The sequence below is a fragment of the Denticeps clupeoides genome, chromosome 5 (genome assembly GCF_900700375.1).
Source record: "Denticeps clupeoides chromosome 5, fDenClu1.1, whole genome shotgun sequence".
NCBI classification, from domain to species: Eukaryota; Metazoa; Chordata; class Actinopteri; order Clupeiformes; family Denticipitidae; genus Denticeps; species Denticeps clupeoides.
The window spans coordinates 32,970,429-33,112,549 of record NC_041711.1 but is presented as its reverse complement, the minus strand read 5'-3'; the positions used below and the strand labels follow the sequence as shown (position 1 = coordinate 33,112,549).

At 44.5% G+C, this 142,121-nt stretch overlaps 9 protein-coding genes across 15 annotated transcripts; 5 read left to right on the top strand and 4 right to left on the bottom strand.

Moving 5' to 3' along the window:
- The first annotated feature begins 46,224 nt into the window (after positions 1–46,224).
- On the top strand, positions 46,225–50,786 carry gprc6a (G protein-coupled receptor, class C, group 6, member A). Its single transcript, XM_028980999.1, has 6 exons — positions 46,225–46,530; positions 46,610–46,907; positions 47,224–47,973; positions 48,456–48,671; positions 49,172–49,295; positions 49,431–50,786. Exons 1-6 carry the CDS (start codon positions 46,337–46,339, stop codon positions 50,543–50,545), a joined length of 2,697 nt encoding a protein of 898 aa, XP_028836832.1. The 5' UTR covers positions 46,225–46,336; the 3' UTR covers positions 50,546–50,786.
- A 3,124-nt stretch (positions 50,787–53,910) lies between these two features.
- On the bottom strand, positions 53,911–60,559 carry kpna5 (karyopherin alpha 5 (importin alpha 6)). The gene is made up of 14 exons (XM_028981744.1): positions 60,422–60,559; positions 59,536–59,669; positions 59,339–59,440; positions 59,142–59,241; positions 58,709–58,803; positions 58,489–58,620; positions 58,172–58,260; positions 57,772–57,871; positions 57,295–57,458; positions 56,946–57,024; positions 56,723–56,848; positions 56,525–56,652; positions 56,098–56,276; positions 53,911–55,653 (listed from the first exon to the last, which is right to left on the bottom strand). The coding sequence occupies exons 1-14, from the start codon at positions 60,423–60,425 to the stop codon at positions 55,466–55,468; spliced, it is 1,620 nt and encodes a 539-aa protein (XP_028837577.1). The 5' UTR covers positions 60,426–60,559; the 3' UTR covers positions 53,911–55,465.
- A 36-nt stretch (positions 60,560–60,595) lies between these two features.
- On the top strand, positions 60,596–66,433 carry zufsp (zinc finger containing ubiquitin peptidase 1). 2 transcript variants are annotated; one of them, XM_028981743.1, is made up of 11 exons: positions 60,596–60,740; positions 61,154–61,647; positions 61,736–61,837; positions 63,452–63,556; positions 63,744–63,853; positions 63,987–64,155; positions 64,625–64,813; positions 64,901–65,066; positions 65,253–65,416; positions 66,057–66,193; positions 66,280–66,433. In XM_028981743.1, the coding sequence occupies exons 2-11, from the start codon at positions 61,176–61,178 to the stop codon at positions 66,325–66,327; spliced, it is 1,662 nt and encodes a 553-aa protein (XP_028837576.1). In that variant the 5' UTR covers positions 60,596–60,740; positions 61,154–61,175; the 3' UTR covers positions 66,328–66,433. The 2 variants fall into 2 exon arrangements, with proteins under 2 accessions (XP_028837576.1, XP_028837575.1); XM_028981742.1 differs by having other exon boundaries at positions 60,598–60,740; positions 65,973–66,193.
- Positions 66,434–69,529: 3,096 nt separating this feature from the next.
- LOC114790708 (uncharacterized) lies at positions 69,530–83,120 on the top strand. The gene is made up of 15 exons (XM_028980998.1): positions 69,530–69,598; positions 69,851–70,006; positions 72,446–72,654; positions 72,754–72,880; positions 73,048–73,142; positions 73,413–73,593; positions 73,680–73,800; positions 73,966–73,981; positions 80,439–80,507; positions 80,786–80,897; positions 81,665–81,873; positions 82,139–82,265; positions 82,347–82,441; positions 82,712–82,892; positions 82,979–83,120. Exons 1-15 carry the CDS (start codon positions 69,592–69,594, stop codon positions 83,101–83,103), a joined length of 1,830 nt encoding a protein of 609 aa, XP_028836831.1. The 5' UTR covers positions 69,530–69,591; the 3' UTR covers positions 83,104–83,120.
- Positions 83,121–85,873: 2,753 nt separating this feature from the next.
- LOC114790707 (amine sulfotransferase-like) lies at positions 85,874–88,484 on the top strand. Its single transcript, XM_028980997.1, has 7 exons — positions 85,874–85,942; positions 86,194–86,349; positions 86,960–87,168; positions 87,424–87,550; positions 87,632–87,726; positions 88,021–88,201; positions 88,288–88,484. Exons 1-7 carry the CDS (start codon positions 85,936–85,938, stop codon positions 88,482–88,484), a joined length of 972 nt encoding a protein of 323 aa, XP_028836830.1. The 5' UTR covers positions 85,874–85,935.
- Positions 88,218–91,203, bottom strand: rwdd1 (RWD domain containing 1). The gene is made up of 7 exons (XM_028981745.1): positions 91,046–91,203; positions 90,604–90,669; positions 90,115–90,245; positions 89,893–90,036; positions 89,645–89,777; positions 89,473–89,535; positions 88,218–89,378 (listed from the first exon to the last, which is right to left on the bottom strand). Exons 1-7 carry the CDS (start codon positions 91,116–91,118, stop codon positions 89,266–89,268), a joined length of 723 nt encoding a protein of 240 aa, XP_028837578.1. The 5' UTR covers positions 91,119–91,203; the 3' UTR covers positions 88,218–89,265.
- A 2,056-nt stretch (positions 91,204–93,259) lies between these two features.
- On the bottom strand, positions 93,260–94,756 carry LOC114790855 (calcium homeostasis modulator protein 5-like). The gene is made up of 2 exons (XM_028981255.1): positions 93,955–94,756; positions 93,260–93,846 (listed from the first exon to the last, which is right to left on the bottom strand). Exons 1-2 carry the CDS (start codon positions 94,531–94,533, stop codon positions 93,454–93,456), a joined length of 972 nt encoding a protein of 323 aa, XP_028837088.1. The 5' UTR covers positions 94,534–94,756; the 3' UTR covers positions 93,260–93,453.
- A 461-nt stretch (positions 94,757–95,217) lies between these two features.
- Positions 95,218–111,852, top strand: klhl32 (kelch-like family member 32). 6 transcript variants are annotated; one of them, XM_028979105.1, is made up of 15 exons: positions 95,218–95,280; positions 95,432–95,491; positions 95,582–95,737; positions 98,299–98,512; positions 98,609–98,710; positions 98,927–99,215; positions 99,321–99,501; positions 101,984–102,091; positions 103,570–103,668; positions 105,073–105,288; positions 107,495–108,224; positions 109,063–109,121; positions 109,887–110,091; positions 110,682–110,776; positions 110,865–111,852. In XM_028979105.1, the coding sequence occupies exons 7-15, from the start codon at positions 99,331–99,333 to the stop codon at positions 111,024–111,026; spliced, it is 1,845 nt and encodes a 614-aa protein (XP_028834938.1). In that variant the 5' UTR covers positions 95,218–95,280; positions 95,432–95,491; positions 95,582–95,737; positions 98,299–98,512; positions 98,609–98,710; positions 98,927–99,215; positions 99,321–99,330; the 3' UTR covers positions 111,027–111,852. The 6 variants fall into 6 exon arrangements, 5 of the variants coding, with proteins under 5 accessions (XP_028834938.1, XP_028834934.1, XP_028834937.1 ...); XM_028979101.1 differs by lacking the exon at positions 98,927–99,215; XM_028979104.1 differs by lacking the exon at positions 98,927–99,215 and having other exon boundaries at positions 109,887–110,079; positions 110,865–111,849.
- On the bottom strand, positions 110,408–129,662 carry mms22l (MMS22-like, DNA repair protein). The gene is made up of 26 exons (XM_028979100.1): positions 129,595–129,662; positions 127,896–128,075; positions 127,690–127,815; positions 127,556–127,608; positions 126,996–127,083; positions 126,740–126,917; positions 126,561–126,654; positions 126,117–126,247; positions 125,602–125,715; positions 125,358–125,528; positions 124,742–124,804; positions 124,553–124,672; positions 123,524–123,759; positions 120,807–121,316; positions 116,306–116,496; positions 116,078–116,228; positions 115,875–115,987; positions 115,454–115,596; positions 115,146–115,302; positions 114,547–114,710; positions 114,026–114,237; positions 113,336–113,502; positions 112,716–112,812; positions 112,461–112,628; positions 112,155–112,277; positions 110,408–110,497 (listed from the first exon to the last, which is right to left on the bottom strand). Exons 1-25 carry the CDS (start codon positions 129,606–129,608, stop codon positions 112,202–112,204), a joined length of 3,717 nt encoding a protein of 1,238 aa, XP_028834933.1. The 5' UTR covers positions 129,609–129,662; the 3' UTR covers positions 110,408–110,497; positions 112,155–112,201.
- Between the last annotated feature and the right edge of the window lie 12,459 nt (positions 129,663–142,121).

Genomic DNA, 142,121 nt, shown 5'->3' with positions numbered 1-142,121 from the left:
ATTTAGGTTTATTTGACCCCTTAGGTTTATTTTTAGGTTTATTTGACCCCTTTTTCTAATATTGAAAACGAGGGGTATGCCCAGGGGGGCCACAACAAAAATATTAAAACCAATCTTTTCATGGATAAAGGAGCCTAACAAGGTAACCAAAAGGTAAGAAACAAATTGGATGATAAATGATAGTTTTTATAGTATTTTATGGCTGATTTTAAACACGGGTCAAAACCGATTCGTTAACATAAGAGATATTAACAAAAAGTTAACACTAGAGGAAAGTTGAATCAATTAATTTTAGGGCTATGTTTTACTTCAATTTGTAGTGGAATGGCATTAATTACTCTGCCACTGCTAACGATTAAAATTTTAATATCATTTTTTCCGACCTAGCATACAATTACATCCGGCCTGCAAGATCATTAAAAATAGATCTATTATTATGGCCCGGTGATTTGAAGCACTGTTAACACACAAATTACATATCCCATAATGCAATAAAATCTGGGAGAATATTCTTAATATTCTTAAAACCTCTGTTCTGAACTTGATGGAAATGTCTCTATTTAACATTAATACTAATATTTTTATACTGAATCTTACATCTAACAAATTGAGATTGAGCTCACTGAATCTGGTGCTAGAATCAGGTTGGGTATATGTAATTTGTATTAAATTATGTCTGATAATTTTTCTTTTACATTTGTTAGCCTTATGAAGTCGGGTTCAGACACAGTGTCAATAACACATAATATATGTAGTCTATGTGATTCATCTGTTAACTGTTACCAGCTGTTAGCTGCCTGGTCACAGCTCTAGAAGGTCAGGTGTGTGGAAAACTAAGACTAGTTTTCTGACTTGAAGGCAGATTTCAATTTAGTTGCATGGCGCCATTCCAGGATGGAAGGACACCATTACATCTAACAAGAGCATGCTTTCCCCAGAAACTTCGTCAATTATTAATAAAAACTACATTGTTCTTTTGACACCAATCAGACAGCCAGTGAGTTAATGCAAATATATTATAATAATGTTCCACCCAATTTGAAGTGTGCGACCAGAACATATTACTGCCTCAGACATCTGTTTTGCTTGTTCTAGCATATCTCTAATTTGATGGTTTCCAATTTCTGGACACCATTAGTGCCAATTTTAGAATGGGAGTGTTTAACTTTACACAGCACTTTCAAATTTCCTCTGATGTTGGGAGCTCTGGCTCCAGGAATAAATCTGACTAGTGTTTCACATTCCTTATTGGTTCTGAATGTAAATGGCGCTTGGTCATTGCCCCAGGAGTTAGGGTTCTATGGATTAGATCATTTACGGGTGCGTCCTGCAGGCTCCCCTGCGGCTGCTGTATTGTGGCTCCTGAGTGCTCCCTTCTCCCTGCAGTGGCTCTCTTAGGACTCCAGGACTCCAGTAGCCTCTGGATGCCTATTGCCTGGGCCTGGACAAACCTTGTAGGCACAGGCGCATTCACACACACAGGTGTGCTCTCTGGGCTATAAGAGCTCACACAAGCAGCTGTACATGTCTTGTGTTATTAGTACTGTGTACTGATAAATAAAGTTTAAAGTTTTTTGTGGTTCATACAGATGTTGCTGTGTTTTTTGTTCCTGGTGTTTCTTTTTTGTCTGTTTAAGCAAGTACGGAAGCACATGGTCTGTGATCATTTCCTATTCTTCCTATTTTTTCCCTCCTCTTTATGTCAACTTTCTGTCCAACTTCAATTTTTCTCTCTCCTTTTTCCTCTGTCTCCCAGTCATGTCTGTTGTAAATTTTAGTTAAATGAAAAAAATTAAAAAAATTATAATATAATGCTGTGAATGATTTCATGTTTCAACTGTGTTACTGACAGGCCGGGGGTAAAGGTGATTAGATCATATAAGCTAATGATGTAATATGTATTATTTGTCAGATCTTTATAATGGTAGTAAATACATTTGGTTGAACTTGCAACTTGAACAGATGTCGTGTGCAGTTTTATCAGAACATCTAAGTCAAAAGTGGAAAAAATTCTCAGAACATGGAAATAATGCATCTTTGCAAGCAGTAGTCTGGTGCTTTTTTCCCCCAGTTGATGTTAATGTTGTTAACAGTGCCTCCTTTTATTATACAGACAGAAAGCATTACACAGACCAAATTCCATGGATGAGTTACAGGAAAAATGGCAAATAATGACTCACGTTTTCCTGCTTGTATTCCATGCAGAATAGTCTACATAATCAGTGGCTCTGACTCTTTTTTTCCATTTTAACCTGGTAGCCTGGCTGTGACATGGGCGTGCTAATGCCTCTGAATTTACTAGTCTGCGTGTCATCACACACCCACTCTTACACTTTTGGCTAATGGTCCTCCAGTAAACGCTGAGCCTGAAGGCAGATAATGTAAACAGTCTCATGGGGCTGAGGACGAGCTCCCACTCTGGTCTACCTCATAAATACACCAGGTGTGTAAACACACCACATCGTAGACCTTGGAGACCCGTGGACATGCTTCACTTCCTAAGGTGTCGCCCTGGAGTCCCTAACGGAGCAGGTCTAGTCCCTCAAGGCAGATGGGTGCTACCCATTTCCTGCGTTTGGGTGGGACTGCAGATGGCCTACAGATTGAGCCCACCTTGGGGGGATGGGTTCTAGGGCCCTGGTTGGGTGCAGGGAAAGGCTCAAGGTAAAAGGTGCCTGAATGGATCACTACATACCCGCTGCGTGTCAGTCTTCACCACCCTAACATGACCTCCATATAGGCCAGTGCTGTAAACAGTAGGCTGTAAAAACCTCCATTAAACGTCTATGATTTTTAAGAGCTTCTTGTGTACCAACCAACAGCAGGGAAGCAAAACCTGGTTGACACTGCAAGCTGTTGGTGGACCCAGAAAAAAATCAGTTTTGAATTTGCCATACATATAATTTCTTTAGCAGCAACACACAGTCATCTGTTCTAAGTCCTCAGGCTTACATAACTGTGCCTTATCATGAACAGTTTGCACTATTTAGTTCACATTATTACTAAAAGAGATGGGAACGTTATAACAATGTTTATTAGACTCATAAGGCTCACTTACCATGACCCTAATAAGGATTACACCATTACAGTTCCTCACTGTAAAAAAAAAAAATCCCAAGGTGTCTTACAAAGGTGTTCTCCGAAAGAAGAAAAGAAAATCCCCTTGATGATAGACTGCAGAGATGAAGGTAATAAAAGATAATAGTTATGCAGTTAACTTTTAGCTCTTTCTACATTGAGGCGGAAATGGGAGCCAAAATCAGCTCCGTAAGATTTCACTGGTGCATTTAAATGACCTTTTGGGTCACTTCCTAGCCACTCTGGTTCACTTTAACTTGAAATGGGCACCACAGATGCAGGGCTCAGTCTGAAAATAATTGGCAATGTTCTCCATTTTTCTCTAGCTCGCAGAGCAATAAGAACTAGAATAAAATCATTGCTGTTGAAAAATAATTTGGATTAAAGTGATTAAAGACATAAATGACTGAATGCAAGATAATGAAGGACATTTAATTTAAAACATACATGTTCTTAACACATCTAAACTTGTCCATTCGCAATTAATGCCAGAATAGTTGCTACTACTGTGCTTATAAAAACATACATAATCACATATGAAGTGTTGAGGTAAGATTTTTTATTAAATTACATTTTAAATTAGCAAAAGTCTGTTCACAGCTCATTTTGAGATCAGTGTGTCGGTGAGTTGCTTTCAAGAATGTTTGGAATTGTTTTCCATTGAATAATGTGCTTTGAACTTTATATGCAACTCAATGGATCTTGTTTCATTATAAAATATGATGCCAGTGACATCAAACATTGTTAAAAGTTTGGAGAATCTATACACTCGTAATTATATTTATTATGTGGCCAGAAACATTGGCCAACTGTTTGTGTGGTTTATGAGATGCATAAGGTCAAAACATATAATTTCAACATATGTAAGGGCTTCATGGTGACAGAGATTCTATGTTCTATATTAAAATGTGTAAAAGAATGTTAAATTGCTTCAGGATGTTGCCAGTGAAATTGGGGACTGCTCTACCTCTTGTGGTATGGACAGCGGTTGGGTCATGATGAAGCAAAACTCATATTGAGTGTAGCTTGGTGACACATATTGACCCCCTCAACTCAAGACACAAACTAATGTCCTGTATGATACATTTCCTGGTAAGACAGAAAATGTCCACAATATGTTCATGCTGCACGGAACTGTCAGGCATCATCATGCTGTAGAAAACAGGATGCTGTGGTGTAATCTAGTTTACATGTTTGCCTCTTCACCTTGGTTTTCATTGGGTTTCATGAAATGACTGTAGTATTCATTGAGAAGCACAAGCTGTGAGGCACAGAATCACTCAAAATGTCTTTCATTATTCTTTACCTACTAAAAACTTCCTTCATTATACATTATCAACAAGCTTGGGATGAATTGTAATTTTTGCACAATAAGACTCAATAAACTCATTTGCACAATAGCCGGTTCAAATCCCGATCCACCAAGGTGCCACTGAGCAAAGCACCGTCCCCACACACTGCTCCCCGGGCGCCTGTAATGGCTGCCCACTGCTCACTCAGGGTCATGGTTAGAAGCAGAGGACACATTTCGTTGTGTCACCGTGTGCTGTGTATCACAATGACAATACTTCACTTTCACTTTTCAAATATATTTATATCTGCACAAAAAACTTTAGTCCTCACAAAATTAAATCTTTATTTAAGTTCAACTTTAATCTAACTCGGCATTTGTATGTGGACAGCAAAAAATTTCAATTTCAATTTCAAATCAGCAAACTTGGCCCATATAGTGACTCTGTATGCATCATGTGCATGCACTGTATACACTTTTAAGGTCAAGCTGGAGGAGACATGCTTGCACTGTTTTTAATTTAAAGTGCTTTGATTTCCTTTATTTGATTTTTGCTAACATTATTGTTCTTACAAATGATCAATCAATCTTGGCCGTCACTGCTGTCAATTAATCGCTGCTCTGGCTCCAAATCAATTACATTCTGCGCTGATCCAAAATGGCCAGGTCAGATATAGTCGGAGTTGCTATAGATTTTTGCGCCATCCGAGTTCATTGATTACACTGGAATAGGTGTGGATGTCCAACATTAGCACGACACAGGGCTGAGGGATCTTAAACAGAAGCATAGATGCTTGGTTCCCACAGAGTGATCAATATATGATTCATGCTTCTGTCAGCTGTCGTGCCTTCTCAGGGTCACCTTCAAGTATTGGCGACAATGATTAGTGACAATGATTAATGACAACAATTATGCATGGCCAAGCGGAAGCCTGTAGAAATAGGAAAACCACAAGTGGGCATGTGGTTAGGGCTGTAACACCCGTCGAATTTTATTTTATTATTTATTCATTATTTACCTGAAAGAATATTTTCTGTGATCTTGCTCTTCTTCTTTTTTTGGTCTTTTGTGTATCATTACAGGGATTAAAATGCATCTAACCTCCAGGCATCAGGCCCACTAACTAAATTTCCTTTACATTACCTGTGCTGCACAGCTTTGTAACATTATGAGAAATGGTCAGGCAAAGTGGTAGTACTGAATCACAATATCAATCTGTGCAGGTCCTGGATTTATTCCTGGATTAATTCCCATTAACTGATCTTTCAGGTAGGAGCTATTAGGCCTTCATGCACTGGCAGCGCTCACATTCATTACTTCACTCTGTAGAGGAGCTTTGTGTGGACAGACACATTCCCCTAAACATACCAAGCAGCAGATTACTGAGTGACGTGAAGCCCATGCCACTGACCCAGCAGACACCAGGTAGAAAAGACCTCACGGTTACACCACCCAGTGAGTGACACCACTAAATCCAAGCTGTAAAAAAAAGCCAGCCACCATGACTGTCACATTAATTTACTACCTCTGCATAGCAGCATAGCTAATTACAACCTCCGTTCATCAGGTTCATAAACCTGTTGGATTTGGGGTCTTAAATAAGTTCAAATTCAAGCTTAATTTTGTCTTCACACTGATAAAAACTTCTGCATTAGTTGGTTGAGAATACTGACCAATGGACTGCATCCAGCAGCAGCAATGATGTCGATCACAAAACTGGCATTGCAAAAATAAGAATTGTGATGAAACAGTCCTTAATTAATAATGGATAATAAGATGAATGGTTCAGCAAGAAAAACATCTATAGACTGAAACCTAAATGTAATTGTAACAAATGTTGAAACCAATCCTGAAAAGATGATGTCAGAATGTTCCTGATTCTTTTTATGATCCATGTTGGGCTTTTTAAAATTCCTGATCTCAAATACTATTATCTCAAAGGGTCTCATATTAAAATGCGATCACAGATATTCTACCACATTTTTAACAATCTTGTTAAAGAAAGACTGCAGTCATGACATTTGGATCGGACGTGGAAGCCAAGGAGCGTGGCCACAGTTCTGGACAAGCCATATGCACGCAGATGGATTTATATTACAGCTCCGATAGCTGTAAACAGCATGGGGCTCTCAACTTCACTTCCATTCTTTGCTATATAAACATTTACATGCAGTAGGTCAGTAAGCTTGGACAAATCCTTTTGTGTCCATTTAATTCTTTCTTCAATCATCAAAGGGTGTTTTAAAGGGAAAAGGAACTCCTTCTTTTCCTCGCCACCTCCCATCAAAGTTGTTATCATGCTGTTTAATGGTCATTTGATGGTGTTTAGCCACAGAACACAATTGTGACATTGTTGCAGCACGGCCTGGGTGTGTCGGTGGGCCTGAGAGGAAGACTGTGACCTCATGTCTTGATTGAGATGCAGACTTCGCTGTCCCCCCTTGTGGTGTCGGGGCCTAACAAGAGCCAGACTGGGCAGAACCAGAAAGGAAGCACAGACATAATTCATATTGAATAGCAGTACAACATGCACATCTGCTGCATTTCAGAAAAGCAATGCAAGTGCACAAGGCGGCCTGAACTTCATTTACCTTTATGGTTGATGCAATGCCCTTTTCAATCCCCCTGGCATAGATTAAAATACAGATATCAGATGTTTGGCATAAAGACTTGTGTTTAAGGCTCTGAGACTCTAACTAATCTCACTCTGCCATTCATCCAGAACTTGAGATGGGTACAACTAGTAAAAAGGGGAATCATTTAGACTGAGGTGTGCCCATTTAGGTACCAGTGATGGTGTCAAAAGTGACGGTCCTGGAAATGACATGGTATAAAGGTGGATAAAGTAGAATTGTCCTCTAACTGAGAATTACTAATATTTCTGAAGAATTTACCTCAAAATCAATCTTAACTTAAAATGTCAATTTGATAGGAAATATAGACAAGAGCCTGTTGTAAGAAACACAAACATGGAGTAATCTTGCTCTAGAGATTCTCCATGTTCTGCTGCCTCTCATTTTGTGTGTATGCTTGATTGCCTTCAATTATTCCGAATTTGAAATGCCCCCAATGGTGCTAAAAAAGTCAGGGCATGAGAGAAAGGCATGTAAAGATCGATGATTTCACACAGATGTCTGAACCAGGCATTTTTCTGGAATTCGAGCACACCAAAGTGTCCATTTGGGCACTCAGCACCACTGTTTGGTTGGCTGCACAATCAGATGGTGTCAAATAAACATTTTCTTGGCAGAAATTTTTGCCTAAATCCTGATGAACATTAAACAGTGACAAGCGAATGGCAGTGAAACACCAATCAAAAGCAGCTACAAAGCACAGCACAAAGTCATATTGTTACAACCTGGGGTGGGAAGGGGAAGGAGGGACAGGAGCAGGACATCAGGACAATGGAAACAAAACAAGCACAAGGACCAAAAAGGAAATGTGAGCCCACATTAATGTGCTTTTAAGGAGCCCTGATCAATCGCTTTTGATTAGCTTCAGCTTGGATTGATCAGGGCCCCTCAATCAGGTGCGGCAGCTTGGGCTGCGCGAGCCTCTGGGCACCATACATATACCATACAGAGGACGTTCCCTGCGAAAGTCCTTGTGGACGAGGTCTCAATCTGGATGAGGATCTGTGCATTTGACTTCATTTACATTTACAGCATGTGTCGGAGTGACTTACTTCCAGAGGGCTTTAAGGGAATTTAAGTGAAGGGAATTCCTGGGTACCTGGGGTCGTCGGCGTAAATCCGGCATGAGTAAGGAGTCGTGAGTTGTTAGCAACCACCTACACTGAGACGTGCTCTCATCTCTGAGTGTGCACGCAGACATATCTTCACATGGATGAGCCAGACTGAATGTTATTGTGGTGACCGACTGTGGTAACGTTGCATGGCTGTGGTCTGCCAGCACCACTTTTCCTATCTGGCAATTCCACTTTCACTCAACGCAGGAAGTGAGTTTACTGGCTCTGAATCAACAAGCCCCTCCCTAGTCAATTCGCAACTAGGTTCTTCAACATTCTCAACATTACATGCACGACTTCTTCCGGACTCGCCCATTCTGTATCTGATGCCCTTGACTGGTGTCCTGTATGTTTGTCGGTTTAACAGGTGAAATCTACCATAACTGTAGTTGTAAACATGACTATGTACACTTTAGATGGGATTTATGAAAGGACAGATGAAAAAAATATGACAGTTAACAACAAACATTTCCTGTTAGACCATCTATGATTTTCCCCCCAGACGACCACATGCAAGTCATGCAACACGTGTGACCGTGTCTCATATTACAGCTGTCTGTACAAACCGGCACTAACACAATAACCAGCATAACGTCCCACAGAGGATGAAGAGGGTTTAACCATAAAGGTCTCACAATGATGCTTGAATTGCATTTCGAATTATTTCATCAAAAAATGTAACCAACGTAAGTAGATCACCACCAAGAGTGGTAGTAGTGTGTAACACATTCGCCTATGAACCAGAAGACCCAGGTTCAAATCCCACTTACTACCATTGTGTCCCTGAGCAAGACACTTAACCCTAAGTTGCTCCAGGGGGTCACTGTCCCTGTAACTACTGATTGTAAGTCGCTCTGGAAAAGGGCGTCTGATAAATACTGTAAATGTAAAATGTAACTAGGGGGATTCCATTCAAATAAAGCCTATAAATGCGCTGCAAACCCAATAGAATGTCTCAGATAGATCAAAGTCATATTTGGTGCAAATGATTAACAAAACCAAGAGTGTGTGCGGCAGTAGCTCATGGCGCAAGGCGGTAAGACCCGCCGCAGCGGCCTGGGTGTTTACATCCACACGGAATGGTGCCAGAACTGTGTGCTGGTCTCTGGTGGAGTTCGTGACAGGTGAGAACCTTCAAGACTGTTTGAGGGCACTGACTGGCAAATGTTTAGCGAGGCTGCAACCACCGGCGACAAGCAGGGTGAACAAGAACAAGCGACGGCCAAACTGTGTCGAGCAGCAAAGCTGGGCAGGAAATTGACAGCCACTTCCAGGACAGCGGTGACACCGGCGCATGTGGCAGGGCATCCAGGCCGACACAAACTACAGGACTAAAACCTCTGCCTGTGGTTGCCGGTTCAGAAGGTTGCCGGTTCGAATCCCGAGCCTCCAAGGTGCCACTGAGATGCCACTGAGCAAAGCACCGTCCCCACACACTGCTCCCCGGGCGCCTGTCATGGCTGCCCACTGCTCACTAAGGTGATGGGTTAAAAGCATAGGACACATTTCTTTGTGGGCACAAAATGTGTGCTGTGCTGTGTTTCACTATGAAAATCACTTCACTTCAGGTTTGCTGAAATGACAATAAAGCTTTCGATTCCAAATGAGTAAGTTCATTTATCCTCATATAAATAGTGGAATGTGGTGGACCTTTAAACTTTTCATGACTGGTCACACTGCTGACCTTTTTAATTCCCTTCGACAATTCTTCACTTCCTATGTTCTTATGATCTTCTACAACGACCCTCCCACAATCCATCTAAGCTGCTATCTCTCATCGGTTAATCTTCAGCCAGCTTTTCTCCCCTCATCTGTCTCTCAGCAGTGACACTCACACCTGCCGCCTCACACTGTTTACTCATCTGTGTTCCTCCGTCTCATCACACTGTCATTCCTCAGGGGATTGGTGGTGGCCGAGTAGGACTGGTGGCAACAGGTCTCATGAGGAAGGTGCAATTCCTTTCCCTGAGTGATGTTCATAAGCATGGGGACCCTGCAAATGCAAAGTCATGCCACATCCATACCCTTCCACAGATCGGCTGGTGAAACGTTTCTGCATTTTTTATACAAACACAGCATATAGATCTGAGAACCACTCACTGAAGAACTAAAGATGAGCAGATGCGTAGTACTGACAGTTTAAAATTAAGCTTTTGATATAAGCATATGAAGCTGTGTGTCGTGACAGTAGATGATTGACCGGGTACCATGGTGGACAGGGTTCAGTCTTTTAAACATCAGTTTATCTCCATCTAAATCTCTTATCTTTTGTTACCATTCTTAGCCGCGGTCTATCGTCGAACTCCAAATTGACCGGCTCCCTTTCTCGCGGTGATGGATTTCGCGCTCATTTTCATTATATCTCGGAGTCAGGGTGGCGACTCCCTACCAAAGAATGAAAGTGAAACAATGAAAGCTGTCAGTAGGTTTTTCGGCCATTGATTCCTGCCGGAGTTAAACATTTTAATTTATGTGCGACTGCTGGCCAGCGCTTTCAACATCACTGCCGTGTCTCGCCTTTGAAAAGTTTATTGTGCCGTGGCCAGGCTTAATGCCGCTGTTGTCCCATTAATCTGCAGGCGCACACACTCTCTGTCTCTCGCGTTCTCACACACACCCGCACTTATTGAACTTCTGCCTTAATTACCTTTTATCCTTTTTCTTGTCATATGAAGTCACTTGGCAAGTACTCTCGCCAACATCTGTAGTGGCTCCGAGCGCAAGAAAGGAGGAGGGGGAGGAAAAGGAGCCACTGGCCTTTGTTGCAGAAGAATGCCTCCGAGTGGCCATTAAGGCATGTTTCCGGGGGCCTCACTGGGCGGAGAGGCCTCTTGGCGCGGGGGCCGCCCCCCCGTCCCGGGAGCCGGCGTTTCTGGCCCACTCACGAGCTCCCACCCCCCCACCACGCTGCCCCACCGAGTGTGTCAGGACGGGGACCAAATCAAAACTCAATTTGATACTAATCCGACTAATTGAGGAGCCTAATCCTAAAGTAAAAGGTGGTGTTCTGGCTTTGAAGTGGGGAGGGGGGTGGGTGCAGGAGAACAGTGGGAAGATCGGGACTGCCCTCTTCTTCAACTCCAATTTCATTCTTTTTCATCAAGAATCATCTTTGAGACACGTATCAGGTTCAGAAAAGGTACGTCACATCACAGACTACTTCTGGCCCAGTAGTCTCCTCTCACTTTAAACAGTAAACAACATAATGTCCTCTTGGACGTTTCATGTCTTGCTCAGGACACGTGGCTAGCTATCTGTGACATTTCAAGATTTCTAGTCTGTTTATCTAGAGCTTTTGGGGTGGTAGTAGCCTAGTGGGGTAACACACTCGCCTATGAACCAGAAGACCCAGGTTCAAATCCCACTTACTACCATTGTGTCCCTGAGCAAGACACATAACCCTAAGTTGCTCCAGGGGGACTGTCCCCTGAAACTACTGATTGTAAGTCGCTCTGGATAAGGGCGTCCGATAAATGCCATAAAGGTAAATGTAAATGAATATATTTGGCCCTAACAGACTAGTCCACGTGTAAGCAAAAAAAAACATCTACTCTGTTTCGGAGGAGCAAGACCGTGCGCAGCAGAAAGGCCAGCATGGCCGAGTGGTGCTATTCCTGACAGGACAGCACACGCTCGTTCCTTGTGGTTTTCCTTGGCACATGATGTCCATTCCCTGCCCGGCCATATGCCACCACTGCACATGACAGCTCACCTTTATTAATGGAGGTGTCCACAGTGACCCAGTCAGGTGGGCCGTGAGCTCTTTGGCATTCAGCCTTGGGGTCTGATAGTGGATTTATTGTTTCTATTTGTGCTTGGTTTAATATTTCACCAGTCAAGCTGTTCTGGCACCTCTGAGGCGGCATGGAGCGAGGAGGTTTCGGGGGCAGCTGAATGCACCTCATCCCTTGATGGTGTTTTGTGTCAGTCCAAACCTTTCTGTAGAGCCACGGCAGACATCCAGCAGCAGATTAAAGTAGCAATCTTGGCCGTAGTCCTGCATTATACAGCTGGGCTCATAGTATTTATCCCAACTGTCTGTCTTTGGTCAGGGTGGACTTAGTGGTGCAGGCAAATGAAAGCTGCAGTGAAGAAAGGAGCATCATCATGATAAAGGAAATCAAAAGTTCTTCTGTGGTCCAACTGCTGAGCAAGCAGACCCTCAAGCAAAGTCAGTGCATTAAGAGGCTCCTATTCCGGACAGCTTGTAATTCAGGAATTTCCAATTTCCTTACATTCCTCCTGTTCACACTGGGCTTTCTGGCAATAAGGGTAATGTTCCCCACAGAAGGAGATTAGCTGTCCTGCTCACCTCTGCTCGGGCCAAGTCACCATCTACTCGTCAAGAAACCCTCTCGCTTTGGCACCACCTTATGCCAGTGCGGCAGCTCCCTTCCACTGCAGTGATCGTCCTCAAATACTGATCATCCGTAGGACTTGTTATAAAAGAATCATTTACTTTTGTCTTAAAGAACGACTTACTACCAAGCAACCAATTCCTGAATCCTGGCCTAATGTTTTTGGCTATTTTATAAGTCTATAAATTATACTTGAAAGCATAACTGTAAGGACTAAATAAACAGTACTGAACGTGGATCTGTCTGTAACACCGGACAACAGTCGCTCTTTATTTGTCTTACTCTTTGAAGCATGTGTGCCAGTTTGTACAGAAAGCCTGTGTGTGTGGCATGTGGCTGAAGACTAATCTTATCTGATGTTTTCTTTAGAGCTCAACCGCAGCCAAAGGTACAGAAACAAGCAGGACACCTTAATTCCTTCTGAGTGTGTGCACTCCTCGCTTCAGAAATCCCCCTGGGTTCTTTGCGGACACTGGGGCTTTGGAAGGAGTGAAGTGCTGAAGTTGTGTTTGGTTTCAGCGGAATGCCAAAGTAGTCTGGCTCCCGCCACCACGTTCGCTTCACTTGGACATTTAGACGTGTGATAAGGCCTCAAACACAAGGCAAGATGCTGCCTAGCCACCCCAGTACTTTTCCATCCTCATCCCTGACAATGGATGGAGTTAGGGAGGGAGGGGAGAAGGGAGGGGGAGAGGGGCAGAGAGAAAGACAGACTGAAAGGAGTCTGTGGCTGTCCGAACGCACCGTTCTCCGCTGTTCCACGTTTAGTCAGTGGATCACTGTGTGAATGTCACACGTGAGAGTGAATGCTTGAGTGCTGGCTGCAGCTCCTCGCTGTGACATTATGTCCTGGGATGAGCAGGGCTGGAGTGAACAGGTGCTGCACATACAGTGTGCAGACACACCCGGCATGATGACTCTGTAGAACTCCCTGGTGTCCCCGGAGTCTCACTGGACCACTTCCATTCGTGCTTGAACCAGACAACGCTGCCCAGGGTGGTAGTAGCCTAGTGGGTAACGCACTCGCCTATGAACCAGAAGACCCGGGTTCGAATCCCACTTACTACCATTGTGTCCCTGAGCAAGACACTTAACCCTGAGTTGCTCCAGGGAGACTGTCCCTGTAACTACTGATTGTAAGTCGCTCTGGATAAGGGCGTCTGATAAATGCTGTAAATGTTCCCTTGTGTGAGCTTGTGATCCTCTGTCCTTAGGTAGTCCAGTGAACAGGACCAGGGCAGTTGTTGCAAGAGGACCCCTTCATGGCATAATGGGAAGTTGTGGGAGTGACGTTGGCGTCAGGGAGTGACGTTGGCATCTGCACACAGCGACTTTTGACTATAAAAAGTTCCCTGGAAGCAGATGTTAGCAGATGTTGGAGCCAGACCATTCGTGTTCTGTGTCCTGCAGTCACAGCTGAAGGCTAAAAGGAGCAGCCCATCATTATGAGGCCAAGGAGTATGTGACAATGTGTAACCGGTGAACAACCCAAAACTATTCGATTTTTTTTACATGCACCTGCTTTCTTAATAGAAGTGGAGGGTTAAGTGAAAGCTTGTTATGGAATTCAAATAAAATTTTCCAGTCTTGTTGCAGCTTTTAATAGAATCAGTGGAGATTGGCTAGAGGAGAGTGAGAGACATTTACAGCCTTTATGAGACGCGCTTATTCAGAGCAACTTACAATCAGTAGTGACAGGGACAGTCCCCCCCTGGAGACACTCAGGGTTAAGTGTCTTGCTCAGGGACACGATGGGGTAAGTGGGGTTTGAACCTGGTTCTTCTGGTTCATAGGCCAGTGTGTTACCCACCACATGCAGCAAACGAGGGGACGTGCGCAGACCACAGCCTCCACCCTTCCGGGTCCCCACCAGCTCCAGTGACCTTCTTCTGGATGTCCAGTTCCAGTGGGGCTGACTGTGACCGCTCCTGACCCCACTTCCTGATGAGACAGCAAGGATTCCAGGACCGGAGCCGGGCAACCCACTTTTTTTTTCGTCTGTGTGTGTGTTTTCACCCCCACACCCCTTCTTCTTGTCCAGCAGGTGGAGTCCCCATGGATGAAACAGGATGGGTGGGAGGGTGCAAGGGGCGGGGGCATCACCTTGCTGTTTGGGAAGGCAGGACAGGCTCCAGGCATGAGTAGATGGGAGCACACAGCTGAAAGCCAGTGGTGACCTAGCGGTTAAGGAAGCGGCCCCGTAATCAGAAGCTTGTCGGTTTGAATCCCGAACCGCCAAGGTGCCACGTCGGTGCAACTGAGCAAAGCACCGTCCCCACACACTGCTCCCCGGGCGCCTGTCATGGCCACCCGCTGCTCACCAAGAGTGATGGTTAAATGCAGAGGACACAGTTCATTGTGTCACCATTTGCAGTGCTGTGTTTCACAATGACAATCCCTTCACTTGACTTCTTTGTGCTGTGAGTCTGACAGAGTTCCCAGGACCACCTCCATTTCGGAAGCCTGAAGTGGGCGGTCCACCAGTGCCTTGGCCGACTAAAAACCATGACAGTGTCACGGCAGGCAGTTCTGAGATCTGGTGTTTGCCACCTCCATCTGTAACTTTTGTTGGGCGCCTAAGTGTTGAGCCCTTCTGGGGGAAGGGGGGGTCATGTGATACCTGTTATGTAGGGATGATTAGACCCTTTTATGTGTTTGTCCTTCATTAATGTTGTTTCTCGTGTGCTCCATTTAAACCGTGTGTGTGTTCTTTTCATTTATGAAATGACAGCATTTATCCAAAAATGTGCACCTCTCCCTTTTCAACCCACTGTGGCATGATAGTGTGTCAGGCTGTTGTTGCCAGTGTAGTCCACAACCGAACATCACATATGTTAATACAGATGAAAATTAACGTTTTGTATTAATCTGCTACCACAGAGAACCTGATACACCAGGTGGCACCAATGAACTGATTCACAGTCCTATGAACCAACAGGTGAAGGGTGTTTGGGATCATCACATGGTCTTCTATATTAAGTTGATTTGTTCCTCCCTCCATCATCCTGCATTGTTTGTCTCTGTGTGTGTGTGTGTGTGTGTGTGTGTGTGTGTGTGTGTGTGTGTGTGTGTGTGTGTGTGTGTGTGTGTGTGGTGTGTGTGTGTGTGTGTGTGTGTGTGTGTGTTTGTTTGGCATGACAATTAAAATAACTGTACAGAAGAGGCTCATTCTGATTCATGTATGTAGTCTATCCTACATAATCCCATATTATTTACATGTTTTATATATTTGTCCTTGTTAAAGCAGATGTATAAAACTCTTTATTGCAAAGTCAAGCAATAACACTATAGTTGAATGCATGACTTATAAATGTAAAATTGTAACAGTGCATTTTATGTAAGAAATGTAAGATAATGTACCATAATGTACCTGTCAGCCCACTGATACATACTGGTTTGGCAGCTTGTGATTCTGTCAGCAGAATTTACTACCACGGTTGCAGTGCTTGTTACACGTGTCTGGTTTTCACCAGGTGGGCTATATTCTATATCTTGTTTCACTTACACACAGGATGTAGACCTCAACATAGGAATAAAGCTAGATTTTATAGACTGTGGGTCCAGTGGACCCTGTCACACCCAACATCTCCCAGATGTGTGGCAAAAGAGGAGTGAGGGGTGGGTGAAGAGACAGGGATGCTGAGGCCTAACAGGGCACTTGAGGTTGGTATCCCCACCATGGGAAAGGGTCACTATAGGACAGGAACCAGGTGGGAGTGTGCTTCTTCTGAATATGCACATTTTCCCCTAGGGAGGCACTTAGGACGCATAGAGCAACAGAGACCTCAAAATGAAGAAACAGGCAAAAATCACAAGATAAAGCATAGAAATTTGGACAAATAATCCTGTTTTCACACAGCTATTATGTACAGTACAGGACACACCTTCTCATTCAATGTGTTTTTTATTTTCATGACCATTTACGTTGGTAGATTCTCACTGAAGGCATCAAAACTATGAATGAACGCATGTGGAGTTATGTAGTTAACAAAAAGTGGAGACCTGACCTCCACAGTCACCGGACCTGAACCCAGTCCAGATGGTTTGGGGTGAGCTGGACCAACAAGTGCTAAACACCTCTGGGAACTCCTTCAAGACTGTTGGAGAACCACTTCAGGTGACGACTTCTTGAAGCTCATCAAGAGAATGCCAAGAGTGTGCAAAGCAGTAATCAGAGCAAAGAAACTAGAATATAAAACATGTTTTCACTTATTTCACCTTTTTTTGTTAAGTACAGAACTCCACACGTGTTCATTCATAGTTCTGATTTTAATGGTCATGAAAATAAAGAAAGTACATTGAATGAGAAGGTGTGCCCAAACATTTGGCCTGCACTGTAGTCATGAACTACATTAAAAAGGAATGGATGTTTGGAAACTCCATAACTCTGAGACAATGACAGGGAGAAGACATACTTAAGCAGATGCACCAGACTAAAACAGGAAGAACCAAGTGACGTTAAAGTGTTATAGTCCCCCAGCGGTATGAGTTTCAAACAGTCTCATACGCACGCAGAATTGACAGTTGCGTAGACGGTCTGCGTGAAGACTGCATAATGACTCTTCTGGGATATGAAGCCTAGCATGCTCTGACATCCTAGAAAGTTCTGAAGGCGCAGAGAGATTATCAGCGATTGCTCCCTTATGTCTTTTGGGAATGAACTGCGTTGTTATTTGCGACACTGATGCCAGACTTTATCGAGACTAAGCATTTTGTTATTTAGACCTAGACAATTACACAGCGAAACAAATTCTGATCAGTAGATCTGCTGCTTTTTGTCTGATCTCAGTCCAGCTAAGATTTACTTTATTTGATTTAAAATTGGTTGCAAACATTCTGAGATCTTTTTTTCTTTACAGAAATATCGGTAAAGACCTTTGTCCATATTATATGGAGGAAAAGAACACCTGGAACAACGCCTTCATCTTTGCCAGCATGAGCCCAGTGCAGCTGTCACGTTCATGTTCAGAGCGAACGTTGTTAAAAAGCAAATGTGTTGTCTTGAAAAAAAATTACTCACAGTGATGCCCAGTCATGCATCACACAGGCTTTCCCCACTTTTTCACAAGTGGTCTGAGACGTCTTAGAGGGTGTTGACAGAGGCTCAATATATTATAGTGTGTTGGGGGTGGAGCCACCCAGAATGCCGGGGTGATGCAGGTCAGTTTAAATGAGGTAAAACGGGGGTTGTTCTTTTTAAGTAAGTTGTCGTGTTGCAGTATATACTGTCACAAAAAAAGATTTTGGTCAACACTTTAGCCATGCTTTTGCCACATTTGATTGCTGATGATGAATTTAAGCTTACTTTCTCTGTCACATATTTTTTCTTACACAATTAATGCATAAATGCTTCATTAATAAATACATCAGTTTAAGTTTAATATAAAAAAAAGTGAAGTGATTGTCACATGTGATAAACAGCAGCACAGCACACGGTGCGCATAGTGAAATTTGTCCTCTGCATTTAACCATCACCCTGAGTGAGCAGTGGGCAGCCATGACAGGCGCCCGGGGAGCAGTGTGTGGGGACGGTGCTTTGCTCAGTGGCACCTCGGCGGATCGGGATTTGAACCGGCAACCTTTGGCAACTTTTTCTGTATTTTTTTCGGCAATTTTTCAAGTTGAGAAAGTTGCTTTTAAATCAACAGAAACTTTAAATATTTCTGGAGGCATCTTTTTCTTGCAAAAGAAAAGTTCCCTCAAGGCAGCAGCGGCTAAAGACAACACATCTTGTTACTCATTATACTCATATATAGTCTTTCCATTTTAGCCATATGATTGATTGAGTTTGCAGCAGCGCTGGATAAGTTACGTGAGGCAGACTTTGCCCACTAACTTCCTTCTAGATGAATGGTGGTGAGGGCTTGTCTTGAGGGACTAGACTCAGCTGTGCGGGCGTTGGGCCAGGCTACAGCTGTGGCTGAAAGCAGATGTTGTGGGTCCCACACCACCGCTCTCCTCTCCATGGCCCAGCCTGACAGCACGGGCCAGCGCGACAGCACTACTGGCTGTCAGCACCCCCTCCCAAATCAGCCAGTCACTGCGCTGCACACTGAGAGCTATGTGGGGGAAACGTGGTTCCCAGGGTCGTATAGCACGTCCATGACATCTCCTCTGACAGAGGCGGGTAGATCCACACCTGACAGGGCCGCTGGGGCTTGCCGCTGCCGACGTGCTGTGTCCATTTAGCGAGCTAGCGTAATAGAGTAACGGTAACAGGATTATCCCAGCGGACAGCAGGGAATAGCATGGAGATCTTTTACAGTGTGAGCGTACACATGACATGGGCTGGCTTTCTCTTCAAGATCATCTTGACACGATTGTACGTTGCAAATTTAAATATGCAAGATACATTGAAAGACATAATGACTGCTTGTGTTGGTAATAACAGGCATTATGAAGCCTGTTCATGAATAGGGGTGTTTCAATACACCTCTCGAAAGGAACCCAAAGGGCCCTACATTGAACCAAACCAGAGTTTGTCTTTTTTTTTTTTAATTGTAGTTAATTTGACACCATTTGATCACAGAGATTTAACAGTTCAATGAAGTTAATGGATTTATTTGATCTGTGAGCAATAACCGTGCATGAATTAAACAAATCAATATATAAATGTGTATAAATAAGAGCGTCTGAGCGAAGTCATGAACCAAGATGCTATATGTGCTTTGTCTTAATAATTTTCCAAATAAAATGCTTAGAACATGGTTTACCGCAGATTCAAGTTGTTAGTATCTGTTTCAGTGGTAACGGTCCTGGTCCTATAGGTGAGAGCGGAAATTTGAAGCGAACAGTGAACAGGTTTCTTGAGTGGGCTTTTCAGAGTTGAAAGGAGCGCTTTTAAGAGGAACATTCCAAGAGACTCTTCTTCTTATCTCTCATAGAGATTAACCAATGTGCAGAGGTTGAGCCTATGCCTTTGCTGACCTTGGGATAATAGAAAGCCTGTCGATACCATTGAAGAGACGTCTTCCTTCCATTTTAATGGTCATCCAGATTTGTCGGAGCCTGTTTTTTAAAGCCCCCGCTCCCTGTGTTTGTTCTCAGATAACACCACAGGGATCTGTGTTCCAACAAAGCCATCATGGGGTTTTAGTTTGCATTAACAGCAGTTGGAAGAGTCTCTGAACCACCGTCCAAACGACAACAACCTGCTTGCTGGTCCCTTGTGGACAATTCTCTAACTCTTAGCTGATGTTTAACCTATTGTTGTTACATAATTCCAGTTCTCATTATATCCACTGTGGGATGTGTCTCTGTGCTCATTTACTGCTCCGCCCTTGTTCTCCCAGTCTTACCAGCCAGCCTTGTGGCTCCCAGCCTGTTGCACAGATGTTCCCAGACTAAATATTTGGAAGTTTCCAAAGAAAACTAGACAACAGCATAGAGAAAAAAAACTGATTTGCATGTTACAGCAGGCTGAGGGACGGGTATGCCATCGGTAGCCACCATGGGTCACAGAGTCCTGGCTACTGACCATGGCCAGACCTCCCTACATCGGGCAAAACCAAGGGCCCAAAAGAGGTCTGCTGGCACCCAACAACCACTTTCTTTGTTTCCTGCACACGTTTCCTGCCGCTGCTCCCCCTTTATCGTGCGATACACTGATGGAATCCAGATGTTGCTTTGACTCCTGCCGACTTTGTGCTCAACTCTCCCACTGTACTTCTTCCCCCTGAGGTCGAATGGAGGGGTTCAGCACAACACGAGACACCAAATTTTTTAGAAATGTGTGTAAAAATGAGCCTGCAAGGAATGTCTTGTTGTTGACTTTCTGCTTCGGATGCTGCCGCCTTTTGTTGAAAGCAGCACACCCCCCGTTGCTGAGCCACATGTGCGAACTCGCAGGGCCAAAGCGGAGGGAGGAAATGTTGGGTGGATCCTCTGAAACACTTGTCTCACCCTCAGCCTTCTGCGCAGCTGTAGGGGCTGCGGACATTAAAGGGACGACTTACCATGATCTCATATAAAAGTGCAGCGGGACGGGCCGCTTTGAAGTTCACCCCGATGTTGCTTTGTTTCTGTACGGGACACACATGGCAGGGGACGCTGTTAAAGTCATTCGCCGGCCTATGGGGTCGCTGCCTCCGTGTCTCTCTGAAATAGCCCTGTCCTCATGCGGGCTTCCCCAGAACCGGGGCCACGTTGGGGCTCATATCCCTTCTCACAGTGCCCTGCTCAAGATCAAACCCCGAGCAGCTGGACACATCCTCTCCCTGCAGCAGCGGGCTGGAGGAGGGAGAGGGGATCCACTCCCGCCCCGCGCCCCGGCGCCCCCCAAAAGCAGAGGCGCGAGGTGGAAATCCAGGCCTTTGAAGTTTGAGTGGACACACACATACAGACTTGCATAGCATGCTGGTCACAGCAAATGTGTCACTCTGATTTACTGTCACCTCAGTTTGCATTCTAACCTCATGCTGAGGCCTTGTGGGTGATGGCTGAGTTTGGTGGTCTGCTACCGTGTTACCTTTCCTCTGGACACAGTTTAATCAGCCAGAGGTTGCCGCAGTCATCTCAGACCTGTGAGAATAGAGCTTGGATGGAGAAGCAGTAAAGTCAGAGGGCTAATCGAGGGAGACATGCTTATTTACGAGCCCCTGACACACGGCCATGGCACGGGTTTGATTTTCTCCTGCAGAGATAATGTTATGTCTGCCATCATGCCAAACAGCAATGTCCTGTCAAACATTTGATCCCAGCGCCGCATCCGCATCACAGAAACGGGTGCCACTGATTCACAAATGAGCCTCAGCAATGAATACTTACACCCCTCTCACCCCATCGTTGTCACAGCACATGTGACTGAGCGATGGTGACAGAGAATGTGTGTGTGCAGCAAATGAAGCAATTTTAACTAAAGGCATCAAAAATTGATCTCCTTCAATTTTGAAGGAGTAGCATTTATAAGGCAGTAACTGAACCGTTCGGTTCTCTATTCTTGTTGCTATTGTGTTATTAACAGGAACAAAGGGGATAGCATGAGGTGTGGTGGGCTGTTCCTGCTATCTACTGTCCTGTAGCTACCAAAAAATGCTCAGAGGAAAGACAATGAAGACAAGATGAGGGATGTCCAAGGCCCACCGTATCATGCGGGGAGTGAGGCTAGTCCATATGGAATGATTCTATAGAAGAGCTACGATAGCAGAGTAGCTGAAAACTTTTATGCTGGCCATAGACCTTCCCTTTACATCTCACTTTTAGGTGTCATTCTGCAGATAATTGATAAATTGACTTTTTTTATCCATTCAGCCAACTTAAGTGTCTTTAAGATAAATATTTTGAAAAATCAGCAGAACCAAATGTCCTTAATTCACTTTCTAATGTTCGAAAACGCTAAGGTTCTAATGCATCACTTTAGAGCAAGGTGGGCAAGGAGTTCTTTTTGGCTCACATGATATGTGTGAATAAATAATTTTTCTGTGGGAACGGGATTTGGAGTTGCCTGAGAAGCATTGTTGTATGAATGATGGCCTTCAGTCGACTGTAAGGCAGCTGCATCCTGTGTTAGGGAAATGCATCCAGAAAAGCTAAGCTGGCCAGACAGCCATCTGACAGACAGTAAGTCAGAGAGCACACCCAGCCATGGATTTTACCATTACACCAAAACCAGGGCTGTTGCAACCACTTAGATCAGTTGATTTGGGTGCTGGTCAATATAGACATTGACTGATACCTATTTGAATTGTGTATATAGTATTTAGAGTACGCAGCGCATATGCATATTTCTGCATATACAAACATTCTCCTCCCAACAAGTACATTAAACCTGTTTTACTGAACTATTTATTCTTACGTCATTTATTTACTGGTACAGATTTATTTACTGGTACTAGACCTACTAGTCAATGTATTTATGCACATCAATATGGAGTGAGGGTGTGGATAACTGCAAGCTCTAAATTGCAGCTCAGAAATAATTACAGGAAAACATTGAGAATGCATTTGAGTGTTTTGCTGCACAATCTGCCTCAGCACTTCACTTAGACAGAGAGCTGAGTGAAACTTCTCTGGCCTAAATTCTTTGGTTTGGGCAGCTCTTCATTTGCTGAAGTGAGACTGCCCCCCTCTGGCCAATCGTACCTCATCCATGTGATTGCCCAGAAGAGGTTTCCACATCTACTGGTCATTTGGTCCACTCATGTACCTTGTTCTGTGCCAAATTTGCCTTCAGTTCTTGTTCCCGGGGTGAACATAACAAAATGCCCACGCATCACTTGGAGCACCTGCCTGGATAAACAATCTCTCTGTGACCCACACATATTCTGTGTTTATTGTCTTCTGCAGTACCCCATATCCCTGGACATGAAAGAAGCAAGGATGATGCAATATTTTTTCTTCAACCACCCTACAACACACACACACACACACACACACACACACACACACTGAAAGGCAAAGTAAAGGTCAACATTAGAATTGGAGAGCATAATAACCCTCTTTATGCCCCCAAAAGTGGACATTAGCTCTGATTTGAAGTTTATTCCTTTGTGTATTCTTCAAAATGACATAATAATTGTGATGTCAATACTTGCTGCAATTCCATTGTGCATCAAGTTGTCTAGATCTTGAGGGTGGACCAGTGAGGATGAAACATGATGTAGGTAAGTTTTGGGCATTGCGAAACGTTGTGGTGCAGACAGGTGTAGGGTTTGCTCGGGCTGTGCAATGGAGACTGTTCCCACCAGGGAACAGCCATGGCTGCAGTAAAAGCAGGAACAACGATGTCTTATAACTCTCCAAAGTCTGGCAATCGGACGAGCTGAACTGGCTTTGTGTGTATGCATGGACTTTAGTGTGTGTGCACAAATCAGAAAAACCTGCAACATCTGGACACCATCCATGAAGTCCTACCAACCTTTCCTATCGCTCGTTCACGTAACCGGTTGGGTTTGAGGGAGGAAAAAGGGTTCCTGCAAACTGATATTGGGCTGACAGTGTGTATGGCCTGGCTAATGTCACTATGAGGGCTGGCGCTGATAAATATTCCTTTAGCTACAGGGATTAGCAGAATTAGACACACTGGCAAGTGGGGGTAGGGAGGGACTCTCTAATCATCCCAATTGCTCCATCCATCATGTGATCCAACACACCAATTATCATTCACCCTGAAACACACGAAATGGGACCTGTGAAAAGTAAAATGCTGACCTTTTTTTGATGCAGAGCAGGGCCTTGTTGACGGTGTTTTACAAAGGGCTCTGATTTCCAAAGTCTTTACGTTCCTAATTTCTGGACATGTGGGAATTCAACAGCATAATGGCCTTTCTGTGGGGTGCTTTGGTCGTGGCATACTGGCAGGGTCCTTCACCTGAGGCTCTGTGAAAATCAAGCCCAGAAACAGCCACATCTACAAACTGCACAGCAGATTATTCTGTTCTCCAATTACTGACCAGTGTGTCCATGAAATTTTCTGAATGATTAGCGCATTTAAATGAGAAAAATTAATATTCAGAGTTGCCTGACCTTTTCGCCTTTAAATCTTGGATTACTGCAGCACTTCTCTGTAAGGGAGGATCTCACAAAGCAGAACGAAAAGTGGGGACAGCAGCACATTCCAAAGAGACTTCATCTAATGAACTTCTTTTGGATTGAGACCTCGAGTACGGAGACTTTGCCAAACTGAAGGGGTTCAACTGACGTGCTGACCTGTCAGTGTCTTGGCCTGAAAATATTTACTCATATTTTAATATTTCTCAGTTTCCTGAAAATGTATATTTACATGGAGTCTTGTGGGGTTTCTTTAAAGGTTTTTGCACTATAAAAACACATTTTATCATTAGTTTGTATTACTTATTGTTTTCGTGAGACTGTAGAAAAGTGAAAGTGACATGATTGTGAAACACTGCACAGCACACAACGAAATGTGTCCTCTGCTTTTAACCATCACCTTAGTGAGCAGTGGGCAGCTATGACTGCTGTGTAGGCACCTCAGTGGCATCCTGGCGGTTCGGGATATGAATCGGCAACCTTCTGATTATGGGTCCACTGCCCTTGCGGCCTTGTAGCCATCATCATAAAATCTGTGTTTTCAACAGTCTTCGCAAAGGAGTGTGCTTAACATTATAGCCTTTATTTGAAATGCATTAAACCTGTCAGAAGAGAATGTCCCACCACCTTCAGACAGTGCATTAACCAGCTCCCATTTTTGTCATTTATTACACCACGTGAAGGTGAACAGCTGCAGCTCAGATTGTTGGATCTAATGCCTCTCTTTGTTTATGCTTGAAAGAACCAACTTGAGTCTCGTTTGAGGCTGTAAACCACCCGCAAGGCAGACAAAAGAGTTGACCTTGGCCAGCCTGGGGAGGCACGTCTCATTGTTCTGTGTTCAGGAAAAATGCACACAGTTTTATTGAATTTTACTGCATCTATTGAGCAGGCAGCCGAGGCGTCTGCCTGCTGCAAGGACAATTCAATAATCATCTAACTGCAATGGCAGTGTGTGCTAAATTTATATTTGGTGAGTCTCCACTAATGCATGTGTTCTACTCACCAAATGTCATCACACAACCGAATTTGTGAAAAAGGGGGCACTTTGTCAGTCATCATTAGTGAAAAACGTATCTACTTTTTTATCTTCTTTCTTTTTCTTGGACAGATCATCACCAACTCTGCACACTGACACCAGTTGCAGGGTCACTCTACCCTGGAAGGACGTCCCTCTCTGTATCACTCCTTCCCAACGTTTCTTCCAACTCTGCACTGACACCATTTGCAGGCTCACTCTACCCTGGAAGGACGTCCCTCACTCCTTCCCAACATTTCTTTCTTTCCTTTTTTTCTTTCTTTCCTTTTTTTCTCTCCTATTTTTTTTTGTGTGGAGATTTTCCTTGTGTGCAGAAGGGTCAAGTGTGGGGGTGTCAACTGTAGGGCCCGTCAAAGCACATTGAGACGTACTGTATGTGATTATGGGCGCTATAAGAAATAAATGTTGTTGATGTCATTTACAATGTGTACAAAGTAAGAAAAAGGCACATGCCCACGGCTGTTATTTCTGTTATTTCTGTGGCCGTGTGTGCCGGGGCTCAGGCTGTATGTGGAGAGCCAGAGGAAAGCCAACGGAGGCCAATTTCCAATCAGCACAGCAACACTGACGTCATCTCCGGACCCTCTGATTTAATTGATTCTTCGGTCAATTACTCAGTTCACCAAGTCTACTGGCCTGAAAGAAATAATGAAGCCAGTATTTGTGATGCGGTCCTTGTTCATTTACAACTGCCTTGGCAATTGTGTAACCATTTTTACTAAAATAGAATAGATTAATCATATACTATAATACTATATTTGTGGCACTGTTGTTGAGATTTGAGAAAACGCCACTTGAAATGAATAGAATCTGAGTCTTCCATCCACCAGATTCATTCAAAAGGTAACAGGAAGGGGGAAAGTGAGACTGGAAAGATACTATGAAGGCAGGTAATTCATTGCACGTCCCAGGGAAGCCATAAGAGAGAATGTCGCCAAACACATTTGAATGGGCTACTCTAAGTGGCCAAGGCCCCATTATACCAGCAGAGTTGCGTCTTGCATAAAATTAACATTAATGTGGATGAGCCTTTCCCATCATGCATTGCGCAGAGTGTCTGTGTGTGAGAGAGCAAGAATGAGTGCACACAAAGGCACACCGAGCAGATAATATGGGGTGATGTTGGTATACAGAGAATGGGTCGGGGTGGGGTGTGGGGCGGAGCTAAGTGGAGTGGTGGGGTTGATGCAAAAAAAAAAAAAAATCTAAAGTAGGGAAAAGAGAGAAGTGGGGGCTGGATTTGGAGGGGATGCTGCCAGTTTGCACGTACACCCCAGCTCGTCCGCCTGTAAGCAGAGGGCACGAGGGCGGCGTGGAGGTGGAGCGTCCTGGTGAGGGCTGTGCTTGGCACGCTCGACGGCCTAAGTCACACGTTGCTGGCACACCATGGGCACCCCAAATCACGTCACTGGACTGCAATGAATGCTCATTGAGGACATTATGAATGTAATCATTGATGTGCTTTTCAATTTGAGCCGAGCTGAATTCGAGCTGATGAGGAAGAGTTTTCAAAAGCCTTTTTTTTTTCTGGGTGAGGAAGTATTGCGGCCAGCTAAGTGCGATTTCCACTTCATTCTGCAAGAAGGGCTGCCTTTCACCAAGCTTCTGAGCTCTTCTGTTCACACGATTTCCGAGCATGAATCTGGCCCATCGGCACATCCTCCTTTTGGTGAGATGTGACAGCTCAACCACATAAACCCAACACACGGCATGTACGCCACTGTGGGCAGAGAACACAGGGCCTCTGACTGCATGTTAATGTCACAATTGGCAACAAAAGCACAGCTATCATAGGGTCGTTAAGCTCATAAAACCTAATTAGCTTAATGCATGTTTAACCATTTCCCACTTATTCATTATCCTGGGTAAGTCATGCCATGGCATGTCAATCGGAGCTTAATGTACATCAGCAGTGCGAACTGTTGACTCCAGAGGTCACAGACATGGAGGGTTGATTGTCCCTTATTTACAGGTTTCCCTTTATCACGTGGGAATAATTGTCCCAACCCCCAGAGGAGCAGATGGGTCTCTAGGGTTTGGAATGAGGTTGGGAATAAAAGATAAAACGTAATGTGAAAAGCCCCGCTTTATTTCTTTGGGCTTTAAACTAATCCTTCTATGTGGTCCCACTATTGACTCTGGGCGGGGGCAGGCGTGTCCCCACGGTAACTCAGAGTGTGTCTGCCGTTGATTGGGTGACGGCGGTGGCGCTTCCTATGGGCTGATGGTGTTACTCCACGCAAGCCTGGGTTCAAACCTCACACATTCCCATTTTCCCTTCCCACCGTGACATTAAAACCAGCATTGTCCCATTGTTCCCAGTCGCTTGCAGTGAAATGTCAGGGCCCCTCTTTTCATCCGACCCAGATTCCATCCAACTTCTCCTCTGCCCTCAGTCATGGGCCCTGTTTGTATAGCTCCATGTTTCATTTGAATATCAAAGCTCATGAGAAGGTGGCCAGACACTTTAAACCACTTTTTTTTTATTCTTTAGGGAAATGTGACAGCTAATGTGTCTATGCTAATGGAACAATGCATGCCTTGCCAGGGGAGAGCTACAATAATCGAATTTAATATTCCACATGTTTGTTTATGCCTCCACCGTGTTGGTAAAATTGTTGCTCTGCAACGCGTTCTGGCAGTTTAACTCAAATAAAGAAGGACTTTATGGAAAATGTTGTCTCGTTTCCCAGCCATATGCAACATTTCACAGGGGCAGCTCTATCCTGAACATCTGCGGATGTAAAAGCGGATTGTCCTACTTGATCAGCCTGACAGGTGTCTCCTGTCTCAGTCATTCTTTTCCTCCCTTCCCCTTTTCACAAGGAAGCGTTCTAGCCATTTGCCGTCCAATAAGCAGAATTAATATTCGAACAAAAATGTGGATACCAGCATCGCTCTTTGTCCTAAGACAGACAGAGTCAAAGAGCAGCTTCCCAGCATCATGTGCAAACCACAAATCAAGCCAGGCAGTTGCTGCGGAATAGAAACATCCCCACCGGGGTGCTTTCTCACACCTGGTAGTCTTGACTTTTGGGGGAGCTTACGTAAGGAGAGCAAAGTGATCTTTACTTCAAGAAACGCATGCCTCTGTTGGAGTGCCAAAAATCAAAGAGAAACCAAGAATCGGGGGCAGGGGTTGAAGACCTAGAAACCTTCACAACAGATTTATGTGAAGGAACATAGACCTCATGCTGGTTGAGAATGGGAACCTGAAATAGGCATGCTGGAAACAGCAGGGAGATGTGTTAGATATTGAGACACTCACATTGATTGATTTGGGGTGTTTAGGCATGGGCTGTCAACATGGCGTCAGCATCTCTGTTCAGAACTATGATCCAATTTCTACAGAAAGGATCCATGGGACATGCATTTTGACCTGAGAATTTAAAAAGCATGAACATTTCAGCCATTTGTGGCAGCAATTTGTAATATTTTTTCTGGTAATTGACATTTTTGTTAGTTCTCTTACTCAATGCTCACTTGGATGAACATGAATATAATTGTAACTTATGCAGCCAAGGGCATTTAAACAGGCAAATGTTGCCATGAGGTTGTGCCATATCCACACTGATCAGTCACAGCATTAAACCCACAGAGTGTTAATAGCACTCGTTCCACTCAGGAGAGTTTTTATAAGCAGATGACAACTAGGAACTCTTGATCATGAACGTTGTTGAATGCAGTGTGAAATGGACTGACCCTTTTCTGTCAGGATGCACTCCTTCATTGATTACAGGAATATGTTGCAGTTTATGGATGATAGGGTGGTAACACACTATGAACCAGAAGACCCAGGTTCAAATCCAGGGGGAGCAACTTAGGGGGGAGGACTACTGATTGTAAGTCGCTCTGGAGAAGGGCGTCTGATAAATGCTGTAAATGTAATTGGATAATTCACATTCATTTCAAGTGAATTCCGGCATTGATTCAGCTTTATAACAGTGGTTTTACCTTCTCTGGAGTTTGCTATATGCACAACCCCAATTAAAATGAAGTTGGGACATTGTAATAAAAACAGAATACAATGATTTGCAAATCATTTTCAACTGAATACACAATTGAATATGCTACAAAGACAATATATATCATGTAAAAACTGATAAACTTTATTGTTTTTTTACAAATCTTCTCTCATTTTGAATTTGATGCCTGCAGCAAAAAACTGGTCAAATTGAGGAAACACTGGTTTAGAACATTATGCAGGTGAGCAGGTTAATTGGCAAATAGCTTAGCAGTTTTAGAATGCTTCTCTATGTACAATTGCTAGGAATCTTGGGATTTCATCCTCTACTGTCCATAATATAATCAAAAGATTCAAAGAATCTGTAGAAACCTGTAATGCCTGTGACCTTCGATCCCTCAAACGGCACCACATTAAAAACCACCTAAAAATCTGTAAAGCATATTACCCCGTGGGTTCAGGAATACTTCAGAAAACCGTTACAATGTCTACAAATGCAAGTTAGAACTTCATAATGTAAAGCGAAAATCGTATATATATATCAACAACACCCTGAAACACTGCCAGCTTCTCCAGGTCTCCGCTCATCTGTGATGGTCCGTATCAGTTTCATTGTTTTTTTTCCAGTTTCGTTGATTTCCTGGTGCGTGAGAATGAAGTTACTTGGGGTCACAGTCCAGTCTGTGTAGACTACAGCATGAATTGCACCAGACGGTAAGAAATTATATTGTATGTCCTAGCTAATTTCACTGTTATATATATATATATCCTCCATATATCCTCCAGCCTTGAGACATAATCTCACTAAAGCCTGCAGCCCCGTTCAAGGCAGTGCAGGCATTTACAGTTTTTTCCAGAACATACACTGACAAGGTCTACACAAAGCATGCGGTGGACGAAATATGTAAACCATGTACATGAGATAAAGTAAATATACCCCGGATAAAATATTGTTCCAGTGAGAGTAGTCCTCTATGTAAGGCATCATTTAATAAATGTTATGTTTCAACCATAGTAAATACTAGACAGTAGTTCAATGGGTGGCATTATGTGCTAAGGCACAGAATATGAACAGAATTCCTGGGCATTCTTTTAAGCTTCCACTCGTGTAACAGTATAAAACTAATTGCCTTCAAGTGCATTCAAGTATCAAAAGAACACATAGCATTATTGTTATGGCTCTAGATGTGTCGTGAAAGGCCATTAATATGATGAAAAGCATACATTGCAGGTAAACTAATTGGATTAGGCAGACATTTTTTGTATGTCTGTGTGCATTAATATAAACTGGCCAAGTCAGATAATATAATAAAAACTAAAAGAAAGACACACGTGTCTGCATCTGTTTCAGTATTTTAATTACATATATTCTCAGGTCAAGAACATGCTGCATGATTCTTAGTTTTGACTGTTATGGTTCGATCCACATGAAAGAGAACAGATACTCCGCTACGGGTTTAGGTAGCAGGGGAAAAAGATGAAATTTCCGGAATGACTCCTAGTTGTGGGGGCAGTGGTGGCCTAGCGGTTAAGGAAGCGGCCCCGTAATCACAAAGTTGCTGGTTTGAAGCCCCGATCCGCCAAGGTGCCACTGAGGTGCCACTGAGCAAAGCACCGTCCCCACACACTGCTCCCCGGGTCCCTGTCATGGCTGCCCACTGCTCACCAAGGGTGATGGGTTAAATGCAGAGGACAAATTTCACTGTGTGCACCGTGGGCTGTGCTGCTGTGTATCACAATGACAAACACTCACTTCGTAAAATCTACAGAGGATGAGCGTTTGTGGCACAGTACCAGTCCAAAGCATGGCCCCTTTTTTGGGCTGGAACCACATCCATGTCCCTGCAGAACATTAAGGGCATCCAGCGTGCATGACCCTATCCGGAAACACAGGGGCAGGTTTCCTCTACCCAATCGTGGACATTGATGAGCGTCAAGAGCCTGCTGGATACCACATCCATACCTCCACTGTCATTGAGGAGGGTGCGTGACCCCGCCAGGGGATATGAAGACACAAACAAGACAGGATGCTGGCGATGTCAGCTCCTAATCCCTCCATACGGCAGACTGAGTTGATTGTGTCAAAAAACGGTCAGGTGACTCTGTGACGAAGGCAGGACAAGGTAAAATAAAATGACCTGTGGATCACTAGACACAATGAGGCTACTTTTATACATTTAACATCAGGTGAACACAATCAGGGCATCAGGAACACAAACAGTCAACACCAAACTCCAGACCAGAACACAGAACTGGAACAATCCACAAAGTCAGACCACAACAAGTTTGTTTAGGACATAAAGCTCTACATTTTGGAAGACAAGTGTGTCACAAAGAAAAGTATGCTTTATTAATTCGTGAATTTAACCATAATCTTGCGGGAAGAAAAGTTGCAAGCCCTGTATCTTAAGGCTCTAGCTAATAATACATTATTTGCACATTAAGGTGCCAGAGCTCTAACTGGAATCTCTCTATATATGTGCCTGACTATCTGTTGCTTTTTGTTTTAATTTATTGTCAGAAATGCAATTCTTCAGCCAATCTAGCCATTTGTGCTCTTAGACCAAACTATTGTCCCTGATTCATCAGTTCTCCTTGAAGCAATGAATGAATGAATGTAAGGTGGCTTCTTCTCACATGCACTCGGTCACCTGTTTCAGAAGAAAAGACCTGCCCCCTCCCCTCACCGCCTTCCACTCTGGCTGTTCTCCTTCCACAAGGCTATCAGCTTCAATCACACAGAGCATGCCACCACAGCTCAGCCTCTGGCTATCTGGTCAAAATACCCGCCCCCCGCATTTTCAAATATTGTGCTGGCTGTCTGGGGAGTGCAGATAAATGTGTCCATTAAGGCTGTTTTTTAAGCGCCGTGGCATGAACGTGACTATCTGATATGACTATCTCCAGGTGATGCACGTGCTGATACAGCCGTTTGTGTTGTGCACCCCGGCAAAGGAGAAGCTTTTGTGGTGGCTTTTTCCAAAGGAGGCTCCACAAAAGACAGCGCTTCCCCGTTGCGCAACCTTCATCCACTTAAGCCACAGAGTCGCAACTTTAGATCTGAGGGGGATTGGAGAGCCATGTGCGTCACAAACGGCCAGGTCAGTGCACAATGCACAACTGTGACGCGGACACGAATGTTTCTCATAAGGCTGCTTGGCAAACAAATTTGATGCTTTGTTTTTATATCTAATACCCTGAAAATTAATGCGTGCCTAAATGTTGTTATGTTAATCAGGTTCAGTTTGCAGCTAATGCTGTTCAGAGGTCAGACTACTTAAATGTATGTCATTTTGACCAGGAGTACTTTAATTATGCATTGCACTAAAATTATAGACTTTAAATACAACAACAACAACATTTATTTCTTATATAGCCCAAAATCACATACAGTATGTCTCAATGGGCTTTGACAGGCCCTACAGTTGACACCCCCCACACTTGACCCTTCTGCACACAAGGAAAAACTCCACACAAAAAAACTGTAGGAGAGAGAAAAAAAAATAAAAAAATACTTTTAAATACTTTGTTTAATTGAATACTTTGATTCAGTAATCAATCAACTGGAACGCTTTTTGATCTGGTCAGGGGTGCTCCTGATGCGCTCTGACGCAGACCTCCATCAGCACCCATGGACAGGAATTCTGCGGCCTGGGGACAATTCCTACAGGATGCCTGCTTAGCTCTCCCCTCACCCCTGACCTCTGGTCTGTCATGCATACGTTCTACACATACACACGTCTAAACGCACGTATCCGTCTTGTCCTCAGGGTCGATGATGACAGATGCGGATGTGTCGGATGTGTCACCAGTCATAACATTCTCTCCCGCGAGGGTTTACAGTCATGCTTTGTTCGGTGCAGATCGTTAATAATACGTGTTCGTTGTGGATTTGCCATCTCTGTAAACTTCGTTGTCACTATCATGCACGGCTCGGGTGAGAGGAAGTTCTCAAGTTCTCACACAGGGCTGGAGCTGTTTGAGGGTCTGGTGATTTGCTGCCTGTTTCCATATAGTAGCATTTTGCAGACCCTCCAAGGCTCCATGGTGTACACAACAGGCCCTCTGTAAAAACAGGAAAAGATCACATGTGTGGGCTGCATTGGTGGTGGCTACACATGCTGAGATGATTTAACGTCAAAACAAACGTGGGTACAGAACTTTCTGTGAATGTCGGACTGTACAGTGTCTGGGTTAAAAGAGCATGTGCTTTTATCCTCTCTAGTCTATTCTTTCTAAAATATATAAATACTAATGCTGTGTAGGAAATTGACAATGATCTCAGTAGAACAGCCATTGCTTTGGTTGAGCCTCATCAGAAGTGCATCATACAGACATATGGAAACCTTTACCTTTCAGTCATCGCCCAAGCCAGCACTGAACTATTTCATGCCAAAATCCTGAAACCAGAGCCCGTGGAGAGGGCTGCAGGTCTCCTGTCCTCACCTCCTGAGAGCAGGGGGGGTAGATGGGGCCTGAGGAGGTACGGGCAGGGGAGCTGAGCTCATCTCGTCTGCTAGGTGGCCACATGGCACATCAAGATCGCGCTGCTCTCTCCCACATAACTCAGTCCGTACCTCTTCGATCCCTTCTGTGCATGTGTCCCTCCATGTGTGCCTGTGTCCCCTTTTTTTTGTGTGTCCACGACATGATGTGACCTCTTGCAAGTCCTGTGGAATTTAAAGGCATTTTCTTCACCAAAAAGAGCAAAAACACATTTAGGGTTAGGAACAGCACATTTACTTTACAAGTACCTACACATTTATAACTTTTGACAGATTTATGACATCTGGTCCCCACGAGTATATAAATAAAGAAGTTGTGTGTGCGAGTGGCTTGGAGGGTAGAGCCATTTGGACAATGCGCTTAAGAAATTCCCTTTTGTCTTTGCTAACATGCTGTGAGGCAGAACTAGTTTAAAGCAGCTCACTGCATACTTTCTTCGTCTGTTGGGTAATTCTGCTGTTTTGTTTTGCAACGCGGACCAAAGACGGATGAGTTGGGACCCTGGGCTAAAACAAGATTCCCTCCACTGTTTATTTACCCCTTCCTTTCCCTCTCCCGTTGTTCCTTGTCCTTCAGCAGCTCACCCATGAAGGCCCTTTCACTTCTGTGAAGTCCCTCCAATGATCTCCACATTAATGAAGACACACAAAAGAGAAATCTTGAGAAACAGACCCAAGGACAGACAGTTCCTCAGACTGCATGTTACAGTTCAAAATCAGTTCATTCACACATCTGAGCAAAGAGAGCAGCTGCAGCACCTGCATTGTTGGACGGGTCCACCTACCTGGCATTGACTCTCGTCTCTGCAGTGCAGAAGGTCCACATTTAAACCTCTGTTTCTCTTTAGTGGCTTGCCATCTTGCACTCATTGGCGAGTGTAAACAGTTAGAACACAGACAAGTGCCCTTTCACCTGAGGCTCATAGACCTGGCTTCTGCGTTGCATGCATTAAACTCTCACACAGGGCAGCTGCTCACACACTCAACACTGTTGTTAAACCCAAACTGTCCAATTCTCGCTGTGCTTCAGACCAGTTTACACAGTTGTGTTCCCATCTGGAGCCAGCAGCAGTATTGATTGTGTTGGTGCCAGTTCCCCTCAGACCCACCAGCCTGGCATGAGGCTGGCACTGAAGGATGATTTGTGGCCTAGCAAGCAAACTCACAATCAAAGGGCTGCAGATTCAAATCCCGAACCCCTTCGATCAAGGTACTGTCCCCACACACTATTGCCCAGGCACCTTTCATGGCCGCCCACTGTTCCTCAATGGTGATGGGTTAAAAGCAGAGGACACATGTCATTGTGTGCACCGTGTACTGTGCTGTGCTCTGTATAAAAAAAAATCACTTTCATGTGCAGTACATGCAATGTACATTGATTTCATTTTCTAATATTTTAATATCATCAAATGTAATCAAATAAGGAAACATAGGACCTATCAAGAAGAAATTTTGTTAGAATTTTTTTCAGTGTCACAGTAATAAATATCAGATCATTGAGATGGTTAAACCATAAAACTACCTGCAATCCAAAGCATGTGGATGTGCAAGCATTTTCCATAACTTCTTCAACCGCACCAGCATAAAACCCATAAAACCCTAAAATGTTGAGGTGGGACACACGCACGGAACAGTCCTCATCATCTTTACGACTGTGGTTTTGCGTGTGTTGAGCGGATGAGTTTCTTCTGGGGACTGATCAAAGCAGCATGCTCGCTGAGGATATGTCTTTATTCAGAGGGGACTTTGTCTCTCGCTGCACACCATCATCCCCCTGCCTTCTCCTGTTAAGCAGGAATGGTTGTTCTGGACCCTCATGACCTCTAAAGAGACACTTGGAATGAACGGTGGACAGCGACGGTGTGGACCATCCAGACGGCAGATGCTACCCTCCACTCCAAGGTCACACGTACCGTACCACCACGGTGCTGTAACTATTCATTTACATTTACATTTACGGCATTTGGCAGACGCCCTTATCCAGAGCGACTTACAACGTGCTTTCAAGTTACCATCGATGAAGAGATCAATTCCGGTTCACTAGGACCCCAACTATGAATACATCTATTTTATTCACTCTGTTGTAGATTCTATACACAAAGTTCGACAATAAGAAAATTACAATTTAATCTAAATATTCTTTAAAGAGGAAGGTCTTGAGCTGTCGTTTGAAGGTGCTCAGTGACTGAGCTGTTCTGACCTCGAGGGGAAGTTCATTCCACCACCGAGGGGCCAAGACGGAGAAGAGTCTAGATGAGCGTCTTCCTTTTACCTTCAGAGATGGAGGGACCAGGCGAGCAGTACTGGAGGCTCGGAGTATACCAGGTGCAGTGTGAGGTGTAATAAGGGCTGTGAGGTAGGATGGTGCTACTCCATGTTTGGCTTTGTAGGCCAGCATCAGTATTTTGAACCTGATGCGTGCAGCTACTGGGAGCCAGTGAAGGGAACTCAGTAACTCAGTAACAGGTAACTCAGCACGTCTCCGAAGCTACGCTAGTCAGCTAGCCAGGCCTCGTTACAATGGGAGGGCAGGACATTACGCTCATACTTTCCCGTTCACTGATGACCGCTGGTTTGTTGGTGTTGTGTGTAGTTTGAAAAGTGGCCCCAGTGACTTTAATTCAAACTCGGGACCTTGGGGCTGGTGCCGTTTCGTGCATTTCGTGCATGGTAAATGGCATATATATTTATAGAAGCTGATGAAAAAGTGTGGAAGCTTCCTCTCTTTAAAGTTGTGATTGGACTTGTTCCTTTGCACAGGATATGTTTAACACAGTTTATTGACCCGCCAGTCTCCCACTTTTAAAAGCACTACAAATGGCAACTTCACTTTTTCAGCCTCTCAGCTTCTGTGGTCAGTGTGTCATCTGATGGCTTCTCAGTGGATGTGACCTATTTCTCTGCCACCCAACCAGGGCAGAAGAATAAACACGCCACTGGTGTGTTGTCAATGAGAACGTAGCTTCTGGCCCATGCAGGACCAGATGTTTTCTCAACGTTGTGAGAAAGTGCTGCCAAAACCACAGATAAGAAGGAGAAAAAAAAACAGCAGCTTTAAATAATCATAGAAAAAAGATCAGCTCTGATTGTCATTGTGTGCATGTTTTTCTGTGAATTACTGAAAACCGGTAGTTAACAAAAAAGACATCTGCAGTCATTTACTCTTCATGGTCTTTCATTCATTACCAGAATTACTAGTACGTTGTTTTTGTTTTTGACAGCCTGAACTTGGACCACGGTTCTGCATAATGTACCGTTGCCACACCAACATGACCCACCTTTGAAGAAGATGAGCTCTTTTTCCTGGATCTCCTTGCCGGAGATTCTTAACCTCGTGGATTTTCAAACACGTTGAAGAGAGATGTAAAGTCTGTGTTATCATGTTTGACAGAAGCACATGATTTAAGAGTGTCACCAGATTCTTTTCAGCTAAAGAAGCCAGAAGGATCCTTTTCTTCTGTGTACATATGAGACGATGATGGATTAGTTGATGATGGTTTGATGAAGAGCTCTGGGAACTAGGTTCTAGAATTAGTTAATGGTGATGAATATTGTGAGAATGTGTAGATTGTAATGACCTTGTGCGCTTGGTTTCATCTGTGGAAGCTCCTCAGTACTTTGTTGCATGGAGTACATCTGGTTCATGTTTTATGCAGCTATACAGACCAAGTCAAGTCTTGGTGATTGCTCTTCCGTTTTTTTACTATTTTCGAAAAGAAAGCATCATGTCCATAAAAATTAAACAAGATCGGTTATAGTAACACTGAACAGGAGGCCCATGACACAAGTTCACTCCTTTAATGGGGAGGGTGGGGGTTCATAATTTTCATACCCACGGGGATTACACAACAGCGGAACGTGGTAGGGGACCACAATCAAGACATGAGTCTGGTTCCAGATACGCATTCAAAAAGTGGGAACATGAGCAGGAAAGGAAAATAAAACAGTAAATTACAAGCGCAGTGTCCTCCCTGCTCCCGGCACCATCTGTGACTTGCATCTGCATCATGAACTTTCACTGATGTGACACTTTCACTTCTGCTGTGTGCTGTGAGCGGCTAAGCGTATTTTGTAATGATTTTCATCTTATCAGTGAGGCTTGGAAAGGCTTGGCTCATTTAACACAACTAAATAGCCGGTTCCCATGTTAAAACAGCGCACTTTACCTACTGATAATGTTCTAAAGTTGCCCTCACAGACCCATGTAAGGCTTGATTTGGAGCTGCCATGGAGATTAATTTACAGCAAGTTTCATACAACTCGCATGGGGCAGCCAGACTCTAAACTCTAAACAGACTCTGGGTCACTTGAGGATGGAGTGACGTTCCCTGTCATCGCTACTGTGTCCCCTGTTATCAGTGCGACTTACATATTTGCAGGTGAAATGGAGGCCACCCCTGGATCTGCAAACTCAACCATGGCTCTCATGCATCAGAAGTTTTTGCAAAACGCAGAAGGTCTCTGTGGCGCAATCATTTAGAGCGTTCGGTTTTTGACCAAAAAGTTGGTGGTTCAAGCCCACCCAGGGATGAAAAATGTCTCTGTAACCATTTTTTTGTGGCACTGGTGGTCCTGCGGTTAAGGAAGTGGCCCGCTAATCAGAAGGTTGCAGGTTCGAATCCCGAGCCGCCATTGTGCCACTGAGCAAAGTACCGTCCCCACACACTGCTCCCTGGGCGCCTGTCATGGCTGCCCACTGCTCACTAAGGGCGCTGGTTAAAACATGAGCGGACAGCAGAATAGAGCAACAGTATTTTGCATTGTCTCTAAAGGGTTAACTGTAATCAGGCTGAACTGACACCTCAGTTCAGTGCCACATGCTCTAATTCATGTGCCAACTCATCTACCCTCCCTCCCTATCTTCATCTCTCCCTTCAATGGGCCTTAATTTTGTTTTGCTTGTCTTGGTTTGTCGAGCTTGAACGTTACAATAGTGTCAAAGCCAATGGAGGTGGCTTCAGTTTGACTTTTGCAGAGGGTCATGGCTCCAGAAATGGGTTGTAAATGTGACACTTTACTGAACTGTAGTCTGCGCACAAATACATGCTAAATGCATGGTTTCCAGGATATGTAGTATGGAAAACCAATCAAAAGTATTTGCTGTTTTTCATGAACCATGGAAGGATGGTGGTCTGTGTTCAGAAAGAATCATTGTGTTTGTGTGTGTGTGTGTTTTGGCCTCCACGAGTAGCTGTGGGCTGTTTTCGCTACCTGCAGTCTCTCTGCTGATAGAGCAGCTTTGAACCTTATCTTCCTCAGAGAGTGATGAGGGCCAAGTCTCCATCAGACAATATCCTTCCATCCTCACACTCTCGCCACAACGCATCACCCAGACCCCTCCAGGCCTCAAACAACCCTGCTCCAAGTTGCGCAAACACACACACCCACACACACACACACCAACCCCCTTACAGTCACATCAGACCAAGACTGTCCAAGAGTGCTGATGAAGTCCACGATGGCCAGGCAAGTCTGCACTTGAGCTGAGCTGAGTGAAGAACTAATAACAAATTAAAAAAACCTCGACTCGCAGCTTTGTACACAGCTCTCCATAAAGAACTGGGTCACCCTGTCCTTTTGTCTCCTGTGGACAACACTTCTAACAGTTGCTTACAAAGCCAAAAAAAAAAAAAAACAAGGCTTCCAGTTCTCCAGATTCTTCTGGACCAAGAACCTGTGGTCTTAAACCCTGTAAATACATGTAAAATGGTCTTAAAGTAACAAAAAAAACACCAGGTATTTGGATCCCAATTTTTTTGGTATCACATTCTCAATATTTCCTCTTTTAACCATTGGCTTTTAACCATTGGCTGAGTGTTCATATTCACACAGGTTTGTCTTCATGTTCTAATACTAAATGGGCCCTGATTGACTGGTCCCCTGTCTTGCACTTGAGGACAGCTTTGAGAAGCTGTAATATTGTCATTGCAGATTAATAAGTGAAAGCACACGGTGAAACAACAAAATGTGTCCTCTGTTTTTAACAGCAGCGTGAGGGGATGGCACCTCGGCGGCTTGGGATGTGAACCAGCAACCTTCTGATTGTGGGTCCTGTATTCTGTATTCAAGCACTGTATTCAACCACTCCAATTTGATGTTACCTGGCAGAAAGAGGCATGGCACAATAGAGGTTAAAAATGAACAGATTCTAATTTATTAACACCGGTAAATAATTATTGTGTTACATGTGAATATTGAATGTAAAAAGGTACCAAGGTTACAGAGAAAATAAAAATGAGAAGAAAGAGAGAGAGAGAGAGAGAGAAAGAGGGGGAGAGAAAGACTCAGAAGCCTTCTGGCTTCCGATGGAAAAACCCCTGAGCAAGAAAGCTCAGTCCCTTTTTCCACATGTGAGCAGACCTTTATACCCCTGGCCTACAGGAAGTTGTCACTGGCCTACAGGAAGTTGTCACTGACCAATCAGAACCTGTTGTTTCTGATGTCACGCCCCCGGTGCCTCCCATTTGGGGAAGCCAAAGAGAGTGGGCGGTCCTGACGGCTGACACTTCACACGTTGCCGTCAGACAAAAGGCATGTAAAACAGAGGTGTTGAATCTTCCATTGACAACCATTGACACAGGAATGTCACACATCCCCCTGCAGACGGTCGCCACGCAAAACAAAGCATGCTCCTGTGATGTCCATCCTTACAGACAGCCGTTTGATCCCCTGGGGCACTCGAGTATTCAGGGTCCATGGGGATCACAATTGGGTCATGGTTGTGTATCTGCTTGTTCGTCCTTCCTGGTCAGTCGGGAATTCAAATGTAGCCGATAGTTGTGGTTCTGTGTCCTTTGTGATCTTCAGGCGTCTAAGATCACCCTTGCAGGGAAACCTGCCTTCTTGACATAGATCAAACACAGCAGCATACATAGAATATTCAACTTGATCCAGGGCTTTTCACACTTGGTTGGGTTCTTTGTCTGGAGTCTGATGAAGTTAAAAGGTTGTAGGTTTGCATACAGATTGTGCATGTAGAAAAACAGTGTTCATTGCACATTAAAACCAAACCAGAAAAACAAATGACAGCAATGATCAGATACTGTAATGCAAAAAACATGTAAATATAGTGGGAGGCTTAAAATGATCAGGGAATTCATAACTCTGCAGATTTGCACTGACTGACTGAGTCTAATCAACAACAGTGGCCGGAAAAATAAATACAAATAAAAAGTCCCGCTTGTTGCCATGTGATTAGAGAATTACACCTTTATCACTAAAAGTTATTATTTGAGATTATGGCATTCCGATGGAAAAACCCCTGAGCAAGAAATCTCAGTCTCTTTTTCCACATGTAAGCAGACCTTTATACCCCTGGCCTACAGGAAGTTGTCACTGGCCTACAGGAAGTTGTCACTGACCAATCAGAACCTGTTGTTTCTGATGTCACGCCCCCCGGTTGCCGTCAGACAAAAGGCATGTAAAACAGAGGTGTTGAATCTTCACGCAAAACCATTGATACAGGAATGTCACACATCCCCCTGCAGATGGTCGCCACGCAAAACAAAAGCATGCTCCTGTGATGTCCATCCTTACAAGGCCAACCACTGCCCCACTGCCTGTCCCGTCCAGATGGGAATTGGGTAAAAAAGAGTGAGAATTCCGACCTATTTGTGCCCAAGTACTCACTTGTCCTGAGCATTAGACACACGCTAATATTTTCAGTGATCCTGGACATGGCGGGATATCTGAGTTTACAGAGTGGATGTTCAGAATGTTCTGTTCACTGCAGACCACTGAAGGGCAGCATGTCACTGTCCTTCACAGATTCCCTTCCGTTCCTTGATGGGATGGTTTGTTGAGAGGTTTTAAGACCGTTCTCGCTATGGAAACCTCAGACTGCTTCGCTTGTCATTCAACCCTGTTACCATTTTTAAGACCCTTGGAGTAGATGCTGTGAGAAGGCATATAAATGGTCATGAAGGCATGGAAGGTCAAAGATTAGATTTGATAGCTACCCCTGGTTCTGTTTCCATCCAGTGGGAAACCTGACTTTATTTTTAATTTTCCGTATGTTGTTCATTTGGAATTCATTTTTAGCCAGTGCTGGAACTCTATGCTATTCGAAGGCATAAACCTTATCTGATATATGTGAAGCCGCCCACATGCCATCACTCAAAACCTGACCATGTTCCCGTTAACTGCAGATGGGTATTAGGGTCTTTTTTTGTGTGTGTTCCAGTCATGATTAATTTCACAGCCATAAAACACCTTTTTGGTGTGAGACGTTGGGAAATCTGTACCGTGTTAACATACTGAAAGGTACATAACACACTCTGCAGAATTTAAAAAAAAATGACCAGAAATGGGTCAGAAGAGATGGAGGATGGAGAATGTTGGCATGATGGACACTCTCGATGGCCGTCAGAGCGTCACAGCAATGAAATCTGTGTATGGCTCACCAGCTGTACTCATTCGTCTATTCCCTTTGATTGGGTTGCAGTGTTGTAATTGCCCTAGATGATAAGATTAGAAAGAAGTGGATTGGCGGAATAGCACAGGGAATCCCTTCAGGGCTTAGACAGCTATGAGAACCTTCTACGATGGACAGGCAGATCCTGTTGCTCAGTTGCACACTCTTTATCCTTTTACTTTTATTACCTTTGTGTGATAAAGACCCACCTCCACACAAGTTGTGTGACAGGCAGACACCCTGAAGACAATCCTGCTCCGGTGCAGATTTCCCTATTTCAGTCCAAGCATCTGTATCTGTGCTTTGTATGGTTTCCACTACAGTTTCAAATACAAAGAAAAAGTAGCTCTGAGCTTGCGGTGGATTATCCTGCCAACTCTCATGTAATTTGACGTGGCGTACACGTTGATGTAATTAAACCGCAGATAAATGAGAGCCGTGCCCTTTAAAGCAGTGAAACAGTGTGTTTAAAAGCCATTAGAATCCATTAGAACGCCTTGACTTATGAAAAAAAAGAGATTAACGGCTTCAGACCCAGGTGCCAACTAAGTGGAAACAAACTTCAAATGACGGAGAGCTGAAAACATGCAAAACCCATACGGTATTCCTTGCTGGCATTGGGGTAAAGTACGTGTCTGTGCAATTCTGCTCATTGACTGGGTGGCACATGGTGAATGAAAATCTGTGAGAAGCTCATTAAGGGCACAGGGTGCATGATGTAATGAGAACAAAACACTCTTCCCTGGTGTGAAAGGATGCTGTAAAGCAATGGGTGTGAGTTCATAGGACGACAGCACCCCCTGTAGTCCGTCCAGGGGAAAGCGGTGAAGTGGTGGTATGGTGAGCAGGTCTTTTCCTGCAGTTCCCATGGAACAGATTCTTCCTTGCCCTATTTTCCAGCATTAGTATTAGGAAGGTAATAATAATGATAATAACCTGAAGTTTTAATCATGATGGATTTACCTTGGATTTGCAAAGTGAGCTTTTAGCTGTGGTGGGCTGGTGACTGGGCAGCCACAGTCGGAGTCAGCTGCTCCGGCGGTGAACCCGCTCTCACCAGCAGCTCACCCAGGCTGCCCCATAAATCCTGCTCTGTATTCAGCCCAACGCTCACCCACCAGCAGCCCATGGAAACTTGCTGGCACGGGGAAACAAAGAAGAAGAAGAAGAGGCGCTGTCCCGTTTCCTCTTGAACGGAGACGTATTAATTTACAAACACACCAGCACATGCCTTCTCTCTTCGGAGTCTCTCGGAGTCCGGCTAGGCCTGGCAGCTTCACCGTTCACTCTGCCACACTGACTCATGCTTTGAAATTAGAATGAAGTGGTGACATTATTAAACCTGCACTGACAATCTCGAGTTTTTTTGCAAAAAGGACCCAGCGGAAAATAACAATGGGGACTAAACTTGAGGTCGGGAGGCAGCACTGGATACAGAGAATGTGGGGCACCAAAGGGAACCTGCTATTGGAGTCAGAGATGGTGGCTCCACCACCTCGCAGCCAACCAACATTCAGCTCTCATTTTCCCAAAGACTGAAAGCCTTGGCTCTTTTCTCCGGAGGTCGTTCTCCACAGGTGACTTGGGGGGGTGAAGCACTGGTCCCCCTGCTGCTAATGACCCACACAGACCACACCAAACAGTCCGTTCTTGGCACTGCTCAGCCCGTCCGTCACGGTCCAAGGCTGGGAAGCGCAGTGGTCTGCTGGGGCTCATGTCACTGTTCTCTCACCCCGCACTGCCAGACAACAGAACTAAACCAGGAGGGACAATAACCAGGGAACAGCGGTCAATCAAGGGGTGTGATGGCCGAGGCGATTCTGATTGGTCGAGGCCTGGATTCCCAAGGGACATTGTGTGTGTGTGAAGTTAAGTGATTGTGATACACAGCAGCACAGCACACGGTGCGCACAGTGAAATTTGTCTTCTACATTTAACCATCACCATGACAGGCGCCTGGGGAGCAGTGTGTGGGGACGGTGCTTTACTCAGTGGCACCTCAGTGGCACCTTGGCGGATCGGGATTCGAACCGGCAAACTTCTGATTACAGGGCCGCTTCCTTAACCGCTAGGCCACCACTGCCCCTTTTGTGTGTGTTTGTGTGTGTGTGTGTGCACTAGTGTGTGTATTCTTGTTATGTGTGTCTAGTGGTACCTTCATCGTGTGTTCTGACAGTAATTTAAAGGGGAAAGGGGCAGTTAAGTGTTGAGATCTGTATGCAGATTACACCTGTACTGTGGGTTATGGTCCAATTAGTTTTATCCAATGAAAAATGGATGAATCAAAATTGTATCCCACCACAGGGGTGCAATTACATTCTAAACGTTCTTCTGCTATTTGCCTGTGTTGATTGGGGGCAGTGGTGGCCTAGCGGTTAAGGAAGCGGCCCCGTAATCAGAAGGTTGCCGGTTCGAATCCCGACCCGCCAAGGTACCACTGAGGTGCCACTGAGCAAAGCACCGTCCCCACACACTGCTCCCCGGGTGCCGGTCATGGCTGCCCACTGCTCACTCAGGGTGATGGGATAAATGCAGAGGACAAATTTCACTGTGTGCACCGTGTGCTGTGCTGCTGTGTATGACGTGTGACAAATCACTTAACTTTCACTTAGATTCTTGCATCAGACTCAGTTCTTGAAATCAGGACAGTAAAGGGTGGTAGTAGCCTAGTAGCCTATGAACCAGAAGACCCAGGTTCAAGCCCCACTTACTACCACGCTTAACCCTGAGTGTCTCCAGGTGGGACTGTCCCTGTAACTACTCGCTCTGGATAAGGGCATCTGATAAATGCTGTAAATGTAAATGTAAATAGAATTCTCACTATTCAGCGCCACGTGACACAGTTCATTCTAGTAGACGTATGCGGTATGTGACTCACAAACCTGCTGCTCTCATGCGACTGGGTGGATCACATGCTGACGCAAGCATTCTCCGCATTGTCAAATATTTTACATCTTCGTAAGATTCTTAGAAATTAAATATCAATGGAAGGTGGTTATCAATTCTTTCAGTGGCAATTTTTGTGCTTTGAATTGAGCCACAGTGCCACCTGGAGCTCCCTGAATGAAAAGCAAGAAATAATTTAACTGGTTTATGATATATTAAAATGAAAGTGAAGCAAATATAAAGTACTTACATGCTATGCGCATATTCTTACGTATCATCTGTTTATGCTCTGTTCTAATGGCCCATCTAAATAATGCCCATTAATCAGTGGATCATATAGGTACTGAGAAATAGGAAGTGATATGTATACATGGGAATGCTCCCCAGGGTGTCCTGGACCCACTGCAGTCTCCACTGTCCACCAATGACCAATGAAGCTTTCTTATAATTGTTCCTATGCTGGAAGAAATATGGTCCATGTCACATGTATTTGCATGTGTGAAATATGTGTGAAATGTACAGTGGCAATTCTGGTGCTAAATAAAAGAAGGTCTGTGATGCAATGAACGTGTACAATAAGTTGGAAGCTTTGTGTAATGTAATATATGAATGTGCAACAACGAAACTAAATTGAAATGAATGCAAATGTAGCATGATATGGTGAGGAATTACCTGGGTAACATTTTTATAATGCTATCTAGTGGAAATATATTATAATATTTAACATCATCAGTCTAAATATTGATTGTCCTCTAGCGAATGCCCTGAATGTTCACTCACTTAATATATCATGGAAAACTACTATGATGAATTTCTTGCTAATTGCTCAATTTGTCTCTTGCCGCTGGCAACCACAAAATTGATCGTAGTATGTTCCATAATCTGCACAAATATTATAGCTAATTATTATATCACACTTTGTCAGATATGCATATATGTTTCAACAATTCAGTTGAAATAGGACCCCATTAAGCTCCTTTGGGGTTACTTTGGTATAAAAGTACGAATAATAACATTCTAGACTTCAGTTAGACAGCACCAGCACCCCTGATTACATTTGATCCAGAGCTGGTGGCAGATCTGAAGATAGTGGAACAGAAAGGATATATAGAATGACTCAGGGTACTTGTTGGATTGGTTTAGAATGACTGTGTCAGCAGAATTATTTAATCACTAAATCAGCTTCTGAAGAAGAGTTCTACAACATAACAAGGAAGTTCTCCCATGAGCGTCATGACAGGTGACTCATTTTGTGACAGCACCCTTTCTTAAATCAACGGCTGTCTGGTTGTTCCTCAGATGAGACGTCAAAAGTCCTGTTTGTGTCTGGGATGTGCTTAGAAGTGTAGCGCCTTGAGGTGAACGCAGGTGTGAAAACGTCACGGAGGAGAGGCCGGTGAAGAAGTGGGTGGGATCGTTTTACACTCCAGGAGACCTGAACAAAAGCAGGAAGCTTCATGTCTGTATTTATGAAAGATGCTGGGGGCAAATTGTCAGTCTAGCAGGTGAGTGTAGAGGTGAGGAGCTGAGAAAAGTTGGAATACGGCAGACATTAAGCTGTGAGACATGACTTATGTGGTCAGGGTGATGTGTCTTTGCATGGTCTTGGTGCTGGACAAGGTAGAGGGTGGTTCCCTGAGAACAAGCCTAGTAGCAGCGGCCAGTGCTCCAGGGGACATCATCATTGGAGGACTTTTTCCCATCCACAATGGAGTGACAAAATCTAGTGGCCCACTCTTAGAGACACCCACTTGTGTGAAGTAAGTTTTTAGTCTTCTAATTCCATCTTTTCTGCTCTTGTGTTGTTTTACCACTGATTTTTTTTATTTCCGCTTGCAGCCTTAATATGGCAGGGATGATTGAAGCTCTGGCCATGATCCAGGCAGTTGAGGAGGCGAACAGCTCCTCCATGCTCGGACAGCTGGGTATCAAACTGGGATATGAGATCTATGACACTTGCTCCGATGTCAGCACAGCGTTGAGGGCCACTGCCAAGTTCATGGAGGAGACCTTGGACTGTGAAGCAGGGAACAGGACTTCAGGGTCTCGCCAGCCCACTATGGCTGTGATTGGTGCTTCTTCCTCTGAGGTGTCCATAGCTGTTGCAAGGCAGCTCAGTCTACAACTCATTCCTCAGGTGATAAAAAAAAATGTATAATGATGCTTTTTTTCACAGCCAAAATGAATAGGAAAAGGAAAAACTCATTAGAATGCATTAGTAGTATCAAATATAGATAGCTTAAAGAATATTCTAGCTGAAATAACATGTATAGAGTAGAAATCAGGCATGACCACATTAAATATTAAGTAATTTGTATAAAATTTCCCTTTAATTTTTTTGTTGTATTTGATATCTCCCCATCATTAGTTCACTGTGAAATGTTTGCTCAATCAATTAACATTTTTTTTAAATCAATTGGCATCCAGTTTAATTATATGTATGTTTAATACAGATCAGCTATTCATCAACTGCCACCATTCTAAGTGATAAACTCCGTTTCCCAACATTCATGAGAACAGTGCCAAGTGATTTGTACCAGACACGTGCCATGGTCCGACTGGTGAAAGATAGCGGGTGGAACTGGGTGGGCATCATCATTAATGAAGGAGACTATGGACGCTCAGCACAGGAAATGTTGTCATCAGAGGCAGCGGCAAATGGAATTTGTGTGGCCTTCAAGGAGGTGTTACCTGATTCTGTGACCGACCCCAGTTTCAATAGTTCAGTCGCGAGGACCATTAATATCATCCACAGGAACCCAAAGGTCAAAGCGATCATCTCATTTGCCAAGCCCACCTACATGAAGCATTTGTTTAAAGCCCTTGAGCAGACAGATGCTGGAAGAAGGGTATGGATTGCCAGCGATATTTGGTCCACCTCAGGACGTGATTTGCATGAAATTAACTTTGAAACAATTGGGCAAGTTGTAGGTGTCACTTTCATTGCTGGAGATTCCGGCCCTGTCACCAGGTACCTGGAGCAGCTGGATGTCTGTAACAAAACGAAAAGGAACTACCCCTTCTTGACAGAGTTGTGCCAGTTGGTGAATGGGACAGTGGCAACACAAGAGCTGATCAACAGCATTCGGAAAGACACAGTGTTCAGTCTGCAGATGGCTGTTAGTACAGTGTTATATGCTGTTGCTGATCTTTATTCTCAGAGGAAAAACTGCACAACATGTGATCCACCCCAACCCTGGCAGGTAACCCTTATGGACCATATGAGCCAATTTAGGTGAAATAATGTTCGCTTTGTAGGGAAAATTAGTATTTGATCAGTAATTTTAACCATAGATTCACCTCAACTGTGAGACACAGAAAGAAAAAAAATCCAGAAATCGTTGTATGATTTAAATCATTATTTTGCATTTTATTGCATACAATAAGTATTTCATACAATAGAAAAAAGGACTTAATATTACAGAGGTCCAATGTTTCCTGTAGTTCTTTCCATGCAGATTTTCTCCAGATCTTGGAGTCTGAATTATTGGTGTCTTTCATACGGGTAACAACTTCAAACTGGTGCAATTAATGCAGTGGGGGATAGGAGGGCTTTTTCAGTATCTCATAGTTGAGGTGTACCTATGATGAAACTTAAAGTTGTGTCTTGTGTTGTCTATTTGTGGTAAATGCTGTAAATGTAAATATGTGTGCAGGTTTAACTCTTTAATTTATATGATTACAGCTTCTTGCCATTATGAATAAAACAACATTTGAGTATGAGGGGGCTGAATTCAATTTTGATGAAAATGGAGACTTAAATCTGGGCTACCATGTCTCCATCTGGAAGACAAGCAGGGAGGAAATAGATTGGGAGAACGTGGTGGCCACATATGATCAAAAAAAAGACATAATCAAGCAGGGAAGCACCGACGCAGGATCGCAGCTCAGCCTTCTGAAGGTGAGGTTTTGCAAACACACTCTCAGAACCCATCAAATGTATTATTGGCTGAACCATAACTACCTCATGAACAACACTTCTGTCATGCCATTTGTGTTTTTTCATGGTAAATAAACCAACCAAACCAGTTTCTTTTCAAATATTGACTGTTGTTCTTTGCTTCCCATTTGCGTGTTTGAGAACTGAAAACATGCGGGAATAAAAGCAAAGTTTACTCTCCATGAGCACATATTACTTGCATAATGCAGAATATATGTGTTACATGTTATACTGTACATTACATATGGTTGACAGCAAGAACATCAACGAATAGCAAATTGTGCATTTGACAGTACTTAGTACCCAAGCAATAATCCACAGACGTCTGTGATTTCTTCATGGTTTTGGGGCATTATACAACCTCTCACGGCATATTTCTATTCTTTCTATTGTTTCATGTACTGTAACCTTCTAGTCTTCTGGGTAGACATCTTTGGTTGAACACAATTTTCCCCACTCAGGACGTGATATCAAAGTGCTCCAACAGCTGTGCTCCAGGACAGTTTAAGAAGAGTGCGGAGGGTCAGCACATCTGCTGCTATGATTGCGTCAGTTGTCCACAGAACCAGTATTCAAATGTATCAGGTATGAAGAACCTCTACACGTGGATGTTGAGATGGGACAGAGATGGACGAATATTTACCAGAAGCCACACAACATCTCAGGAAGACCCAGAGGAATTCAGGCTCTCACTGATTACTGCTCTTCTTTGCTTTTCAGACATGGATCTGTGCTTCACATGTTCTGAAAAGGAGTGGAGCGAGCCCAGAAGCTCTGCATGTAAGCCTAAGACTGTGGAGTACTTTGATTGGATAGATGGCTTTGCAATCTTCCTAGTGACCCTGGCAGCATTGGGCATCCTCATAGTGCTGTTGGTGTCAATTCTTTTCTTATGCTATCGTCATACTCCAGTAGTAAAGGCATCCGGAGGGCCACTGTGCCAGGTCATCCTCTTTTCCCTCCTTGGTAGCTTCACCAGCGCCATCTGCTTCGTCGGCCGTCCGGGTCACATGCAGTGCAAAATGCGCCAGGTGCTGTTTGGCCTCAGCTTCACCCTGTGCGTCTCCTGCATTCTTGTAAAGTCACTGAAGATCCTCCTGGCCTTTCACTTCAACCCTGAGGTGAAGGCGATGCTTCGCAGACTCTACAAGCCTCATGTCATTGTCTGCACCAGCGTGGGCATACAGGTTCTCATCTGTGTTCTGTGGTTGGTTTTGAAGACCCCTTACTGCGAAGACAAGCCTGAGTCCAAAATCATTCTGGTTCAGTGTGTTGAGGGCTCGGACGTGGCGTTTGGAGTCATGCTGGGATATATTGGCATCCTGGCATTGGTGTGCTTTGGTTTTGCCTTCAAAAGTCGAAAGCTTCCAACAAACTATAATGAGGCCAAGTTCATCACTTTTGGGATGCTCATCTACATCATTTCCTGGGTAATTTTCATCCCAACCTATGTCAACACCAGCGGCAAATACCAATCTGCTGTTGAGATGGTTGTCATTCTGATATCGACCTATGGAATTGTTGGGTGCCATTTTATGTCAAAATGCTACTTGATACTTTTCAAAAAGGAAAGCAACACCAAACATGCCTTCCTGCAAAACGTGTATGAATATTCTCAAAAACAGTCAGACTCTTTTTTTGACTCAAACTATTTGAGTGTAGGATCCCTCTCAGTAAGCAAACTGTCCGTGGTGTCACCGACTGTCAACATGCCTCAGAATACCGGATCTTGTCCCAATAATTATTTACATGCAGATGTCATCAAAGCCACCAAAGAACAATTTCAGAAGTTACAGTTTCAGCGGCAGACTATGAGAAGGACCTTTAGCCTATGATGAATAGAATATTGATCATTGCTCCTGTATATCTCAGGACCTTCAGCCTATGATAGATTGAATATTGATTAAATATATTTGTCTTTCCCATGTCCATCAAGTGTGCAACACAGTCTGTTGTATGTTTTAAATTGTTATTGTAGTCTCATCATTTACATTTAAATTTACAGCATTTACCAGATGCCCTTATCCAGAGCGACTTACAATCAGTAGTTACAGGGACAGTCCCCCTGGAGACACTCAGGGTTAGGGACACGATGGTAGTAAGTGGGATTTGAACCTGGGTCTTCTGGTTCATAGGTGAGTGTGTTACCCACTTGGCCACTACCACCCTGCTCTCATATAGTCTATAAATATTATATCTGTAAATAAAAGTTTATTTGCATTTGTGTTGTGTTTCTCAATTAAAAAAACATGTATAATATGTATAATATATACACAACAGCCGGGAGTGCCTGTAAAGTTTGTGTAAAGAACATGCTTCATGGTCCGCACTGCTGCCCTCTTATCTGCCTGACTTTCATCTTGGGAGCTGACAGCAACAGATCACTATCATTTCTTGATCCCTTCTCAAGTATCTTCATGACTCACGCAGAACTCGTCTCTCCAGAGCCTGTGTGTTGAAAGAGAGAGGGCGAGAAGGTGAGAAACTCAACTTCTGCTTTAATGTTCTAACATGATTAGAAGCAGATTTCATGAGAAATTGATATCCCAGTTAAACTGGAATAACTGAGATTACAGAACACTTGTGACATTTTCTTGTGTCCGAAAAATGATGATCACATAGCACACTGTGACAGCTAGAGACAAGTAGGGCATCAAAGTGCCACAAGTGCAGTTTCAGCTCAACCGAAACCCCCTGAGTCTGGACTAAATGAGAAGACATGTAAGGGATACACACAGAATAGATTTGGCCCCTAGCACCGTTTTTTCCAGGGACGCGTTGTCCTCTGACTTTCAATGCTGCGGCTGTGTCGGTTCACATGTTTACCACACCCATGTTATATATGCAATCATTCCAAAAACCTGTGGCACCCACAGTAGAGCCAAAATAACGCCAGGTAATAACATGCATCACAAACAGAAGAAACATTGGAAACCTTCCAGACCGTCTTGAACTAAATATCTCTTCATCCTACGAGTCAAGCTTTTTATTATTTACTTATTTATTTAAAGGTGGAGTCAATGCTGTTTCACATGAGTGTATAAATATATCTGTATCCAGAGTTCATTTGTGCAAATATCAAGACTGTTACACTTACAGTGAAAGTGAAGTGATTGTCACATGTGATACACAGCAGCACAGCACACGGTGCACACAGTCCTCTGCATTTAACCCATCACCCTTGGTGAGCAGTGGACACTATGACAGGCGCCCGGGGAGCAGTGTGTGGGGACAGTGCTTTGCTCAGTGGCACCTCAGTGGCACCTTGGCACATCGGGATTCGAACCGGCAACCTTCTGATTAAGGGGCCGCTTCCTTAACCGCTAGGCCACCACTGCCCCACTTCATGGAGATGGAGTCACAAAACGTTTCACAAAGGAGACAGATAGGACATTAAAAAAAAGCAGATGACACTCTTTTAGAGCAAATGATTCCTCCATCTTTTAAATTGGAGTGCCTGTAGCAAGATGAAATTGTAGCAGAGTTCTGGGTGGAGTGGCCCACTGTGGATTTGAGTGGAGGGGCGGCCCACAGGGCACTCACAGCCCTGTTCACGTGCTCCGTTCCTGATGTATCATGTAAACAAGAACGTGAGATGACAGTATGATGGGTGCCAAAGATCTTGTTTCTTGTTTTTTTTTAAGGCATTATGTAAGCTGTGGTGTGTGGGGAGTGTTCATGAACGTCAAATTCAGTACTTCACTATTCTTAGTTCTTGAACTAAAGTGCATGTTTGTATTACAAGCAGACAACAGAGACAGGAGACATATTGGTAAGTGTGTTTATGTGGAAGGCTTTCCGGGGCTAAATGTGAGGCAAAAAATGAACCATATCATCGTAGTAAAATGTGCAAAAATATGCAGACACATCAACATTCAATGCCACATGCAAGAAAGTTTGCTTTTCTCCGTGAGGTCATGTTCACTGGCTCATCAGAAAATGCCAAGCAAGATAATGTCTCGGTTTCCATGTCTAGTCATATGTTAGCGGTCTTTGCCAACATGAAAACTTCCTGCTGCAGCCAACGCTACCGGCCCCTCCCACACAACCATGCGAAGGGTTGTAATGCAGTCGGATGTAAGCCTGAAAAATGGTATTGTTAGAAATTTGTCATCGGCATGTCATCATAAAAGCAATTACTCAATTTGGTAGCTTGGTAGTTTGTAAACTTCTCTACAACAGAAGGAGAACTTACTAGCAATCCTTTTGTAGCGAGATAGTGCATGTACCACAGCCATATATTTAGCGTATTTAAAAAAAGAGGCTGACTAACAATAAAAGCCACCCTGGGAGTTTCATCCAAGCAATTATGAAATGAAATGATTTGGATTTGGGGGGCTACTACTGCAAAATGGGAACAACCAAAAATACACACACAGTAGTGAGAGTGAGAAACTGCAGGATTACCACAAATGCCCAGCACTCCTAAATGGAAACACAAATGAAGATACACAATGTAACACATCATGTAACATAGTAGACCAAATGCTGAAACCAAAATCCCTGCTTATCTGCAGCTCTCCAAAGTGGCAGCCTGCCAGCGGTACACCAGAATAACAATTATAATACAAGCATTAAGTAAAAAAATGACCTATACGACTTATGCGCATCATTAATCCCAAAACCAAAACCAACCTGATGTTGCTGGGTCAAATTAGTCCCAAAACCAATGGCAGTTTTAACAGAATACCTACGCTGCTGGTGCTACTTGTTCTGCTAAATAAATGACGTTCATAAAAACCAAAGGCAGTCTATTTAGGAAAAAGAAATCAGAGGAACCCATGATGTGAACAACTCATGTGTGAAATTGAAGTCATCTTTTCAAGGTGCTTTGTGTAGTATGTGGCACAGTTCTCAGACCGGTTAGTCGACTCGCTCGTCTTAAAAACAGGAAAGCCAAAGGCTAATGGAAATGGAATTGTGGGTAAAACACCAGTTCTCACATCACAGACACATTTGGACGTTACGGCTAGTGCCTGGCTGCAGGTCCCTGTCCCAGCAGGTGGGGAGGTTCAAGTTTCTTTTCAAACCCCATATCTCAACAAATACAACTGCATGATATACGAATAATCGTGTGTTCACACTCAATTACATAATCACACTTCATATATATTGAGTTATATTGGTGTGTCAGTGGTTTATATTGTAGGTCCATTTTCACAGAAAGCCCCCTGCTTGACTCATGTTTTCTAGAAAACCATAACTTGTAACAGAACATTTTATTTGTTCTTATTATTTTATACATCAACCACAAGGAGCAAAATAAAACCCCCTTTACATTTCTGTACCAACGTCAACTTTTAAACTTTCCCGATGGGCAGAAACAAAAAACAAAAAAAAAAAAGAGAGAGCTATTACAATTCATACAAACATGAGATATATTAGAAAACTATACATGATTGAATGTGCTTGACAAGAATTGTTTTACAATCTCTGAATTGGGTAAATATACTGACCTGCCTCTTCAAATCAACCAAAAATGTAGATCCTTTCCATCTCCACTGACATCAAATGTAACATGCTGAAAACAAAAGTACGGTGTGGGAGTGCTAGTAAACACGAGGGAGTAGGCTCACAGACGCAAGAACGGGCACGAATCACCAGAGTCTGGACGGTGGCTCCCAGGACATCAACAGAGGTCTTGCGGGAGGTTTCCATCAGAAACGGGCGTACCGAGAAACTGATCATCAACTGATGCCATTTCTGTCTTAAGTGTATATATAATATACAGAGCGGTTCGATTCATCTGGGTATTGTCCTGGTTGGCTTGGGTTCAATGTGTAGGTGACAAATGAAAGATGAAATATAAAACTAGAGGGGAGAATTTTTTTTTTTTTTTTTTTTTTTTTTAAATCTCACAAAAACGACTGCATTAGGGAGAGCTTTAGCGAATGCGTTGCACACATCAAATATCACAGTCTGCCGGATGTTGGCGGCGTGTAGCACAAGAAATAAGGGGCACACTCACTCCTAAAAAAAACCACCCTACAGCAGAATAAATTATCAGTAAAGGCGAACAACTCAAGAAGAGTGAGACGCTCTGCCCAAAGTCAGTTTAGGAAATAAACAGGAACCAAAAGCAAAGACAAAAAGTTACAAACACAAAAGGAGAACAACCCCTAGCCCTCTCTGACATAAAACTGACAATGAGCTTCTTCTCACTCTTTTTAAATCTGGAAGGAGTTTTGAACTTGTACATTCCAACTCCAGCTTTTTACATTCCACACAAAAGTCAACCCCCCTTCTATAAACAGGTATCAGTTCACAATTGCATACATCAATGCATAGCGATAATGAGTGGTCACATATGGATAACGAACTGTATCAAACCTAACTTTACCACTGACCGAAGAGGTAGTTTCACATTTTCAAAAGGGATATGGATTAAAGAATAGTTTTTTTTTGGAACACCAGCGCCAACATGTAGTAGAAGTAGTAGTAATAATAGTTATGATATTAATAATAATAATCATTTTCACTCCCTATTAAATTGAGGCTCACAGCTGTAAAGACTACATGTCTAAATGAGAGATGAGCAGAGGCACAGCAGACAGAAGCCTAGGATAACCAACATGCCAAAGAAACTGCACAACACTCTCACGGCCTCCATCGTTCTCCCCAGGTGCTGGGGTGGGTGATGCGGTCCGCTCTCTCTGCTGTGTGGGCAGCCATAAGGGCCTGTGGGTTTGGGACGCCTGGTGGCAAAGGGAGAGAAGGGCGGGGCAGTGCCCAGTGGAAGAGGGGCTGGGTGATGGTTAGAGCTGGAAGCCCTCCATGGGCGTCTCCTGCTGCTGGAAGATGTACTGGCCCTGGTCATGATCTGCCTGGGGGGCAATGCTTGCATCTTCCTCCTCTACACCAAAGTAGTGCTCAATCAGGTCAAAGGCCTTCTGGTAGATCTCCTGGTTCTCGTGACTCTGCAAGAACTCAATTTTGTCCAAACCTAGAATAAGAACATTATAAAAACAAAATGAAAAAAGTGACCACAATTGAAAACCATTATTTGCACACTGTGACTCCACCTAATGGTACATAATCAACATTACATGTAGATTACAGTCAGAACACATCTTTGTACACCATTTGTGGGGAAAAACATTGAGAATCTATGGCATTGGAACAGGAAATAACAGTCAGAAGTTTACACATCTACTCTGGTAAAGCTATGGATACCCTGATTGAGAAGGGTTTTTATTGCTAGTGACTTTGGGCTATACAAAAAATTAATTTGAACAAATCTGAACAAGACTGAACAATGTAAAATGGTGTTGGGGAAAAAAATAAAACAAGTATAACGAAGTTTTTACATCTAAAAAGAGCTGTACAGTTTATGTATGGTCAAGCATGGTCTAATAGCCGGATGAAAAGGAGTGAGTGTGCATCATACCATAGGCCTCCTCAATGAGCGCACAGTAGGGGTTTATTCCTGTTCCATTCTGTTTGGCCTCCTGCTCTCCTAGTCTCAAAATGTTTTCTAATCCATTGAGAGACACTTGCACAATTTTGGAATCCATCACAGTCAAAAGGTCACACATTGGCTTTATGGCGTTCAGGGAAACCAGATACCTACAAGAGAGTCAGAATACTCACATTATAACATGTGAACCCACTCATTTGTGTACTATATAGCAAAGTAAATGAAATTCCTTTCTTGGTGCTGGACTCAAGCCCGGGTAAATGGGGAGGGTTGCATCACGAATGGCATCCGGCGTTAAAACTTCTGCCTTTGTGTGAACAACCAGACCAGTTGGTCTGCTGTGGTGACCTCCTAACTGGAGAGGCCAAAAGGAGACAACAGGACTCGGTTGAGGTACCTGATTTGCTCAGGAGTGCCCCCGGAGGTGGCATTAGTTATCCCCCATGCTGCTTCTTTCCTCGTGCGGAACTCTGCTTTCTGAAGGATCTCAATTAATACAGGAAAGATGTTTGCATCTATCACCGCCTGCAACACAGAGACTGCCTTACAGCATGCACGTGTCTACACACCTGAAGGTACAGAGCAACAGACACACCTGGATTTGGCCTCTGTTACCAGCTGTAATATTAGAGACCGTCCAACATGCTTCCTTTTTGATGGACTCTTTCGGACTGCTAAGCAGGTGTAGTAAACATGGTAGTGCAGAGCAGTTCAGAATCACCTGACACAACAGGCAAAAGCGATATTAAGCCCAGCTACAGTCAAGAGACGCATGTACTTTACAAAAAAGAAAGGTAAATAGGAAAGCCAGCCTGTACCTGGGTCTGAATGTCATCTCCTGTGACAATGTTGCCCACGGCTCTCAGGGCAGGGGACACAACCTTGTAATCACTGTGCCTAAAGCGGAATGCACAAAACCACGTTCAAAACAAGAGCTGAGTCACCAACTTCTACCACACTTCCTGTCACAGGAACATCCTCTTCCTTTCTTTGTAATGGGCTCTTTTACATCACATAAAGGCATATATGTGTTACAAGTCCCTTTAATTAATTAACTCAAAATGTTTTATTAGTTCATTAGAAAATATAGAAATATTATACCAATTATTTAAAATAGTTCAGCTGGTGTGTTTTATATGTGCATGTAAACATGGGCCCAATACTTACATTAAAAGTTCCACTAGTCGACGGCAGACACCAGAGTCAATGACAGCCTGTATTTTGTCATTTGGCCCGTCAGACAAATAGGAGAGAGCCCAGCATGCATCTGCCAGAACATCTGGATCACTGCTAAACAGAAGCCTGGAGAGTACACTGAGACATGGAGATACCTGAAGAAAACAGACAAGCGGAGTGAGAAAAGGACAGTGGGAAGAGGGAGAGTAGAGAAAATGTTTCAATATGAAGGTATGGCTGAACAACTATTTAGCTTTGAACTAAAGCTCTACAAAAACAGTCACGAGTTATTACCCACAGTATTTTTCCTGCTAATGGTCAGCCCAAGATTTCTCTCACTTAACAGTTTCACAACAATTACATAATTCAAAGAACTGACAATTGTGTACTAAGCTGAATTACCAGATTCAGCTGAATTACCAATACATTATTCAGACATGGCATTGAGGAGAAGTCTATCACTATTACCTTAGCAAAATCTGGAGGAGGGTTTTTTCCTCTGCACAAGTTCGACAAAGCCCACACGGCATTCCGGGTGGTCGTGAGCCGACTGGATTTCTCGAGAAGCCTGGAGGCACAGGGAGATTTTAATGAACAGCATGCTAATTGAAACTAACCTCAACGACTCTGACCTTAGCTGCCCTATGCAGAAGGGAATAAAAAAATAAATCACAGTATGAGTTGTGCTGAGGCCAAAACAATCCAGCAGGCCAGACTGGTTTGGATTTAGCACTTGATATGATCCTAAAACCAGTTTTACATAACAAAAAAAAAAAAAACACTCAGAGCTCAGATGTAGTTGGTAAACCCCCCAAAATGACTTGTACACCTTTGATTTCATCACATTTCCAAAGACAAAACAACTCACTGTTGAAGGGATGGCAGTATGCCACAGCTGAGAACATAGTCCCTGCACTCTGCGTTGTCTCCAGCTATATTCCCCAGGGCCCACACAGCCTGAAACACAATGGGAGTGATGTTTACTAAGCTTTGCTTTCACAACTTTCCCCCATTTAACAAAGCTGCCCATTGTTAAATAAAATCACACTCTATAACCAGGATTCTCAAATCCAATATTACTGCAATTTGTCAATAAAACATAGCCACCCAGAACTTGAAACCAGTTAAGAAACCTGGTGGTTTCCCTGAAACCCTGTTGTGCTGGATAAATAGGCTGCAGGTCACCTGCTCCTGGACGTCCTCATGTTCAGAACTGAGAAGCTCAATGAATATGGGCACAGCTCCAGTCTCTATGACAACCTTGGTATGGAGGAACGTCCCTGAGGCAATGTTGGTCAGGGCCCAGGCTGCTTCAAACTGTAACACAGGACAGAATCGGATTTCTCTGCCACGTTTCTCAGAGCTCATCCAGCAATCATAACAAATATGGAAGGACAGTACGAACCTGCAGAGTACCATTTTCACTTCTTTTGAGAAACTCTACAAACTTGTTGACAACACCAGGTGTAAGGATGACTTCATCAATCGGAGGGTTAGGCTCTGTGGGGACAAGAGGCGTTAGATATACAATATGCTAGGGTTATAACAAATTATAGATTCAAGATTTTTTTATTTGGCACATGCATAGTGACAAACTCTGTTTTGACTGTGCATAGTTAAAAGTAATAGTTATAAATAAACAGTTAAAAATAAAATAGAATTTAAGTATAATAAGGGCTAACAAAGTAGTAAAAGAAGTAAGCAAGTTATAACACAAGCAAAGATGAAAACATATGACAGATATCACTGGTAGTGGCTATGGATTCTACTAAAGTGCATTGTGCATAGATTGAATAAAGAATAAACATGTCTTAAAGCCATTTATACAAAACACAAACCTTTAGAGAGTAATTTCCTAAACCTCTGAGTTGCTATTAACTGCTGGTCTGGATCTTCTGAAAAGATCATCTGAACCATATCTGGAGTTATGACTCCCTCCTGGAGTCATAGAAGAAAAACATTAAGCATCAGCCACAATGCTGTTTAGGTGGTTTATGAGACGTGTACGGATGAAGGTAAATGCAGGAGAACCTACACCTGATACAGGTACAGTGGAGCTGACGTCAGGGTCCTGAATGGGACATTCCAGCATGGACTCATCCGCTGATGGCAGACATACGTTCCTCCTCTTAAACAGCTGGAACGAGGAAAGAGTGTTTTTTGACACCTCACCTACCACAGAGCTCAAAGGCAATGCGCCGAAATCCAAAACGTAAAAAGCCACTTGGCTACCTGCTCCTCCCTCTTCTGTTTGCGGAGCTGGATTCCTTCTTCCTCCCTTCGCCTGCGCATCTCCTGTGGGTTCAGAGCATTGTTCTTGTAGCTCTTCATCCGAAAGTTGTCTTTGCCTGGGCTCGCCATGGTGCCTAGAGGAGCACATTAGAAAGGCAAAACAGAAAAACCCATATTTGCATGCACAAACAAAATGCTGGAGAAACGAGCCTCTGACATGACAGGGCACACGATAATGTGTTTGCACGCATGAGGTGGGTGAAGAGACCGAAAATAAGTCATCGGTCTCTAGACAGTTTAGGAGCAGGATGCTGACTTCTTCATCTATGAGAAGACATGGTCACAGCATCTCTCGGATAGATGTCGCTATCAAGCTGAAAGACTGAGACGTACACATCCTTCATACGTCGGAAGCTAAAACACCGCCATCGCGCACTTCCTGGTGGACGTTAACAGCAACTGCTAATTCTCAACGTCGCAAACATTCCTGTGACACTTCCAGCGTAAAGGAAATTGAGACGGATTCTATAAGACCAACACGACGTTTGGAAGCTGAATTACGTTTACGTTCGGGCTAACACGGCTAACACAACTGGGTCCAAACCATCCTGGCATCAGCTTTAAACCGGCCGAGGTTAGACAAGGCCTGGCTGACGGCCCAGCCTCGGGCGTTTTGCTCACTGGGCAAACTAAAACGCACAAGTTCGACAGGACAGCCAGCTATACTGTGGCGACATCTTGGCTCCCGTGTTGACCAATACGCCTCTCTCGCCCGCAAGTCTCCGGTTAGCTAGCAAGCTGGCGTGAAATAGCCTAGGTTGTCCTGCGCAAGTGATACCTAGTAACTGCGGGGTGAGCTTTAAACGTTGCACATTCAATGACTTACTCATTCGCCGAGGGGAAGAATATCTTAGGCGCAAGGAGGATAGCCACAATTTTCCTGTCACAACCCTCTTCTATCGCCTCAGCTGAGAGCAATATGGCGCCCTTCCGTCACAATAAACGTCATATCCGGCGTGACCCTTTTGCGCATGTGCAGTGGCGCTCACAGATCTACATACCATAGACCTCCACCGTTCTCTGTGAATTATGTTGTTGAGATTTGCACGTTTGGGCAGATTTGTTCGACGTTTGCGCGACTGTGTGATATGAATGGAAACTGAAATAGCAGTGGCTGAAATCGCTTGACATCTGGCTTATTTACGGTGAGTTGGACAAAATAAGCAGCTGTTTTTTTGTTGGTTTAACCCTGAAGTGAAGCTAAAGGTTTTATATTTACGGCGTTAATCAGACGCCCTTGTCCAAAGCGACTTACAGTTAGTAGTTACATGGACAGCCCCCATGGAGCAATTTAGGGTTAAGTGGGACACAATGGTAGGAAGTGGATTTTGAACCTCGGTCTTCTGGTTCATAATCAAGTGTGTTTTTCCACTAGACTACTACCACCCCAGTGACTTTTCCTGTCATAACACAATTTCAGATTAGCTGCTTAACACTTATTTTTTTATTTATTTTTGCTGTGAAGCCTGATGTTTGAAGCATAGTGTGGAAATGGGGACGAGTTATGTGGGGGGTTGCGCAGTCACATCACACCTTTAATCTCTTGATCTCTTTAAAGCTGAGCAGCTGGGAAGGTCGCCATGCCGATCTGTGACATCTGCGGCGAGGAGGTTGTGTCCGAGGCGGACATGAGGACGCATCTTCTCCTGAGTCACCTGGAGATGAGCTGCCCATTCTGCTCTCTGTCAGGGGTCTCCTACGACGAGCTGAGTTTTCATATCAATAGTGCACACACGGAGACCGATGGTCACACTGGGCCCACTGTGGAATGCAGCGGGACGGACAAAAGACTGGAGCGGACTGCTGACTGTGTTCGTCGGACCAAGGGAAAAATAATGGACAATAGAGACAAAGGAGGCAACACGGTAGCGGATTGTTCAGGTACTTATTGCACAAAGAGAGCCACATCGCCTGATCAGAGCACGGGGAAATCAGAAAACAGTGTTTGTGTGCTGGGGGACACCAGACTGAATGACCGTTACACACAAGGGACGAGGACGACAGAAGAGCTTGCCGGGCCGAAGCAGAAGCGCCTGTATTCCCCTGCGAAAGGTACAGAAGATATCTTGCTGTGATATAAAGCGCAACGGAAGAAGGCCTTTGTTTGCATTTTGTTGATCCGTGAATTTCTGTTTTGCAGAAAAGCACTCCGCCTGTCCGATGTGCAACCTTGTGTGCAGCGACAGCTTCGTGCTGCAGGAACACGTGGAGCTGCACCTACAAGAAGAGGGAATGGGTGAAGGTGCAGTAAATACAATCAACCATGACTTGTATGGCAATGGACGGCAATGGAGCTTATGGATGGTCTTTGCATCTTGAGTACATTCACAGAAGCTTCACGCCTGTAGTAGGTGAACAGTAGATGATTATCTTCTCAGTGTCAACTTTACTGATTTGCAACTAAACGGTTAAACATCAGCCTACACAGATTGCCAGAAAAATTTCCAAAGATCTTTGACTTGATTATTTTAATAGTGGTGGTAATTATTTTAATAGTCCTAGTGGTGGTGTCCAATCGATTAAGGAAGCGGACCCGTAATCTGTCAAGTGAAGCGATTGTCACATGTGATACACAGCAGCACAGCACACGGTACACACAGTGAAATTTGTCCTCTGCATTTATCCCATCACCCTGAGTGAGCAGTGGGCACCATGACAGGCGCCCGGGGAGCAGTGTGTGGGGACGGTGCTTTGCTCAGTGGCACCTTGGAAGATCGGGATTTGAACCGGCAACCTTCTGATTACGGGGCTGCTTCCTTAACCACTAGGCCACCGCTGGTGGTTTCAAATCATGGGGTGGTAGTAGCGTAGTGGGAAACACACTCGCTTATGAACCAGAAGACCCTCTTGTAAGTCGCTTGGGATTAAAGCGTCTGCTAAATAAAGTAAAGTTTCAGACCTACTTACTACCATTGTGTCCCTGAGCAAGACACTTAACCCTAAGTTGCTCCGGGGGGACTGTCCCTGTAACTACTGATTGTAAGTCGCTCTGGATAAGGGCGTCTGATAAAAGTGTAAATGTGAATGTAAATTAGGTACTACAGAGCAAAGTACTGTCCCCTGGCTGCTGCTCCACTGCTCACTAAGGGGCAGTGGTGGCCTAGAGGTTAAGGAAGCGGCCCTGTAGTCAGATGGTTGCTGGTTCGCTGGTGCCACCGAGCAAAGCACCGTCCCCACACACTGCTCCCCGGGCGCCTGTCATGGCTGTCCACTGCTCCCTCAGGGTGATGGGTTAAATGCAGAGGACAAATTTCACTATGTGCACCGTGTGCTGTGCTGCTGTGTATCACATGTGACAATCACTTCACTTAAAAAAGAAAAAAAAAAGTATTCAGACCCCCTGAACATTTTGTTATATTGGAGCCATTTGCTAAAATCATTTAAGTTCATTTTTTACTCATTAATGTACACACAGCACCCCATATTGACAGAAAAACACAGAATTGTTGACATTTTTGCAGATTTATTAACAAAGAAAAAACGAAATATTACATGACAGCCTGGCAACAGCAATTATGTCGTTATACATTTATCAGGAGCTGGAGATCCTGTTGCACTGTGGCCGTCATCTGGTTGTGACTCAGACTCAGATTTTATTTGTAACATAGACAATCATACATGGAACGACATGCATTGAAATGCTTTTTGCAATGCCTGACCTTAAAAAAAAAAACAGTCTGTTTGAGAACATTAATGTGCATGAAAACACGCACTTCAGCATCACATGGGGTCTACAACTTTAGGCAAAATGTGATGATTTGGTATATAGTGGTATACAGTACGAAACATTGACTTTGTAATTGCTGAGTAAACCAAAGAATCTGCATCCTGCATGTCTGCCCGTACTCTTCTACAGGTGTTCGGTGTTATGTGTGCCCTATATGCTCCCTGGGCTGCTCCGACAGCAGCTCTCTGCAGGAACATGTCGAGCTGCACCTTGAAAGCAGTGCCAATGGTGCAGGTAAAACACGACTTTGCACAGTCACCTGTAATCACATCCACATCCCGTATATAGCTTATATACTGGTACTTGGTAGAGCCAGCTTTAGCCGGGACCATTCAACGTTCAGGACTGTCTACTGATGGTAAGTCTCTGGGTAAGGAAGTCTGACTAATGCTGTAAGTGTAATTACACTTCTGACCACTAGAGGGATTCTGCTCAGACCTGACCCTTGCCAGACAGCTTCAGCAAGAGGAAGAGCAGAAGCGCAAAGAGGAGGAGGCCAAACGGGAAGCAGAGGAGTTCAAGAAGCTTCAAGTAAATACCACCAAAGATTATCAGATAATGTGTTGGTTACTAATGGATTACAAGACATCTAAATACAGTATGGTCTGTAATGCCTGTGACTGCATGACCTGGTAACCTTGTCTTGACCCTATGGTCTGTGCAGAGGCAGTTTGGACTGGATGGGAGAGGTGGCTATCGCCAGCAGATGGAGAGGAACATGGAAAGGGCTGTGTCTCGTGGGCACATGGGGCCTGCAGAATTTCACAGGAAACGAGCAGAGATGATGGAATCTCTGGCCTCAGGAGTGGATGATGGGGAAACCAAGTCATCAGGTGTGGTTGTCTTTCTCCAAGAATGAGGCATCCTGTTAATAGTAGGTTGGTGGTCACAGTGTAATTTATTAGATTTATTAGACGCCCTTATCCAGAGTGACTTCCATTCAGGGACAGTCCCACTGAAGACGCTCTGGGTTATGTGTCTAGCTCTGGGACACAATGGTAGTTAGTGGAGTTGGAACCTGTGAATACTACCATCCATGTACACAAGCAACAATAGGGCCTCTTTTTAACTCTTTAATGCGGTGTCATAAATCAGGGTTGTCGGCCCTGTGCGTTCCAGCTAACACACTGACCCTTGTGCTTAGGTTATTTCACTTGTAAAATTAGTGATTTATTTATAGCTGGCTTTAATTGGGCAAATAAGGACAAGTGATAATGCCACCAGGAAGAGACAAAAAGTGAGTTACTCATTGTTATTTGCGTGAATCCCAGATATTGATGGAGCAAATGCCACCATTTGCAGGTTTGATGGAAGCCTTATATGACTACTTCCGGAGAGATGCTCGGGATGCTGCCCAGGTTTGGCTTTGTGCAGAAACTGATCACCACTCCTCTTCAGATGGAGATAAGGGCTGGGGATGTGGCTACAGAAACTTCCAGATGCTGCTGTCCTGTTTGCTAAGAATGGAGACCTATAAGAATCACTTATCTGGTATAGATTCCACGTCAAAGCCTTTTCAGTTGCTTGTTTTATTTTCTTGTAGAATGATCATTGTGTTTAATGTCTTCTCCTCCCTAGTGAGCGATATTCCCAGCATCCCACGTGTGCAGAGTCTGATTGAAGAGGCCTGGAAAGAGGGGATGGATCCCCAGGGATCCTCTCATTTCAACAATCGGCTCCAGGGCACACGGGCCTGGATTGGGGCTACAGAGGTCTATGCTCTTCTCACTTCTCTTGGCGTGAAGTAAGGCATTTATTCATTTTTTTTAGGCAATTTTGCATTGCACACATGGATCTTAAATGCATATATAAACATTAATATATGGATGCTGTTTTGTGCTGTATTTTATTTACAGTGAAACTGCTTAAATAGTCAGGTATATAACATTGTAAAATTATATTAAATAATCTAATGTATTTATCTACACAGTGCTCGTATAGTGGATTTTCATAGGCCTACTGGCCAAGGCAACACCCACCCCAGACTCTTTGAATGGGTGAAACAATACTTCTCTCTGTCGGCCGTCAGAAATGCCAGACTGCCCCCCAAAGTGGTGCAGACCCCACAGCCACCGATCTACCTGCAGCACCAAGGTAAGCCTGATCTGGAGGTCTAGAGGTCTAGGGGCAGTGGTGGCCTAGCGGGCGGGGCAGTGGTGTCCTAGGGGGTAAGGAAGCTGATTTGTAATCACAAGGTTGCCGGTTCGAATCCCGAGCTGCCAATGCGCCACTGAGATGCCACACACTGCTCCCTGGGCGCCTGTCATGGGGATGGGTTAAAGGCCACATTTCACTGTGTGCACTGGATGCTGTGCTGTGGTGCGTTAGATGTGACAAAGTACCATGTGTCCTCTGCTTTTTGACCATCACCCTTGGTGAGCAGTGGGCAGCCATGAAAGGTGCCCGGGGAGCAGTCGGTGGGGACAGTGCTGTGCTCAGTGGGACCTACTCCCTTGGCAACCTTCTGATTACAGGTCTGTTTTCCATACCCACTAGGCCACCACTGCAGTTTTTCACAATGATCACTTCACTTTCAACTTTCACAAAAAAAAGAAAAAGCAGAACAACAAATTAATATGAATAATAATTAATGTGGAATTAACCATATACGGAATTTTATATAATTGCATACAACTAATTGTGGCCCCAGGTCATAGTCGCTCCATCATCGGAGTGGAGCAGAAGAAGAACGGGCGTCTGTGCCTTCTCCTTTTTGACCCTGGCTGTCCTGCAGGGGACATGGTAAAGCTGCTGTCCCAGGACACTGTAGGAACCCTGGTGCAGCGCATGAGGAAGTTCCCCACCCAGATGAAGCATGAACAGTACCAGTTGGTGGCAGTAGAAAGTGTCCTCACCCCAGAGCAGAAACAAGTCTGTTCGTTCTTAAATTATGTCCAAATGTAACACATGTACTGAAAGAAAGTTAATAAAAGTAATGTGTACTGTTTCTTTTTCAGAGTCGGATTCTGAATTCAAGAACATTTTGTGCTGAGAGGATCCCATGAAGCACCTTGTAATTTCTCTGTAAATAATTTGTTTAACTATTAAGCTTTTTAAATGTTTTTATAATAAATCTTGATTTTTTACCATTATTAAAATATTGATATTCTATGTTGTTTTGTCACACAGAACTGTGATTCACGGTCTGCAGATATTTTACAAACCTTAACAAGCTGCTCTTTTCCGAACATTTTAGCTTGGCTTGCACGCAGAGACCACAAGAGATCTCACTTTGCCCAAAATAAATCATTTTAGAAATAAAAAATCATGAGAACAAGCTGCCCATTATCGAACATTGTAGCTTGGCTTGGCTTTGCTTAAAGGACAATAGACAAGTGGTGAGATGTGTATTTACTGCTGAATTGCTTACCGTTCAGTGCAGTTTGTTAGCATGTTCAATTTTTAATTTCTAAAATGATTTATTTTGGGCAAGGTGAGATCTCTTTGGTCAATTCAAGTGAAATGTGGTCTCTACGTGCACGGGGTTTGTGTCAGGAAGGGCATCTAACGTAGAATTTTTGCCAAATCATTGTGTGGACAACCAGACCAGTTGATCCACCCTGGCAATCAAAGGGAGACCATGAAAATGTTTGAACATGTGTCCAGGAACACCATGTCCTCAGGGGACACCACCTAAGTGTTCTGCCGAAAAGAAGAAAATGACAAAACAAATCAAATAAACATCTTGGAAAGAAAATATATCAAAACAGACAGTCAACAAATAGGTTTGTTGCTGTGGGGAATATGAAATTGCAGTACATGACAAAATAAAAATGAACACAATGCTGTTACTTGGTTCCAGAAAATGTGACTGTATTACTGGCTCCTTAATGATTTACTCATGTCTTAAACTTTTTGATGTCTTAGGTCATCTATCCAAATGATATTTCCACTTTATATCCCAGCCTCTATTTATTTCAAATTGTTTTTGCGTATTTCCAAAGTCCGCATATCAATTTCTATATCTACCAAATTTTGTCCTGTTTTCATTGTCTTGTGTCATCTTGAAAAAGGTGACCTCATGCGGCCACCCCAAAATGCTCATCGTTCAATTAGAATAGTGTTTCTTGGCGCTTCCTTAACCGCTAGGTCACATCTGCTAAAGTATCTTCACTCCAGCCCTACCTTAATTAGGCCCTGATGTTACTTAATGTCCTAATAAATAGAGTAGGAGATTGTGTGGGTTGGATAACTGGAAATCAGACTTCAGCTCACAACATAAAAGGTCTCAGAACAAATTCATCATCAACAAAATACTGATACAGTTAGTCTGGAATAAACATCTAGGTTCAGAAACAAAGAATTTGGGCACTGTGCATGTCCACCATTCGACACACACTTATTAGTTGGATTTACTCTAGGAAATTATGTGCTTAATATTGGACTTCAGATTTCTTCTGTTTTCCATCACTCATGTTCCTCATTGCAGCTAACTGCCAAAGGGTCATCTTCATCCAGGTCTAACTCATCCACTTCAACACTGTGGCCAGCTATTGAAAGATAATAGTTGATTTATTTAACTCTGTCTAAACATTTATAGTCATGTATAGGACTGCTAACACAAGAAATCTGTAAATGTACACCATGTTTCAAAAATCATTTTGGGATTTCATTGTTTTTCTATGAACAAAAACCATGAAATAATCATTGCCAAAGTTAGAAATAATCTGCAAAAACACTGTATGAATTTGGCCAGTTTTATTGCTTCTTTAATCAGTGCACCATGGTGGGTAGTGAAGGGAGAGGCACACATGCTCAACATTTTGGAATAAATGGTGACTTTTGACCAAAATATACACATAAAAGTGCACACTACACATAGAAAACAATATTAATGCAGGACAATATAAATTGTCTGAATCACCCCTACTTAACTGGCACCAGGGGGTGATTAGAACTCGGCAAACATGTGATAGGTGGCACCTGGCTTGCTGTTTGTTAACCCAGCATCCTTTCACTGCAAACTCAAGACTAATTGTTGTTGATAGTCTCTCTATACATATAGGCATAAATGAATTAACAGCCATTTTTAGCTACAACATGAACAGCTGTATGGTAGGGGCCATGACCCTGGTTTAGTGGGTTGGTAACCCAGTTTCATCCATTTGGATACGTCATGGGAAGTGGGAGGTGCGTGGGGTTGGTGCACTGAATAATTTAGATTTTTAAATTATTAACAATGTACACATTATAACTGTTTTAATTGTGTGTGCATGTTCATATAATGTGTTATATATTGTATATAGGTGCACGCGGTGTTGTCCGGGAAAGTAAAATACACAATGCAGAATAAAAGCCGTTACATATGTCCAACTGTATGAAGTGAAGTGATTGTCACATGTGATACACAGCAGCACAGCACACGGTGCACACAGTGAAATTTGTCCTCTGTATTTAACCCATCACCCTGAGTGAGCAGTGGGCAGCCATGACAGGCGCCAAAACAGGTGTTTTGTTTATACAAGACAGAAGGGCACACATGATGAAACATAAAACTTGCACACCCAACCCAACATGATGATGACTGAGGACAGGACATGGATGGGAAAAAAGCAGAAAAAATACACTACAGGCAGATCCAACTTTGATGTACAGTCCTTAAAACAAGTCAAAATGAATCTGAACCCTGCTGCTGGGTTGTGCCCTCCTACAGCCTCCTCCACGTCTCCTGGTAGCACCTTCATGCTCTGGACACCACGCTGAGAGACACAGCAAACCTTGCCACAGCTCACATTGATGTGCAATCCTGGATGAGCTGCACTACCTGAGCCACTTTCACTAGAGTGAAAGCACCGCCAGTGACCAAACATTCAGCCTCAAAGCACAGAAACAGAGATGTGGTGTGTGGGCACCACCTGCTGAACCACGCCTTTATTGGGGATGTTGCCTGTAATTTCCACCTGTTGTCCATTTGCACAACAGCATGTGAAATTGGTTGTCAGTCAGTGTTGCTTCCTAAGTGGACAGTTTGATATCACAGAAGCGTGATTGACTTGGAGATATATTGTGTTGTTTAAGTGTTCCCTTTCTTTTTTGAACAGTGTAAAAGTACCAATAAAACTTCACATGTAGTGGAGAAGTGAGTAGTGTCATGGTTTGTTGGGCAGGGGCACCAGGAATATATCACGAATGAGTGGTCTGTGTCCAAATTAAGATTTCAATAACCTCCCCAGTTTCTCACGTGATCCCTTCAGAAGGGAGATATAGTCTACAGTTCACTACCTCACTACCATAGTCACTCTGGACAGAGAGCAGCGATACACCAGGCCATGGCAGGTAAGTGAGAAAAACATCCAGTCATTAGAATCACTAAATCATGACTTGGAAAAAAGTTTCTAATTATCCTGCAAAACTATTATTCTAAGTAATTATTTTGAAAAGTATTTCAGATTCTAATCAATTATACCAGGAATCTAGTACTTTGAAGTACTATGTCATTATTTCTTACTTTTTGTCATAAGTTAATTGAATTCAACTATATGTATTAGAAATGCAACTCATAATTCCATTCCTTATCTGTCTGATCAGAGTCTTTAGATACTGGAAATGTCAAGAATTATGAACTGTTTCAGTGTGAAGGATTTCGCCTTATATCCAGCATCCACTCTGCAGAAGAAGTGGAGCAGATAAAGAACTGGGAAGTTCGAGATTCTGACATCTTTGGTGTTACATACCCAAAATCAGGTGCACATCTTAAGCATTGCTCACTTCATAAAGTCACATGGATCCTCGTTTAGTTTAACACTGATAAATTCAGGGACAAATTCTACACTTTTATTTTTTATAAAAAATACAGTTGTTTTATAATAAATACAGTTTTAAATCAGCATTTTTTATGTGAAAGAAAGAATTGGTAAATTCATTGGTTATTTTATAGGATTTTCAGTTGCATACACATTGTTTCTGTTAACCAGCATTATGCCAGTTCTATTGTCTCGCTCAGTTGTGTGTTTGGGATCATTGTCATGTTAACTATTTACTATTTCTATACATTTTGAAGAATGAGAGCGTCTCGTCTGAAGAGGTTTTGGAAATTGTGAAGATATGACTTTTTGATTAATCATTAATTTTTCATTACTGGTTACAACAATAACAGGGCAGTGGTTGTCTAGTGTGTAAGAGATGCCAAGGTGCCACTGAGCTACTGTCCCTGCACAATGCTCCCCGGGCGCCTGTCATGGCTGCTCAATAAGGGTGATAGATTAAATGCAGAGGACACATTTCATTGTGTGCACCGTGTGCTGTGTCTGTGAAGATTCTCAGTCATCCAGGTGAATTTGTCTGAAAGTTGAGTCGTGGCAACTGGACTTTCTTTCTTTAGTGTAGAGACGTTTCATTCTGCATCCACAGAACTTTGTCAATCAGATTTCAGGCCGTGTGCTGTGGTTCACTTTCAACATGTAAAGCTTAATCAAAGACACTAAATGTGCTTTATTCAAACAGTGGGTACGGAAAGTATTAAAACCCCCTTGAATTTTACACTCTTTGTTATATTGCAGCCATTTGCTAAAATCATTTAATGTACTCACAGGACCCCATATTGAAAGGAAAACACAGAACAAAGAAAACCGGAAATATCACATGGTCACAAGTATTCAGACCCTTTGCTCAATATCTCAGTAGAAGAACTTTGATCTAATGCAACCTTTTTTTGGGGAAAGATGCAATACGTTTTTTCACACGTAGATTTGGGGATCCTCTCCAGTTCTGCCAGGTTGGATGGTAAACGTTGGTGGACAGCCATTTTTAAGGTCTCTCCAGAAGTCAGGGTTCTGGATGGGTCATTCAAGAACAGTCACAGGGTTGTTGTGAAGACACTCCTTTGTTATTTTGCCTGTGTGCTTAGGGTCATTGTCTTGTTGGAAGGTAAACTTTCGGCTCAGTCTGAGATCCTGAGCTCTCTGGATACAGGATATCCCTGTACTTGGCCGTATTCATCTTTCCCTCGATTGCAACCAGTCGTATTGTCTGCAAAACACCCCCACAGCATGATGCTGCCACCACCATGCTTCACTGTTGAGACTGTGTTGGACAGGTGATGAGTAGTGCCTTACAATTAAGGCCAAACGTTCTATCTGGTCATTAGATCAGAGAATTTAATTTATCACCATCTTGGAGTCCTTCAGAGTCCTTTGGCAACCTCCATGCGGGGTTGGGCCACTTTGCCATTAAGCCCCAAGTGGTGGACGGCTGCAGTGATTGTTGACTTTCTACAACTTTCTCCCATCTCCATCTCTTGAGCTCAGCCACAGTGATCCTTTCCCTCTCTTTATGATCTTCTCCCCCAATAGCTCAGTTTAGCTTGACAGACAGTTCTAGGAAGGGTTCTGGTCGTCCCAAACATCTTCCATTTAAACATTATGAAGGTCACTGTGCTCTTAGAAACCTTAAGTGCAGCAGAAATGTTTAGGTAACCTTGGCCAGATGACCTCATGATTCTCATTTGAGCTGTAAGGTCTTGTACAGACAGATATGTGGCTGTACTAATCATGTCCAACCAGTATAATCAAACACAGCTGGTCTCAAATGAAGGCATAGAACCATCTCAAGGATGACCAGAAGAAATGGACAGTACCTGACTTAAATATTGGAGTGTCACAGGGACAATGAGATACAGTTTATCTTTGTTATTAAATCTGCAAAAATGTCTAAATTTCTGTGTTGTTCTGTCAATATAGTGTGCTGTGAGGAAAGAAATGAACTTAAATGACTTTAGCAAATGACTGCAATATAAAAAAAGAGTGAAGAATTTACATTTACAGCATTTATCAGACGCCCTTATCCAGAGAGACTTACAATCAGTATTTACAGGGACAGTCTCCCTGGAGCAACTTTGGGTTAAGTGTCTTGCTCAGGGACACAGTGGTAGTAGGGATTCGAACCCGGGTCTTCTTGTTCATAGGCGAGTGTGTTACCCACTAGGCTACTACCACCCTAGAATTTATATCTCTCTGTATAAGTCTCAGTGGGGCTTTAACCAAAACAATTGAGTCTTCTTATGTGAAATGAAATTATTGTGATTCTTATTTCACTGTAATTTTATCATTGTAGTTCTTCTAATCTGACAGAAATGAGAAGGCCTTTGCCCCATCTTGACCTCTTGGCTCTCTGCTTGCTTATCAGGGACTATATGGTTGCAGCAAATCCTCATTCTTATTGAAGCCAAAGGTGATCTTACAGCAACCAAAGATGAAAATAACGTAACCCGGGTCCCTTGGATTGAGGTGATAGGGGGTGAGAAGAAGTTTCTCTTGGAACCCTCACCAAGGCTCAGGATGACACACCTTCCATACAGTCTCCTCCCTGCAGGTCTCAAACAGAAGAAGGGCAAGGTGAAAGAACCAATTAAAAAATGAATCACGCAGAACGTTCTGTACCACAGCAATTATTTGACTTAAAGAACATGTTTTCTTCTTCATATTTTCTTTAAGGTCATCTACGTGGCAAGAAATCCTAAAGATGTCCTAGTGTCATTTTACCATTTTCACGATTATGGTGTATTTCTGGAGACCCCTAAGGATTTTAATGACTTTTATGAAAAATTCATGGATGGGCAAGGTAAATACATTCAGTACCAGTATTTACATGTGGAAGCAATCGGGATGTAACATGACACTGAAACACATTTTTATTTCCATGAAGACAATGAATTATTTCATTTAGCTCATCTAATGTGTTTTACAGTGATCAGAATGGTACAGACTAATCTGTCTTGGCTCTTACAGTGTTTGGGAGCTCTTGGTTCGAGCACATCAAGGCTTACCACACACACAGAGATGAGATGAATTTCCTTTACATCACCTATGAAGAAATGATTCAGGTTTGAGTCACTCACACACTCTCCAAAACTGCTTAATCCATATCAGGGGATCCCATCCCAGGACATGGGAACACTGCAGGCTTTAAGAAACCGAGGCGTAATATAACATGGGGAATTTTTACAAAACCTCTTACTGTTAAAATAGTGACTTTAACCAAAATAAGGGTGCTACTGTGCCATCATTCTGAGATAGAAGCACAGTGTTGACGATGGCAGGTCACTACATTTACCATCACAGTCCCTTGTTTGCTTGTATGTGTGTGTCTGCAGGATTTGCGGTCAGTAGTGAAGAGGATTTGTGCATTTCTGGAGAAGGACCTGACAGACCTGGAAATTGACAATGTAGTAGAGCACAGCCGCTTTGACAGCATGCGTCACAACAATAAAGCCAATTATCGTACAGTTTCTGATCAAATATTAAACCACAAAAAGGGTACATTCCTCAGGAAAGGTACATTAGTACCAGGTCATTGCATTTTATATTTATTGTACTTTCTTCATTTCTTTATCAGTTAACACAATATAATGTTGATTTAGGTTCTGTAGGTGACTGGAAGAACCACTTCACTGTTGCCCAAAGTGAACATTTTGACAAAGTCTTCAAGGAGGAGATGAAGGACATACCACTCTTCTTTTCATGGGACATCACCCCAAAGAAGTAAATTATCTGGAAATCAGACTTTAGTTCACAACCTACAACTCCGGAAAGAACTCAGCCATGAAGCAGTGTGCAGGGACGGTACTTCGCTGCCCATAACATGTACATGTGGTTTTAAAACCAATGTTCTATTCTTACTGTGCTTATCTTCTGTTCTGAAAACAGGAAGAGTAGAATACTGGTAAACACTGGTACAACCAACCATGAAGTGGTTGGCCTAGCGGGTAGGGAAACGGATCACTTAATTTCACTGTGAAAAAAAGTTCAATTGTTGGCGTTGCACATTGCCCAGGATGCCATAAAATGCAGTTTTCTTGGATTCTAGTGATCTCAGTCCTGTGCACTTCACAACAAATAAAGTTGAACTGTCAGGACCAAATCAGTAACACAGAAAGTCAGACCACACTCAGTCAAGAACAAATCTCCTATGCTGCACCCAACGGCTACAATCCTCGTGTTTTAAGTGGTTACCTGAACAAAGGGACACGCTTGTTTTATTCTCCCTAACAATCCAGCAATTAGTCAATTTCATGAAAATTTATCAGCTGATTGTTTTAGTACTCAAAACCTTTGCTGGCTTGTCTGGCTTGTCTTCTATGTCTTCTATGTATCAAGTTCTATGTTCTGTCTACGTGGGAGAGGTTTTCAAGTAAGAATTTCATTGTGCTCTGTACGCTGTACTCTGTACATATGACAATAAACTTCAACTTCAACCTCAACCCCTTTGGCGACGTCCACTAGGTAACACATACTTACAGGGAGTGCAGAATTATTAGGCAAATGAGTATTTTGTCCACATCATCCTCTTCATGCATGTTGTCTTACTCCAAGCTGTATAGGCTCGAAAGCCTACTACCAATTAAGCATATTAGGTGATGTGCATCTCTGTAATGAGAAGGGGTGTGGACTAATGACATCAACACCCTATATCAGGTGTGCATAATTATTAGGCAACTTCCTTTCCTTTGGCAAAATGGGTCAAAAGAAGGACTTGACAGGCTAAGAAAAGTAAAAAATAGTGAGATATCTTGCAGAGGCTTCTTTGCAAAGCTTCTGAAGCGTGATCATCGAACAATCAAGCGTTTCATTCAAAATAGTCAACAGGGTCGCAAGAAGCGTGTGGAAAAACCAAGGCGCAAAATAACTGCCCATGAACTGAGAAAAGTCAAGCGTGCAGCTGCCAAGATGCCACTTGCCACCAGTTTGGCCATATTTCAGAGCTGCAACATCACTGGAGTGCCCAAAAGCACAAGGTGTGCAATACTCAGAGACATGGCCAAGGTAAGAAAGGCTGAAAGACGACCACCACTGAACAAGACACTCAAGCTGAAACGTCAAGACTGGGCCAAGACTGATTTTTCTGAGGTTTTATGGACTGATGAAATGAGAGTGAGTCTTGATGGGCCAGATGGATGGGCCCGTGGCTGGATTGGTAAAGGGCAGAGAGCTCCAGTCCGACTCAAATGCCAGCAAGGTGGAGGTGGAGTACTGGTTTGGGCTGGTATCATCAAAGATGAGCTTGTGGGGCCTTTTCGGGTTGAGGATGGAGTCAAGCTCAACTCCCAGTCCTACTGCCAGTTTCTGGAAGACACCTTCTTCAAGCAATGGTACAGAAGTCTGCATCCTTCAAGAAAAACATGATTTTCATGCAGGACAATGCTCCATCACACGCGTCCAAGTACTCCACAGCGTGGCTGGCAAGAAAGGGTATAAAAGAAGAAAAACTAATGACATGGCCTCCTTGTTCACCTGATCTGAACCCCATTGAGAACCTGTGGTCCATCATCAAATGTGAGATTTACAAGGAGGAAAAACATTACACCTCTCTGAACAGCAGCAACCACAGCCTCTGGGAGGCTGTGGTTGCTGCTGCACGCAATGTTGATGGTGAACAGATCAAAACACTGACAGAATCCATGGATGGCAGGCTTCTGAGTGACCTTGCAATGAAAGGTGGCTATATTGGTCGCTGATTTGTTTTTGTTTTGTTTTTGAATGTCAGAAATGTATATTTGTGAATGTGGAGATGTTATATTGGTTTCACTGGTAAAAATAAATAATTGAAATGGGTATATATATTTGTTTTTTGTTAAGTTGCCTAATAATTATGCACAGTAATAGTCACCTGCACACACAGATATCCCCCTAAAATAGCTAAAAATAAAAACAAACTAAAAACTACTTCCAAAAACATTCAGCTTTGACATGAATGAGTTTTTTGGGTTCATTGAGAACATGGTTGTTGTTCAATAATAAAATGATTCCTCAAAAATACAACTTGCCTAATAATTCTGCACTCCCTGTATTATGTGACTGAAAGACACTGTATTTCATACATGCATTTTTATTCCTTTGTACTACTACATATATATAAACAGATCAAATTATTAAATGCTTCAAATACACAAGATGCACATATCTAAAACCTTTAATTCCAGTGTGAAGTACAAAATAACGTTTGCAGTGTAGGAGATCTGTCCTTCACATTCTCTGTTGCTGATTGTGTAAATATGAACACTGTGATGCCTTTTTATGTTTGTGTCTGATATGTCTGCATGTGGTGCTGGCCTGGCCTGTCTGTCAAATAAAAAGTTTGCCCACCCCTGGACTTGTGGGCCCTACTTAGCAGACTAGCAAGGTAGTTCTGCTCTATTAGTGTGAAACACACTCTACGTTCTCCAGAGTTCCAAAGTGGAACAACTTTGACTTTATCCAAATTAAGATTTCAGCCTGCATGTAATTTATAGTGAAGGTGGAGTCAGATCAGTCTTCAGAGTGCTTCTTGTCCATCGTTGTATTTGTCTCTTCTGGAAAGGTAGGATCTAGATTTTGTTTACTGTCTGTTTGTGTGCTCAGCTGTAAGACTGTGTAGAACTATCAATTGTGTGGTGTGTATTGAAAGGTAGATTGTGTTTTAAGCAGCACCAAGTGTTGCCATCATTATCATACTCAGCTGGCCAATCACTGATAGTTTCGGGTTCCCTGAGGTGTAGTGTAAGATTGGACATCACAGGAGCATGCTTTTGTTTTGCCTAACGGCCGTTGCAGGACCATGCCTTTGTTTTGCATAGCGACCGTCTACAAGAAGATATGTGACATTCCTGTGCCAATAGTTGTGCATGAAGATTCAACACCTCTGTTTTACATGCCTTTTGTCTGACGGCAACGTGTGAAGTGTCGGCCGTCAGGACCGCCCCCTCTCTTTGTCTTCTCCAGATGGGAGGCACCGTGGGCGTGACATCAGAAACAACAGGTTCTGATTGGTCAGTGACAACTTCCTGTAGGCCAGGGGTATAAAGGTCTGCTCACATGTGGAAAAGGTGACTGAGCTTTCTTGCTCAGGGGTTTTTCCATCGGAAGCCGGAAGGCTTCTGAGTCTTTTTCTCTTCTCCCATTTTTTCTCATGGCTTTTTCTCTCCCTCTCCCTCTCTCTCTCTCTCTCTCCCTCTTTACTCTTTCTTCTTATTTTTATTTTCTCTGTAACCTTGTTACCTTTTTACATTCAATATTCACATGTAACTACAATAATTATTTACCAGTGTTAATAAATTAGAAACTGTTCATTTTTAACCTCTATTGTGCCATGCCTCTTTCTGCCTGGTAACATCAAGTTGGAGTGGTTGAATACAGTGCTTTGTGTGGCGGGAGAAAGAGTATTTCTACACTCTGTTCTCTCACCCCACACCACATGGTTATAATACAGTGTTGTTACAGTAGTTTAGGGGGCAGGACTTTATAGGACTATGTAGAATTTATAGTGAAGGTCACTATATGCAGCGGCTGTCAAATTCAAACCTGGCATCTATTCCAGTAACCATCTCTTACAGGCCCAGGAAAACATACTCACACTGCAGAGGCTCTGTTACAAACAACCTCATCTACCCCATACTGTCATCTACTTCTCAAACAAGTGTGGTAGATGGGCTCTGGAACTGTCAATCTGCTGTTAAAAAGGCTGACATTATCTCTGGTCTCACTACTCTCCACTCCCTAGACTTCCTGGCGCTAACAGAGACCTGGATGTCCCCTCAGAACACAGCTACACCTGCTGCCCTCTCTTCTGCCTACACGTTCTCCCACACTACTAGAAAAACTGGGAGAGGAGGGGGTACTGGCCTTTTAATATCAAGAAATTGGTCCTTCACACCAATGCCTCTCCCACATCTTAACATCTCTTCTTTCCAATTCCATGCAGTCTCAGTTTCTTCTCCTGTGAACACCCTTCTCATTGTCTTATATCGCCCTTCATGGCCACTTGGGACCTTTATAGATGAATTGGACACTTTCCTCAGCATTTTCTCCTTAGAAACCCCCCTAATTCTCCTTGGTGACTTCAACCTTCCATCAACCAAACTCCAACCATCGTGCCTTCTTCCCCTTCTCCACTCTTTTTCCTTGACCAACAGCAACATCTCTCCCACACACAAAGGAAGGAATGTCCTGGACCTGGTCTTCAGTCATCCTTCTCCAATTTCTGACCTTTCTTCTTCTCCCCTTCACATCTCTGACCACCACTTCCTGACCTTCACACTCACTGTACCTACAGGATCCACAACTGTCCCCCATCCATCCTTATTTCGACACAACCTTCACACTGTCTCACCTTCATCTGTATCTTCCTGCATTTTTTCACATCTCCCAACCTCTGATTCATTCTTCTCCTTACCTCTAGAGACAGCTACTAACTCTCTCCTCACCTGACTTTCACTTTCCATAGATCAACTCTGTCCTCTATCAACAAAACCCAAAAAGACTTCTCCCCCTGCACCCTGGCTCTCCGATACATTGCGCAGCAATCAAAGAGTACTTCGAGCAGCGGAGAGAAAATATAAGAAATCTCAGCTTGACTCAGACCTACTGTATTACCAGAACCTCACTAACCTCACTGCTGCTAAAACAAAGCAAAACTAGAAGCCTCTGCCCACAACCCTCAAAAACTCCACAACATCTTCTCATCTCTACTCAACCCTCCGACTCCCCCTGCCCCGTCTTCCCTAACAGCTGATGATTTTGCCAACTTCTTCACAGGGAAGATTGAAAAAATCTGTAAGACATTCCCCACCACAAATTCTACTCTACCCTCTGAAGATTCTACAACTGCTCTAAATCAATTTTCTAAGCTCACATCTAATGAAATAATTCAGATAATATCTACAGGCAACCCAACCACCTGTCTACTAGATCCAATCCCTTCTGCAATGCTTCAAACCATCTCCCCTGACCTCATCCCTTTCATTTCTTATATCATAAACAGCTCAATGTCATCTGGCCATGTACCATCTGCCTTTAAAACAGCCAGGGTTCTTCCAATCCTAAAGAAACCCACTGCTGGTCCTATACAGACATCAACAACTACAGATCAGTTTCCCTCCTCTCATTTCTATCTAAAATCCTTGAGCGCTGTGTCTACAATCAGCTATCACTTCATCTATCACAGAACAACCTCCTGGATCCTAACCAGTCTGATCCTAACCAGCCAGCCTCTACCTCACGCAGACTCTCCACTGGTGTCCCTCAAGGCTCGGTACTAGGTCCTCTCCTTTTCCTCACATGGATTATCCTACCACTGCTATGCCGACGACACACAACTTCTCTTCTCCTTTCCTCCCTCTGATCTACATGCTGCTTCCAAAATGTCTGCATGTCTAATTGACATCTCGTCTTGGATGGCAGCCCATCTCCTCCAACTCAATCCCACCAAAACTGAACTAATATTCATTCCAGCAGATTCTTCACCACATCAGGATCTTACTATTTACCTGGACAACTCACAGCTCTCTCCTTCTACAACAACCCGCAACCTTGGAGTAACAATAGACAACCAACTCTCCTTCTCGACTCACATCAGCAACCTTTCCCGCTCATGTAGATTCCTTCTCTACAATATCAGACGAATCCGCCCTGTCAACCCAGGCCACCCAACTACTGGTTCAGTCCTCAGTAATCTCACGACTGGATTACTGTAACTTCCTTCTAGCTGGTCTACCACTATGTTCCATCCGACCTCTACAACTCATACAAAATGCAGCAGCACGACTGATCTTCAACCTTCCCAAGTTCTCCCACACCACCCCTCTACTACGCTCCCTCCACTGGCTCCCAGTAGCTGCACGCATCAGGTTCAAAATACTGATGCTGGCCTACAAAGCCAAACATGGAGTAGCACCATCCTACCTCACAGCCCTTATTACACCTCGCACTGCACCTCGTATACTCCGAGCCTCCAGTACTGCTCGCCTGGTCCCTCCATCTCTGAAGGTACGAGGAAGACGCTCATCTAGACTCTTCTCCGTCTTGGCCCCTCGGTGGTGGAATGAACTTCCCCTCGAGGTCAGAACAGCTCAGTCACTGAGCACCTTCACACGGCACCTTCCTCTTTAGAGAATATTTAGATGAACTTGTAACATTCTTCTTGTCTGACTTCTGTATATAAACTACAACAGAGTGAATAAAAAGATTGTATTCATAGTTGGGGTCCTAGTGAACCAGAATTGATCTCTCCATCGATGGTAACTTGAAAGCATGTTGTAAGTCGCTCTGGATAAGGGCATCTGCCAAATGAATTAAATGTAAATGTAAAATGTAAATGTAATAACCACACCAGTTTCTCACGTGATCCCTTCAGAAGTGAGATATAGTCTACAGTTCACTACCTCACTACCATAGTCACTCTGGACAGAGAGCAGCGATACACCAGGCCATGGCAGGTAAGTGAGAAAAACATCCAGTCATTAGAATCACTAAATCATGACTTGGAAAAAGTTTCTAATTATCCTGCAAAACTATTATACAAAGTTATTATTTCAGATTCTAATTAATTACACCAGGAAACTAGTACTTTGAAGTACTATGTCATTATTTCTTACTTTTTGTCATAAGTTAATTGAATTCAACTGTATTAATTTGAAATACCACTCATAATTCCATTTCTTTATCTGTCTGATCAGAGTCTTTAGATACTGGAAATGTCAAGAATTATGAACAGTGTGAAGGATTTCGCCTTATATCCAGCATCCACTCTGCAGAAGAAGTGGAGCAGATAAAGAACTGGGAAGTTCGAGATTCTGACATCTTTGGTGTTACATACCCAAAATCAGGTGCACATCTTAAGCATTTCTCACTTCATAAAGTCATATGGATCCTCGTTTAGTTTAACACTGATAAATTCAGGGACAAATTCTACACTATTTTTTTTACAAATACAGTTGTGTTCATAAAATTATAAAATCTGCATTTTTCTTATATGTGAAACAAAGAATGAGAATATAATTGATTAAGTGTTTTTTTTTTTTTTATATGATTTTCAGTTGCATAAACATTGTTTCTGTTAACATTTACATTTACAGCATTTATCAGACGCCCTTATCCAGAGTGACTTACAATCAGTAGTTACAGGGGACAGTGCCCCCCTGGAGCAACTTAGGGTTAAGTGTTTTGCTCAGGGACACAATGGTAGTAAGTGGGATTCGAACCCAGGTTTGGTTCATAGGCGAGTGTGTTACCCACTAGGCTACTACCACCCCTGTTAACCAGCATTATGCCAGTTCTATTGTCTTGCTCACTTGTGTGTTTGGGATCGTTGTCATGTTAACTATTTACTATTTCTATTAATTATGAAGAATGAGAGTGTCTCATCTGAAAAGGTTTTAGAAATTGTGAAAATATGACTTTATGATTATTCATTCATTACTGGTTACAACGTGCAAAGCTTAATCAAAGCCACTAAATTTGCTTTATTCAAAAAGCAGGTATGTATATCAGCAAAGTCTCAGTGGGGCTTTAACCAAAACGATTGAGTCTTCTGATGTGAAATGAAATCATTGTGATCCATCCTTGACCTCTTGGCTCTCTGCTTGCTTATCAGGGACTATATGGTTGCAGCAAATCCTCATTCTTATTGAAGCCAAAGGTGATCTTACAGCAACCAAAGATGAAAATAACGCAACCCGGGTCTCTTGGATTGAGGTGATAGGGGGTGAGAAGAAGTTTCTCTTGGAACCCTCACCAAGGCTCAGGATAACACACCTTCCATACAGTCTCCTCCCTGCAGGCCTCAAACAGAAGAAGGGCAAGGTGAAAGAACCAATTACTCAATTGCACACCTTCACCCTACCTGTTACATATTTTATGTTAAAGACATAAAACTGTAATATTTGGTTATGTTTGCAATATTTGCATATTGGTTTTCATTGTATACTTGCAACATTTGCAATACTGTGGTCTGTATGCATTTCACTGCATATCATACCGTGCATGACTATGTATGTGACAAATACAATTTGAATTTAAAAAAAATCATGCTTAAAGAACATGTTTTCTTCTTCATATTTTCTTTAAGGTCATCTACGTGGCAAGAAATCCTAAAGACGTCCTGGTGTCATTTTACCATTTTCACGATTTTGGTGTATTTCTGGAGACTCCTAAGGATTTTAATGACTTCTTTGAAAAATTCATGGATGGGCAAGGTAAATACATTTAATGTTTTAATACTAATGTGTTTTACAGTGATCAGAATGGTACAGACTAATCTGTCTTGGCTCTTACAGTGTTTGGGAGCTCTTGGTTCGAGCACATCAAGGCTTACCACACACACAGAGATGAGATGAATTTCCTTTACATCACCTATGAAGAAATGATTCAGGTTTGAGTCACTCACACACTCTCCAAAACTGCTTAATCCATATCAGGGGATCCCATCCCAGGACATGGGAACACTGCAGGCTTTAAGAAACCGATGAGTAATATAACATGGGGAATTTTTACAAAACCTCTTACTGTTAAAATAGTGACTTTAACCAAAATAAGGGTGCTACTGTGCCATCATTCTGAGATAGAAGCACAGTGTTGACGATGGCAGGTCACTACATTTACCATCACAGTCCCTTGTTTGCTTGTATGTGTGTGTCTGCAGGATTTGCGGTCAGTAGTGAAGAGGATTTGTGCATTTCTGGAGAAGGACCTGACAGACCTGGAAATTGACAATGTAGTAGAGCACAGCCGCTTTGACAGCATGCGTCACAACAATAAAGCCAATTATCGTACAGTTTCTGATCAAATATTAAACCACAAAAAGGGTACATTCCTCAGGAAAGGTACATTAGTACCAGGTCATTGCATTTTATATTTACTGTACTTTCTTCATTTCTTTATCAGTTAACACAATATAATGTTGATTTAGGTTCTGTAGGTGACTGGAAGAACCACTTCACTGTTGCCCAAAGTGAACATTTTGACAAAGTCTTCAAGGAGGAGATGAAGGACATACCACTCTTCTTTTCATGGGACATCACCCCAAAGAAGTAAATTATCTGGAAATCAGACTTTAGTTCACAACCTACAACTCCGGAAAGAACTCAGCCATGAAAGGTGCCCATGGAGCAGTGTGCAGGGACGGTACTTCGCTCAGTGGCCCCTTGGTGGATCGGGATTCAAACCAGCAGCCTACTGATTACGGGTCTGCTTCCTTACCCACTAGACCACCACTGCCCATAACATGTACATGTGGTTTTAAAACCGATGTACTATTCTTACTGTGCTTATCTTCTGTTCTGAAAACAGGAAGAGTAGAATACTGGTAAACACTGGTACAACCAACCATGAAGTGGTTGGCCTAGCGGGTAGGGAAACGGATCACTTCATTTCACAGTGAAAAAAAGTTCAATTGTTCAAATGTACCCTCTTCAAGGAACTGAATGTCAGATGTGTCAAAGAGCTGCTTTCATGTAAACAGTTACATACACATCATCTTTATATGCACACAACACACCATTGAACTGGATTTTGCATTATTGTATTGTAAGTACATGATGAACTATATTAAACGTGGCAGCACAGCACCACCATTTTTTTCCAGTTAAAATCAGAAAAACAGAGAGTTTGTACCTGTGAGTTTGTTTTTTCCTGACTGCTCCTCTTCTTTCTGTTTTTTCTTTTTAATTCGTTCATCTCTTGCTCAAAGTGCACCTTCCATGAAAGGAAGGTCTCTATCCGCCAAGGTGCCACTGAGAAAAGCACCGTCCCCACACGCTGCTCAACGGGCGCCTGTCATGGCTGCTTACTGCTCACTAAGGGTGATGGTTAAAAGCAGAGGATTCATTTCGTTGTGTCACCATGTGCTGTGCTGCAGTGTATGATAATGATAATCACTTCACTTTCACTTCACTTTCAAGATGTATTCATTATTTTCAATAAAAAGTAATGATGGGAAAAGTTTTTAAATTATTATATGGCCTTGTTGTTTTTTATTTATTACAAAAACAAGAAAAATATGCAAATGTGCAATCCAACCTGCACTTTTAGTCATGAGAGCACATCCTCGATGTCTGCATCTTCCAGGAGTGAATGTCCCACATGGGAGGATCATCTGAGTACTTCTCCACATAAGTGAACTTCAAGGTCACTTCTACAGCTGCCACATCAGACACAAGTTAGCTTCATTAATAGTTTTTTAATAATTTCATTTCAGCACCATATAATCAGATGATCACTTTCACTCTAAATATAAGGTGCTGGCACCGCGATACTCACTTTCATCATTCTGTCCTGCTTCAGATGTGACTGTAATTGTGAAGCTTGTAGGCGCCTGTTCTTGTTAAGAATTAATAAAAATGACAATTTTATAACTAGAATAGCCCGAATCATGGAACAGTCAGCAGACTAGCCGGCAAAAACTCAGCCATTCAGCAGTAGTTTTACATGAAATTTCAGCAGTATTGTAGTTCAGAATTGAATCCAGTAGATCTTATGATATCACTGGCACTTCTAGGAAAGTAAAATAGGAAAGTGAAGTGATACACTGCAGCACAGCGCACATGCAAACAATGAAATGTTTCCTCTGCTTTTAACCATCACCCTTAGTGAGCATTTAGCAGCCATGACGGGCGCCCGGGGAGCAGTGTGTGGGGATGGTCCTTTGCTCAGTGGCACCTCAGTTGCACTTTGGCAGATCGGGACTCGAATCTTCTGATTACGGGGTCGTTCCTTAACCGCTAGGTCACCACTGCCCCACATTCTAGAAGCAACTAAAGCAATGGTGGGCAAACTACGGGCCACGGGCCATATCCAGATACAACAATTCAGCAGTTGGACAGTGTCATGGCTTATTCTTCTAGCACATAAACCACAAGGTCCTTATCTTTGATTGGCGATGTCCACTAGGTGGCACAGATGTAATGTGGTATCCTGAGTATGTATAAATAGAGGACCTGTAGAGTCACTCCTTGCCAGCACGTGGCACCGGATGGCTTGCCGTACTCAGCTGTGCTTTTTATGGCGTTGCACATTGCCCAGGATGCCATAAAATGCAGTTTTCTTGGATTCTAGTGATCTCAGTCCTGTGCACTTCACAACAAATAAAGTTGAACTGTCAGGACCGAATCAGTAACACAGAAAGTCAGACCACACTCAGTCAAGAACAAATCTCCTATGCTGCACCCAACTGCTACAATCCTCGTGTTTTAAGTGGTTACCTGAACAAAAGGACAAGCTTGTTTTATTCTCCCTAACAATCCAACAATTAGTCAATTTCATGAAAATTTATTGGCTGATTGTTTTAGTACTTAAAACCTTTGGCGATGTCCACTAGGTAACACATACTTATTATGTGACTGAAAGACGCTGTATTTCATACATGCATTTTTATCCTTTGTACTACTACATATATACAAACAGGATGCACATATCTAAAACCTTTAATTCCAGTGTGATCATGAAGTACAAAATAACGTTTGCAGTGTAGGAGGTCTGTCCTTCACATTCTCCGTTGCTGATTGTGTAAATATGAACACTGTGATGCCTTTTTATGTTAATGTATGATATGTCTGCATGTGGTGCTGGGCTGGCCTGTCTGTCAAATTAAAAGTTTGCCCACCCCTGGACTTTGTGGACCCTACTTAGCAGACTAGCAAGGTAGTTCTGATCTATTAGTGTGAAACACACTCTATGTTCCCCAGGCCTGTAAACGAGTCGGGGTTTAAAGTTTGGAACAACTTTGTCTTTATCCAAATTAAGATTTCAGCCTGCATGTAATAACCTCCCCAGTTTCTCACGTGATCCCTTCAGAAGGGAGATATAGTCTACAGTTCACTACCTCACTACCATAGTCACTCTGGACAGAGAGCAGCGATACACCAGGCCATGGCAGGTAAGTGAGAAAAACATCCAGTCATTAGAATCACTAAATCATGACTTGGAAAAAGTTTCTAATTATCCTGCAAAACTATTATTCTAAGTAATTATTTTGAAAAGTATTTCAGATTCTAATCAATTATACCAGGAAACTAGTACTTTGAAGTACTAAGTCATTATTTCTTACTTTTTGTCATAAATTAATTGAATTCAACTGTATGTATTAGAAATGCAACTCATAATTCCATTCCTTATCTGTCTGATCAGAGTCTTTAGATACTGGAAATGTCAAGAATTATGAACTGTTTCAGTGTGAAGGATTTCGCCTTATATCCAGCATCCACTCTGCAGAAGAAGTGGAGCAGATAAAGAACTGGGAAGTTCGAGATTCTGACATCTTTGGTGTTACATACCCAAAATCAGGTGCACATCTTAAGCATTTCTCACTTCATAAAGTCACATGGATCCTCGTTTAGTTTAACACTGATAAATTCAGGGACAAATTCTACACTTTTATTTTTTATAATAAAATACAGTTGTGTTCATAAAATTATAATATCTGCATTTTTCTTTTATGTGGAACAAAGAATGGATTAAGCGTTTTTTTATATCTGATTTTCAGTTGCATAAACATTGTTTCTGTTAACCAGCATTATGCCAGTTCTATTGAGTGTTTGGGATCGTTGTCATGTTAACTATTTACTATTTCTATTAATTATGAAGAATGAGAGTGTCTCGTCTGAAAGGGTTTCAGAAATTGTGAAAAAATGACTTCATGATTAATCATTCATTACTGGTTACAACATGCAAAGCTTAATCAAAGCCACTAAATTTGCTTTATTCAAAAAGCAGGTATGTATATCAGCAAAGTCTCAGTGGGGCTTTAAGCAAAACTATTGAGTCTTCTGATGTGAAATGAAATCATTGTGATTCTTATTTCACTGTAATTTTATCATTGTAGTTCTTCTAATCTGACAGAAATGAGAAGGCCTTTGCCCCATCTTGACCTCTTGGCTCTCTGCTTGCTTATCAGGGACTATATGGTTGCAGCAAATCCTCATTCTTATTGAAGCCAAAGGTGATCTTACAGCAACCAAAGATGAAAATAACTTAACCCGGGTCCCTTGGATTGAGGTGATAGGGGGTGAGAAGAAGTTTCTCTTGGAACCCTCACCAAGGCTCAGGATAACACACCTTCCATACAGTCTCCTCCCTGCAGGCCTCAAACAGAAGAAGGGCAAGGTGAAAGAACCAATTACTCAATTGCACACCTTCACCCTACCTGTTACATATTTTATGTAACTGTAATATTTGGTTATGTTTGCAATATTTGCATATTGGTTTTCATTGTATACTTGCAACATTTGCAATACTGTGGTCTGTAGCACCCGCAAAAAGCATTTCAATGCATATCATACCGTGCTTGACTATGTGACAAATACAATTTGAATAAAAAAAAAAATCATGCAGAACGTTCTTCTTCATATTTTCTTTAAGGTCATCTACGTGGCAAGAAATCCTAAAGACGTCCTAGTGTCATTTTACCATTTTCACGATTTTGGTGTATTTCTGGAGACTCCTAAGGATTTTAATGACTTCTATGAAAAATTCATGGATGGGCAAGGTAAATACATTTAATGTTTTAATACTAATGTGTTTTACAGTGATCAGAATGGTACAGACTAATCTGTCTTGGCTCTTACAGTGTTTGGGAGCTCTTGGTTCGAGCACATCAAGGCTTACCACACACACAGAGATGAGATGAATTTCCTTTACATCACCTATGAAGAAATGATTCAGGTTTGAGTCACTCACACTCTCCAAAACTGCTTAATCCATATCAGGGGATCCCCTCCCAGGACATGGGAACACTGCAGGCTTTAAGAAACCGAGGCGTAATATAACATGGGGAATTTTTACAAAACCTCTTACTGTTAAAATAGTGACTTTAACCAAAATCAGGGTGCTACTGTGCCATGCCCGATCTAACGATTTCTAAACCATCATTCTGAGATAGAAGCACAGTGTTGACGATGGCAGGTCACTACATTTACCATCACAGTCCCTTGTTTGCTTGTATGTGTGTGTCTGCAGGATTTGCGGTCAGTAGTGAAGAGGATTTGTGCATTTCTGGAGAAGGACCTGACAGACCTGGAAATTGACAATGTAGTAGAGCACAGCCGCTTTGACAGCATGCGTCACAACAATAAAGCCAATTATCGTACAGTTTCTGATCAAATATTCAACCACAAAAAGGGCACATTCCTCAGGAAAGGTACATTAGTACCAGGTCATTGCATTATATATTTATTGTACTTTCTTCATTTCTTTACCAGTTAACACAATATAATGTTGATTTAGGTTCTGTAGGTGACTGGAAGAACCACTTCACTGTTGCCCAAAGTGAACATTTTGACAAAGTCTTCAAGGAGGAGATGAAGGACATACCACTCTTCTTTTCATGGGACATCACCCCAAAGAAGTCAATTATCTGGAAATCAGACTTAAGTTCACAACCTACAACTCCGGAAAGAACTCAGAACAACTTCTTCCATTAACAAAATACTGATACAAAAAAAAAATAAAAATCAGTAGACTCAGACCCAAACAAAGTAGCGCAGCACTGGGCATGTATACCATTCCACATGAAAGTTTAGTGAAGTGATTGTCACTTGTGATACACAGCAGCACAGCACACGGTGCACACAGTGAAATTTGTCCTCTGCATTTTACCCATCACCCTTGGTGAGTAGTGGGCAGCCATGACAGACGCCCGGGGACCTCGGCGGATCGGGATTCGAACCAGCAGCCTACTGATTACGGGTCTGCTTCCTTACTAGACCACCACTGCCCATAACATGTACACGTGGTTTTAAAACCGATGTACTATTCTTACTGTGCTTATCTTCTGTTCTGAAAACAGGAAGAGTAGAATACTGGTAAACACTGGTACAACCAACCATGAAGTGGTTGGCCTAGCGGGTAGGGAAACGGATCACTTCATTTCACTGTGAATAAAGTGGGGTCGATAATGCAACAAGGCACAAAAAGAAGAGAATGTCTTAAGAAATGAACACATTGAGAGCTGTCTACCATTTAGTAAGGGTAAGGTCCAATGTCTCAATGTTTATTGCTTGATGAAATCTATGACTTTAATAATGATCCTCAGGATTGAGAAGCAAACATTACAGGCACCAAACCATCCATATGCAAGGGATAAAAATAACTCCAGGAAATGCTGCTGGAAAAATGCCCTTAATATTGTTGAGATCCTCATGAAAACCGGTCTATAACTTGAGACATGGCCCTCAGATTCCGCTGTTTTACATCCATGCTCACTTAGTCCTCATCACTGCCAAGTGCCAAAGGGTCAAAATCCGGATCATCTTCATCCAGGTCTAAATCATCCATGTCCTGGAACAGGGACTCATCCACTTCCACACTGTTGCCAGCTATTGAGAGAGAACGGGTGATTTATATAACGCAGCGCATCAACATTTACAGTCGTGTGTGGGACTGCTAACAAAAAAAAAACCTCAAATTTACCCTCTTCAAGGAACTGAATGTCAGATGTGTCGAGATTATGGTCTCTTTCAAAGAGCTGCTTTCCTGTAAAATCACCATTGAACTTGATGTATTACTGTATTTTAAGTACATAATCAATTACATTAAAGCATGGTACCACAAAATCAGAAAAATGTAAAGCTTTTTAAAGTACCTGTGAGTTTGTTTTTCCCTGACTGCTCCTCTTCTTTCTGTTTTTTCTTTTTTAATTCGTTCACCTCTTGCTCAAATTGTGCCTTCCATGAAAGGAAGGTCTCTATCGTCACAATGGTGCCTTGGAACGCCACCTGCCGCATGATGCAGACACACAACATGAACGTTCTACTACAGGGCTGCTGTCATCTACAAATGAAACTCAGCATCTCTTCATTCAAAGAGAGAGAAGGATGAGAAGATCCGGACCTTTTCAGCCTCCTCTGCCTCCTTCTCTTTCCTCTTTTTCTCTTCCTCTTGTCTGCTCTTGATCTGGTCAACTATTTCATTCAGTTTCTCCTGTACAGCACTTACTAGTGTGAAGATCATCACCATCCCCAGGTTCTCTTCGGCCTAAAATTAACAATCACAAAATGAATAAATATATATCACACACAAAAAACAAGAAAAAAAGAGAATGTACAATCCGACCTGCACTTTTAGTAATGAGAGCACATCCTCGATGTCTGCATCTTCCAGGTTCTGTTGGGAGTGAATGTCCCACATGGGAGGATCATCTGGGTACTTCTCCACATAAGTGAACTTCAAGGTCACTTCCACGGCTGCCACATGAAGCACATGTTAGTAGGGGTGTTAGAAAATATCAATACAGCAATATACTGTGGTTTTTCACATGGCGGTCTTGTATCAATATAGGGACATCAAGTATTAATATTTTTATAATTCTGAGTTCTGTTGTTATGGCTGGAAAAATTAATGTAATTAGATCCACACAGACAGATCACAGCATCTTGTATTTCAGCTCTGTTTTTACATTTTCAGTCAACTGTAGAATATCGCAATATGTACAGTATCACAACATATTATAGTATCATGAGATCATTGACAATACACACCCCTACATGTTAGCTTCTTTATTCATTTCAGGACAATATGAGGTGCTGGCACCGCGATACTCACTTTCATCATTCTGTCCTGCTTCAGATGTGACTGTAATTGTGAAGCTTGTAGGCGCCTCTGATAGCACTGCAGAGAAGCAACTAAAAAGGTCAGCATTTGCCTTACCTTACATAGCTTACCATAAATACATACTCTTGTTAAGAATTAATAAAAAAAAAATGACAATTTTAAAACTAGAATAGCCCGAATCATGGAACAGTCAGCAGACTAGCTGGCAAAAACTCAGCCATTCAGCAGTAGTTTTGCATGAAATTTCAGCAGTTTTGTAGTTCAGAATTGAATCCAGTAGATCTTATGATATCACTGGCACTTCTAGAAGCAACTAAAGCAAACAACCCCCCCGCTGAACTATTAGCACTGCTCATGCGGACCCTGCTTAGCAGGCTAGCAAGATAGTTCTGCGCTGTCGCGGTGAAACATGCTCTAACTATTGTCTCCTGACCAGTAAACGAGTCGGGGTATATCGACTCGATCGCTTCCAACTCGTTCCTCTGCTCCTCGCCGTAATCCGTCATTTTCTCTCAACTGCAATCCATCTAGCAGACGCCGAGCACGCTGCAGCGAACCGGGCGCCGTGCCTGGAGCTGCTGAGAATCGACTCCATCGAGTTCGACTTGTTGTGGCTGATACCTCGGTGCGCTTTTTGTAAAAAAAACTTGTACAGAAGTCTTTCAGTAAGAACCGCGCAATCGTTGACGTTGACGTGAAATTGTCTACTTGTTGGCTAAATATTTTGCAGCCAGTTGTTTTTATGACTCTGAGATCGATTGTTACACCTGATGTCTGACACGCAGACTGACGATTAAAGGGCCGCGCAGCGCAGAAGTAGCTCCTCTCTGAACATGTCCCGTTGTCTTCCATCATCATCTGCAATTACTATCAAGTCCTGGAACGATAGGTGAACTGTGAACTGTGAACTGTGGCTGAATTAACTGTAAATAGGTGGGTTTTGATTAGGATGACAGGATGTGTTCTGTGGGGGTCGATTCAAAGATGTCACAAAATTGGAATGTCACTTACCTAGAGGGTAGGACACTCGCTTTTGAACCAGAAGACCATAAAGTCCCAGGTTCTAACCCCACTTCGTATCATCCGCAAAACACTTATCCCTGAGTGTCTCCAGGGGGACTCGCTGGAGGGTGGAAGTAGCCTAGCGGGTAACACACTCGCCTATGAACCAGAAGACCCAGGTTCGAATCCCACCTACTACCATTGTGTCCCTGAGCAAGACACTTAACCCTAAGTTGCTCCAGGGGGGGACTGTCCCTGTAACTACTGACTGTAAGTCGCTCTGGATAAGGGCGTCTGGTAAATGCTGTAAATGTAAATGTAAATGTCGCTCTGGATAAGGGCGTCTGATAAATGCTGTAAATGTAAATGTCGCTCTGGATAAGGGCGTCTGATAAATGCCATAAATGTAAGAGTTTTTCATCTTAATCATGAGTACAAAAGTTAGGTTATTGGTGGGTTTTTACATGTCACTTTATCTGGTGTAACCCACCATCCATGATCTTCTCCTTTGACCTGCCCTTTCTCCAGGCCACTATAAACACTGTTTCTGTTTACACTGACCAAAAGACAGTCATGGTGTTCAAGCTCTCAAATAAGCTCTTAAGCTTGCGGTTTAGATGGTTGGTTGGTGTTACACCATATACGGTTCTTTAAGCAGGTACAACAGGCACATAAATAGGTACACTGGGTGACTTTTTTTTCACTTGCTTAATATTGTGTGGATTCATATCTGAGGAATTTAGAGGTCAAGTCATCAGCTCTGCTCATTCTGGAACAATGTTTGTACGGTTACAGGCCATTCTGTTTGGCTGAAAGTTGCTGCAGATGTAGGAGAATATCATGTGGTGGTCGACCAGTATCTGTAGGTGGGTGGAGTAACATTGTGGTGCAGGCCGCTGGTATGTGTTTCGCAGGTGAAACAACACTCACAAAAGTCACGTCTGTTCTTGCCTGTACCGGCTCTTCCTGTTCCTTTTGAAACCCCAGTCTGATCGCCAGCCTGCTCTCTGGCTCTTCTCACACTCCTCCTGCATGGTTTCTGGACCCTCCGTTACGCCCCTCCGCTTTTTATTATGAAGAAGTGACATCGCAGACGAGTGCTCCTCTCGTTTAACAGTGGGGAATGGTTAATGACTCAGTAGGTGCACAGTTCAGTACAGTATGTAGTGGATTGTAGGCCTGGTCCAGCTGTACTGTGCTCTTAATGCTTGTTGTTATGACCACAGTAAGCAGATGATTTTACCATTTCTTTATAACAATTTGTGGCAAAAATATTTCTAAAATATATCGAAATCCTTCACACCCACTCCAGCCATTAAATGGTACCACACAAAATAAACTGTACAATTAGTATTTTTGAACACATAATTCATGTATTATTTAAACACAACGCTGTACGATCAATCCGTCTTATAATATGGGGGTCCAAGATATTTAGCAGATTGTGTTCTTTGAAGATTTCACAAACCCTAGGCACGTTCTGTGGTAACTCTATCCAAACTCTTATTGATAGGGAATGTCTAGAGCATATAAAATTCCGTCTGTCTACAGAATTGTCACATGATGAGATAATGGGAGTTACTGATACTGTGGTTATGTTAAGACGGCTGTCAGTCTGTTTACAGTGTAGTAGAGTTCTCAGTTAAAGAGTTAAAATGCTTTTTATTACCATTAATCATAAAAACGGACAACACTCAACGCCATGTCTGTCTGCGGGTCCTGCTCCTGGTCCATGAAATGCCATTCTTTGGTATGACAACAAAAACATGCAAAACAAAGATCTTCAAGATCTTTTCCCCAAATGAATGGAGTTATTTTAGTGCAGTCACATTCTCCTCTTTAAGTCATCTCAATTCCATGGTCAGCATCCAGGACAGGCCTCTTCTCTGGCCTGTCCTCCGGGTGGCTTGCCCGCTCCACGTACCTCTGCAGGGTGCTGTAGCACTGCTCGCTTCTGGTGAAATTGTACAGGGCAGAGATCTCTTCCCAAGCCTTGTGGTTGGGGAACGGGAATGCCTCCGGGTCGCGGTTCTCAAAAAAGCTCTTAAGGTTCCGGTCGGCCAGTTTAGTAGCGTAGTCGTCTGCGTACGTCTCAAACTTCTCCTTCTCTTTCTCCATGTAGCGCTTCCAGAAGGTGAGCTGCAGGTAGCTCACTTGGGAACGGCAGTTCTTGTAGCAGGTGCCAGTCAGACCCACAGCAGCTGATATTATTATGATGGCCCATCCCAAGATCTGCAGGCATTAAGTGACCAATTCAGTGTAATACAGTTTTATTAACGATCCACTTAATTTCTATGCATGTGGATCATTCATAAGATTTTTTTTCTTAAGGCTTCTTACCTGAGACTGGGCTCGAAACATTAGCAGAAGCTCCAGGTTCTCAAACTGGGAAAGCTTGGATTGAGCCTGACAGGGAACACGGGCCAGCTCCTGCCTGCATAGTGCAGTCTTGTTCTTGCACAGCAGAGGAACCACCAAGTTGTCCTCCAGGCCACTGACCGCACATTCGTAGAAGGTGCCGTTTAGCAGTGCCACACACAGCCACATAATCGGGGCCACACTGGCATGTGCCAGTACCTTCAGTTGAACCATGCAGCATCCAATAAAGTTGCCTCGAGGACAGAGCTTGAACGGGTCCAGGCAGCAGCCGGTGTAGAGCCTCCAGAGACGCGTGCTGATGAACAGACCCACAACCAGCAGCACAAAGGCCGGGCCCAGCAGGAAAGTCAATCCATACGCAAAATTCTGGGTGTGGTTGCATGGGCACTGAAAAGAGAAGAGAGTAAAAATCCTTTCTCCGCCTATGGTGAGGAGGCCCATGACACCATAGCCGATGGTTGACTTCTGGTTTGTGAAAAAGCGTAAAATGGTGTTGAGGGAATCTATTCCAGTCCCAGAGCTCTTCGGTAAATTCAGCATATCGGCGTTTTTTTTTTTTTAATAAAATAAGCTCAAAGCTTGGTTGACTCGGGAAGCTTCTTCTTTCGTTTTCAGAATATAGAAAAAAAAATGCAGCTGTCCTGTCTCTTCTTGCCCCTCCCTTTCTTCCTGTCTGCGCTGCTCGTCACCAGATGGTTGTTTTTCTCTTTCCTTTTTACACCACTCTCCGATCTGTTCTCCAGCTTTCTGGTTCTCCTCTCCTTTATTTTCACCACTTCTCAAACCCCTCCCTGATCCGGACCCTCCCTTATTTCTCCGAGCCCTTCGTCCTTCCCCCTTTCTTCCACACTGAAGGGATGTTACTGGGCTGAGCTTGTCTGTCTGGTTTCACACTGGACCGTCAATAACGAAACTGTAATATTTAAAAAATGTATGAAGGCTCACGTAATATCTCTTCAGCTGCAGTATATTGAATGTTTCATACAACACTTCAAACGGCTCCAGATTTAATGATGACATGACCATACAAGATGGGTGGTGGTATCTGCTTAGACGGCACATTGTCAGCACACACACAAAGGATGCACCCATCTCCTCTTACAGCCAGAAAGTCTAGTACGCTGTAAAACCCTGGCAGCGTGTACGAGCTTGAAAGAAACAAAATCAACGAAGGGATGTGTATTTTAAGAATGAGAGGACAGACCACGCCCCCACAGGGTGTGGCTTGCAAACTGAGGCAATCCAGAAAAATGGCTTCAGGTGTGTCTTTCAGCCTGGGAAATGAAGGTATTTTTCTATGTGCGTATCGATTTGGTTTGTTGCTTAGAACAATGGTGTTTTGAAATCGTTGGGTATAAATGTTGGGTATAATGTCGTTGTACCGGTTCTGTGTATAACTGAAAGCTTGCTGAAAGATGCATGTTTCAAACTATTGCAGAGACAAGGTAAAGAGGCTCAAGGCATCAGTGGAGGCACTTCATGTTCACTTTTGAATGAGGTCAGGCGTTGCAGAAGTAAAAAGATTCCCAAGCGTGGAGGAAGTGCAAGCCACGCAAACCGTGCAGCCAATTTTGCTTTTGCATTTTAGCTTCAATTCCTGAATCGAAACAAGCCTTGTATTGCAAGTGGCTCTGGGATGTTGCGCCCCCTAACGTCAAGAACACAACTATGCAGCATCAACAGAATTTCAGCGAGCAGGGAAGTACAAGACCTCTTCCCCTTAACACAGCCATCATGTTCATCAGTAAGCAATTACAACCTTGAATCAAAAAACAGTGGGCCAAACTATGAAAACTATGAACTCAAGATATTTCCTGTTTTGCCTTTCAGCTTCATTTCATTTATAGATCCACATCCTTATCTACGGTTCAGATCTGCAACACAATGTAGAAAATGTTTAGATTAGATTAGATTCAACTTTATTGTCATTACACATGTACAAGTACAGGGCAACGAAATGTAGTTTAGGTCTAACCAGAAGTGCAATAAGCAGCAAGTGCAGGATACAGTTCAAATAAGTTAAGTTATATATATATACATAAAGTGATATGTGCTATACATAAGGTGATATGTGCAGTACAAAGTGATATGTGCAGTACAAAGTGATATGTGCAGTGCAGTGATTATCAAGAGTGAATGGGGGGGGCAGAGGAGTTCAGCAAGGAAACAGCTCTGGGAAAAAAGCTGTTCCTAAGTCTGCTGGTTCTTGTCCGTGGTAGCCTGAACCGTCTGCCTGAAGGCAGGAGAGAGAACAGTTCGTGGGCCGGGTGGGAGGAGTCCTTAAGAATACTGTGAGCTCGACGCAGACAGTGCTTCCTCTGGATTTCCTCAATGGATGGAAGTGGAGTCCCTGTGATGCGCTGGGCAGTTTTCACCACCCGCTGCATCGCCTTACGCTCAGCAACAGTGCAGCTTCCATACCACACTGTGAGACAGCTGGTAAGGATGCTCTCTATTGTAGAGCGGTAAAAGTTCAACAGGATGGTAGTGGGTAGCTGGTTCTTTTTTAATGTTCTCAAGAAGAAGAGGCGCTGGTGAGCCTTCTTGACCAGGCTGGAGGTGTTAATGGTCCAGGACAGGTCCTCTGAGATGTGGGACCCCAGGAACTTGAAGGATGTAACAGGCTGCACAGTCATCCCATTGATGTGGATGGGATCATGCGAGCCTCTTCTCTCCCTCCTGAAGTCCACAATGAGCTCCTTGGTCTTGGTGGTGTTTAAAAGAAGGTTATTTTCTGTGCACCAAGTGGCCAGATGCTGGACCTCCTCCCTGTAGGCAGTCTCATCGTTGTTGTCGATGAGACCTATCACCGTGGTGTCATCTGCAAACTTAATAACGGAGTTTGATCCATACATAGGTCGGCAGTCATGGGTGAAGAGGGAGTAGAGGAAGGGGCTCAGCACACAGCCCTGTGGTACACCAGTGTTGAGCGTGACAGTAGTGGAGCGGATGTGGCCTGACCTTACATGCTGTGGTCTGCTGGTCAGAAAGTCCATAATCCAGTTGCAAAAAAAAATGTAGGCGCAGGATCAATTTATTTCAATTCCATTGTGTTTTTTTTTTTTTTTTTGTTTATTTGAAATGTTTGGAATGAAATGTTTGAATTTAATCTACTACTACTTTAGATGAATTCCATGCATTTAAAAAAAAAGTGTCATGCATCTTCATTGATTGTCAAATGGAATGATACCTTACCTTATGTCAAGAATGCCATTTTAGTATACATCATGCTGGTTAGTATATTAAGTATAAGTATCATTATAATGGTATTTGTAATTATATTTTACAAGAATATGAATCACTATGGATCCTGAGGTCTAAACAGTAAATCTGTAGCAAAACCGCTCACATTATACATTATATTTAGAAATCAGCTACATGACATATGACTTGAAGCACATTTGGGTTTACGGCTTACATCATCAGTAAAAACCAGCGTGTTGCCAGTGTCGTAATTCTTGTGCACACACTGGGTCTTGACGCCGTAAATCCTCTGGTTGCAGCCGACATGTTTTGGTAAGTGGGTTTGGTTGACGTCCCCTCGTATTCGGTGCCGCTTTTGGCAGGCTCCGCCCTCCATATGACCATATCCGGGTGTCGCCGCGTCCCACGTGACCGAGCGTATGCGAGCGATTTGGGGAGGCGGGGCTTGGGTCGCCACAATGTGGCTAATACAGCGCGACACGGCGTGATGCGAGGTGCGCTGGCTCCACGGTCCCGCTCCAGAGTGGGTTTCTCGGGACTACAGGCGCACCAGAACCCGAAGACCCCGAACGGTGCGTCTTTCTTTTTATTATTATTATTATTACTATTATTTCGTTTATTTTGCTCTATTTCTCAAATGTGACCTATTTTTAGCAAACACGCGTGCTTTTTTCCTGTGTGAGAGGCCGGTGAGCACCGCGTTTTCACGGCGGGACTCTAACGAGGTCATGTGCTGATCTTTAAATACCCAGAACCTGGTGCTGCTCCTGAGCGGCCCTGTTGCTAGGAGACGTTTGGCTGATTTAAAAGTGATAGCGGACGTGGACGTGGTCCACTGTTCTCCACAGGTTTTTTTTTTTTACCCCTTTTGCATTGTTATTCACGCGCGCACCGTAAATTGCATTAATGGAAATTATGGATGGAAAAAATATGGATGCGTGATGTTGCAGCATTGCCCAGAGGCACTGGACCAATCATGAAGTCTCGCATTTATCAACTTGGCAGCTCCATGGCATGCAGCTGCAAATATCGCAAAGCTTAAAACAATTTAATAGGTAGGCTAGCGTGCATCATTTAGGATTTTTTTTTTTTTTCTCTTAGTGACCACAGCTGGGTGTCTGAAGGTCATCCGGTAATCAGATAATAAAATCCCTGGACGCCACAGCCATGCGAGGACATTTGACCGTTTGGCCTCCGATTGTCCTTTTGCTTGTGTGGATCTGTCTGGACGGGGAGCTCCGGTGATGCCTTGAGACGGTGCCACGTCTGGTCGTGCTGCAGTCGCTGCCTGAGTACAGCTTCGGTGCTGATGCAGGTAGGGTTTCGTGTCATCGCTGCGTCATTGGACTGCAAAGAACTGGAAATGTGTTGTGTGGTCGAGGTTTATGATAAGAGTCTTTAACTTCCGTAGCCGTCCGTCGCCTGCACATGATCTGTGAGGTTCTCCGCCCTCTTATCCAGCCCAGATCGACCCCCCTCTCTACAGGAGCATGCCCTCTGAGCTACTTCTCAGGTAAGGACGTTGCTCTCTGATTTGGCTGTGTTCAATCTACACTCTTTCTACACTCCTTCTTCCACTCGCATAAACCCTGCCACCATCCGCCCCTTAACTGTGTTTTTCCAGGTTTGCTGAACTGATTTGGGGAAATTTAGCTTGGAGAGAGAGAGAGAGAGATGCTCCTGTTTTTGCAATCTTGATCCTGACGTCTGCTCTCTGTGTCTTTGCCAGGAGGGACTCTGGAACTCCGCCCTTAATCCCAGCAGCCCGAGGCCAAGCATTTTAGTTATGAGACATTTACTAGTGCATACAGGAAGTAAAGTGACCCCTTCATTCATATAAACACCAACAATGTCTGAATTAATGATAGGAACCAAACCTGGAAAATCGGAGCGCTTCACATGTCCATTTGCGCCATTTATCAGACGCCCTTATCCAGAGCGACTAATAATCAGTAGTTACACGGACCGTCCCCCTGGAGACACTCAGGGTTAAGTGTCTGTGGTCTTCTGGTTCGTAGGCAAGTGTCTTACCCACCAGGCTTCAGACACAGATAGACACCCGAGGACTGTAGGGGGCATTGTCCTCAATGTCTCATTCCTCTCCTTCTCATTTCCTGTCTCAGAACCCAGGACATGCTGACGGGACAGAGGCTGTGCCAGTCCAAATCCCACCAGGACTCCGTCCTCTCTGCCCTCAACCAGCAGCGGAAGGACGGTGTCCTCTGCGATGTCACTCTGGTGGCCGGGGATCAGAAGTTCCACGCCCACAAAGCTGTCCTGGCAGCGTGCAGCGATTACTTCCGGGTGAGTTTTTATTCAGCCCAAGTTCCACTAGCTGAGAAGAGAGCTGCTCGGCTCCGAAGGGCTGGGACTGCAAGGCGGACACTGATGTATACGGCTGGGGAGCGTGGAGACTGTCTCAGAGAGCAGCCAGGCACGTGTACGAAGGAGAGATTGGATTTTTTAAAGAAAGGCAATAAATCTCCAGCTGCAGACGAGAGTGGATTTATTCAGGCCGGGTATTTCTGTTGGAGGAGAGCAGGGTGGACGGTAGCAAAGATGCTGGATTTTACTGTCCCGGTCAGATCTTGTTGGGTAAATAAATAAATAGTGGATAAAAAGATATTTAATATTAGAAATAAAATATTAATATTTTTCTCTTCAATTTTGGAATACATTTTTTTAAATATATTTTTGTGTATTTTTACATGCACTAGTATGTACTTGGGCTAAGTCATAGTGCTTCTTAAAGACATGCATATAGATTCATATATCTACATGTAAGTCCTATATTATGTGTGTGTATAGCATCAATCTTCATCGGGTCAGTGAGGCTGTTAATTAGGGCTTTATCAATCAGCATTAGACTGTTTATCTAAATTATTGAACGTCTTGTAGGGACTATTGGGGCTATTTTAAAGGTGAATTGCAAGACAAAATAATGCTATGCAGGAGTTTTTGTCCTGAAATTCCATAGATTGGCAATTGTCAATTTTGTTCTGAATCCTGGCTCAGTCCTGTGTGTGTGTGTGTGTGTGTGTGTGTGTGTGTGTGTGTGCACACACCCCAAAGTGTGAGTAAATGAGGTGAGAATTACGTCCCGGACACACTGGTATCAGTGGTAACCTAGCGGTCAAGGAAACTGACGCATAATCGGAGAGCTGTGGGTTCGAATCCCCAAACCGCCGAGGTGGCACTGAGAAAAGCACCGTCCCCACACACTGCTCCCCGGGCGCCCACTGCCCACTCAGGGTGATGGTTAAAAGCAGAGGACACATTTCGTTGAGTCACCGTGTGCTTGGCTTGCTGTGCTTCACAATGACAATCACTTCACTTTCACTTTTACTGTCAGGACGGCCCTGGAGGAGCCATTAATGATTAATGCTGTATTCATCTAACGATGTTCTCCCTCCCTCTACCCTGTCCTTTCTCTTGAACTGAAACGAGGAACGTCAACTGGACGTGACTGGTAGCAACAGGGTACTTCATCAAATGACTCTGTCCAGCCTCGGTCGCTTTATCTCAACCTCTCAAACTTCTGGGAACTAGGTCGGAACGCGACTGTTGTTCCTGGCTGTGGTGCTGGTGGAGATATCATTGGACCAGGACAGACCGGAGCACACCTCCTGTGTACAGACTGCCAATGCATTGCCTAATGTAGATATTACCCAGACTGCTATTTCACCAAGATGTGTACTTTTCCACAGCTACACAATCCACCCGCCGGGCTGATCATTTAGCTCCGTTTTTTCTTTGTCTGTTTTCAGTTCCTGCGTTATTTGCATTCGTGGAGCACGGAGTCGCGCACGCTCAGCTAGTACAGCCGCAGTAATTTGCATGCTGGCGAATCGGCCCGAGCGCCATTTTTATCTGCGGCCATCACCGGTGCAAAGCCCCTCCCCTCGGCGCTGAAACTCCGTCACAGTGCTCTCCCTCCCTCCCTCCCTCAAGGTCAAGAGTCGCCCCCGTGGGCCATGTGACTCGGGACTCCGGGCCCGATTATCTGCTGTTACCCAGTGAGCGTCCCCGTCCAAGGAGTGGACGGCGGCCCCCCCAGACGGCGCTGGTGGCTGATGGTCACTCAAGCGGGACCTTTTAATTAAGGCACCGAGCGAGGCAAGAAGGCTGCGCGCTAATGAGATGTAGCCTTTTAAAGGCCGAATCAATGTTATTCTCAAAATTAGCAGTGGGGGCCGCTTTAATTAAAAGCTGTAGCGAGGAGGACAGATGCAGTATAATAAAGGCAGCCTGGTTTGAGCCAAAAGAAATCATTAAATAAATCGCATTCCCTGACGTGTTCCAGTGGTTACGCAACTAGTTTCGATCTTTGCTGTACTTTTGAACGACTTTTTAACTCAAAGGCGCTGTGCTGGCAGCGGCCGGTGACTTGTGGGCACTTGGCTTCGGCCTGTGTTATGATTCACGCTCGTCCAGCTCCCATCATTACACGAGCTCTGATCGTCGCCTTCTCCATACACACACAGTGGGACAGCGATCAATGCCTTTGATTAGTGAGCACTCAGCAGGGAGCACAATGTGACTGGACTGGCCTCTTAGTTGCTGTGTGTGTGTGTGTTTCAATTGACGTTTGGTCATTGATTCCTTCTCTCGTACGTCTGGACCGTAATTAATGCTTTGCTGATTTAATTGGTTTGGTGCAGGAACTAGGCGTATGTCCAGTTATGGGTCTTTGGTGAGGAGGATCTGCTGGACAAAAATGTCTAAATGTTGAAGGACCACAATTCCTGACACGCGTTGGTGACTCTCTGTGTTTGTCTGGCCTCAGGCGATGTTCAGCCTGTGCATGGTGGAGAGCGAAGCCGACGAGGTCACCCTGCAGGGGGTGACGTGTGTAGGACTGAAGCACGCCCTCGACTTTGCCTACACGGGCCAGGTAACAACGGCACTCTGCACCCACGCTGGGCCGGGCTACCAAGTTAAAGTTAAAGTTAGTAACACACACGTCAGTGTTAGAAATCAGTAATAGTTTCATTTCTGTGGTGATTGTGAGGGAACACGTGGCTTCATTCTAGCAGATTTCCTGAACTAAGGAATGGAGCATTGCCAAATATTCAAATATTTATAACTGAGATATTATCTACACGGGGCTCTCCAGTTTCAGGAAGAGTTTGGAGTGAGCTTACATCTGTCGTGGCAGCAGCAGCCAAACCCAATTCTCCATTTATTCAGACTATTCAGGAACAAGTATGTTACCACGGCTCCAAAAATTCTACCGTGGCTCCAATTTTTTTTTTTTAATGATTAAAACCGATTTGCTTTATTAGTTTAGCAATAGTGCTTGAGACTTACATGAGCACTCAGACACTACAGACCTCCACCAAGAACAACTGCTTAAGATTTGCTGTGTGTCTGGATGTAGTATGAAGACAGTTGACCGGCTGCTCTTGTGAATATCAGACAATTCTAACCTGCGGATTTGGATTGAGGGAAGTTGTCATATTTCTGTTTCATGGCTCTTTAACAGTTGAACAGTAAGCTGCAGGATGGCACGGTCAATGACTTTTGAAACCTGCTGAACAGGTTCACAATACCCCTTAATATGCATCTGCTCTACAAGCAAATGGGCACTTCATTGTCTTATTCTTTATCTCTCAATTTTTCATAGAAATTGGGCCTTCTGTGCACACAATAACTTGATATCCTACAGACAACACATTGTCTGAAATGTATGTTATTGGCTAAAATGAACACCCGCTTGAGAAATGACAAATGGCTGTAGATGAGCCTCCGAGATATTATAATTACAGTGGACTGGCTCACAAGAAGGGACAAAAAAAACGAGCATATCCACCTATCCTATTCGCTGTGTTTTACAGATCTGTTTGGCTGAATGATGGGCGTGGCTGCTGGCTTCTGTGTGACAAATCCCTGACTTTGGCAGGCCTGCAACTTGTAATTAGGAATAACAGAATTCTCCTGTGGGGATCAGCACAGGGAATTATGTATGTAGGTCAGCTTGGACCATAATGGTCCTCCCAGACATGCACACGTCCCTCTATAGCAATAAGCGTACATCCATCTTATGAGCCAAAGCCACTGGAAGGACTTGTCACCATAACTGTTTAGATTTGTTTTGTGTAATATTTTTGTAAGATTTTTGCTAAGGTATTATGATTTATGCAGATTATTTTAAAGATAATGCAATTGTAACAATGTAGAACATTCATTCTTATATAATGACCACATTTAGATTTGTTTTTATGGTTATTAAACTACTTTATGTATACTGTAGGTGATATATTGACGACAAGCACTGCGACAACGGTCCCGGTTATTGGAGTTTGGCGACCTCTAGGGGGGCAGGGTTAGTATATGAGTGGGAGTCTCAGGCTCAGTGTCCCTTGTCCCCAGATAACCTTGGAGCCGGGCGTAATCCAGGACGTACTGTCCGCTGGAAGCCACCTCCAGCTGCTGGAGCTGCTCAGTCTCTGCTCACACTACCTCATCCAAGTGAGTTGGTCTCTCTGTCTAGTTAACACACTGCAGCAGTGTGGATAATTCTTTTGATTTTCATGCTGTACATAATAGTAGTATTGTTAACCAGCGCGGCCTCTGTGTTCACATTTTCATAGCACAGAATTTATGTATTCTTAACGGACACCGCATAAACTGGAATATGGGACGGGATGGGAAGGTTTTGGGGATGAATGTAGTGCCCACTAGATGGCACTCTGTCTCTACAGTTGTACTGTTTTTCGAGAATAACAATAAGATTCAGATGTACTTTATTGGCTGGACTGTTACAGTATTACTAAAGCAGCCGGGCATGCAACTGGTAAAGTAAATAAGATTATTTTACAGATTTCATGAAAGAACAGTTGCTTTTCTAGCTATTTTCTCATAACTGCAAATTTTGCAATGCTGCATTTTGTATTTGTTCAATTATGATTCAGCTAGATCTCACTTGGTTTCACCTTTTTGCCACCAATTCTGAAGTCACTGCCATTTTATGGCCTCTAGACATTGACCACTGTGGCTGTTTGACTATCTGCCAGTGAAAGGCCCCAATTTAACATTATCTATTTGTCAAAATCTTAAAATGTGGAGTTGCAGCTTCTTAACTGAACTGACTCATAACATCACGGGTCACTGAGTTTTTGACTCATGCACCTCAGCACTATGTAAATTAATCTGAATGTTATCTATATGTGTGTGTGTGTGTGTGTGTGTGTGTGTGTGTGTGTGTGTATATATATATATATATATATATATATACATACACACACACACAGCTCACTTTATTCCACACATTCCACCTGGAAGCTGCGATGCAGAAACTGTTTAAAGAGGAAACGGAAGCTCAAACACTTTTTGTATCCACAGCCAAAATCCATGTTAAATGTTGCATAAAGCAAATGATTTCCATCTTCATTTTTACATACCCATACATTAGCATGTGACCCTGATGCTTTCTTCACACAACACATGATATTAATAATATTCACCAATAATTATATTCAGCAGTCATTAAAAGTAGAAGGTGCATCTCGGTAATCAGCACAAAGTGGCATAAAATTGCAAAGTGACTCTCATCCTGATTCACTTCAATTAGCGTTTTTAAAAAATTACTATTTAATACCACCTTGTCCCTTAAATGATCATGTTAAATATTTCAGCAATGTAATTAGGATAAAAGCTGCTCAAAATATAATTCTGTAGCTTCATAGTTGTGAATTTCTGGATGTAAACAGTTCAAACTACACAACTTATTTATAATTTATTATAATATTATAACTTTAAAATGGCCACCCTAGCCTTGATTTTGCTGAACACATTGAGGATGATCATATGTCTACGTTCTGCCAAAAACCAACCTTCCATTACCATACTAAACTAAACAAACCTGGTCCCCAGGAGCTGAACAGTCTGAACTACCTGGACCTGTACCGGTTGGCGGACATGTTCCACCTGCCTGCGCTGGAGGAAGCGGTGGTGGGCTTCCTGGTGGACCACCTGTCTGAGCTTCAGCAGAGCCGTCAGGAGGAGGTGCTCCTGCTCCCCTACCGCCTGCTCCGGGAGGTGCTGAAGAGTGACCGCCTCACCTCCCTCAACGAGGAGGAGATCTGGCAGGTGACCGACCGCGGTTGTGCAGTCGATGCGAAGTATGAATAGATAATGAGCGCTGCCGTGTGTGAGTGGATATTCGCCTTAAAAAAAATAATCTTTCTTGCCTCTTCATCAATCACTTTTTTTCTATAACATCAAATTGAACATTTTCCTCATGCATCAAACCCTGCTGCCTGTCACCGAATTCACTATTTGTGTGTGTGTGTGTGTGTGTGTGTGCGTGCGCGCTTGCCAGAAGGATGAAGGATTGAGGGATATCAGTGTGTGTGTGTGTGTGTGTGTGTGTGTTTGGGGAGGGGGTTTGCGGGCTGCGGTGTGACTGTTCATTTGCACCAATCAGGCGCCCCCCCCCCCCACCCCCACCACCCCTCCCCGGGCTCCCTCTGATTAGGCCCACCGCGGCTCCATCAGGGCCCCAATCCCCCAGCTGTCACTCCGGCCGCCCCACTGATTGAAAACAATCAGGCCTCTGATGGCACAATTACCCTGACCCTTTAACCAGGCGCCGCTGCCATAATCAGGGGCTGATTAGGCTGCTTTGGGCCTTCTTCACTTTACGGAGAAGGTTAATTTGGGCATCAGACGGAAGCGTGATGGGCGCTGGGGCCGCTGCCGCAGTCCGCCCGTGGAACGTGTGCCCACCAATACCACCCCGATATAGTTTCTCTGTCAATCATCGTCACGCAGAGTTCTCAGAGTCTCGCGCTCTGGAAATCACATTTTCTTTCCTTTTTTTTTTTTTTTTTCTTCTCCTCCCATCTCTTCTTTGCCCCCCTCTCTCTCTCTTTTGCTCGCTCTCTCTTTTCTGTGGGTGGGGGAGTTAATTTATTCTCTGCCCCGAGGAAGTTCTCTGATCCAGCGTGACCTTCACAGTCAACAGACGCGGCAGCGCTCGCACCTCTTTCTTTTGCTCGCTCGCTCAAGCTCTCTCAGTCTCTCTCTCTCTGCAAAGAGGCACAAGGATGGAGGGGGGGGGGGGGATTAGGGGAGTAAGGAGGAACAAACAGACGGGTGACACGTTAAAGGAAAAAGACAACATAAAGAATCTCGGTGAAGCTAACCACCAACAATTTGTTGTTGCTCGGTGGAGAGATCACTCCAAAATCTCACCCATGGGTGTTCGGTAGGGTGAAGATCCGGTGAAGTTCAAATCAGCAATGCTGCTGGCCCGTTGATGGCGGCACCACGCCCATCACAACCGTCCCTGCCTATCAGTAACACAGTTGACTCATAAAAGTGTGTCAACATATGTCTTCTGTCATCACTCAGCATTTTTCTTAATTGAAGTGAATGTTATTGTGATACACAGCAGCACAGCACATGGTGCACACAGTGCTCTGCATTTATCCCATCACCCTGAGTGAGCAGTGGGCACCATGACCGGTGCCCGGGGAGCAGTGTGTGTGGGGACGGTGCTTTGCTCAGTGGCACCTTGGCGGATCGGGATTCGAACCTGCAACCTTCTGATTATAGGGCTGCTTCCTTAACCGCTAGGCCGCCGCTGCCCCGTTATTTAACTTGCTGCAATCATGACAGACAAGACCGGGGCGCAGAGAAAAAGAGAAAGTGGGGTGAGAAGAAAAAAAGGATAAACCCCACTATCCTTCTGATGGACCAAGTGGGCCCACGTTGTTCCTTTTAATTCGTCTGTCGCTTGAGAGGAAGAAGAAGAGGATGAGAGCAGGGTGGCGAGTTGTGGAGGACGAGAACCGTCGTGGAGACCGTCGCTGTGCACCGCAGGCTACCGGGCCTCCTCCGTAATCTCCCGGCGCCGTAATAAGTTCCCTGTCTCTGCGCTGATTGTGTTAAAAGCCACTTTGTTTCCCCCGATAGCGCCATCGTTTATCCGCAGCCATCTCGCCCACATCCGCGTGCCTTTGCTGCCAAACAACTTCAGATTGCTCTCAAGTTCAATTAACTCCCCTTTGTCCGACTCCCTCAGCTCTGCCGAGTGTGTGCCGGGGTGCGGGAGTGTATTCCCCTCACGCTTTTTCCCGGAGTGTGTGTGTGTGTGTGTGTGTGTGTGTGTGTGTGTGTGTGTGTGTTCTGCTCCATTTGCATTTTTATTTGTGGGATAAATATGTATCCGCATGTTGATATCGGTTGCGTGTTTGGCGACTGTCCGGCACCCCCGCCGGGCCCCACCACGTCCTTTCATGTGAGCAGTTTGATCCGGGCGGAATACCGATCGGCCCGTTTTCTCCGGCAGCTCGTGGTGCGTTGGCTGGAGCACGACTGCCGCTACCAGTACACGGAGGACCTCCTGCAGCACGTCCGCTACGGCCTGATGGACGTGGCCGCGCTGCACCGCGTGGCCCGCGGCCACCCGCTGGCCCAGTCCAGCTCCGCGGCCGCCGGCCTGGTGGAGGAGGCGCTGGAGTACCACCGGTCCACCTTCGCCCAGCCGCTGCGGCAGACGCCGCGCACCAAGCCCCGCTCCCGCTCGCTGACCCTCTACATCGCCGGCGGCCGCAAGAGGGAGGTCAGCCGCGTGCGCGAGCTCCGCTACTTCAACCCCGCCGCGCCGGAGCAGGCGGCCCGGGTGGCCGGTGGCTCCAACTGGAGCGAGCTGGCGCCCATGCCCTCGGGCCGGAGCCACCACTGCGTGGCGGTCATGGGCGACTTCCTGTTCGTGGCCGGCGGCGAGGTGGAGCACGCCACCGGGAGGACCTGTGCCGTCAGGAGCGCCTGCCGCTACGACCCGCGGGGGAACCGCTGGACGGACGTCGCCCCCATGAAGGCCTGTCGGGAGCACTTTGTGCTGGGAGCTCTGGGACAGTTCCTCTACGCCGTGGGAGGCCGTAATGAGCTCCGGCAGGTGCTGCCCTCCGTGGAGCGATACTGTCCCAAGAGGAACAAGTGGACCTTCGTCCAGTCCTTCGACCGCTCGCTGTCCTGCCATGCGGGCTGCGTTGCTGACGGCCTGCTGTGGGTTTCAGGTAGAGCAGACATCATAACTCGCTATTATCAGTGTATATGATCTATAAAATTGTAACTGCAAATTCCCTTTTTATTCGTCCACAGTGTCTGATTAATAATAATTACATAATACATACGGGCTGTTTGCATGGTAATGAATGACAACTGAACCCAAACCACATCAAACTGCTAAAAGTCCCTAACCCTAACCCTAACCATATGTGGTATTTGTGCTACTGTGTGGCCCAACCCTAATGTCCATTGTATTATATGTTAAAAATGGATTAATATACTATCTATAGTAGATACCTGAGCCTGTCCTGGTACAGGGCAGGGACCCACCCGGCACAATTACCACATGACTATTATTAAATTATGATATTATAAACAATATTATGCTGGTCTACACCCTTATGAACTATAGCACAGGAAGATGATTTTGTTTTGCTGTTTAATGACACAAAACATAAAGTGTGCACTACCATATACATGCTTATATTTCATATATGTGGTCTGGTGTCTGTTTCAGCAAAAATGCCAATGTTTCAATTGGTTTATTAAAAAAATAAAATTGTGAAGAGATATTTGGGAAACCTAATATAAAAATTAATCAGGCAGAGGATAAATTCTCCTTAAAACTGATGTAAGGTGCATATACTTGGATGTGGGGATTGTTCATTTCTATTCATTTCTCTGTACGTGAAGTTATTCATACCCTATTTGTTCAAAACCTCTTACAAGTTCATTACTAGAGTTCATATAAGATATAAATATTTTAACACACCAAGAAAGAGAAAGAAATCATGATGTGTGAGAGGATGTGTGAAATGCATGTTGGCGGTGCTGTTTGTGTTACAGGTGGTGTGACAAACACAGCGCAGTATCAGAACAGACTGATGGTGTACGACCCAGTACAGGTAACCAAGACTCGGCGTGATGGAATGTAGCTAACGGTGCATCTGCAACGAAACAACACCGCAGAGCGCTAAAGTGACGCAGAGATGAAGAAGATGGATTTTTTTTGGAGAGAGAGAGAGAGAAAGAAAGAAAGAAAATACAGAGAGCAGGGGTGAGCGAGAGAGCGCAGAGGAGATAAGAGCGAGCACCTCATTGGTATTCACAGCAGGTCTACATTCACCTGCCAGGAACACCAGCCCCCCACTCACACTACCCTCAACAGATGGCCACCCATCAGCTCTCGGTGCACACAAATCCACACAAGCGCGCACACATGCACACACGGAGCAAACACTGAGATCTTTCCATGCAGCAAAGCATTCCGCACGAATATCTAATTTACTCCAGACGTCTCCTATTAAAAGTAAAACGGTTCTTTATTCAGGAGTACACTCAAACACACATTAAATGCTGTGGTAGAATTCATGTCAAGTGGTTGTACTAGATATTAAACGTGACATTTTTTACATTTGAAATGATCTTTCAGAGTATTTTATAGTTAAAACAGTTAAGCTGAAAACCGGGCAAACTAAAGGTGAAATAAAAATAAACAGCAAGTCACCTGACTTTCCAATAACCTTGACCAGTTTAGCAAATTCCCAGGTGCTATTGTAATGCTGTAGGTGTTGTAATGTGGATGAATTTAGCCTGTAGTATTAGTTACAATTCTGCTAGATATTAATATGTGTTATTGATTTTTATTTTTTTCCTCCTTCTCCGGGCAGGATCGGTGGTTGGCGCGAAGCCCCATGATTCAGCGCAGAGTCTACCACGTGATGGCTGCAGTCAGAAGGCAGCTGTATGTCCTGGGAGGGAACGACCTGGACTTTAACAACGACCGCATCCTGGTCCGTCACATTGACTCCTACCACATCGATGTGGACCAGTGGACACGCTGCACCTTCAGTCTTCTCACAGGTGTGGACACAGGTGGATCATTCCTTCATTCTGTTTCATCCCTACTTATTGTCATAATTGTCAGATGTGGCATCATAAAACATAATAGGTTTTGGAATATAAAATATGAGTTTAACATGTCGTCATTATCTTCCATTAGTATGAAATGGGTCTAATAATAATTAAGTACTATGGATTCCTGAACATAATATTTTCTTCATATTTTCCACTTTCATAAACACAATGTCTTACAAAAGTAAGTACACACATTTTTGTAAATATTTTATTAAATCTTTCCTTGGGACAATGCTGAAGATATGACACTTTCACACAATGTAAAGTAGTCAGGGATGCACTCAATTTTGTTGCCAGCGATTTAGATATTAGTGACTGTGTTGACTGTGTTGACAACGTAAAATAAGTTGTCTTCTGTGTTGTCCTATGGAAAGATAAAAATATGAACAAAAATATGAGGGGTGTACTCACATTTGTGAGATACTGTAAATATGTTACCAGCAATTGTTCAAATTCATATAGAAGGTACTATAATATTGTAGTTGTATTGTTTTGTGAGCCTTTATAGGCTACTCCAATAACTTGGCAATTTGCTTGACCTCAAATAGGACAAAACGAGGCGGGTGTAGCAGTCCATGATGACCGGATTTATGTAGTTGGTGGATACTCTATCTGGACAAATGAACCCCTAGCCTGCATTCAGGCGAGTAAACTGCACTGGTTTCTAATCTGAACGTAACATCAGTAAATGAGGTCAGTTCTAAGACAGTTTGTCACTTCCTGTGTGACAGGTGTTGGACGTGAGCACCGAGGGTAAAGAAGAAGTCTTCTATGGGCCAACGCTCCCATTTGCTTCAAACGGCATCGCCACATGTTTCCTACCAGCTCCGTACTTCACCAGTCCTAACCTACAGACTCTACAGATTCCCCATCACAGAATAGGTACTCTATAGCACAAAGACTGTCTGCGAGGAAAGAAAAAAAAAATTAAAACACTGCCCATTGCCACCAACTCAATTTCAGACACCTATTAAGCCTGTTCATATTAACACTGCCAATTCAGCTAGACCCGTCACTACGGGTACGGATTTTGGTTTGTGGGGAGGAGTAAATCCCTGGGGAGGAGCAGACATTTGTGCCAAAATTAATCAAGCATTATGTTTGTTCGCCGGCATGAAACGTAACTGTAATACTGCTATGACTGTACGTCACAACCCCATCACGTAATATGCAAATGACTGAGGTCACCATCAACTGAACAGTTTACTTTTCAGCTGTACCATTCGTCTCTGGCTGTACGTGTTTTACCTGCTCTTTTTTTAAAAAAGCTCTATACTTACTACACACTAACTGAGCTTTCAAAGTGGACTTGATGTATATGTGTCCATGCATACATGCTCAGAACTGCATCCCAGGGGCCTTGCCACAACTGTCACGCCTACAGTGGAACAAATGGATGTGAAGCGATATACCTTGTATAATGCGTAAAATCGGAAAATGTAAGACGTTCACGGTACTGAGCGAAGCCGCACATGCCTGAGGCAGCTCAAACAGTCTTCCAGTAATGAATTGTGAAAGTGTTTAATGGGCTGTTTCTTCTAAAAGGAGGTGAGCACGTGTGAAAACAAAGCCACTGCTACAAAACCACATATTGCAGAGAATCATTTTCAAGGACTGGTTTGTTTCAAACATTGCTTTGTAGCTGGACTTGCTGTAAATGGTTCTGAACAATACGGCGAATTTTAATGTAAGTGTATTTAATAATTTATTAAAAAGACTTTAAAAAAAATTGTAATGGTAGTGCTATTGTGCAACATGTTAACACATCTCTAATGTCTGGTTATCCAGGTGAAAGACCAGTGGTAGCTGTGCAATAAGGGAAGATGATTGACAGATATAATGGATCCCAATTTATAGATAAATTAACGATGCATGCAGTAAAAATACATTGCACACCTATCTATCTATCTATGTGTATATATATATATATATATATATATACACACACACACACACACACACACACACACACACACACACACAGAACATCAAAAACAAAGACCTGTTTTATATAAATGTACCAAGTGAATAATTCTGTAGCCGCTCCGCCGTGTGTTGGGTTTAAACATCACTCTGCGTTCAGGCTCACCATCTCTGCCTGGCCACACTCTCCCAGCTGGGACAGCAGTTTCTTGTAGGCGTTTCTATCACAAACACACACAGTAGGAGCCAAACACAATATCAATGAGACCGCAGAGGATCCAGGCAGCTCAGTGTGCAGCGTGTACGCACTGGGTGCTGTGTACAGCCAATCCTTCAGAAAGGACCGTTGTGCATCTACAGGATATGAATTTAGAATGTGAATTTTTGCCTGGTGAATGCAGTACCTTAGTGTCGTGTTCTTCCCCAGGCCCCGCTTTTGCTCGTTGTTCCTCAAATTCACAGACAGAACTGGAACGAGAACCTGTACTGAGGCGCGGTCCAGACCAGACACCATTTCTAGAACACTGTACACTTGCTGGTCATATACACCCTCATTCTCTTCAACAAAGGTCCTGCAAAAACAGACGTTCTCTCTTTCACTTCCATAGTAATACTAGAGCAACGCTCTATTCTGCATCATTAAAACAGACTCTAGTTACCTGAGGATGGTTGAAATCTGGTCACGCGGCCCCTGTGTGGCAGAGGCAATGGACCTCTCCACTATGAGCTGCAGGGCCTCAGTACTCCACCTCTTCACTGGTAAAATACAAGCAAATAAATGCAGCGCTGAATATTAATGACATTGAACTGCATGCACCCAGTGTGCGATGATGGTCTCAGGAATTACATTTAATTCTGCAAATCCACATGAAAATGTACATACTGAGGCGAGACCCTGGAAACACAGTGTCCTTTATTAGCATTAGCTATTTTGGGGATTCCTGCTATATATCAAAGCTTAACCTAGGGCCAGCATCAGTGAATAAGCAGATAATTCTGCAAAGCGGGTTGCCACTGAGCAAAGTACTGTCCCCACGAACTGCTCCCCGGGCGTCTTTCATGGCCTTCCAAGGGTGACTAAATGCCAAGGACACATTCCATTGTGTGCACCGTGTGCTGTGCATCACAATGACAATCACTTTCATTCTCACTTACTACACAACAAAGCACATAAAATAAAACTAAATCAAGAAAACCCACATAGTAATAGAGCAAAGAAAAAGAATTGCAGTGGGAGAACGAACACAGGAGGACAATCTGCCCTCCAACCAATGCTCACCCTGAGGCTCGCTGACCAGCATCAGACATCGCAGCACCGAGGGAAGGGGCACAGTCAGCAGGGCGGGGTCTGTGTCTCGGTTCCGTTTGAGAATCTCCAAAAGAAAGGCCAGAAATGCTGCAAGGCGAGGTGGAGGGCTGGGTCCTTTGAACTGCAGGAAGTTTTCACTATGGACACAGTCAAGAACTTTTTACATAAGAATCTGCACTTGTCCAGGCTGGAAACACTGGGCATCAATGGCTGCTCAGCATATGGTAAACACCAAAAAGTGTGTCCTCTGCTTTTAACCCATCACCCTTGGTGAGCAGTGGGCAGCCATGACAGGCGCCCGGGGAGCAGCGTGTGGGGACGGTGCTTTGCTCAGTGACACCTCAGTGGCACCTTGGCGGATCAGGATTCAAAGCGGCAACCTTCTGATTACGGGGCCGCTTCCTTAACCGCTAGGCCATGTGGATGAGTGGGTGCGTGCAAGGGTGTCTGAAAAAATGGTTTGTAAAGAATGGTTGAGTAACACAAGGGTTTGTTATTCAACCACTCTGGGACCAGCGAAATATGAGGGAGGTGGTCGTAGTGTTATGGCTATTTATGATCATGTACAATCTGTTCTGGCTATGCCTATACTAGCCTGATATGTATTGCGTTCATTTGTAATAGATTGTCAGTACATTGATCTTGAGCGACAACAGTTACCTGAGAACCTGCAGGATGCTCCGCCTCAGTCCCACCCCCTGGGGGCTGGGCACCACCTCACAGGCAGCGAGCAGGACTGGGTGATTGGCTATGACAGAGATGGACGCTGTGGCTGGCAGGAAACGGCCCAAGTATTGGGAGATGACGCTACGCAGCTGCTGCTTCAGATACGGCCCCTGAGACTGGGACACGCCCGCAGAGACCGACAGACCCTGCAAAAGGAAAAAAAGATGCTGTCCAACCTTAAAAAGACGCCCCCTGTCCGTATCAGTGTAAGTGCTAAAGGAATGGACTGATTTCATTCATGAAAAACAAGCCTTTAAAACGAATAATTTACTATTTAAACTGCTGAGGGTGAATGTGTTTTTGGTGCCATTCTAATCTCTAGACCGTTCTTCTTCCAGCCCGTGTTCAATTGAATAACTATACCATGCTAGTGCTAGTAGGCAGGTTTTAGTGAAGTCATTTTTATGGGAATGTCTGAATTCCAAGGTTGGCGTTGGGCTCAGCAGTGGCCTCACCTGTAAGTACAGTGGCAGGCTCTCCTTAAGTGCAAGTAGCACTTGAGCGGGCGGGTCCTGCTGCAGTAACAAGCGGGGCAACAGCAGCGAGTCCACAATGCGGAACAGGAGCTGCTGGGCCTTTAACGTGGCCAGCATGGCGCTCCAGTGCTTGACTAGATAACCTAAAACAAACGCACCAAGCATTAGCGCATACGTTTCACTGGCATCTGACCACAGCACAACATCTCCATTCCCAAAATCCCATTCACAATAGTAGCCTAGCGGGTAACACAATCGCCTATGAACCAGAAGACCCGGGTTCAAATCCCACTTACTAGCATCGTGTCCCTGAGCAAGACACTTAACCCTGAGTGTCTCTAGGGGGGACTGTCCCTGTAACTACTGATTGTAAGTCGCTCTGGATAAGGGTGTCTGGTAAATGCTGTAAATGTAAATAACTATGGATGAATGGGTTAATGGGTGGCCAAGTTCAGGATTACTGGTCCAAGGTGGGCCAGTAAATAAGATGTCAGTAAGCATGTAGCCCAGTGATAAACAGTGTGACATGAAGAAACCCAGTTCCTCCAGGCCACAGTTCCTGGCCCACAGATACCTACCCACTGCCCAGTATGCCAGATGTAGGCCCTCCTGGTTCTTGTTAAGCAGGTAGGGTTTGATGTACTTCAGAATGTCTCCCACATACTCCAGTGCCTGGGTAACCATGGCCGAGCGTTCAGACAGCACCTGCAGACCGGAGTACACCCTCCCCACAGCCTGAGAGACACAGAGAAGGTTGGATATATTGATTATGGCTTACCTTTCATCTTCGTCTCACCCGTATCTCACGTTGATTATTTTGCAATAATATGTTTCCAGTAATGTGCCAATGTGCTTTTATTAATTTAAGGCATTTACGGCGCACAACCTTGATGAACATGGCCAGTGCTGGTCTGGGTTCTGTTGGAACAGCTGAAGCCAGCAGACCAGCTTTTTGTAGTACTGACTCAACGTCTGGCAACCTCAGAACAAGCCTGGTCAGCTCCACCAGCTGCTCATCCAGAGTCCTACCTGGAATTAACACACACACACACACACAGTTACTTCCAATTTCAACAATGTACACTTACGAGATGCAGCGTATCTGCTACTACGGTTTATCAGACGGCATGTTTCGGCCAGATATCATTTAGGTGTGGGAGTGTTATGAACACAACTGGCGTGTAAGGGTACCAGGCACACCTGTGTTTAAGTGATTTTTATACACATCCACCCAAAAACGACCCCTAAAAGGTTCATAATGCAGCACCCAAGATATCACTAGCTTGTACGATGACACGTTTTTTTACCTGCCCGGCTGTCAGAGCCATCGTTGTTCTTGTGGAGGTGCTGCTGCAGGACGCAGCGCAGCCACGTGCGCACACACAGGCCCTCAGCCGAGCTGGCGCACGACACCACGTCCCTGCAGGTGTGTGGAGAGAGGAGTCGGTCAGATGTCACGTCAGATGTTATCAACGTGACTCCGGTCCTCCTAGTAGCACCGCACTCTGACCCGTTCTGCAGCACGTGGCCGAGGAAGCGCGTCGCGTGTAAAGGGTGGAGCATCTCATCCCAGCCAAAACACTGCATGATGGACTGGACCGGGTGGGGCTGCAGGTCACGGGGGGCGGAGCTCGGCATGTCCAACGCCAGTCGGGTAAACCCTAAATAACCAGTAAACACCGCAAATCAAACAAGCGGCCTGAGAGGAGGGCCGCGCTCAGCTGGACACGTCACTGACCGGCGGCGGCGTCCGCCAGCTGGGCCGGGGGGGTCTGGGAGAGGCGGAGACTGCGCAGGAAGGGGTAGAAGTGGGCCCACAGCGCCGAGGCGACCGCCAGGTGGCGCTCTTTAGCCACGCTGGGATGAGGAGCCCAGGGCGGGGAGGGGCCAGCGGAGTGTCCAGGACGGGAGACACGGCGGTGCACACAGCTGTATGATGGACAGAGAGAGAGAGAGAGGGAGAGAGAGAGAGAGATATTCAGGAGATCAGACACGGGCTCCAGTGGTTTCTATCACTGCCAATACTCTGTTCATCGATCACTTTTTAATATCTCTCCTCCTCCCTGTATTACTTCCCTCCGCATCCTCTTTACTTCTCCTGTCTCGCATCTCCTTGTCTTTCTCCCTCCATCCCTCCCCACCACCTCTCAGCGGGGATTATAGCGCGTGTGTTGGTGCGCCGGGCGGCAGCGCGGCGTTGTGGGGGGAGAAGGCCGGGCTCTAGGCCCGTAGCGGCTGGCATTAGCCCCGATAAGCAGCTGAAGGAGCTGTAATCTCATTTAGACTGGAGATGATCCTCCTGTCCCACCATTCTGAGGGATGAAAGAGGGAACGCGGGGGAGAGGGTCACACTCACTCACTCACACACACACACACACACACACACACACACACCCTCCGTGCCTTCCAGCAAGGTTGCATCTAATCCAGAGAGAGCTGAGACAATCGATTAGAGTCTGAATTCATTAGCCTCGTTACTGCGGAATGGGCCTTTCACACACATCAGCCCTCATTCTACAAGACATCGTCAGAGACCCCACTTAATCCCCCTCGGTGCAGCATCTTACAACACACACACACACACAAACAGCATGATGCACACACATGCAAACCACATCCAGACACACACACTGGAGCTAGAATTTAATCCTCCTAACAGGGATGCCTTACGACGGGCAGACGTCTGTACCACAGCACCTAAACTCCCATAAACACACACACAGGAACAGCCTCATCTCCAACACACACACACACACACACACACATTACACCCTGGACATAAACCTCTATTTTGGGTGAGGACGGAAGGCCCAGTGGTGCAGCACCGGCCATTTCTTCTGACAGAGGAGGAGGAGGAGGGAGAGGAGAGGAAGCAAGTGAGAAGGGAGTGAGACCGTGTGAGAAACAAGACAGGTGGAGAGAAAGCAGAAATAGAGAAGAGAGGGGAGAGTCATCTGACCCATCGAGACTGTTTTCTTCTCACATCACCGATAGTTTGGTGAATTGCTTTTCATCAATTTTTAATAAACACACAAATCCATCTGAAATTCCTCATTGGTGTAATATAAATAAATGACTTTGCATTTAACATGCAGCGTGTTTGAATGCATCAGAATGATTAAAAGTTCTGAGAGTCGGTTTACTAGCAGATATGGTCCTACGATGAATGGCGACTGTGGACACCAGTTCTCATTACATGTACATGAAGTGGATGCACAAGTTAAACTCTGGTCAGACAGCCAAGGTATCTGGTGATAATGGTATTGCTACACTTGTCCATGTGACATCGAGAAAAGGGGATTTCAAACGTCCAGAAAGAGCAAGTGGGGTGTGTGAGAGCTGTCAATCACGCCAGCGGATCATCTAATTAAAAAACATCATCAATAAGCGTAGGGCTGGTCGATATGTCATAAAAATCATATTTTTAAATATCTTAAAAAGTCAATTTAAATGTAACTGCTTTTGAAAGAATAACATGTGTAGAATAACATCTGTAGTTCTTTAAAAACCTTTAAACTGTAGATTGAAGGATCACTAGTCACTTTTAGAGGCTGATTGGCGCTTGGCCTCAAACGTAGACGCCTGTATCTGCCAACGGGCTTTTTAAAGATCTGCGGAAACCTTCGCACAGGTGACACGACTCATCTCCCATTGGCCAAATTTATATCGCATACCGTTTATACCTAAATAACCGCTTATCCTCTGGTTTTCTGAAATAGATACAAAACCAGCAACGATGGCTTGAGATGAGAAGTTAGTTCCTCCTCTAGAACATAAAAGTCGTCCTTCAGTGCTTCTATCTGATTAAAGAAATAAATTCAGGAGACTGACGTAACGTTAGCAAACGCTCCCCTATGTGCTATGTCTATTATAGTGATCACATCAGGCCTATGAGATCAGAAATTTTCATATTTTAAGGAGGTCAGATTGATTTTTTTCTATAAAAAAATATTCATCTGCAGTGATGTTGCATGTAAAAAAGAGCAGGAGCAACGGAACTGAGCTGAGGAGGCCAGTAGAGAGACATCGGTCCCCTCGCCGTGACCCTATGGGACATCGGATTGTTGTTGGTTGGTTGGTTGTGGAGGGACGTGGGCAAATCAGTAGGAGGCGGAGCTGATTAATTGATCAGAGAAGACTCGATTAGCAGGCCGGCACATGCCACCATCACGCCACAGGGTCTCCGTAGCGACTGCCACTCTGAGCACATCCTTTGTCACACGGGGTTCTCATTCAGAGCGGAACAGGATCATGGGAAGGAATCCGATGTGGGGAATTAGAGGCTGATTGGCGCTTGGCCTCAAACGTAGACGCCTGTATCTGCCAACGGGCACACAACCCGCGCCTACCCGCTCCTCCTAAAAGGCTAATTTCACTAAGACTTTCACCACCACCTCCCCGTGTAACGGCCGTAATAAAGCCATGACCAAATCCGCAGCACTACATAATTACAGATTAATTGTGTCAGTGAAAACGCATTAATCACGTAGATACAACAGGACCGCAGGAGCGGGGAATTAAGGCTCATTTGGACAGGCCCATTTAAGAGCTGTTTTGGTGGTGAGATGAACTGATTTGGGAGCCCATTTCACTCCTTACTCGCTCTCTTTCTGCACCTTATTGGCCATTAATGTGCAAATTAGTGCCCTCCAACCCCACGGTGCCACCAGGAACTCAAGGAATTAGTGACGTTAAGGAGACTTTTTAGTTTTAGGGGCCACCGCTGAAATAAGAGAGGATGCTTATCATTCACCTTGGGATGGCTGAGAGTGTGTGGCTGGGTTGGTGACATGAACAGTGACATGTGCAAACACGCACACGCATACACATTCACCTTTTGGGCCCATGCTTGGGCCGAGGACGTAACGAACACCCGTGTCCCCTCTGTGAACTGGAGGTTCAACACTGCCACCGTGGCCCTCTCACTCCTCACCCGGACCCCAACGCCACTCCCTGGCTGCCGCGCGGACCCCAGGTGGAAACTCTACACGGGCCCCGTCCAGCACCCGCGCAGGGTGACTCAGGGGCCATGGTCCCAAGAGGTCTGGACAGAGCGGCCTATCTCAACGCCACTGCAGCTACCGCACAATCCCACCATTGTGGGGGTGAAAGATGAGGTCATGGAAGACCCCATGGCCTCGCTGAGATATGAGCTTCAAAAGGGACCCAGGGGTGTCTATCAGAGCCTGTGTGATTTGTGTGTGTGTGTGTGTGTGTATGTCAGGGCCCTTACACATTTCCGTGACTTTTCCATTACTGTAAGGCTACTTTTCATGACTCCAAATGTGCAGAAAAAAAGCTCAAATTTACCAAAATATTGTTGAACCCTGAAAAGCTTAACCTATAAATGACAGTGTTTCGAGTCCCCATCATGTTCGGGCATAGATCATCAGCTGTAACCTTCATGCCTTTTAAAAGGAGACATGCGACTGGTGGTGCTGGAGTACGGAAGCAACGCCGGCAGCACCACGTGACGATATTACAGACCTGCGCTAGTTTTAAACGCAGAAAGTAGTTTAATACTGGTTCTAATTATAGGGGTGAAAGGACTGTGCACATGGGAAGTGGGCATGTGTGAGTTTACCAGAATCTTTGTGATAAAATGCAAATAATTCTTAATTATCCATGAAGACCACAGCCCAGTCTTGCTCATTACACCTGTCGCTTTATTAATAACTTAAATTCTGCTCATAAGGTTGTATTCATGATAAAAGTACGGAATCGGGATTATTTAGATTTAAGATCTTTAAAGTAACTACATTTCTTGATTAATCAGTTTGAATGCTTATAAGACTCACTTATAAAAAAAAAAAAAAAAAGTGGGGCAGTGGTGGCCTAGCGGTTAAGGAAGCGGCCCCGTAATCAGAAGGTTCGAATCCCGATCCGCCAAGGTGCCACCGAGGTGCCACTGAGCAAAGCACCGCCCCCACACACTGCTCCCCCGGGCGCCTGTCATGGCTGCCCACTGCTCACCAAGGGTGATGGGTTAAATGCAGAGGACACATTTCACTGTGTGCACCGTATGCCGTCACATGTGACACACAGCAGCACAATCACTTCACTTCTCCCTCATCCTTCAGAGCACTACCACTAGCATGTCTGGACTGACCTGAGGAGACGTGTCACACTGGGAATTAGGGAAGAGACGCTGGAGAACTGTACAGGGTCACCGCCATTCCTGATTGGGGATGAACGGGACCGGAGCTGCATGACTGAGTGTGTGCACGCGGTCCACTCACTGGAGCTGGCACAGCGCGGTCTGTAGGACCCCGAGGGCAGAGCTGAGCTCTGATTGGCCGCAGGCCGGCAGCAGCAGTCCGAAGCCCTCGTTCAGCAGCTTCTCTTCTGACTGACTGAGGAAGCTGCTCATCTCGAACACCTCGGCCAGCCCCTCCAGGTAGGCGCCCAGCGGCAGCCAGAGGGCGAGCTTGCGCGAGGGCTCGGTGGTCTTCAGGTAGAACTCGCGGGCCACCTCGCTGAACCAGGCGGCCAGGCGGGCGGCCAGCGGCCCCACGTCCAACCCCCGCTCCAGGTGCAGCAGAAGCAGGCCGAGCTGACCCCTCCAGACCAGAGCGCGCTGAGGCGGGGCCGTGGGAGTGGCCAACCGCAAAGACAGGAGGTCGCAGGCACGGGCGGTGACGTCCTCCAGCTCTGCACGGCGCGCCAGAACCAGGAATAAGAGCAAGAAGTTCATCAGCCCCGCCTCGGACAGCTCTGCCATCCGCCGCTGGTGAAACTTCGAGTAGACTCTGCAAGAGAACATATAACATAATGATCATTTTAAAAAGATGCCAAATTATTTAATCGATTAGAAGTTCACATTGTTTACAAGTTTTGCCATCGTCACCGGGATGGTAGCGGCCTAGCGGGTAACACACCCGCCTATGAACCAGAAGACCCAGGTTCAAACCCCACTTACTACCATCGTGTCCCTGAGCAAGACACTTAACCCTAAGTGTCTCCAGGGGGGGACTGTCCCTGTAACTACTGACTGTAAGTCGCTCTGGATAAGGGCGTCTGGTAAATGCCGTAAATGTAAACGATGCTCTATCAAGCTCCAAATATGGAGCTAAATATCATGCATTCATTTTTCCATTAGTCTCAATTGTAGATTTTTTTTAAATAGTAAAATCAGTCATTAAGGTCCAAAAGTAACTATCCGATGACAATTCCCTGTCTTTTCCTGCTGGTTTGATGCAGTAAACCTGGACTGATTCTGCTGTGTACGGACGCGTGTACGGACGCGTGTACGGACGTGCAGGGGTAGCGTGGAGCAGCGTTTGATCCTCCAGGCGCCGTGCTGAAATGCCTTTAAAGATCATGCTAAATGTCAGAAACACTCAGCCGCTCAGCGGTAGCCGGCCTGTCGCACAAACAGGTTTACCGCGGCGCCGGGCGGAAATCGATACTCCCCTCCGTCCTCCGAGCGGCCGAGCGGCCGCCCCGACGCTCCGAGCTGTTTGCCCCCCCTTCGCGGAGCAGCCTGCGGCCTCCATCAGCACGCCCAGGTGAGCCCAGCTGGAGGCGGGCCGTGTTTGTGTGTCTATGTGCCGCGAAGATGAAGGATGGAGAAGGATGAGAGGACGGAGACTAAACTAAAAGATGGAAGAGAGACACACGCAGGGAGAGAGAGAGGGGGGGAGAGACGAAACTTGTTTGTTTATCCCGGGCGGCTTTCGCTCGGCGGGCGAGCAGATGCCGGCGTTTGGTGGCGAGCCGGTCTGAGCATGCTCCCTGCCGCTCTCATTAATGCGCGGCGCGCCAGGCCCACCCGTCGGGCTCCTGACGCGTTCTCTGCTCTACCCCTACGCAGCCGCACCCCCGGGGGGACTCGCCGTGGGCCTCTGGAAGCGGCCCAGCCCGGCCCGGCCCCTGCCAACGCGGCACTGGAAACCCCCGCCGCCTTCGTTAAGCAGAATTAACCACCACGCTCGTTAGCTAATTAGCCTTCCTGTCTGCTGCGAGGCTGAGAACGTTCCAGACAGAGGGAAATCATTATCCGGATTTATCCACGGCAGCCTGGCACTGGTGCCCTGTTGGGGGCCGGACTGGTTCGGTCCTTTGGTTCTGGTGATTGGCAAGGGCCGCATGTGCCAAGCAGGTGTGGGCTGAGTTTGCCACACCCTTCTGGGAGAACATCACGTTCAAATATCAAAAGGCCTCTGAGGGTGGTTGCAACGATTTGTCCACCATAAACACACATCATACTCCAGAGGGACAAAATCTCTGGTAAATGACAGGATGATCGCCGTCCAGGACTACTTTGGGGACACCTATCCCATCCATCAATTACCAGTGTCTGACCAGAGGTAGGGTGGGCATGGGACAACCTCTGAACAGCGATCACTGATGGAGGCTCATCAGACACCACTCGTCAGAGCCACGGCTGGGGTGGGAGTAGTCCAGAGTGGCATCAGTTATGTGGTCAGGAAGTTCATGCATGACTAGAAGATGCCAAATATCTGTATATGACAATGGTCCTCAATTTTAATGGAACAGTGTAGTGTTATAGTTCAATAAACAGTTCATTGTTGGGAGTCTTACACCTTTTTACAAAAGAATATCCATGACTTTTAAATTATACTAAGGCAAATTTTAATGAAATTTCTGTGCAAATTTGAAGACAAAAAAACAGAACAAAAACACACACACACAAAAAGTGTGTTGAAGCATAAATCATAAGCTGTAATTTACATGACTTTTAAAAAGGAGAGGGGCTGGAATATGGAAGCATGTGGCGTGACGTGGTTCACTACGTAAAGCCAGCAAAGATACTCCAGGCCTGCGCTAGATTTAAACGTTGTAGTTGTAAACATAGAAAAATGTTTCTCGCGTGGTTTGTATATAAGTATTAGATATAGGACAATACAGCATGATAACAGACCGCAAAAATCTTACAGGCACTTAATGCAAGTAACGGAAAGAAGTTCCGGAAAACGTAAGGCCACCTTCTCACCTGCCCTTGATCTGCCTCCAAGGTGCTCCTCCTGCGTTCTCCTGACTCAGGTGCAGGGCCAGGACATGCAGGAAGATGTGGAAGGAGTTGGTGGAGCGGTACAGCTGGGTGTGTTCAGCGGAGCTTAGTGGGGCGGGGGAGCAGCAGCTCTGGGCCAGATCCAGCAAGGACAGGGGACTCCTGCTCACGCTGCCCAGCCCAGTTACACCCAGCCAGGGAATGGTGAATGGGGTATTCTGGAAGGTGGAGAGCATTAGGACCGTAGCAGTGCATCTACTGGGAATGTATTGGTATGCATATATGCCCGCCTAATTCAGGATTCCCGCTAGACAATTAGCTGTCTAATTGTCAACCTAAATAGTGAACTAGGGCTGAAACGAATATTCAAGTTACTCGAATACCAAAAATATTTGAGGTGCATTCTTTAGTCGAGACTCAATTTGTTGCATGACTTCCGCTTTGTAGACTGCTGCGCAGAACCAGCATCGTTGTTTTAATTGAAGCACATTTCAAAGTTTTATGGCAGTGGTGAAAAATCAAGATATCTGTGAGCTTAAAAGGTTGCAGCACCTGAAACAAAAGCATCCACACGCAAACGTCTGGGGGCTTCTACAAGGCATCATATTTTTATGATTACGTCAATCAGCCTTGGGCATTTTCCACGTTCAATAAAATGGCAGGAATTAGCATCTTTTTGGAGTGACTTTGCCTTACTTTGAAAATGACACACGGCTGCCAGACATGTCAAGTCAAGTTCCCAGAATCTCCCACATATTGATGCCTGCAAACTGCATAAAATATCCCAAAACCTAGACGTTTTAACGTCTGCATCGCACACTCACACGATAGAATAAGGGAGTGAGGGAGAATGAGAGTGTGTGGATCACTGCGTGTGTTCTATGTGAAAGTGATGCATTTCACTCACTGTCTTTTATAAGCACATGAATGAAACTATTGAATCAATTCACTATTTGCGCTCCTAAGTTCTTGAAAATTAATTTTGCATAATAATCATCAAACTGAGCTCACCAGGTTCTTGCTGTAGTATTCCCAGAGAGTCGACACCACGCTCACACTGGGCATCCACAGGAGGCTGAGATGCAGGCAGCAATGAACGTACATCCGGATCTGCTCCTCCTGAACACACCCCTACAAACACACCCAGAGCGCTCATTAAATTCATAAGACTGCCCAGCGGCGTCAACGATATCAACTCACCGTCGCACCACAGCTCTTCTTCAACAGCTCGCCAATAAAGCTCCAGTTGTCCTCTAGCTGATTCTGCAGCACACAAGAGAAACAAACCCAAACACGGTTCCTATTAATATCCTCCGACTGCTGAATTGTCAAGACCGTATCACTCAGTGGTCAAGTGGTTAGGCCTAAGCCACAGCCAAGGGTGATGAGCAGAAAAAATGAAATATCCCCGTTCAGAGGTTTTCAAGATACTTATCGATACCAATGATGCTCAAATTCAGTTTCAACGACATTTTATTTTATGCTCAATGTGTTAAAATATTTAAAAAGCTGATTACTTTTTTTTCCCTTTGAGAGGACAGATACTTACAGGCATCAGAAATGCCGGGGCTACATGTGTAGTTATTATTTTAATTTTCATTATGAAAACCATCATCATCACACACTCACAAACGTGACGTGAAATTTTAACAGACTCAATCTTGGCAGCAGCCTGGAAGCCTGCAAATCACATTAGCCAGTAACATGATGCGATGCGTCATGTTGCATTAGACAGCCAACCACCAGCGACTTTAGATCCCCACAACACCTCAGCTGTGAGCCCGGTGAAATTTCACATCTTCAGCAGTAGCTGTACCTCACTCTGCAGGGCGCCACTGCGGTTATACTGTCCCAGCTCAGCCAGGTGAGTGACCAGCCACCATGTGAATCCTACAGGATCTTTGCACGTAGTGGGGAGCTGCTGTTTCCCCGGTGCTTCTCCCTTCACAAGATCCTGCAGCAGGGGGTTCACGTAGCCCCAGAAGGACTGGAGGGTGACAGAAAATGGATGTCAGCAAATTGTACGTCTGTGCTGTGTGTCTGTGCTCTTGTTATCTCACCTGTGTGTGCATCACTTTGCTCCTATACTCCGACAAGTGTATAAGCAGGATCCACAGCTCTTTTGTGCACAGACAGTGATAGTGGTGACTGGAGATGGCTTCCGTCGGCCTCACCTTGTCACACAGAAAGGGGGGCGGTTATACGTGCATGCTTGGAAGACTGTTAGCCATATGCATACTTAAAAAAAAAAAAAAAAAATTGAAAAAGTGAAGTGATTGTCACATGTGATACACAGCAGCACAGCACACGGTGCACACAGTGAAATTTGTCCTCTGCATTTAACCCATCACCCTGAGTGAGCAGTGGGCAGCCATAACAGGCGCCCGGGGAGCAGTGAGGGGGGGGCGGTGCTTTGCTTCCTTAACCGCTAGGCCACCGCTGCCCCTAGCACGACGCTGCCCTCTTCGTAAGGGGCTTGTCCGGGATTTGACCCCGGGACCTCTCACACCCTAAGCGAAAATCATACCCCTAGACCAACGGGCCACCATTACTTGCGTCTCGCACACATACACACCTTGCTGTACTTGTTCATAGCCAGGCTTATGAGGTCACAGAATAAAGCATTGAGGTGTTCTTCAAAAAGGCTAATGCTGGTGAGGTTTTCTCCTGACAGATTCATGAACTCGTGCGCATACACCACCTGACCTGAAGAGAAAAGAAATCCCAAAATCACATTCATTTGACATCAAGAAAATCTCGCTTTCAGTTTTAAAGGGATTTACAATATATTGTGAAAACTTTTGAACTATGAGAGTATTTGAGAGTTAAAATGACATTAAATAATTATCCTCACTTTAATTTTTTTCTTTGCATTCGTCTTTATCCTCCTGACTCATCTTCTCCTACATGCATCCTTCCCCCACACAGTTATCGAGAGCACTCTTAAAAATCCTGCCTTCCTCCAAAAATCTGCTCAGGACACCCACAAGGGTCACTGTGCCTTGCCAACACCACCTACCCAGCATCTTCTGCCCCAGGAGGTGCAAAATCTCCAAGACGGACCAGTGTATGTCCAGATGCAGGTGCAGCAAGTGCCAGGATGGTGGAAACAGCTTTAAAAACAGCACAATAAAACACATTCAGCCACACGCTGAGGGGGAAAAAATGATATCAGAAATAATTCTAAGAGCACAGTACCTTGCCCTGATGATGTATGGTCAAGGCGCTCTGAACACTAGCAGGCAGGTCCTTGAGACGTCCAACGAGAAGTGTGACTCCAAACAACTCCTCCACGAGTGCGGAGGGCAGCTGAGCTTCCAGATCCTCATAAGGGTGTGATGGGCTTTCATCCATTGCCCTTGGAGGCTCTAGAAACCTACAAAGCAGGTCAAAAAGTCCAAACAGTGACTGCTAGAGACACAAGGTCATATCTGGTGCATTAAAGTCGCTTTACCTGCATATGAAGACTTTCACATATTGCAGGAACAGCACACACTCATTTCTGATGTCATCTGCTTCAGGATGTAGGCTACTTGCTTGTACTGAAAGAGTCCGTACGTTAAACCATTATGATGTACGCCAAATATTCAGAGCCGGCATTAGTCTGGGTTGATCCCAATCGAAACGGACATCGATATATAAAGGTCTGAAGGCACCCAGAGTGGAGAAGTGATCTCTCCACACAGGGCTGCATAATACCGGTCCTATTGAAGGAAAGCCTGATCAACTGGAGTGCTGTGAAGTGTGCATGCTTCGTGAGTATCCACGATACGCGAGCATCCAATAGACAAGATGCATTTGGAGACGAATCACAGGGTGTCTTTAAAACACAGATTGAAGACATGGTACTTTAAAACATTCTTAGACGAGCACTTTCCATATTTATTCTACATGAACTGGCGTCTGCATATTTTCATGGATAGTGACTTCAGAGTCGCTCTGGATAAAGGTCTGACAATTGTTCCAAATGTAATGCCAAGTCTGAAGAGCCTCATATAGTCTCATAAGTCTCACCAAAATCATGGGAACTAGACTGCACCAATGTCTCCAGCCGTAGCACTTTCTGTCTGAAAAGAGAGGATAAATATAAAGTTTGACAACTGGCACTCATGTCTAATCTTTAAAAAGAAAACCCACCACAGGCTTACCTAAATAAACCAAACAAGAGTCTGGTGGATTCAACCAGGGCTGTTTCAGTCACCCAAGGGAAGCCGAAGATGTCAACAGAGTCCGTCTCAAAATCTCCTGGTGCTGGGTCGAGTTTTAAGAGGAGTCTACGCACGTGGGGAATTGAAATTAACATTTCTTTCCACTTTAACATGAATACGCAGTTCGACTTCAGCAAAAACCGCACCGTTTCAGTTCTCCTCTGCTGATGTATCCATCAAAGGCCAGTTTCCCGGACTCGTCGCGGCCAGGTTCCCAGGCGCAGGAGAAGCAGGGCTGCCGGGCTGATGCGGGGTCACAGTGGCTCTCTCCCGCAAAAGGCGACACGGGCGGTGTGAGGGACTGGCCGAAGTCGTCTTCCATTTCTCTGGAGAGCGAGCAATAACAAACTATCTGTCAGGGTTCTCAGTCATCCATTTACAGCATTTCAATGGCCACTGGACTTGTTATGGATCCATGACTATGTTTCGCCTGCCATTCCAAGCTCTCTGGAATGGGCGAAACGTTGTCAAGGATCCATAACAAGTCCCTGCAAACCCCACTTAGCCACTATTTGTATATACGGTGTACACAATGGCCATTTAAAATGACCATAACGTTCTATGTATCGAATAATGATTGCAGCGTATCGCAGAAACAACTGCGGCATATTAACAAGTCTGTGCGTTTGGCACTGTAGGTTCTGGTAAATGTATTATAATCAGCACACAAACTGGCTAACCGCTCAGCTAACAATCATGAGCAACATGCCAGAGAAAGCACGAACAAACTATGCTACTAAAAGCAGAAACCCGTACGGCGTGTTGCTCATCCAAGATGTCCTGTTTATGAATTTAATTACTTTTATCGCCTTTCCTCACCAATGTTTACGTTCCCTAATCGGCGCCGAGTTCAAGTCTCTCCCGCGCTGCCGGATGGGCCTACGGCGCATGCGCACTGGCGTCGACGCGGCCCCTGATTGGCTACAAGCTGCACGGAGGAGGCGGGACCGAATGAACGAAACCGCGGGAAAACACGGTTAAATATGAGGTTAGTGGTGGGTTGAGAGTATTGCACTGGTCTGGTGTATTATGAGGCGATTATTATTATTTATTAATTTAAAACTTATATATATTTGATCCTAAATGAATAATAAATTTTGGTTTGGTCTTTTGCATTTTTGGGCGAGTTGTCAGAAACATCTCGTATATTGTCTGTCTCTCGGGCTCAGGTTAGATGCGATCTGTGCGTATGGAAATTACGTCTAATTAAAAAAACCAGCGCATCGCAGTTAAAGTAAAAATTGGACCCGGACAAGCCCCGATTTCCATATGCAGATCCGTCCGCGCCAACAGCCGCTTTCGCCATCACACTATGAACGTCTTCCCGGCTATTTCCGAAACGCAGTGGGGACCCGGGGGGGACCCGGGCAGCGGTCGCTCGTCTGCAGCGGATTTTGGGGGTTTATTTCAATCATTTCCCCCCCAGACAGACTGGCGGACCACGAACGCAGGACGGACCGCTGTAGTAATGCCTATAGTCCGCTGTTCGCATCTCGTAATGGCGACAGGGAGTGAATCAGAAGTCACGTTTTTATACCGATAAGTGTCGATTTTTTTTTAAATGTATATATATATATTTGGAGAGCGACATATTTTCCTGGGCGCGATTCGGCATTTCAATGCGAGAAAAGTCGTGCGGAAGATCGCCGGATCGTGCGGAATCAGGTAAGGCTGCTGCTCCCGACCGCGGTCGTTTCTGGCGTTAACGGGCGTGTAAATGTCACACTCGCCGCGTAGCCCGCGCGTCCTGGATTGAGCCAGACGTCCTCCATGCGCGACAGGCTGCTCCCCAACTTCCGAGCAGCGCGCGTCATTATGAGCCCATCCCCGGCCTGTTTATTCTACCTATTATATTCCATTTAGGCCCGCCGCGTCCGTCGCAAAGAATCCGATTCTGCCGACGTGAATAATTCACGTCTGTAATTTGCGAATGAAATGATGTCGCCGCGTAATCGGCGCGCGGGAGCGACGTGACATGGAATATGCACCCAAGTCAACAGGTGTGGGAGAAATAACCTGCGAGATTGGAATTTTTTTTATTATTTTATAATATTATCATTATATATAATACTATATATATTATATTATATTATATTATTAGGGGCTGTGGTGTCCTAGCGGTTAAGGAAGCGGCCCCGTAATCAGAAGGTTGCCGGCTTGAATCCTGAACCACCAATCCGCCACTGAGGTGCCACAGAGCAAAGTACCCCACTCCACTGCTCACCAAGGGTGATGGTTAAATACAGAGGACAAATTTCACTGTGTGCACCGTGTGCTGTGCTGCTGTGTATTACATTTACAGGATTTACCAGACGCCCTTATCCAGAGCGACTTACAGTCAGTATTTACAGGGACAGTCCCCCCCTGGATGACACTCAGGGTTAAGTGTCTTGCTCAGGGACACGATGGTAGTAAGTGGGGTTTGAACCTGGGTCTTCTACCACCCGTAGTATCACAAGTGACAATCACTTCACTTTATCACTTTATCATTATTATAAATATTCATTTAAAAAAAAGCCATGTGTTTTTTATGATATACTTATTATTTGTTATATACTACGCACACATATGCTTTGTGTAAGTAGAAGAGGTGGTATTAAACAGTGTCACATGCGGCCTGACCTCTGAGGCGGATGGAAATGTCTTACAATAACCTTCTTTTAAAGAGTAAAATATAGTTAATGCGACACAATGAAGGTACGTAATGAGGTACATTTTGGTTCTTTATTGGGCTCCGTCCTGAAAAAGAGAAAAAAAAAGGAAGATTTGACCATTGTACTGCAAATCGCTCAGGTACCTTTTATCTACGGATGGGCCCAGTGGCCCCCATTTGATCAATTAAACTGGTGAAAGGCCCTTTCCCCCGGAAAAGGCCTTTTCACCGCACTGGCTGGGAGGGACAGAAAGCTATCAGCCTTTCCCCAGCGATATGAGGACAGAAATAAGTAGTTTGTCTATAAAAAATGTCCGGGTGCTTTATCAGCGCCCCCGTAGGGCCCAGGGCTCCCACTTCCAGCCTTCATCTTGGCAGCTTCCGGCACCGGGATTCGGTGAAATCACTTTAATATACGTATTAAAGAGACGTATTTAGAGACTTTAACGTACAGTTTGTAACGGGGAGTGTGGCGTTAGACGTTTATTGTTACGCCGTTAGAGCGACTTGTCGGCCCTGTAGGCGGGTGGCTGTGAAGGGTGCTGAAGGCCAGTGGAAGTGCAGAGTTGAGGCGCTCCGAGAGGAAGGTCTTCGCACGATGATACATCGGCGCGTTCCGTAGGCCGCGGCGAGAGAGAGAGAGGGAGAGCGAGCGAACGCGTGGGATCGGGATGGAGTGGGCGGCGTGACTCAGGCCCGGAGAGCCGCAGAGGATCCTGGGTGGGAGAGGAGGTCCGCAAGGTGAAACGCTCGGATTCGAGCGCCGTGACGGACAGGTGGCTTTCTCAGGTGATGTCTGGATTGGGATGCAATATGTTGCGGTGCGGAGGCGGGGTTTTCGGCGCTTCTGAGGCCATGCAAGTGCCGGGATGTCTGGCCTTTCCGCTTCCTGCGTGTTTATGTGTGTTTGCCTCTGACTTATCGTCGTAACACAGGCCCGCAACCTGCAGAGAAATCCTAATTACCGTGAAATTTCGCCAAACGTTCTTCATGCAAAATCTTTTTAGGCCACTTACACACAATGTGCACATTACAACTGCTTTCCAAAGACGCCCTGATTTTCAAACCTTTTGTAAAACTTTTAATAGCCTGAAACACATTGACCCCCAGCACATTACCGCTGCCCACTGTTGATGCAATTCATTTTTAAAAATGTTAAGCGTCTTTTTTAATGGTTCTCACGGAAACAGTCTGTTCTCACAGCAAGGTCTGCATGAAATACAAATGGAATGCCTCGCAGAGGAACACTTGGACGGAAGAAATGAGCCTTACAGATACATATTTATAGATACATACTCAGGATTTGGCCTAACATGATGGTGATTTTTGAACAGATATAATAAATAACGCTGGTCTGCCTAACACAGCCACCTTATCAAGTATAATGCAGTGATCAAAAATACGAAGTAGAATTAGGGAGCTTCGAAATTAAATAGCCAAAGGAGATTGTGTGACACATACTGTATGTGAGCTCTTTGACTCAAGTTTGGAACTCCTTTCGTGAAGGTCAGCTAAATTCCAGATAGATTTGCGCCACTTTGTTCCTGTATTTCACTCCGCTGCTATATGCATATTAATCTTTCTGGGCCGACTATCTGCTTGTATGTCTTTTGTGAATGACCAGCCTGAGGCAGGCAATATTTTCTAATCAATTAGTCAATGCCAAAATTGTGAGTATTCATATTAAATGTAGCATAAAGCGGCTCATCAAACCAATAAATAGTGCACACAAATAAAAAATGTTGATTGTCAGAAATGGCATTTATTTAAATAGTCTCGACCGACGGAGAATGAACCTTTTTACAAAACAAATGGTCATTTTTAGCCTGTGAAACGACTTCAGCTGAGTGATATGGAAATGAAGCGTGGCTGTAACCAACCCCAGCGCTCCAGTGCTGGGTCTGCAGTAGCGCGGCGCGGCCACCGGGGGGCAGCGCCGCCCAGGACGCCGTGGGGGCGGAGCAGGGTCAGGGCCTCCTTTTAACGGCCCTTATCACTTCCCCCTATGGCCCTGCGCAATAGTTCTGTCTTTAAATCCGTCCACTGATGGTCTTTCATTTCCATTGGAGCGCGTCGCCATGTCATCAAATTACAGCGGCGTCTCTGAATATTTCGTATCACACCAAACACGTCCATATGTATCGTGACAAAACGTCTAGTATCGTATTTGCTGAATTCATTGTCGTGGTTTTTTAATTTGCACCGTGGCGATCTGATGAGTAAAACGTGGAGCGGGGGGGGGTTTATTTCTGTAGAATATGCAGGAAAAAGTGAAGCAAGTTGTGAAGCGCTCCTGGCCTTGGCTTTACCTTCGCTCGTGAATAATGCATCGGCGTGACCTTTATCAGCGGTTTATTGGAGGGCGAAACCCCCCCCCGCTGGTCTGCCGGCTGCCCGGTCCCGTGTGCCTGGCCTGCCGTGTCCCCCGTCCTGGTTCCCCTTCCCGTCAGTCCCCTGCCACGACCTGAACGACCCGCTTCTCCGGCCGCACCTACCACACGGCGGTCGAGTGACTTTGTACGCTGGACACAAGTGGCCACGGAGAAGAACACAAGCGATTATTGCAAAATCTGATCCGGCGTGGGCAGGAACGAAGGGAGATTTGGTGGGAAGAGCTGACTGGCCCGTTTCACCTGTGCCCCGCGGCTGGTGCTAAATGCCACTGACATTAAATCCCCTCCGTTAAGTCCTATTTAATTGTCACCGGTGGCTTTCTCTGCTTTTGAACATTTGTTACAAGCTGCATATCTTTTGCCTCGTCTACTTTTCCCAATATCCAGGGGTGATGCTGCTCGTGCTCAGATGGGAACCAAACACCTCATGGATCACAGTCGGCGTTCTAATTAGGCGGGCCGACACCACGGAGGAAAATGTCACAAAAGTCATGTTAATGTAGTCCTTACATAATGTCAAAATTGTTTAATTCAACTTTTATTCATGGGTCAGTGGTGGCCTGGCGGTTAAGGAAGAGGCCCCGTAATCAGAAGGTTGCCGGTTCTAATCCCAAATCGCCAAGGTGCCACTGAGGTGCCACTGAGCAAAGCACCGTCACCACACACTGCTCCCCGGGCGCCTGTCATGGCCGCCCACTGCTCACTCAGGGTGATGGGTTAAATGCAGAGGACACATTTCACTGTGTGCACCGTGTGCTGTGCTGCTGTGTATCACGTGTGACAATCGCTTCACTTCACACGTTTTAAAAGGGCCCCTCTATCTGCCTGACGCGTCGGGCTTTCATGGCCACAAAGCTCCGCGAAGGTCTTCCTCGGTTCTTCTGCTGCTGTCAGCAGCGCCACAGCCATTTTGGAGTCGCCGCGTTATGTTTGTTTTCTCAGTCAGAACGATTCATGGCGCAAAAGCTCCTGTCACAGCGGCTCCGCGGCTTCGTTTCAGTCGTCACAGTAAACGCTCATTGAAGATCCCCTCCGTTTTGAAGGGTGATATTAAAACCTGCGAGTCGGAGCTCTGGGAAGCTTTAACTCCGAATGTCGCTCTTCCCCGACAATCCGCCATTTCTGCGTGATTGTCACACGTGATACACAGCACACAGTGAAATTTGTCCTCTGCATTTAACCCATCACCCTGAGTGAGCAGTGGGCAGCCATGACCGGCGCCCGGGGAGCAGTGTGTGGGGGCGGTGCTTTGCTCAGTGGCACCTCGGTGGCACCTTGGCAGATCGGGATTCGAACCAGCAACCTTCTGATTACGGGGCCGCTTCTTTAACCACTAGGCCACCACTGCCCCTAGCAGTTAGCATGTAGCAAAGCGAGTTCCAGGAGGGCTTCACTCCTTTATACATTACGGCCTTCTATATACATTACGGATGGAAATTGCCCTTAAAATGGCTCCGAAATGACGGTAACGCGGCGTTCCAGCCATTCGGCGCTCATTGTTTGGCTGAAATGAAACGGCGGCGCGTTGGGAGAGGGGCAGGTAGTGGCAGAGCGGCTAATGGCAGCTATTACGCTTCCTCGCTCGCACCCTGCGTGGCCGCTGGCGGGCGTGGGCGTCCGGAGGTCCGAGCCCCGGCCCACCGCAGCTCCTCCGGACGATGGCTGTCGTCTGTTCACTCTCTTTTCAGTTCTAGGGGTGGGAAGAGAACTCCATATTGCAATATACTGTTGTGCTCTTTGTCGCAATAAATAATCGATACACTAACGGCCAATATCGATATTTTATCACAACACAAAATGATTAATTTCCCCGTTGTCAGTCTCTACCCAATATCTACCATTCTGTTTGCGGGGGGCTGTTCGAGTAAATCGGGGTAAAGTGGCGCAAAATACAAGTTAACTTACAACAACAGAGAAGAAGTGCAGAGAATGGCGGAAAATAATAAAAAAAACTAAACGGGTTTTACGAGACAGTCGACGGAAAGGCGCGGGATAAAGCATATGCAACATGCAAGATCAAATACATTTACATTTACATTTACAGCATTTATCAGACGCCCTTATCCAGAGCGACTTACAATCAGTAGTTACAGGGACAGTCCCCCCCTGGAGCAATTTAGGGTTAAGTGTCTTGCTCAGGGACACAATGGTAGTAAGTGGGGTTTGAACCTGGGTCTTCTGGTTCACAGGCGAGTGTGTTACCCACTAGGCTACTACCACCCCAAATATAACAGCAGCACCACGAATCACGGTGAACTCCTCTCCGGTGAAAATGAGGGCGAACCGAGTACGGTACAGTATCATGGTTTACACACGTTCATTAATGTTCCTGCTGTTTTTTAATGTTCATGCACTTTTATCTGCATTTATCTTATTTTCACGCATATTTCCTTGCACAATGTTGGGAATATTGGCATTAATAAAATGCATAAGATTTCCTTATTTTTTCCTTATTCCTTGTTTTTCTTTTTCAGTCACAAATATCGTGATATATCGTTGATGAAATTTCTTCCAATGTATTGAATATCGTAGATATCGCGAATCGTGATATTATCATTATCGTGGGCCACATATCGCCACAGAATTGAACCGTGAGCTACCTGTATCGTCCCGCCCCTAATCAGTTCACTCTTTTAAACGTAAGAGGACTAAATGAATGTTTTTTTTTTACTTTACTACAATCTACTTACAGCACGTTCGGTTTGTTCCTATTATGGCAACGCTAAAATATGTGGCAGATTACTTCAATTTTTTGGAGTTTAGCCATCGTTTTCCCTTTTGCAGTGTGGGCGCAACTGTGCAGTTTTGGTGGGGAACGGTCTGAACGCGTGGGCTTGTGTTTCAGGTCCGGCCGCCATGATGAATGGTCGGTGCGTGTCGCGGCGTTTAGGCGATAATGATAATGGCGCGGCAGTTGTTTTTTTTTTGTTTTTTTTCTACGGCGAGTCTGTCGAATTTTTCGCGCCCCGCGTGTGCTGGTTCGTTTTAAGGCACTCGGAGACCTGGAAGTCCCTCCTCTCTCGGCAGCAGTGAAGGGCCTTCCAGTTCTGGTGAGGTGGAATACTGCCGCCAGATTACCATGTCATTACCATGTCATTACCATATCATTACTGTACCAAAGCCTGTGCCGGCGTCAGCGGACGTGGCATCGGCTCATCTGGAGACCCCTGGTCCAACCTCTCCTCTTTATTTTCAACTCCTGCTGCTTTTTACTTCCAACTGCCCTCTCTTGTGGGTTTCTGCCCAAGTTTACCAAATGCAAGTTAACATTTTCCTGCCTGGCGTGAAGGTAAATCTACAACATTTCTAAATGTGACTATGAAACAATATGGTCGTAATCTGATGGTGGTGATGAAAACCATAAGTATGTTTTTGTCAATTTCACGTGACTTTCATGTTTTTGCATTACATTTACATTCTATCACTATAATGTATACATGAATGTGTGTGTGTGTGTGTGTGTTTGTGGTATATCTTGCATACTGTTATATTTTGAACGTCAGTTATTCTGTAAGAGTGTAAAATTGACACGCTGAACACAACCTTTTAACCCATCACATTAAAAGCCTGGACATAAAGGAGCGTGAATGGGCATCTCTCTGTGCCGTGTGACCCTTCGCAGACATTTACAGCAAGTCACTACATTTCCACTCACTGACCTTTGGCTCGATGTTCCTCTTTGCCGTTTTATTCTCGGGTGTGTGTTTTGTTACATGTAAGAAAGACGCTCTGCAGTTTTGTTCCTAAAATATCACCTTATATCGTCTTCTTGACGATACGGCCTTTATTAAAAGCTGTGAGAATTTCTCTGTGACGGGATATTGGTTCTTGCTGTGAATGTCTGCAGGGTGAAAATGCTCGTTTTCACAGAGCCAGGACTTTTCAGCTCAGTCTCAGCTAAAGCAAACAGGTCTGTGTGCCCAGACAGGGTCACGTAGGCAGGTGTGGTGGCAGAAAGCCGGGTCGGGTGGTCAGCAGGGTTGAGTTGCGTGCCCGGGACGAAAAATTACAACATATGAGAGGCGGCGGCCGATTGCAGAGGTATTTTACAGCTCCATCTGGGAAATATATAGAAAGGAGGAAGGCTGTAAGCAGTGGGAGGGTGGCAGGGATGACGCTATAGGTTCTCCTCTGCCTGAGATGATGTATAGATGCAAAGGCCACACGTTGGCCGCATGATGGATGAAAGCACTTTATAGGAAAATTACTGCGAGCGCCTCACCACCCCTGAGCCTGGGCTTTAATAAAACTCTCTTCAATATTGAGAGAGGAAAAGAGGGAGATAAGGACAGAGATATTGTCCACGAAGCTGACATTACTGGGAAAACTTTCTCCGGTTTTCAAACATTTAGGTAACGCGTTGCGCTAGATGGATGCCAATTAAGAAGCCGGATAAATTGGCAGCTACCAATCTGAAATCTAACCACACGTCATTCTTTATTCCTTGAGAAACCTTTGGGGTTTGGCCTTTGAAGGAGTTTTACGGTAGTCCTTGGGTGACTGACCATCTTTTTTTTTGGTAATTGACCTTTTTTATCGCATTTTCCCGTAGGCTGTGGCAGATTTGGGCGCCACCTGTTACATTCACTACTCGGTCAGTGGGCCGGTCTGTAAGACTGTGGTCTGGATTGTTGACCTGCTTTACATATAAGGGGAAACCTGTACATTTTCATTCTATATTCAGGTATGAGTTGTTAATCTAAAAGTAGGCAAAAAGTTCAATTTCTTTTTAAATAACCTACTCTGTCTATGCTGTTCTGACTAAATCCTGTTCAAATGAAACAATATGTGTTTCTGCCACATACACGTACGTGACCTGTTCATCAAGATTGGTCATATTCTGTTCTGTTCTGTTCGGCCCTCCTGTACAGTTGCTGAAATCTTGCTAATGCCCCCAGGTTCTCAACCTTGAAAATAACAGATGGCAAAGAAACAGTTCATTTTCTTCTTATATTCAGATTAGAAGCATATCCCAAATAATCTAAAAAAAAAAAGAAAAACACGCATTAATTCATGAGCACCTTGCGGAATAAAAAAATGTACAAAATATGCACAAATATTGGTAAAGGGAGATTAACCAGAGGTGATGCAAGTAAGGGCAGTTTATACATGCCAGCAGATGGAAAAACCCCAGGATCATTCTGTCCAGAAACTTTACAGGCAGGATTTACAGCTTGAATCATTTTGTCTTTTCTGACCTTCTGCTTTCTGGACCGTGAGCTGGAATGGGGCTCAGTGTCGGTGGTTAACGAAATCTTAGCGCCATTAAAACAGGACTTGGAGGAGTTATCAGTTTATTACAGATATAATTGGCTCTGATGGAAAGTCTTTGGGATTGTGTTTTTTCCCTCTTTTAATGATTCACTTTTGCATTTCTGCTTTTAGTGGTAGAAAGCGCGGATCACGGAGGTCAGGTAAACCTCGCCTTGACTTGCTGAGTATGTGGACTTGCAACAATATTTAGAGAAATACAGATAACCTTAAAAAAATGATATACCTCTTTTCTGTACCATACCATGTTCTACCATAGCCAAACGCAACTTGTACATTTAAACACATTTATGGATTTAAAATGTTTGGCCAAATGTCTGCTAGCTTGCACCTAATTCTGACTTTAAATATGAGATTAAAATATTCGCTTTTTTTCAGCCTATGCACCATATGGGATTATTACAACATGGCTTATTTGCATAGCAACAAATACTTGGTCTAAAGAAATAAAATGGTTATTGTGTGTGTGTTTTGGATCGGCGTAACCCTCAAGCTGATATCTCCTCCTCTCTCACCCTTGGCCACTGGCGGACATGAATATTTCATACGCGCACGAGCAGATCCTGGAACGGCGCTGAAAGAACGCAGCCCGACTCTCTGCCACGAGAGCCCATCACAGCTCAGTCCGGCAGCTTGTCAGTCATCTCCACCCCCTCCCGCCCCCTTCCCCATCACTCCACCGCTTCCTGACTTCCCTCCGCCTGTCAGCGTCCCGGGTCTCTCTACACCCCGCCCGATCCAAGCTGCCCATCCCCTGCTACTTCTTAACTGCCCGCATGCATCCATCCTTTTCCCGCTTCAAATTCAAATTCAAATTTTATTCGTCACATACACAGTCATATACGGTGTGATATGCAGTGAAATGCTTTTAGCGACTGTACAGACCACAGTATTGCAAACGTTGCAAGTAAATATTGCAAATATTGCAAACATAACCAAATATTTCACTCTTATGTGTAACAGGTTGGGTGAAGGTGTGCAAACGATTGAAAGGTAATGTATAAAGATTAAAAAGAGTAAAAGAGCAGAGGTTTTGTGCAAAGTGATTTTGTGCTGGCGTGTAATGGAGTTCTATGAAGTGTCTTTCTGGGCCTCACTTTTTGTGTAGCCAAGTTGAGGACGTCAGCGTGGCATGTACAGCATGAGTTCTGTTTATTTGAGTGTGTGTGTGTGTGGGGGGGGGGGTATTGTGTACCACAGACGGCTGCCTCTGTATGTGTGTGTGTTGCTTCGTACCGCCCCAGTTGTCCCGGTGTGAGTTTGGAGTTAGTTTAACGGCCCCTCTTGTCATGTCTGACAGCAGGAGCGGCCCACGCCGCTGGTTTGATAGACATGTCAGGACGGCTGGTGATCCGCCGCTGAGCGACGCGCCGTGGCCGGTTACCCGTCCGCTGCCACCGCCGCGATACAACCCGGGCCTGGCGCCGCACTACCGTGTCACCCCATCATCTCCCCGTCAGTCACGATAAAAGGCCGCTGTCCCTCGACTGGTGCCACGCGCCGGCTTTTACATCAAAACGGGCGGCCGCTAAAATATGCAGCGGCAGATGTCGAGCGCCGGGAGTCTCGGTGATGCACTTCCTGCTGCATATCCCGTCTAGCGAGCATCAGAACGGTTTAGTCACGTTAAAGGAAGTGATGCGCGTCGGCCCGTACTTCCCCGCATGATGCCATTTACTGCCTGGTCACGTCACACTTGTGCACTGGCGCCCGTGAGCGTGACCGATGGGGGGAACGTGCGATTAAAGCGCGGAGAGGTCGCCAGAGAACCGCACCCACTGAGAGATTAGCGGGAAGAAGACGGGCACTTTGTCACGAGAGTGATGTGATGCTAGTCGTGATAAAGGGCTTTCAGTTCACCGTGTCATGATAACCTCAGTAAATACAAAGGTAAGAAAGCCGCCATATTTTACTATTACTATACAATTACTAGTGGTAGTAGGCTAGTGGGTAACACACTCGCCTTTCAAACCCCTGACACTGAACCTCCAGGGGGGGGACTGTCCCCGTTACTACTGATTGTAAGTCTCTCTGGATAAGGGCGTCTGGTAAATGCTCTAAATGTGAACTCTACTATACTACAGAAACTACAGGGCGGGCCATTAATATGGAAACACCTTAATATTTACATTTTACATTTACAGCATTTACCAGACGCCCTTATCCAGAGCGACTTACAATCAGTAGTTACAGGGACAGTCTCCCTGGAGCAACTTAGGGTTAAGTGTCGTGCTCAGGGACACAATGGTAGTAAGTGGGATTCAAACCCGGGTCTTCTGGTTCACAGGCGAGTGTCTTACCCACTAGGCTACTACCACCCTGTTACCTTAAGTTACCTTATTAAAGTTACCTTAATAAAATGGGAATGGTTGGTGATATTAACGTCCTGTTTGTGGCACATTAGTATATGTGAGGGGGGGCAAACTTTTCAAGATGGGTGGTGACCATAGTGGCCATTTTGAAGTCGGTCATCTTGGATCCAACTTTTGTTTTTTCAATAGGAAGAGGGTCATGTGACACATCAAATTTATTGGTAATTTCACAAGGAAAACAATGGTGGGCTTGGTTAACGTAACTTTATTCTTTCATGAGTTATTTACAGGTGTCTGACCACTTATAAAATGTTTTCAATGTCACCAATCATTCCCATTTTATTGAGGTGTATCCATATAAATGACCCACCCTGTAGAGAAAAATTATATAGGGGCAGTGGTGGCCTAGCGGTTAAGGAAGTGGCCCCGTAATCAGAAGGTTGCCGGAATCCCAACCCGCCAAGGTGCCACTGAGGTGCCACCGAGCAAAGCACCGTCCCCACACACTGCTCCCCGGGCGCCTGTCATGGCTGCCCACTGCTCACCAAGGGTGATGGGATAAATACAGAGGACAAATTTCACTGTGTGCACTATGGGCTGTGCTGCGGTGTATCACATGTGACAATCACTTCACTTTAAAGACACATAGACACAAACAAACTGCATTATTACATTTATGGGACGCATATCTTTCTGTATTATAAATCCTAAAATGTCAATAATGATTATTCCATTATCGGTGTAATCCTCAGCCCACCACAGTGACACTCATGACTCCATACTGATGGACGAGGATGTTAGGATTATTAGGCGAATTAATGAATGTCAGACTTAAAAATGTGTGTCTAAATGGACAAATGTGGTATGTCTGTCTGGGGGATGTGTGTGTCTCTTCTAAAATATGATTAGTGTCCTTGCTCATTGATGAGCTGATCAGGTTGATCTGTCCGTCAGTCGGCGTGCAGCGACAGGTCCGCGCCGGAGACGGTGACGGAGTCTGCAGATAATTGATAGTGACAGGCCCCTCCCGGGTTTAATTGCTGGCCGTGAATTAGATTACCTTCTCAAAGCGCCTTCATTAGCGGGGAGGGATCCATACGCGCACCGCTCATATTGAGCTCATATTGCCCCGCGTGGTCACGTGTCTTTGTTATTGTAGGGGGTGTCACCGGGTGGCGTGAGCGCCGGTTGATGGCGGGTGTCACCGCGTACACGCTTCAGTTGGCTGTGTGAGCTTATTTACTGTCAGATGTCCACTCACGTCTGCACTTGAGTGCCAGTTTTTTTTTTTTTTGCCACCCTGTTTGTAAAATTTTTACAGGTCTTTAAAGTGAAGTGATTGTCACTTGTGATACACAGCACACGGTGCACACAGTGAAATTTGTCCTCTGCATTTAACCCATCACCCTTGGTGAGAAGTGGGCACCATGACAGGCGCCCGGGGAGCAGTGTGTGGGGACAGTACTTTGCTCAGTGGCACCTCGACGGATTGGGATTCGAACCGGCAACCTTCTGATTACGGGGCCACTTTCTCCCACAATCCTGCTGTTTAACCAGCATTGGCCAACATTGAACTCCAATCCCAGACCTGAGTGACACTGGTCAACCCTGACTGGCCATTGTGACCAGAACTCACTTACTGCCACTAACTAGGGTCACGGGTGCTGGAATTCACCCTGAGCCATTGGTCAGCGCAAAAAAAAAAAAAAAAAAAAAAAAATATTTGTGAAATAAAATCCCTGT

Excerpts from the sequence above, each read along its gene's own strand:
- LOC114790708 (XM_028980998.1), top strand. Across the intron at positions 80,508-80,785 it reads GATACACCAGGCCATGGCAG|TGTGAAGGATTTCGCCTTAT; the intron begins GTAAGTGAGAAA and ends AATTATGAACAG. Across the intron at positions 82,266-82,346 it reads AAAATTCATGGATGGGCAAG|TGTTTGGGAGCTCTTGGTTC; the intron begins GTAAATACATTT and ends TGGCTCTTACAG.
- LOC114790855 (XM_028981255.1), bottom strand. The coding sequence starts at position 94,533 with ATGCTGAATTTACCGAAGAGCTCTGGGACTGGAATAGATTCCCTCAAC. Across the intron at positions 93,847-93,954 it reads TGTTTCGAGCCCAGTCTCAG|ATCTTGGGATGGGCCATCAT; the intron begins GTAAGAAGCCTT and ends TAATGCCTGCAG.
- mms22l (XM_028979100.1), bottom strand. Across the intron at positions 126,655-126,739 it reads CCATACATCATCAGGGCAAG|CTGTTTCCACCATCCTGGCA; the intron begins GTACTGTGCTCT and ends CTGTTTTTAAAG. Across the intron at positions 124,673-124,741 it reads AGAAGAGCTGTGGTGCGACG|GGGTGTGTTCAGGAGGAGCA; the intron begins GTGAGTTGATAT and ends GTGTGTTTGTAG.
- kpna5 (XM_028981744.1), bottom strand. Across the intron at positions 57,872-58,171 it reads ATACTGCCATCCCTTCAACA|GCTTCTCGAGAAATCCAGTC; the intron begins GTGAGTTGTTTT and ends CTGTGCCTCCAG. Across the intron at positions 55,654-56,097 it reads GCTCATTGAGGAGGCCTATG|GTTTGGACAAAATTGAGTTC; the intron begins GTATGATGCACA and ends TTCTTATTCTAG.
- klhl32 (XM_028979101.1), top strand. The coding sequence starts at position 98,688 with ATGCCCTCTGAGCTACTTCTCAG. Across the intron at positions 105,289-107,494 it reads ACGAGGAGGAGATCTGGCAG|CTCGTGGTGCGTTGGCTGGA; the intron begins GTGACCGACCGC and ends TTTCTCCGGCAG. Across the intron at positions 110,777-110,864 it reads AACCCCTAGCCTGCATTCAG|GTGTTGGACGTGAGCACCGA; the intron begins GCGAGTAAACTG and ends CCTGTGTGACAG.
- rwdd1 (XM_028981745.1), bottom strand. The coding sequence starts at position 91,118 with ATGACGGATTACGGCGAGGAGCAGAGGAACGAGTTGGAAGCGATCGAG. Across the intron at positions 89,778-89,892 it reads AGGCAGAGGAGGCTGAAAAG|GTGGCGTTCCAAGGCACCAT; the intron begins GTCCGGATCTTC and ends ATCATGCGGCAG. Across the intron at positions 89,536-89,644 it reads AGGGAAAAACAAACTCACAG|GAAAGCAGCTCTTTGAAAGA; the intron begins GTACTTTAAAAA and ends GTGATTTTACAG.
- LOC114790707 (XM_028980997.1), top strand. Across the intron at positions 87,551-87,631 it reads AAAATTCATGGATGGGCAAG|TGTTTGGGAGCTCTTGGTTC; the intron begins GTAAATACATTT and ends TGGCTCTTACAG. Across the intron at positions 88,202-88,287 it reads GGGCACATTCCTCAGGAAAG|GTTCTGTAGGTGACTGGAAG; the intron begins GTACATTAGTAC and ends ATGTTGATTTAG.
- gprc6a (XM_028980999.1), top strand. The coding sequence starts at position 46,337 with ATGACTTATGTGGTCAGGGTGATGTGTCTTTGCATGGTCTTGGTGCTG. Across the intron at positions 48,672-49,171 it reads CGCAGCTCAGCCTTCTGAAG|GACGTGATATCAAAGTGCTC; the intron begins GTGAGGTTTTGC and ends TTCCCCACTCAG. Across the intron at positions 49,296-49,430 it reads CCAGTATTCAAATGTATCAG|ACATGGATCTGTGCTTCACA; the intron begins GTATGAAGAACC and ends TTTGCTTTTCAG.
- zufsp (XM_028981742.1), top strand. The coding sequence starts at position 61,176 with ATGCCGATCTGTGACATCTGCGGCGAGGAGGTTGTGTCCGAGGCGGAC. Across the intron at positions 61,648-61,735 it reads CCTGTATTCCCCTGCGAAAG|AAAAGCACTCCGCCTGTCCG; the intron begins GTACAGAAGATA and ends TCTGTTTTGCAG. Across the intron at positions 63,854-63,986 it reads AGGAGTTCAAGAAGCTTCAA|AGGCAGTTTGGACTGGATGG; the intron begins GTAAATACCACC and ends TGGTCTGTGCAG.